This window comes from Rattus norvegicus, chromosome X (assembly GCF_021556685.1).
Source record: "Rattus norvegicus strain SHRSP/BbbUtx chromosome X, alternate assembly SHRSP_T2T, whole genome shotgun sequence".
Taxonomy (NCBI): domain Eukaryota; kingdom Metazoa; phylum Chordata; class Mammalia; order Rodentia; family Muridae; genus Rattus; species Rattus norvegicus.
Genome location: NC_141554.1, coordinates 143,195,116 through 143,327,742, shown reverse-complemented (window position 1 = coordinate 143,327,742; position 132,627 = coordinate 143,195,116). Strand labels below are relative to the sequence as shown.

The following is a 132,627-nucleotide window of genomic DNA, read 5'->3' as shown; positions in this document are numbered from 1 at the left end:
ACACCAGGTTTTCCAACTGACGATCTTTAACAAGAACAAAAATAGAATTCATAAAGGAGACATATCCATTAATTGCAACATTAGGACCTTATTGGATTCTAATTTAAACAGAATTGTCTCCAGGCTCTGGCTTAATGAAACAATTATGAACTAGAGCTATTACTGGATTTTAAGGTTATAGTTTATAAATACTGAATTGTAATACAGGGAACTTACACAACATGTAGGTTTTGCTTCAAAATGATCTGAGAGGGAAACGGGTGAGAGAACAGATGAACACCATGCCATTATGGTCTAAGTGTTGCAGCTGGCTAATTGATACACTGGGGTTGATTTAAGTATTATTTTTATTTCCTAATATATGTCCTATTTTTATATGTTTGAAATTTTCCATAATACAAGTCTTAAATAGGCAGTGCAAACAAGGTAAAATATTAGTAATAATTAATTCTGGATGATTAGAATGTGAGTTTCTATATTATTATAGTAGTGTTCTTTATTTCTACAAATCTCACAACATCCCAACAATCACAAGGCTTAAAAGACAATAGAAGGATCTTAATGTATTGCTTTATATTTCTCCAGTACAACTGAAATTATAGATATAAAGGAGACTTGGTATATTCATTGTGTTGTGTTTCTAGAGAATTCTTGAAGGCCAGTGAGATGGCTTAGCAAGTAGAGGCACTTGCCACCAAGCCTGAAAATCTGAGTTCCATCTCTGGGACCCACATGATGCATGATGGGAGGAGAGAATTATTTCCACAAGTTACCCACAACCTCTACATGCACATCATGGTATCTGCCTCCAGCACAATAAATAAATAAATAAATAAATAAATAAATAAATAAATAAATAAATAAATACGTAAATAAATACGTAAATACATAAAATAAATGTAATCCAAAGTGGATTAAAAAGAAGAATTCTCCAGACTGGGTATTTTGTTCTCATATGTTGCTATTTTTCTTGGAGTCCAGAACTGATTTACAGCTCAGGAGAAGACCGCCTGCTATAAAGTTGTACTTTCCATTTCTATTGTGCTCTAGGATCGTGCAGTCCTTAGTAGCTAGCTTCATTTCATTTGCTACACTCATAGGAGCAAATGTGAATATGAATGGGACAAGAGACTGGAGACAATAAATATAGCAAACTTGCATTTATACACGTCCAACATTTATTTTTTAATATGCTAAATTAAGAGGGAAAACATGGGGCATAGAACTCTGGAATAGAAAATGGATATAAATAAATATAAGCTGTTTTTACCAAATGTTTTATAACCACAGCCGACTAGCACAGAGATTGCCTTGAACAAAACACATTAAATTTTCGACATGAAAGGTGTTCTCCTAACAAGACTGAAAAGTTCAAACTGGTACTGAGAATTTAGCCTGCAGCCCTTGTTTAAGCTGGATCTTTGGGTACTTGGCACAACCTATGCTTTTCACTTCATCTGGACAGGAAAATGGCCTGATAGAAGTAGATAAGGTTTTTGATATCATATGTCACATAACTACTGACATTCTCCCAATGATACAGTGCCAGGCAGAGTGGCACTTTCAGCCTCGCTCACTGATATGGGCTACAATGTCCTATTCCATAATATGGCTCGAATGCCCATATCAGTGAGCGAGGCTGAAAGTGCCACTCTGCCTGGCACTGTATCATTGGGAGAATGTCAGTGCACCAATTCTTGTTGCATGCTATCCAATATGACTGAATGATTACTGATTGATGGTGGCAAATGATCACCTATATTAGTTACCTTTTTGTTGTGTGATAAAACACCATGAGCAAAAGCAAATTAAGGAAGAAAGTTCATGGCAAAGAAGATACAGAATGGCAGCAGGAGGAGGATGCTGGCTGATCATGTTTTCATCAGTACACAGGAAGTAGAGAGAGGGAGCAGGAAGCAGAATGAGGCTGCAAACTCTCAATCGCCCCCCACCCCATGGCGTACTTCCCTCAGCAATTTGCCACCTCCTAAAGGTTCTATAACCTCCCCTAAACAGTGTCACCTTTGGGAAACCAAGTGTTCAACACCTAGAGTCTATGGAGGACAAGTTCTCATTGGAATCATTACAGATACAAGAGAGCAGGAACTGGCCAATGCAACAGTTTCCTGAGAGATTATGCTCAGGAGAATAAATTCTCAATACTGAAACCATGGCATATTTCTAGGATATGCCTACATTCCTCCTCTACTTTCCTTCTTCCTTCCTTCCTTCCTTCCTTCCCTCCTTCCCTTTTCCTCTCCCCCTCTCTCTTTTCTTTCTTCAACCCAACCTTCCCTTCTCTCACCCCATCCATCCCCATCACCTCTCCTCTGCACCGCCCCCCACTCCTCCATTTCTCTTCAGAAAAGGGCAGGCCTCCCATGGATATCCAGCAGCCATGGCACATCAAGTTGCTGTAAGATCTCCTCTTCTACTAATGCTAGACAATGCAACCCAGTAATAGGAAAGGGTTCCAAAGGCAGGCAATAGAATCAGAGTCTTTGCTCCCACTGTTAGGAGTCCTACAAAAAGACCGTGCTGCACAGTTGTAACATGTACAGAGGTCCTACGTCAGGCCCATGCAGGCTCTTTGATTGCCAGTTCAGTCTCTGTGAGATGAGCCCAGTTGGGTTGAATCTGTAGGTTGTGTTCTTGTGATGTTCTTGACCCCTCCAACTCCTAGAATCCATCCTCTCCCTCTTCCACAGGATTCCCCATGCTCCACCTAATGTTTGGCTGTGGGTCCCTGCATCTTTTTTCTTCAGTGGTTAGGTGAAGCCTCTCTGATGAAAATTGTACCAGAATTTCATTAGGAATTATTTTCTATTCTAGGTTTCTGGGCTATCCAGCCTCTGGGTCCTGGCCCTCCAGGAAATGTCAGGGTTGCCCCCACAACCCCATCCCCAGCATAGGTCTCAAGCTGGATCAGTCATTGGTTGGCCACTCCCACAACTTCTGTGTCACTTCTACCCTACTCCTTTAAGAGACTTTAGTGGATACATTTTCCACTATGTTCATAGCAGCCTTACTTATAACAGCCAGAAACTAGATAGGACCCAGATGCCCTTCAATAGAGGAATGGACAAAGAAAATGTAGTACATCTACACAGTGGAGTACTACTCAGCTATCAAAAATAATGACTTTTTTAAATTCATAGGCAAATGGATGGAACTAGAATATATCATCCTGAGTGAGGTAGCCCAGTCACGAAAAACACACTGCTGATAAGTAGATATTAGTCCAAAGACTCAATTACCCAAGATACAATCCACAGACCACATGACGCTCAAGAAGAATGATGGCCAAAGTGTGGATGCTTTAGTCCTTCTTAAAAGGGGGAACAAAAATATTCACAGGAGGAGATATGGAGACAAAATTTGGAGCAGAGACTGAAGGAATGGCTATTTAGAGCCTGCCCCACCTGGGAATCCATCCCATATATATACAGCCACCAAACCCAGACAATATTGCTGATGCCAAGAAGTATGTGCTGACAGGAGCCTGATATAGCTGTCTCCTGAGAGGCTTTGCCAGAGCCTGACAAATACAGAGGCGGATGCTAGCAGCAATCTGTTGAACTGAGAATGGGGTCCCCCCGTTGGAGGAGTTAGAGAAAGGATTGAAGGAGCTGAAGGGGTTTGCAACACCACAAGAACAATACCAACTAACCAGAGCTCCCAGGGACTAAGCCACCATCCAAAGACTCTACATGGATAGACCCACGGCTACAGCTGCATATATAGCAGAGGATGGACATGTTGGTCACTAATGGGAGAAGAAGCCCTTGGTTCTGCCATGGCTGCCCTGCCCCCCAGTGTAAGGCAATGTCAGGGTGGGGGATGTGGGAAGGGGTAAGTGGTTGGGGAGGGGGGAACCCTCATAGAAGACAGGAGAGGGAATATGGGATAGGGGTTTATGAATGGAAAACTGGGAAAGGGGAAAACATTTGAAATGTAAATAAATTTTAAAAAAAGAAAAAAATTTGCTGGGTATGATGGCACACACTTTGAATTCTAGCAGTCAGGAAGTAGAGGCAGGTGGAGCTCAGTGAGTTCAAGGCCAGACTGGATTTCATTTAGACATGGCTCCATAGAGAGACCCTGTCTAATAAATAAATTATATATATATATATATACATACATACATACATACACACACACATATTAGACAGAGTGGGGGAGGATATATAAGTACACCCAGAAATTTTCTGCAGTGACAAACGCATAAAGCATCCACTGCTTGATTTCATTTTGCTTTTAAACCACATTTTACACATTTTTACTTGCTCTTCTGTATAATAAACATAATGTGGTCTTCATTCTCTCATTTGTGCATCTCTGTATTTTTTTTAAAAAGTCTTTAGTGTAAACTGAAAGAGAAAAAGAAGGCAGCTCCTACAGAGCAAAGCAACTGAGGAAAATGATCTAATAGTTCAGACAACATTAATATTCAGAAGAAAAGGAACATTTTATATTCATTTTCTTGAGTAGATGAGGGGATGGGAATTTAGAGAAGAAATGGAGAAACTACTGTTAGGCGAATGATTTCTGCCATTGTGATTTATTTGGTAGCCGAACATCAGCATTTCTTTATACCTTTTGATCGCATCCGTTTCCTCAGTGATATGAAAAATAAGATCACACAGCAAAAATGAAGGTGGGTAGAGGAGGTATTGGAAGTCTGAAGAGAGAGGGAGTACATAGAGCTGAGACCTCAGGGAGAGATGGAGAGTAAATTATGCAAATAGGTTGCTAAGCAACTTGAAGGACCCACTTGTGCTTGCCCATCAGGATTTTAAAGTGAGATCATCATTGGGCATTATGTTTTCCTGTTTTGCCTTAGCACTATCTCAGCCGCAGGTGCTCAGTTGGAAGCTAGTTGAAGTTCAGATGGTCGAGGCTTTTGCCAAATGAATAGGCAGATGCAAGGAGGACAAGGAGTTAGTGTGTGTGCAAGGAGGGGATGTGGAAGGGGGCAGTGAAGTGAGGGGACAGGAAGGAGGTGAGGGATGATGAAAGAGAAGGAGGCTTGCTAGATGGGGAGCTACATGTAATCAAGAGATAATCAGAATAAAGGGAGAGAGACCATGAGTTTGTGAGAGAGTGAAGGGCATGTGGCAGGTTGGAGGGAGGGAATGAATGATGTAATTATATTTTAATTTTAAAACTGCAAATGCATGGGCAGTAGGGAATTCAGTTTCCTACCTACCTAGTCATGCAAGAAGACATTTTGTACATTTTCATAAAAGTGCTGAGCCAGGCAGGCATGGTGGTCTACACCTTTAATCCTAGCAATTGGGAGGCACAGGCAAGGAGGATCTCTGAGTTTGAGGCCAACCTGATCTACAAAGTGAGTACCAGCACAGCCAGGGCTACACAGAGAAATCCTGCCTCAGGAAACAAACAAACAAAAATTAATAAAATAAAAAAGTAAAAATGGTGAAGGCCAGGAACCTTAGAGTTTTATTGCTGTGAAGAGACACTGACCAAGGCAACTCTTTTTTTTTAAGATTTATTTATTTAATTTATGTATACAAGTACACTGTAGCTATCTTCAGACACACCAGATCCAATAGATGGTTGTGAGCCACCATGTGGTTGCTGGGATTTGAACTCAGGACCTTTGGAAGAACAGTCGGTGCTCTTAACCACTGAGCCACCTCTCCAGCCCTAAAGTCTTTTTTTTTTTTTGGAAACTTTTATAAAACATTTAGTTGGGGCTGGCTTATAGTCTCAGAGGTTTAGTCTATTATCATAGTCAGAAGTATGACAGCCTGCAGGTAGACATGGTGCTGGAGCCTAGAGTTCTACATCCTGATCGAAGGCAGCCAGGCGGATACTGACTCCTGCAGGCAGCTAGGAAGAGGTTCTGACTCCACACTGGGCAGAGTTTGAGCATAGAAGACCTCAAAGCCCACCTCCACAGTGACACACTTCCTCCAACAAGGCCACACTTCCTCCGACAAGGCCACACTTCCTCCGACAAGACCACACTTCCTCCAACAAGGCCACACTTCCTGCGACAAGGCCACACTTCCTCCGACAAGACCACACTTCCTCCAACAAGGCCACACTTCCTCCGACAAGGCTACACTTCCTCCAACAAGGCCACACCTCCTAGAAGTGGCACTCCGTATAACCAAGCATTCAAACACATGACTCTATGGGGCCAAACCAATTCAAACCACCACATCAGGTCTAGAGTATAATCTTGGAAGTAAGTGATTGAGGTGGAACTAGGGGCATACAAGATCCCTGGAGGAGAGGATGTCGGGAACTAAGAGGTCCCGATGAAAGGGTCTTGCTCATGCGCATAATGAATAACTTTATTGCAGGTGTGCTACATCCACAGCATACAGGTCTGTAATTTGAATATGGTCCTCTTTGAAACTCACTTCATCATGAAATATTAAGAGGTGAGAGCAGATGGGCATGGTAATCCCAGAACCCTGAAAACGGAGGCAGAAGGTTCATTTGTTCCAGGCCCAACTCGGCAACAGTGCAAGAATGCCTCACCAAGGAAAGGTACAAGCAGAGCTCTGCCCTCATGAATGGATTAATACAGCCATGGATGAAATGATTCATGGTATGTTAGCAGCATAGTAGGTCTGTTATTAGAGTCAGCTTGGTCTCTCACTCTCATATACCCCCTGTCTTCTTGCCATGTAATGTCTATGCCATCCAGGGACTCTGCCAGCAAGGAGGTCATCACTACATGTGACCCCCAACCTTGGACCAGACTTAGTGCTCAAATAAGCCTCTTTTCTATAAAACGAATTCAATCAGAGGCTTTGTGTTAGTAACAGAAAATGGACTCGTTTAGGACCTTTTATGGGAACGTTGGAAAGCTGAGGAAATAATGTGTTGAGGAAAAATAATTCCTATGTCAAGTGGAGACGGGAACCCCTGTGAAGAGAGTGTTTATAAGCTGTGGGAGATCTGATTATTAGTCTTCTGATTACGTATAATCATTTTTGTTCTTCAGGAGAATATTAAGTGTCATGTGCTGGATGAATGTAGAAGTCACCTGGGTGATGTGGCCTGCTCATCCACTGAGGATTTAGTCTTAGCTTCCAGGAAAAGGGTGTGGAGCAGTAGGGCATGATGCAAACCTATGGAAGTGCTCCAACTTCAGATTGGCCTTTCACTGGAGCTCCACGGCCCCCTCTCCCAGCATCATTATGTTCTTCACTGGCTCCCATCAGGCTTCCATGTCCTCCTTTCTGCTGAACTCGCTCTTGCCAAGGACAGCATTGACCTCCCTGAACCCAATTTCACAGTCCTTCTGTTGTCTCCGTCGCAGTGTTCAGCAGTACCATGAGGCACGATGCCAGCTTCCTCCTTCTTAAAGCACCTGCTTTTCCCAATTGCTTCCGAGAAACAGCTGCCTTTCTCTCCTCACTGGCTGCTTCCCCTCCTGTGCTGGAGACCTCTAAATGGAGTGACTCAGTTCTTGATCCATTCCCCTTCCCCCCTTCTGCCTGTTTCTCTTGAGATTGTCTCTCCAATCTGATGGTCTCACTGAAACACCTCTCAACTATGCTGACTGGCTGCCCTTCCTAGGTGAGAACTTTCTCCTAGGCTTTAGATTACCACACTTTCACTTCTGCCTGGGCATTTCTTCAGATTCTCGGGGTGGTGGTGGTGGTGGTGGTGGTGGTGGTGGTGGTGGTGGTGGTGGTGGTGGTGGTGGTGGTGGGTGTGTGCATGCAGGCACACATTTGCTACAAAGCTTGAAGACAGTTTCCAGGAGTTGGTTCTCTCCTTCCACCATAGGTTCTGTGAATCAAACTCATGTCTTTAGGCCTGCACAGCCAGAATAGGACCCTTTTTACCCCCCACAATTTGACATAGCAGCCAGGTTAAATGTTAGCATCTGAATGCTGGTTGAATGAACACTGGATGAATTGAATGAGGGAACTGATGAACGATGAAATCAATTAGTTACATGTCACCCTTGGAGGAGAGTGACAGTCTTCATATGGAAGTGGCTAACCAAGAGTGGAGTCTGTGAAGTTTAGCAAGGGTCCAAGAGGGATCGTCAGTGGCCTGCATTCTTCCAGCATGAACTGCTTCTGCCAATCATTAAAGGAGAACACTGAAGAAGGTTCTTTTGAAACATTGGTAAGAACTATTTCAGGCCCTTGCTGTGGGAAGAACAACAATTAGACCCCCAGCCCATAATAGGCGGAAGGGAGGGGTTAGCAGAAGCTTGTACTTTCTCAGAAGTTTTGGTAGGTGAAGAAGACTGATTGATTAGTCAGTGATGGGTAAAGACCTGAACCACAAATTTTGCAATAATAGGCCCAACAAACTACATGCCGTTTCTGGGTCGTCCAGATGCCTGTGGCCATTTTGAATAATCTCACCTTTTCTGGAGGGCAGTGCAGTATTGGCTAATAGCCCCCACATTCCATCACTGCCTTGACTCTAGCTGTCTGCATCCCCCACCTCCCTACTCCACATGCCCCACCCCCACCATACCAGCAGCAACAGTCATCATTCCACCTCCAGAAGCTCTGCCCAGAGGAACTTTTCCAACCTATTAAGCAGAGCTTTTCACTCCTGTGAATACTAAGAAGTGAACCTAATCAGAGCCCTTGCCAAGACAGCCTCTGTCTCTGTCTGAAGCCCACTTGCTTTTCTGAAAATTGCAAACTAAAGAAAGAGCTCTTGAGCAAAGAACCCCCTCCCTGCAACCTCCCTTTGGAGGTAAAACATGCCAGCTTGGAAGTCTCCCAAGGACCAGCGATGCCAGACTTCTTATGAACAAAGCCCAAATTCCTTCACATGCTGCCTGATTGATGGAAGTCCTGTGGGATCTGACCTTTGGAGGATTCACATCCCAAAGGCGCCTGATTATTAAGTACTACCAGAATGGACACAAAGCTAAAATTATAAAAGCAAACACCCCAAATCCCACTTGCATGCCTTTACACATATTGTTGTGGCATGCTACACAAAACAATAGAAGGCATAATTCATGCCCTTGTAAAGGTCCATGTGGACTAGACCACCATATGTGCAAAGGACATCCATCACTTAATGAAGAACATGTCACAAAAGGCATCATGGGATCACGTCTTCCTGCATCATGTCTGCCAAGGGCTTTGATGCTGTCAGTTCTCCTTTGGGTAGCCAGATATGATGGTCCAGAACCAAAATACGAGAATCAAGTTCTACCCTCACTCAGAGTTAAATATAACACTTCAAGTTTAACCGATGGTCTACAGCACAAGAAATTCTCAAGACAAAAAGAGTGTTTCCCCTCACCCCAATTGATTCCGAGCTGGGGCACTGAAAACATTCAGGAGGAATTTACAGCTGTGGCTCCTGCCCTAAATAGTCATTGCTCCTCAGTCATCCATTTGACCATTCTCAATCATGCAAAAACATACTCGATTTCACGGGAAATATATAAACAAACGTGGATCTGAGCAAATATTTCCTGGAGTTGGGTATCAGAGACACCCTATAGGAGAAATCAACAAAGCAAAGGAAACTTGTAAAATTCATACATGTGGCGGAATGGTAGTGCCTCTTTTTGAGTTAGGGTTTCATGGAGCTCAGATTGGTCTCAAACTGGAAATGTAACCAAGGGTAAGTTAAGTTTGAACCCCTGATTCCCCTGTTTCCTCCCGTTTTGCCACACTAATAGTGAAAAGTAAAGGGGGAAAAGTGAAGAAAAAAGATTTTTAAAAAAGTAAGTGACCTAACTGGTTATCATTCTGCCTCAGGACTGGCCACACAACACCCCCTTTGAAAAATGAGATTAAGAAAAATGAGAAAGCAGAACTGTGGAGCAATGAGTAGACGTTTCATGGCTTTCCAAAACCACCAGCCTCTATACTCTGTCCCCACAGCAGTCCAGAGCACATGACATGGAAGGGATCACCAAATGCTGACGTGCCCATGGCCTCTAGTCTTTCCCAGTAGTGCCAGGCCCACCCACAGAATGCCACATGTTTGCCTTGAAGGGACTCTTTCCTATCCCAACCTGGCTGTGAGGCATGGAATGGAGCAAAGTGTTTCCTCAACATTAGCCCTGACGATTTTTTTAGCTAAGTGGGTATAGTACACCAAGCCATAGCACAGTCCACTAGAAGCAGCTGGAAGGAGACAATGGTAAAGTCATTTGAAGTAGCCAATCAGTCCCTAAACAGAGAGGCAAGAGCCTCTTTCACTTGGGGAGAACTGAAATTGATCATCCATATGCTGAAACCATTCGTCCAAATCCTGAGAGAGGTTTCTAAGCACAGAGCCATGATTTGCCTTACAAAGGACAAGACTACCTATCTTCTGGGGACACTGTATGGTAGGGACCTTTCAGGGAACTACCTTTAGAACCAACAGCTAATTCCTTGAAGTGGCCTTACTGCTTGATTTGCGTGGGTTTTGTTTAAATGGGCAAACAAGGCAAACGTCCCAACTAGACTGCTCTACGTTGGTTCAAGAAAGAAGGTGAAGTGGATTGGCTCAGGTATCCCATTGTTGGCTCAGGTATCTCATTGTTGGCTCTGCAGTCACACTGTCCAGCACACTGGCAAGAGCATTGGAATAAGGCTGCAACCTTCTAGGGGACCTTTTTGGAAGTGTGAGTCTCATTTATCAGGTGTGCAAGATCTCTTGTAATTTAAATAAATACAAAAGCCCCAATGTATTTTTCAAACCCACCCCCTACTTTCCTAAACAGTATGTTTAGAAAGAGGGGAAGGAAATGGGTGGTGTTTGGTCAAGTCATGTGATGTAACCTTGTTCACAAGCTGCTTCCTAAGGCTGGTCAGACTTGATGGTACACACTTGTACTATCAGCACTTGGGAGGTAGAGACAGCAGGATCAAAAGTTCAAGGTTATTGCTGGCTACATAGTGAGGTGCAGACTAGCCTGGGTTACATGGAGTCTGTCTCCAGTAAACAGCAACAACAACAAAGTCAAAGAAAATCCCATAGGAAACCTTTTCTGAAAGGATCACATGAGAAAGATTGTCTGCCTTGAGGGACATATGGTGTCTGGCATACCCGCTCAACTCCACGTACAGGTGGTGCTAAAATGACCATAGCCAGTACCGAAGCACATCGGAATGGATGGATGCCAATTAAGTGTTCTCTGCACTCAGCCAGAGCCAAGTTGCAAGATTAGGACCTCAAGCCCTAGTTTGCCAACCCCTGCTTTTGGGGCAAAGCTGTGAATGTGTATTCACAGGCTTCTTAGTCAACATCTCCAAACATCTCACTGGAAGGTAGAGGGGCAAGCAGAGGTCCCCTGGCTCCCATAATCACTTTTCTCCAGCAGTTCTCAGCTGAATCCCATGATGTCATTCGGAAATGCAGTGGGTCGCTGACAGGGTCATATTACTCAGAGGAAAACAGGATGTTTGACACCTAAAACATTCAGAACAAGCCAGAGCTCATCTCTGGAAAAAAAACTCATATAATGAGATACAAGCGGGGTAAGGGAGAAGTCAGTGATAGAAGGCTAAAAGGGGGCAAGCACTCATGGAAACGGGATGCTGGCTTGAGCTCAGATGACTGCTGCTCCACCGAGAGCATTTCTGCTTGCAGCTGTCACTTCACTGGACAGATGACTTCATTTCATTTCCCCCCAAATAGAGGGACAATAATCTCTCACTTGGGAGAAATACCATATGGTAGATGCTTTGAAAAGTTGTAAGAGAAATATGAAAGACTTAAGAGGAAAAAGCCACTTCCCAAAGCATGAAATTTGTGTAGAAAAGGATTGGGCGGTTTCTTTGAAACACCATAGCTTCCTAGAAAACTGGACCTAAAGCAGTGGGATCAGGTGACAGAAGAGACAGTACCAAGCACAGCACCAGGGAGATCTTCTTTCTTGTGTTTACATACCTTTAGTGCAGCTCAAATCCAAAACACTTATTCCCCAAACTGTCCCAAGACCTGTCCCTGCCTGAGTCTCAACAGACACTACTCTGTTTTCAAACTCAGGTCTAGTTGTTTTTGAAAGCCTTCTCTGGCTGCTTCCCAGCTCACTCAAATATGTTCAGCACCCATCTTCAACGATACCTTGGGCATCTCGCTCTATGTCCTCAGCTGAATTTACCATGCAGGTTATTTGACAGTGCATCTCCTGGTCTCTTGACAGCCTTACTCTCTCACCTGCCTCTGGTTCCCCAGAGTGTTCACAGTGCTGGGCTCATAGGAGGAGTTCCACAAGCAACTGAATGTTAAAGAGCCGAGTGGAAAACTTCCCTCATCACATCTTTCTCCTTTGGAGCACAGCTATGTTGTCCAGGACTAGACTAAGTTAGAGCTTCAGCCCGAGGTTGCTAGAAGAGAAACATGTGCAGGTTTGGTTTCTCAGCAAGCGTTCTAAGCACATTGCTTTCCTTCACACTGTTAACAAACATTTCCATACTAAGTCTTTCAGGCCATGTTGTGCAAGTCACCCAGCCAGCTCCTTCTTATCCTTCTGTCCCCAACCGAAATGTTCCCTTCTCTAAGGGGCTTTGCCTTTCACCCCAGTCTGTGTCTTGACTACAGTTCCATTCGTTGACTTCCTCTCATTTAAACCCAGCTGTACGGATGTTTATGATTTATTTATTATGGGTTGGCTTCATGAGGATGGGAAAGGGACAGGTGCTGTCTCTGCTGTGTCTGATGTTGTAGCCCCAGCATAGCCCCAGACTTGGCATTTAGCAGGCATTCGATGGATACCTGTTGAATGAGGGAGTGAAGGCAGCCATAAGGTATGAGTAAGCTAACACCCACGGAATGCCTGACCCAGACTTATTGCCTCCAGGCACACAGCAGAAGCTCTTGATCGTCATCTTCAAACACCGAAATCCCAGGAAGCAAGTAGACTGAAGAAGTGACAGCTCGCCCACTCCAGCACTTCCAGAAACACATCCTTCCACCTCCATCCAGCTGGAAAGGATGACAAGAGCCAAAAGGAGAGCAACTGTCATCTTTGATGCAGCAGTAAGATGTGTGCAGGAGTCCACGGCATTAATGTTCCCTTGAGCATGGCTTGATTAAATAGGAAGACAAGAGAAGGTCACACAACCAGAAGCATAGATCTGAACACATGTGTTAATAGCCTGGAGTTCACCATTCTATAACTTTAATTTACAATATGGCACTTTAAAATGCCATATTCTAAAGAATAAATAGACGTACACAATTTATCTTTTAACTGAAGTATAAACACATTTTTTAAAAAGTGGTTCTGACCCTGCCACAGACAGGACAAGCCCAGTTCAGGAGATTATATCCATATAAGGCTCTCCACACAGCTCCCAGGAGAGCCTGAGATAATTTGGAACCTCTTACCAAAGAGCAACTGGATTGCTTTCAGGGCTTTGTTCACAAATAACCCGTCTGCTGTCTACGTTTCCATCTGAACGTGTGATGGAAAGCCTAATACCACTCTGAGCACCCCAGGCCTCCAGACTCTTGAAAGAAGCACTTCAAACAGCTCAAAGACAGCCATCATCCAGAAGGCTCGCTCAAGGCACCTAGAGATCTGGGGAAGAGCTGAGGCGGGGGCAGGGCTCTGAATTCAGAAATTCACTGAGATCTGCTTCCCTTCTTGCCAAAGAGCAGCAAAAACTCTCTGCTAAATTTGGGGGTCATGTTGTGTCAGTCACAAAGAGTCAACACCACCTTTTTAGTGGAAAAGATGAGATAAAACATGGATGCACGGGTGTGGTTTTGTCCCAGTCAAACCTTACAGAGGGACACCGATATATAAATTTAATATTTTACACAGGTAACATAAGCATTCTTTTGACTTTTTAAACCATTTGAAAGGCTTGAAAAGTCTCTGTAGCTTGTAGATAGTGGTGGTGCTTGCATTTAAATCCCAGAACTCAGGGGCAAAGGCAAATAGATCTCTGAGTTCAGGGGACATCCTGATCTACAGAGTGAGTTCCAGAATAGGCTTGGGTTGGTCAAGTGAATTTCAGTCACTTTTAGGCTACACTGAGTTTATTAGTTCATATTTCCATTAGCATAACAAAACACCTGAAACTGTGTAACTTAATAAAAAGAGGTTTAGATAGCTTCCAGTTTCAGAATCTGGAATACCAGGGTACTCTTACTGCTTTGGTCTGTAGTGAGGATCTCCTAGAAAATGGCATCACAACAATATGAGTGTGAGAAAGAAGAGATCACATGGTGAGGCAGAAAAACCCAGCGAAGGGAGGGCTCAGGGATGCTCTTTTAATAATAACACTTCCAAGGCAACTACCTCAGGATTCCTATCCTAGTTGGCTTCTCTGCTGCTAAAAACTAAAATACTTACCAAAATCTACTTAGGGAGGAAAGGGCTTGTCTCACCCTTCCACATCAGAGTCCACCACCATTCCGGGATGACCTAGCAGGAACTGAAGCTGAGGGCACATGTATCCTCACCTCCAGGGTCATTGCTCCAGCTGCTAAGGTAAAAAGAGGGATTAGCCAATGAGTCAGGCCTCTGTGCTCCTTTGAGGGAAGCCGTTCAGTTTTATAACCAATGGTCAAAATAGACTGTTGGGATTCCTGTCATACAGGCAATTCTTAGTTTCAAACCCTCTGAGGGAGAAAACATGGAAAGGAAAATCATTTTGAGTTGGCCGCAGCAGGCCTTGAACCACTGAAGGCATCCCAGGTGGATGACAGATTCCAGCACAGCTGTCCCTGGTCAAGGCTGCTGCAAGTCCAAGTCAGGCTGACAGCGTCGGTCCCCTACAGGAAGAAAGGCAGCAGAATCCAAGCGAATGCTGTGCTTGGCAGCAAGGGTTTGTGCAACCCTGAGCAAGAAGCTGTGGGCTACGTGAGCACTGAGGAGCCCCTAAAGGCTTCCAGCTTTCCTCCCAAGGAAGGTTTGACTTGGCCCACACTACAAATGCTCTCAACCACATCCGAGCTGCTTCACCAAAGTGTTCCAAAAATGTAAAGTGTTAAGGACATTTGTGGGAAGAAAGATGGAGCCAAGCACAAGCACATCATTTCCCCACCACCCAAGGAGCCACCTTCACAAGCCTTGAACAAGAGGGATGGGAAACCCGGCTATTCGAGGCCTTTTCAGCAAGCAGATCCCCAGAGTCCAGGAGGCCTTCAGGAATCTGCATTTCACGGTTCATTTTTGAGTCTTGGGGCTCATGGTCTGCTGTGGGCGAACTGTGGCACCAGTCATGTCTTAGGATGTCTACAAAAGAGCTAGTTCTAACTGTTGGGTGTTCACAGTAGCACTGTCACCTCAGCAATTCACTGTGTCACCACACTTTCAAAGCACCTCTCCAAGCTCCCAGCCCCTTTCCTCCTGGCCAGAAAGAGAGTGATAATGATGCTTAGTGCAGAGATTCCATTGTGAGACTCCATTAAGGTAACCTGGCTTGAAGCACCTGACCCTGTGCCTGGCCCAGGTTAGAAGAGTCAGCAGTCACTAACTGCTATTGTCACCTGTGTGACCTAGCTAAAGATTAGGAACAAAAGGAAAGCTGATAGCGATTTTAACTGCTGTCCTTTGCCCTTCCTGTATCCTCAATTACCTCTGTTGCTTCTTTTTTTTTAAAAAAAATGTAATTCACCTTTCCACAGTGGATTACTGGGTTTTTGCTTTTCTTTTCTCTTTTTTCTTTCTTTCTTTTCCTTTTTCTTTTTTAGAAAATCATACATTTCAGTATGTTATTCTATGTGTGGGCACCATTAAACGCCCCTGATCATACCCGCCACCCTCCCTGTCCCTCACTCCCCTTCCTGCTGGTCGTCTGTGGCCCAGGCAGTCTCTTTTTGCTCTTACCTTGCTACTTTCAAGTCTTCTCCAACCCTGAGACAGAGCAGGCAGGTGAAGCAGGTATAGCAGTCTCCTGGTAAACAACACAGATTGTTTATTCCCAGGTCTGTGTGCCTATCACAGCAGCATCCAAGCAGACTCCTCTGCACTTTACATCTCCCTAACAATGCAGCTTTGGCCCAGCTCCGCATGCGAGGCATGCTATATAATAAGGAGTAGAGCTTGCACACCACTGGTGTTCTGTCTACTGGCATATACATGATGGTCAAAGTCGGGAGGCAGTTCTCAGTTTATTTTTTTTTAATCAACCTAGCACAGTCTAGCAAGCCCACTGTTAGTACAGCAATGCAGAAAACAGCTCTCCCCTTCAAGGGAATAAAGGCTAGTTTATTCTGGAGCTAAACTTGAGTGACCACGATCCAGGAACACAGAATTAGGTTACTACAAATTCCATGTTCCAATGTAGAAGCAGTTTTGTTAAGTTTTATAGTTTTACAAAGCAAAGTATGTCATGGGCCAAGGCAAGTTTAAAATCCATTGATGGTTACTTTAAGATGGGGGGAAGCTCCTCTACAGGCCTCGGATGCTAGCTGATGACGTTTTTAAGCTCTTGGGGTGGATGGAAGCTAGTGGTCTGCTAAGTTAATAGATTCTCAAAGGCTCTTTATCTTTTAGTCACTTGATGCGAGTTCTGATCCAGAAATAGAGGAATGGCTACTTAGGAGGCTAAACGCATCCTGACATAAGGCAATAAGCCTCCAAACCTGCAACATTCCAACCTCCCAAACAATTGCAGTTTCAACCATAACTTAGATTCGCAGACAGGGACAGCTTCTTTTCAGGAATTCTCACTGGCAATTAAGTAGCCACAGAAAATGAAACCAGCAAGCCAAAGAGACAGCTGCACTCCCATGCTTATCACAGTGAAGAATCTTGGTATTTCTTTGTTACGTAAATATTTAAAAGCTAGCACAATGAAGATATATTATTACCTGAAAAATAATATTCTTAATATTACAACTGAGAGAAGGCTGGCAAGATGGCCCAGCTAGTCAAGCACTTTCCACCAAGCATGAAGATATGAGTTTGATTCCTACACACACAGAAGGAGAAAACCAAACCCACAAAGTTGTCCTCTGACTTCCACATACACCGTGGCGCATACACCGCCTCCAACATGTAAAACAGAAAATACAGTATAATAAAAGATAAAAGTTTTAAAAACGGAGAGATTGCAAAGGGCTCCATGCTATGTGATTGTGTTTCTATGATATTCTGGAAAAAGGCAAAACACTACAGAGACAGAAAACAGGTCAGGCTGTCAAAAGTATAAGGCCAGAGAGAGAGGGGTTAACTTACAAAGGGGCATGGTGGAATGTTCTGGAGAGTTGTAAATGCTCCATATTTTCACTGTGATGACAGGTACATGTCTGCGTACACTTTTCAAAATGCACAGAACTGTCTGTATATTGGAAACGATTAACTCTGGTGGTGTTTGTCAATCCTACTTCAATAAACCTGAGTTTTGTTTTTAAAAGACATTCTCTGTCTTGTTTCTCCAGTTCTGTTTTCTCTTGGGAATAAGACAGGTCTAGGAAGACGAAACTTTTGGAGGAGATGGTCTGGAAATGCAAGCTAAAAAGACGTGGTAAGGGAAATTTTCATACTCCTGTCATACTCAACTCTTGAAGTTGAGCCACACACAGCTAGGAATTAAGTTTTCTCTCTCTCTCTCTCTCTCTCTCTCTCTCTCTCTCTCTCTCTCTCTCACTTTGTTCCTTTTTTAAGTCACTGGAGACCAACATTTATGTGAAAACCATAGCTCCTCTTGTTATTTAATGAGGTGACTTTAGTATGAATTCAAGAACATGATTTACAACTCAAGTGATAGCTTTAGGAAACATTTACATCTGTAACAACACCTCATAAAACTTTTTATTGGAATTATTGCTTATATGGTTAAAGTAGACTGTCAAAATATTCCCCCTTGGACCAGACCCAACCCTAATTGATAATTCATCATTACCCTTGCCAGTATTGTATCTCAAGTCAATCTGCTGAGGAATAGGAAAAATGAGAACACTAATTGTGATTACATTCTTTACAAATGTTGGGGTTTTCGCTTACAAGGAAAATAACCTAAAGACTTAATCACCTTGGTATTTTCAGTTCTTAGAGTAGAAGGCACTAAGTCTGTTAAAGAAAGAAAGGAGGGAAGAAAGGAAGAGGGATGGAGCATGCTAATGAAACCATTGATCTCCTATGAAAGACAGAGCTTTGAATCCAACTACTGACATCCCCACCAACGGGCCAGAGCTGGGTAAAACATAGAATAATGAGAGCAAATGCATGGTCCCATTATTACCCAGGAAAGCCAGTTTTGTCACGGACTGAAACCATTGGCCTACTGTCAACTTGAGGCAGAGGGGCTGAGAAGATAGCTTGGCTGACTAACCCACACTGGGGTAGAGTTCAGGTTTAGGAATAAGACACCTTAACTTTCTTGATATCTTCCTCTGACGGCCCTTTACATGTTAGGATTGGTAGTAGTCCAAGTGGACTGTCTCTTGAGTGGAGAGATACGAAATATTATAATTCCTTGGCATCTCTATGGGATGCATATCTAACTGCCCTGTATTTGGGAAACGCTAAGGTGAGTCAACAAAGTTGTCTTCTTAAGTAAAGGGCTTATTTTATGAGGCTCTGAGATATATATATATATATATATATATATATATATATATATATATATATATATATATAGCTAGACCATCTCTGGTTCTGTGGACATTTACATGTGAGCTGAGCCTCCCTTACCTTTCTTTCACCTTCCCCAAATACTCTTGGAACAGCTTCTAGCCCATCAGTGGAGTAAACAATGCCCTGGCCAGTGCTATGTGTGTTCTGATGCCCCAGTGTCATTCACAAGCTTCAATCATCAGAATCTAGGCTGACACTTTAGGGAGTCTGGGTCAAATAGTATATATATAAATATATGAACATATACTGTATGTGAACATATATTCAGTATATTGGTCCTCAATTCTAGGTGAAAGAATAAAAATTCCTGCCTAGAAGGCAATGTGGTCGTAGTTTAACATAAAAGCAATTTTAAAAAATCACTTAAGACAGACATTTTATAGGTGTGTATACACACACACACACACACACACACACACACACACACACACACACACTCACCCCTACCTCTCTGTATATCATCTTTCCTTCAAGGTAGTTTTAACGTGAATTTTCCCAACTGTTCTAGAGGCAACAAAGTTTGGAAACATTGGCTGAGTTAGCTGGTGACTCACACCTCAGATGAATTAATAAAGATTGAGAAAACAAAAAACCAGATGTTTCCTTCATCTTAATATAGAGGACTCTATGCTTTTTAAAAATAAGCTGTACTGTCATTTTCTTCTAGTGAGAAGCAAAAATCAATTTCTACAGCATTTGGATCCAGGTATGTTCAATGAAGTCTCTCCCACCAGTTGCTATTTGGCTCAAACTTCCCCGAAAGTGTCAGCCTGGATTCTGATGATTGAAGCTTGTGAATGGCATTGGGCATCAGAGCACACATAGCACTGGCCACTCCACTGGTGGGCTAGAAGCTGTTCCAAGAGTATTTGGGGAAGGTGAAAGAAAGGTAAGGGAGGCTCAGCTCGCATGTAAATCTCCGCAGAACCAGAGAGAGTCTAGCCAAGCAGCTGTGGTTCCTTTCCACATCCAATATTCATTCTCTGGCCCTTGACGCTATAGGAAAATGCTAAGAACAGAGCCCACCATATATATTTCATTCTTCTTGCTAAGATCAGTGATGGATGCACTAAGTTCTAGAGTGGCACACTTTTAAAAGTTCCTACTAATACCACCCACCATCCCTGAGAACTTCTGAAGCTCTGTTTCTTCTAAGGAGGGAAAGTAATTTATTTTTTCCTCCATCCATTGTACTTTGGTTAAAGCAATTATTTTTCCCAGACACTACCCAGAGGAAAAAGCTCCAGATGTTCCTAGGTTAGAACGGAGAATAGCTCACAGATCCTGATGGTATTGAAGCGTGTATTCTTTCCCAACCTCATTTGGGGCCCTCGTTCCTTTCTCTTATTTCTTTTAAGTTGCTATTTTTATTTTAATTACCATAATAATTGTATATACTTCTGCGGTAGTGTGATATTTCAATGCATGAAAACGGTATACGGTGAAAAATCAGGGTGAATCATTTTTCCATCTCTGTATCACTTTCTGTGTTGGAGCCTTTGAACATTTGTGAAGAACACATAATGGACTATTATAAATTATAGCCAGCCTATTGTGCTGCAGAACACTAAAATGTATTCTTCCTATTTGTATTTACTCTTAGCCAACTTCTTTTCTATGTCCTCTTCTCTTTACTTGGTCTCTAATCTTGTACTTTGAAACTGTTTTAAGCCTCCACAATGAGACATGGCATGCAGTACGTGTATGTGTACGATGTGTGTATCTGACTCAGAAGCAAATTTACATTTGTTTTTACTTGCACATCTCACAATCTCTTAGTCTAAATTTATATATTTTTAAAATGCCTACTCACTGCCATTTCTTCCACCCATTTGCCCAATCTGGATCACTCAGATCGTGGGACTATGCCCCCTCACTTAAGCTTCCCATTTAGAGATTGGTCTATTAGTCTTTGCCTGAATGTGTGTTTGTGCATCAAGTGTGCAATGTTATCAGAGGTCAGAAGAGAACATCAGATCCCCAGGTACTAGAGTAATGGACAGTCGTAAGAGCCTTGTGTGGACTGGGAACAGGAGGAGGACCCCCTGCAAAAACAAGTGCCCTTAACTACTGGCCCTTCTCTTTATAACCACCGACACATCTCTCCAGCCCCAACTATCTTATTTAACCTATAACTATGGTTGACTCTATCCACTAAATGCTCCCAGATCTACTTTTCTTTGTCCTCCTTGACATTTCTCTAATACAAACTACTGGCCAAGCTTGGTAATGATCACTTCTATGCCCATTCTTGTCCCTATCCAAGTAACCACAGAAATAAGGAGAGTGAACTTTCTTAAAACCATGGATGATTTTGTCCCCCATACACTGCCACTTTCAAGAATAGAGTGGACAAGGTAGCTTAGGGAGACTCCTACCAGCCTGTAACAGGGATGGTAGATACAACTGGATCAAAGTCACAGAAATGGCAGGTCTTCTTCAGAAATGCCCATCTTTTCCCAGGCTAGTATCTATTCCGTGGTCTCTTCTCCACCATGGTCCTCCTGGTCTATATCACAGTTGTCTGTATGGCTCTTATTCTCCCCTACTCAACTATCTGTGACCGATTCGGTTCTCTCTGTGCTGAGTCCCATGCAGAATGCCTGGTACAAGTTAGACATTCTGAAAGAGACAATAACAGAAACAATGTTCTTTCCCTCACAAGCAGTCTGCTAACTTCCTATGGCTGCCATAACAAATTTGTACAAGATTAGTGGCTTAAAACAATACCCACATGTCATTTCCCAGCTTGGTGGCTCAAAAATCTAAGTCCACTGGTGTTCCACACTCTGGCTTCTAGACACCTTCCTTTATCTGCAAAGTGAGCCAGGTCTGTGGCTGTGATGAGCTCTTCTTCTCTGACCACGGTCAGGAACAGTTCATGAGTTTTAAGGACCTGTGGAATTCAGATGGGCCCATTTGTATAGCCCAGAATAACCTCACCACTTCAAAAGCACACCATTGGCAATCTTAACTCCTCACTTCCCTTTGGGTGGACATTGCTGGTGACTTATATTGTGCAGCAAAGTGCACGAGCAGAATTCCACCTAACAACCTCTTTCTAACGAATACCCCACCGCTAAGACGCTCTTATCCAGTCTGCTGCAGTCTCCTTTAGGCCCAAACCATGGTTTAAACACCTCTGAGTTGTGTTTCTCCTGTCCGCAGCCTGGCTAATATCTCAGCCCAGATGAGTCGCTAATGGTCTGTGGACTGCCAAGTTAGAATTTAAAACACTGGTTGGCCAAACTCGTTAAATATCAAACTCCTGGCTCCTGTTTAAAAAAATAAAAAAAGAGCTCTATTGAGGTCTTTTTTGAAGTGTTAAAAACACAATTTTATAGCTCCCCAGGGGGTCTAATTGCCTTTATCTTGCCTTCTCACACAAAACCAGTATGGAGATGGGGGTGGGGGCAACTCTGGTTATCTGACAGAAGTCTTCCAGATTTCTCGGATAGAAAAGCAGCTCATATAATTTTTGTCTGAGTCACATGGGAACACAGCTATGTATAGGAGACTCAAATGGACAACAACTATCAGGCAGCAAAATCTCATGGCTCCCAAAGCAACCAAGAACTGACTGCTTCTCAAGCATTTCTGTAGGCTCAGTAGCTAACCACTGAACCACTTCAGCTCCAACAGAACGGGCAAAAGTAAGTCTCATTTCTAAGAAGTACTCACAGTGCTTTTGATATATTTTTCCATCACTACAAAAGAAATGACATGCACAGCTAAGCTCTGTGTCTGCAGAGGGACCCAGTACCTACCCGACAGCACCAATGGGGAACTTAGTATTCAAGCTGAACATGGAGAGCAGGGCTTCCTAAGGTACAACTATAATGTAGGTTCACAGGAAAAAAAAAAGAGAGACACTATTTTGGTTACCAGAATAAACCGGAAAATGGACTCATGGACTTGGGGCTTTAGCTATGATAGCAGCAGCCAGTAAGGCAGCTCTCAGTCTTCTCTGTGGCAGGCGCTTGGGAGCCTTCCAATGTGCTGAAGTGGAGATTATGAAGGAAAGCAGTCCTTGGAGCTGCAGTCTGGGAAGTGTTTTCCATATCATATTCAAATAGCACCTCATTAGCAAAAACATACAGAATATCCAACCTCAGTCAGACTGCTTTAGTGGACATCACTTCATCTGATCCCCTAATAGGCCTGGCGGCTATTTGCAGCTGAAATCATAGTCCACCCACCTACCACAGTGCCTGGCATATGGTAAGAGCTCAAGAAATGCTCACCGAGTCTCTGACCTGTCAGAATGTTCTAAAGAACCAGACTCAGAGATTCAAGTAGCTTTCTAAAGTGCTTCCCCAGTTCTACAATGCTCGCCTTCCAACTGAGTCAAGGACAAGAAGACTTTTCCTGTCAACAAAAATGCTTTGAGCACCTACTCTGAAGGATTCTTGTTCTCTACCTAGCTGGGTGTTCTTTTTGTGCATTTGTTTGTTTGTGTGTTTGTTTGTTTGTTTGTTTTGCTTTTCTGAGACAGGATGATCTTACATACCACAGGCTGCTCCCAGATGTAGCTAAGGCCGGGGTTCAATTTGAGACCCTACTGATTGCTGACTTTTATTTAGGCTCTCCTGCCTCTTCCACTCTCAGCTCCTCCCCTTGTGCCCTTTGCCCTCTGTCCCATTTCCTGTTGGCTAATCATCCACCCTTTAACCATTTCACGTATGTGCACTCAATGGTTTGCTTTCTCTGAAGGAAGTGTAGTCTTAAGCAGGGTGCCTTTGACTCAGTCTTCCCGATGAGTCTCAAGAGGAGCTGATGCACGCAGAGACACTAAGCAAGCCGAGGTGGTCTCAGGTATAGGGAAAATGGAAAGGGAAAGGCTATTTAGCCTGAGGATACAAAGACTTAGAAAAGCCATTATCAGCTCTTCTTTTCAAAGGCCCTTAAGGTGACACACTGAAGGGGGTCAGTCATCTTACCCCCATGCAGGCAGGAGGTTGAAGGGGTTACATTTTGGTTCAGGGAGCGCATTCCACTTTTGTTAACACTGGAATTTGGATTCTGTCCTTGCGACTAATTTGCAAGTGCTGTGAGAATAGCTCTCCTGTTTCTTGCTGAATTACATAGCAGTGTATGTTTTGTCACTCAACTAAAGGAATGTCACTTCCCTGTGCCTGGGACGGTCCTCATCACTTCACTCAGCTGGCCCCTCGAATTACTCTTGAGATCTAAACTTAAACATCCCCTTATCAGAAACACCAGCCCTTGTTTCTCCAGATTACAGGGCCTCTGCTATCACTCTGGGGAGGGTTCTCACATTTTGGTCATAGCTTTTCTTCGATCACATCTGAAGTTACTACTTAAAACCAACATTTACCCCCAGTAAAAATCAAGTAGTCCTTCTTACACAAGTTATTCCCAAGTAGCCAAAGAGAAGGGTGACAGTTGCTGTACAGTTCTTGGCACAAAGCTGAGGCTGCTGTTCAGTCGTTGGCTGCTATGCCCTCTGTAAGTGGCTCACTCTATGAGCTCAGGACCCTTGAACAGACAAGAAGGAGAAATGCCAAAGCTTGATGAGGTCAGGCATCACACTCAGTAGCTGGGCCTGAGTTTGAACCTATTTCTGTATTAACCCCACAGTCCGGGCGTTTGAAAACACTAACCTGACTTTTATAAACTCAGAGTCATCGTTTATGGTCACATACTCTGGCACAAAAGCGAGGCTTTTGGTGAAAAGGGTAACAGGCAGGGTAAGGGAGTGTAAGGCACTGCGGCCAGCTTTACTCACAGATTGGACAAGATACAGGAGGAGCCCTTGGTTAAGGGTGTCAGAATGTTCCCATCCAGAGAAACTCGTGGAAGGCAGCCAACTTGGGCAGGACATGCAGGACAGAGCTGAGGCTTTGTGCCTTCTTCCCCAGTCCTGATGAAAGCAGTTGGTGGGCAGCTGGCTTGAAGGGTCCGACCCCCTGCCTCACCTTCAGGTTGTACTTAGAGATTAGCATGGAGCCTGTGCCTGGAGCCGTGAGAGTAGTGGTTAATAAACTGCACTGTTAAGTGTGGTGGTACACGCCTGACATCGCAGCTCTCAGGAGGCTGAGATGGGAGGCTCATTTGTTTCAAAGCCAGAATGGGTTACACAGTGAATTAAAAGCCAGTTTGGCCTTTATGGTAAGGTCCTGTTTCAAAAACTGAACAACAGACTATGGACTTTCGGAACCCGGCTGAAGGTGGATTTGAGTCGTAGTCCCATGGGTTACCAGCTATGTAAACTCTGCACCTTTGTCTCAACTGAAAGATGAGGGTATGCTCATGTTGAAAATTAAAACATTTCCAGTTTATTTTCAAGTCTTACCCTGTAACCATACTCTTGATAAGAGATTCCTGCCACAAATTTTCAAATACAAAATATCTATCCTTTCAAGTCCTCATATTTGAGCAGCACTAAATTAGGTTAACCAAGGCATTTACTCAAATCTAATATGGGGTTCTGTGCAGTGATAAAAAGAAGTTGGTTTACAGCAAAATTGTGTTATGGGTCTCAGTGTCTCCCACCTGTGCCCCAGTGACTGAACTATGAGTAATCAGACTGGAGTGGACAAGGAGCCATAACTGAAAGCACTAGTTGTACCATTAATCAGGTTGGATAAGGCTGCTGTTGGCCAACTCTGTGATGGTTATTCTCAATTATCAACTGGACTGTATCTGGAATTAAGTAAAGCCCAACTGGCTGGGCACACATGTGAGGGACTTTAATTAAACCATTTGAAGTAGGAAGTCTCACTTTTAATCGGGATCTTTGAGGTGGTAAGATCCACCTTTATTTAATCGGGGCCATATCATCTGCTGGCTGCCCACATAAAGGACTTAGGAAAAAAGGAAGCATTTGCTCTTTGCTTGCTTGATCTTACTGGCAAACCCATTCCTCCACTGGCATTAGAACCGACTTCTTTGGGATTCTGGTGCATACTGAACACCAGCTGAGACATCTAGCCTTAAGGACTGAATAACTAGTGAACTCTTAGAACTTTCATTAGTAATCAGCTACTGTAGGAACATATGGACCACAACGTGTAAGCCATTTAATAAAGTGTGTGTGTGTGTGTGTGTGTGTGTGTGTGTGTGTGTGTGTGTGTGTGTGTGTGTGTTGTGTATGCATGTGCACAGGCACATATGTTATTATTCTTGGTTGTCAACTTGACTACATCTGGAATTAACTAAAACCGACACGGTTGGGCAAACGTGAGGATTTTTTTTTCTTAATTAAATCACATAAAATCTGTAAGTTTCAGTCCTCTAGAGAATCCTGAGTAATATAAACTCTAACTCACAAAACATCTCATGTACAAAGAGGGACACACCTTTATCATGAATGATTATTTATATGGTCATGCTTTGCAGGCAAACCTGAAACTACCTTTCTACCTAACCGAGTCCACAACCATCCTGTCTGCTGTACAACTATTTTCATGACATTCCTTGCTACTGCACTAACAAGCTACAAATCAATGTAATGGAATTGATGGTTTTGACCAGTATTTCTTAAATGGTACAATTGTGACCATAAGCAAATACATAAGCATCCCAATTCTGCCACCTCATAAGTTTTCTGTCATGTTTCTTTTTAAAACGCCAGTCCTCCCCCTTTCCCAGTATGTGTATAGGTAGAAAAATAAATGAAGTCAGCATTCTTTATGTTTCTCTAGAATAAACTGGGACTCGAATACCAGTGAATGGTTATTTGCAAGGCTATAATTTTTTTAATGACAGATTTTCCTAAAAGAAACCACTATAACATCTTTCCAAGTACTCCAAGGGAAAAGAAAAAGCACACAAAGATTAGAAGTCTAGTACTTTAACAGCACGCTGCCAAACACAGACTAGGATAAATGCCAGGAGATCTTAAAAAAACAACTCTGAGAGATGCAATGTTCAAGTCAATCAAACATGTAGGTTCCACGAACAACAGAAACACAGGTCCACGAGCAGTTCACTCATGCACGATTGTAACTCACTGTACTTCATCAAAGCTCATCGAGGCGCTTAATCCTAATGACTGTCTCAACAGAGGTGCTTTTCTCTTTGCATGGGGATGTTGTACACAGACAAGAGAGGGGAAAAAGTCTTCCAGATGAATACATAAGTACAACCAGCTTCGTTCTCCTTTGATAAAGTACTGAAGGCAGATTTAGTGGACTCAAGCGTTATCAGTTTCCTTAATGAGCAATCTTATGCATGCTAAAAAGAGACAGGTTACAGAATTTGTCATGCTAAGTATTTATAGCCATTTTCATAATGTGAGCTCAGTAACCTGACAGAATGAAAAAAGATAGTAGTTAAATCACTGGATACCCTTTTACAACTTGAATGATTTTGTGGGTCAATGATGCTGACATTCAAAACCCCTCAAACATACATTAACAAGAAATTATTTACTGCATGAAGAGCCACGCATCATATAAAACGTACACTTCACAGGCGGAGTTCCTGCATAGCAGGAAAGTCACTACCACTACATAACAAATGGCTATGCCAAAAGTCAAGGCTGCCACGAAGGGTACACCATGAGAATTCCTTTAAAATTTCAAGGAGTGTTGGCAATGGCACAGAACCCTTTTGAGAGTAAGTGCATCTTTAGTTTGGAAGGTTTCTTCCCAGTGGAAAATTTGAACATCACATAAGTAATCAAGTTTCTAATCGGGTTAGATTTAAGGCAATGCTACTGGGACCTGAGGGAGAAAAATACACATTTGTACTTTTTTCTCCTGAATCAGGAACAGGTCAGAATCAGCATCAAAAAGTATCCCCTTCCAGGTGTTCAATGTACCTTTGGGTATTTGCAGCATTACACAGTAGAAACCACTTTCATACTATGAATATGAAATGAAAATTTGTTCTGTGCTCTTCCTCAAAAAACCATCAGAAAATGACACACGGCGGCTTAGGTAACAGGACAATGGAGACAAGCACACCCACTCCACACCAAGAGAACCCCTTCAAAGACACTGCAGAGCACTGCATTCCCCTTCGGGCTGCCTCTGGTGTAGTACAGAACAATTGTGGGTTCATAAATTAACTTTTAACATCAACTAGCAACTCACAAGTGACCACTAAACATAATGAGTTTAAAAATTTTACATTTTGCTCCTGTTTGGCTGCTAAAGAGCAGCGATTTGCGTTGATATAAAAAACTTGGGATGTCAAGGCTGGCTGTCCACACAAAGAACATAATCCAAAATGAAGCAGCAGTTACTTTTCCTATTTCACTTATCTGGTATAGATATTTACATATTTGGGAAGAAAGACCTCCAACACCCCCATCCTATGCCCCATGTCCACTTGCTCCAGCGCCCCCAAATCTGTAACAAGTGCCCTGAATGATATACACCTGTTCTTTGGCTGAGCCAGCTGGATGCAATTCCTATGGTCTTGGTGTGAAAGGAAAGAAATAAGGTCTTGGAGGTCATTTGTAGCCTACTTTCTCAGAGCATCAATGTACTGTAGTCAAGAAATCTGTTCTTTCACATCAATGGGGGAAAAACGGCCCCCCCACTTCAGTCCCCAACCTGAATGGGGTGAGATCAAAATGCCATCAGCTCCTTGCACCACAAAGGGCCACCAGAGAAAAGGGAAAGAAAAAGTCACGACAAAGGCAGCAGCAATCAACAAAAGTTTTTCCAACAAAGGAACCTCTCCTCCCTGGGTTCCCGAGGGAACAACAGCTCCCCCTTCCCTCCCCTTCCCTGCCACACACAAATTAACTCACATCACAAGAACTTGGTACTCAGATAAATATAAGAAAGGGGCAATCCGTCACTTTTTATACTTTAACTGAAACATAAAACTAACAGAAAACACAACATCACTGTGAAAGAAAGTTTCTAAAACACATCTGGCCAATGTAATACAGCCAGCAAAACTTAAGAGAACAGTTTTTTCACAATCTGCCTTGTACAGGGTATTTATATTCTTCCTATGCCATATAAACGGCATTTATATAGCTTACACATTCAGAGACATGCACTAGGACTTGTAGGTAGTACACATTTCTTCACAATCACATGTGCAAAGTTTACAAACCACTAACTGAGTATCAGAACGCTTAGGCTGGACTGTGTCTTGTGTCATCTAATGAATTTAATGCAGGTTCAGAATCATCCATCGGAAGAACCAGGCGTGTCCCACGAATGACCAGTTCGTGGTCCCCAAATGTAAGCTCCCGATCCAAGGCATCTTCAGTACTGGTGCCCATAAATCTCCTTGGGGCGCTGGCTGTTGCGGACTCTGTGTTCACAGTAGAATCCCCATACGTCAAACTGATATCACCATCATTGAGAATGAGATCGGAGTCATCATCTTTCAACTGCTCCTGGTTCTGAATACAAAAAATATAAGGTTTAAGAGCAGCTAAGCAATGAAAGAATCATGCTATGCAAGGTGGTAAGGTAAGGCGAGCTCTTCAGAAAACCATTCCCAAAAGGAGGTAATCTGAGGACACCTAGTTAAAATGCTTCCCTACTAGCCTACCATACTCAGGATAAAAATCTCAAGTCCTAGGCTTGACATAAAAGACAATGTGATTTGTTCCTTTCAGCTTTGCCTCCCAGCACCAGCTGCCCCTCCTGCTCCAGCAGCCCCTTGCTGTGCAGGGTGGACTATAGCATTGACAACTGTTCTCTCCAGTCTTTCTCTTACCTCCCAGCCAGTAGGCATGCTGTCCCTTCCATCCCTTTCAAGTCATCAAGTCTGTGCATGACTCACTCCTGGCAGGCTCCTTTGATCTTTCAGCTCTACATTGGGTGTCCATCCTGTGTGCCCCATAGCCCTTTGCTTGCAAGTAGCACTCGCTCTTGCACATTAAAAATTTGCCCTCATGGGTCTTTAAAAGTCATTTCTCTGGGGCCAGGGAGCAGGGAAACAGACACATGTCCTTAAGTTCCAAGACTAAGTGTTTCCTATTCCGACCACACAGCACATCATGACACACGGAGACACATGGAAACTCATCACACAGTTGTTTTGCAGGTTCATAAACTTTGGTTCTAATGAAAAAAGTTTTCCAAAAAAAGTGTACTTGATACAGTTCTATAAAATGGGGGGGGGGGAGTCAACAGGCCTATCTGGAGAAGAAAAAAGCATGTATGTAGATATAGAAATGTCTGGAATGTCATTCAACATAAGCACTCCATGTTGAGTTGCTGGTAAATTTTGTGTATATGTGCGTGCATGCCTGTGTATGTGTCTGAGTGTGTATTTCTGCTATCAGAAATTTACTATTCCTAGAAATTCCCTTAACTACTCAAAGATTAAAATAAAGAAGTCAATTGAAAAGGTAAGTTCATAAGCACTAATCAGCTGAAATCACTTCCTATCTAATATGTAACTAGGAACAATAAACCTGACTACTGTCAGTCATTTGATTAAAACAAAGCTCTGCGGCTACTTTGCAGGTCAGTAGGGACTCTTTAGCGCTTTCTAATTCATTTGCTTTCCAAATTTGAGGTCTGGAAACAATGTGAAAGGCACACACCTTTTGATCTAGCAATATCTCTTTAAAATTAATTCTACATACTTATAATTTATACCCCTGAACACATTTGTGTGTAAAAGTATGTTTGAAAAAAACAGTCACTGTAAGTACTGTTTGTACAGCATACATGACACAGGTACACATGTACAGAGAAATGACACCAAGTGGTGCTGAAGCATCTAGACATCAAGGAATGCCAAAGACAACAAAGCATCAGAAGCTAAGGAGGCATGGAGGGAACCGATCCTGCCTCTGCCTTAACCTCAGACTTCCAGCCACTTAGTCTGTCATCTGTCATAGCAGCTGCAGGAGACTCATACAGTGATATGTCACACTGCTCGATATCCACAGGATACACAGTTGTCTCTTTTTTGTTTGTGAGTTTTTAAAGGTTGCTGGTGGCAAGTTTGTTTGGTTTTTGTTGTTTTTTTTTTTTTGCTCACTTGTTTGTTATTGTTGTTTGAGACAGGGGTCTCAATTTAGCCTAGGGTAACTTCTAGCTTGTTCTGTATGTGAGGATGAGCTTGGGTTCCTCATCCTACTGCTTCTACCTCCTAAGTGATGGGATTACAGATGAATGCACACACACACACACACACACACACACACACACACACACACACACACACACACAGCTATGGACCTCTTGGCTGTGTTATTGGGTCTCTGGAGTCTGAGAGCCAAGCCTCTGCCTAAGCCAATAACGTGCCTATGGAGAGTCATGGGGCACAATGACAAAGAACAATGCTTGTAGGCAGAGCCCGAACCACATGGGAGGGAGATTAGGCAGCACAGAGCAGTTTCCCCACACTACAAGCACAATCTGTCAAATGACTCAAGCCAAAGCTACTAGCTGCTGCCCTGGCCCAGGTGCCATCCCTACACTGCCCTCCCACTCTCTCTGTGGAATCTGCTCTAACAAACTGCACAGGAGGGGTCCGTGCCTACACTGCTTCGGTACAGCTTCCCACTAACTGGGCTTCTAAAGTTATAGCCTTCAAAACTGATGGGTGCTGCAGTAGGGAAGCCCAGGAAATGTCACAGAATATTTAAACATGGGGGGAAATTGTTGACATTTTAGAATCCAGACTAGTTAGCACATCTTTCACTTTCTTCTTGGTTGTCATATTCACCAAACCATAGATCATGTTAGTAGATAGGGAAAGTATCTGCACCCTAATTTCTGTCTACTGTGTCATGGACCAGACATGGGTGTACTTCCCCCAAGTCCCAATGTTATGGGTGTTAAATCCCAGACATTCAAACAGTCCGGCAAAGCAGTGTGGGGTGGCAGACTATTTCAACTACGATTTCTTTTCTGTTGAAAGAGAAGCTCCATAATATCACATTTCTAAGTTTAAATAAATGTAGCTAAATCTAAGAAACCTTGTTTGGAGCATCCACTGTACTGTGATGAGCGTAATAAAGACATGGAAACCTACAGACCCACTGCTGAAATCAGGCCCCGTATGGCAGATAAATTAAAGCTGGCACGCAAACACAATGAGTGACCTACTAAAATGCCCCACTAGACTATAAGGAATCCATGTATTTTCAAGACCTGCTATCTCTATTTACCCATTTCAGTGAATTTTCGTTCTACTTGAACAAAATGTGCTCAAATTTTCTCTCTTGGATTTTATACCTCAAAGACAGAGAAATTCAAATGAAGCTAAAATAAAACCAGCAGCCTAGCCCACAGAACAGCTACAGTGAACTTGCTAAAGAACTGGATTAGTAAATAAAAGCTGCTTACTGTGGAGCAAGGTCCTACATGCCTGCAATCTCAGTTTGAGGCACGCCTGGGGATACAGCAAGAATCTGCACAACACACGAGCAGCAAGGGGATAACTAAATGAATGCCACTTACTTCGTACGCCTGGGGGCTGGTCAGGCACCTGGCAATTGGCCCGCAGCAGGCTGGGAGCGTGGTGGTCAGAGGAGGCCCACTGTGGGTCAGCAGGGGCTTCAGGTAGCTGCACACACTTGGTTAAGGAAGGGCTGCCCTCATCTCTGCATATATTTAAGACAACAGTGAACTTGTTGTGGTTGTTGTTGTTATAGTGGTATGAGGGAACAAACGCAGAGCCTTGCATGTGCTCTACAAGTGCTCTACCGACTCCTTAACTGCAATTCAGCCCAGCAATGTTCTCACTGCTGCAGCATGCTGCCTACTTCAGAGGCTAGCAAAGGGTTTGCATGTGTAAGCTCATCTCACTGCCGTACTACAGCAGGAAGACAGCAAAGGGTGACCCTTTTGTTATCTCATTTCACACACGGTCACTGATACACAGGTCAGTGATCCACCTAAAGCCACACAATTAAGGAAATGGGGACATATCTGCTAACTGACACTGGTCTGACTTTTAACTTGTGAGCCTGTTGTATGACACTCTATTGTTTTTCTGCTCTATTGTTTTTAGGGACTGAAGGAACGTAAGCTCATCTTGAGTTTGGTACTAAAGAAAATAAGAGGAAAAGTACAGAATAATGGTGTCCAGAGGGAAGAATAAATTTTGCAGCAGTGTATACTAGTGAAATGGTTCTGAGCATTTATTATGGGTTCTGAGTTGAATCTCTTCATCATGTTGCTTCACTTCCTACAAAGCTTGAAGGAGAAAAGAAAAATGAAATCCCAAGACTTAAAACAAACAAACAAGTTCCATGTAATGAACTCCTATATCCTAGATCCTCATTACGATAGATTTAGTAATTCAGTGACTGAAAGAAGAAAGGAAGAAAACCCAGGGAACTCGTGGTAAAAGGACACACAGCACATTCCTTATATTATGAGAGGAGAACCTGGGCCATGCAGCTCAGTGGTAGAGCACTGGCCTAGGATGCTTGAGGCCATGGGCGCTCAGTCTCCAGGCCGCATGAAAAGTCATTGGTTCTACACAGTGGTGCACACCTGGGGGCCCAATGCTCGGAAACCTAAAGCAGGAGGAGTGTGAGCTTAACGTCACACTGGACTACAGAGCATGTTCACCCCCAAAATAACTATAGACAAAATGCTGAGGCTGGCAAGATGGCTCAAAACGTGAAGGTGGTTGCCAACAAGTCTGAGAAGCTTGGATCCACACGGTAGAAGGAGAGAGCCAACTCCTTCAGCTTGTCTTCCTATCTCTATACTACAGTCCCTCTTCAGACATAAATAAACACAAGGCAGGCACACACACACACACACACACACACACACACACACACACACACACCTTTAAAACACAACATTTATTACTATATTAATAAACCCTGTACATGATTGAAGCTTTCTCTTTAAACACTCTGTCTGCACAAAGCCACTATAAACAGAAATGATAAGTTCTCAGAATGCCAAATATAAAAATGACGAAGGCCCCGTCTAGTACTACTGAACAGGGATTTGTTACATCAGTTAACCAAATAATCTGGCTAAAGGGTTCTGTGCTTAGTTGGGTGGGGTGGTGCACACCTTTAGTTCCAGCACATGGGAGGCAGAGGCAGGCCCCAGCCTGGTCTACGGAGCAAGATCCAGGACAGCCAGGGACCATACAGAGAAAATCTGTCTTGAAATCCCCCACCACACACACACACACACACACACACACACACACACACACACACACACACAGAGGGTGGGGGGCCTGGGCATAGAGAAACGTGCAAACATAGGAGGATCATAAGTTTAAGGCTAGTCTTGGCCAATTAGTCAGGCTTTGTTAACAACAACAAAACAAGGACTGAGGCAGAATGATCTAGTATGCACAATGCCCTAGATCTGAGCCCCAGCTCACTGCATTATGGTTATACACAACCTTATGGCTAAATTACACACAAGATCAGCCTTGGAACAAAGGCACAGAAAGAATAAATATAATGGGTTTAAAGGAAAATCAAAATCAGATAGATCTAACTCACATTGATAGCACACAGAATTAGAGTTAGTCCTCTGTGAGGCATGTTAGGTGAAAGTGTTACTGGTGGAAAAGAACACAGGACACCTATTCTGCTTCAAATATTTACATGTGTCTTTACATGGTCAGTAGGTACACAGGGATAGAGTTGGGCAAAATTCATTATACTATATTCTTTTTTTTTTTTTTTGGTTCTTTTTTTCGGAGCTGGGGACCGAACCCAGGGCCTTGCGCTTCCTAGGCAAGCGCTCTACCACTGAGCTAAATCCCCAACCCCTACACTATATTCTTAAGATTCACATATTTCATTGTATTTGAATTACAACTCTATTGTAACAATCTAGCTAAATAAAGGAACTGAAATCCAGACTGATGAATAATTAATGCTACTAGCACTCTGGGTGTTCAAAAGACTAGAGTCTAGTTTTGGTCTTTACTCCTACAAGATTATATAAGAAAGTAACTTCTTTTTCTAAACTGGAGTCATTTAAATTATTTTGTGAATTATATAGAAAATGTAAGTTTTATTCTAGAAAGCTCAAAACTGTTAAATAAGAGGAATGAGAAAGCCCTAAGAGATATGGGAATGGCGTGCATCCAAGGTGCTTGTAATGGAGCCAGAAGTAATGACATAATCTTTAAACAATTTAAAAAACCAAGGCTCTCACTCCCTAATGGGAGCCTTAATGCCATAAATATGCTTGAATTTTTGTACGCACACGGTAATTTAATTTTAAAGTACTTGCAAAAAATGGAGGTGAAAGTTTAGTATACAGAATATAGCAAATGGCTTCTGATCATGATGGGAAGTGTATTTTTTCCTAAACATGCAAGGTTTATCATCACAAAGACATCCTGCATTGAGAAAATTTAGAAAGATACAGTGTCCTCTTACCCCAGCTTCCTGAGCAGTCAAGCACACTGGTTTCACTTCAAGCTCATGTCCTTTCCTAAGGCTCCTACCCACCAAGTACACCGACAAGCACCAAATACCTTGCACAGGATTCTCTGACTTAGCCCAAGGCTATCAAACACTAAAGTTTTCTCAATAAAGAAATCTGTATCTAAAACAAAAAAGCCATGCCATTTAGGCTGGGATTCTTTCCATAATAACCAATGCCTTTTGGTTTCCTGGGTTTGCAAGGAATTCATTGGTGGGAAAGTCCTTCTTTAGTCCACTGACGACGGAGAGAGGTAAGTTTTACATTCTGCTTCAGGAAGGCAAGACAGCTGTTCTGGGGCTGCAGCTGCAGCTCGGTGTAAAGTACATGTTTAGCATGCACAAACCATTGGGTTCCTCTCCAGCACCCCAGCACACACACAGATGTGTTGGTGCTTACAGGTGCACACATGCAGACTGAACCGTTTCATTAAACTCTACTTATCCATGCCTGTTCTATCATGTTTTATCATTAAGGATACTTATGATCGAAGTTGTACCACATCCGAAAGAGCCAGGCACTCTCTGCTTTGGTGGTTCTCCTTTCGTTGTCAGGAACACCCTGCAGACAGATGATACACCAATCAATACCAAAGACGTAGACAGATTTATTTAGAGCCATTCGTTTGTGGAATCAGAAATAGAGACTTCATGAAAGATGATGTCCAACACAGGCAACATTAGAAAATCAGGGGCTTGTATAATACAACTTTGGTGTAGGAAACTGAAGTGGTTTCCTAAGTATCTCTGTGACTCACGTGGCTTCCTAATTTATGACTCTATTACCACTTAAGAGTCAATGTGGAGTCAATTAAAGAAAAGGAGGCTAGAAATTTGAGAGGAAGAATAAGGAGGGAGGGTGTATAAGAGAGGTTGAAGGGAGAAAAGTAAAGTGGGTGGAGAATATATAATCATAAAATTATTATAAAAATTAATGTGGGGCCTAAGGAGATATATCTATGAGAAAAGTACTTGCCATGCAAGCATGAAGACCCAAGTTCAAATCCCCAGAACCCACATGAAGCTAGGCATAGCAACAATTCTTGTAACTTGAATGCTAACAGAATGAGATAGACAGTAAAGACAAGAGACTCTCCGGAAGCTCACAGAGCAGCTAGCCTGGTGTATACACTGATCCACATCAAAGAGGGCCTATTTTATTCTACCCAAGGTTGCTCTGATCATCACATATACTGTAGCACATGCATGCCCATATGCACACACACACACACACACACACACACACACACACACACACACACACTCAAAGAAAAGTCAGTGTGGGTTAATTTACCCTCTTAATCTGAAACGCTTCCACCACCCATGCTGTGGCACCTATAGAAGAAAACATCTCACTCTATCTTTGGAGAGCTGTGTCATGGACTTCCAAAATAACTGGCATTATCAAACTTGCTACTATGTGCAGAACACGGTGTCAAACTGAAGACAAGAGAATGCTATGGTAGAACTCACTGGCCAGGAGGGAAAACTAACACAGCCAGCAGGCAGCTTCTAAAATAGCTTACTAAACTATGAACTGTCTTTTTCAAACCACGGTATCCAGTAGTCAGGCATTTAGTCCTGGCTCAGACATTAACTAGTCATTCTCGAGACCTGCATTTCTTCATGTATAGAGGACAAACATTACAGATTCCCCAAGACCCTTTCCAGAACTAATGCTCATGGTTTTGTGATTTTTCTAAGGGCACAAAATTTAGAGTCTGGGTTTTGTCTCTCTCCTGCCCTTTCTAATCCCCAAATAGCTTACTTTTCTCCTCAACATGGGTGAACACATACATTAAAAACTATAAAAATATCTGAGAACATCACATGTGCTCACAAGCACAAAAGAACTTGCCTATACAGTATTAAGTTTCTCATGCCTTCACTTATTTTCTTGTTTAAGCAATGCTGACGCTGGAACCGGAAGCTCATGCACATTCTACCAAGGAGCTATATTTCTAGCCCATAGAACTGTCTCATCTAAAATGTTTTTCCTTCCCTTCTTTTTAATTTCATCTTTATTAGTGCTACCACTGCTGTGCTGTGTATTAGGGGCTATCTCCTTCCAACATGGGTTCTAGGGATTGAACCTAGCTCATCAGACTTGCTTGGCAAGCTTTTACTCACTGAGCCATCTTGTTGGCCTTGTTTTCACTTCTTTAAAGCAAATCATCTTCTGATTGATCTTACCATTTAATAACTGTGCACTCCTAAGCTCCGTACAAACTAGAATCTTCCTCAAGCTTCATCATGGACATAATAAGCATTACTGAGTGAACAATGCAATTGGCATGTCCATACAGGTTTATTTTTTAATTGTATTTATTTTTATCAGTGTGTGTGTGTGTGTGTGTGTGATGTGACGTGTGTGTGGTGGAGTGTGTGTGTGTATGTGTGTGCATGGTGTGTGTGTGTATGTGTGTGTGTGTGGTGTGTGTGTATGTGGTGTGTGTGTATGTGTGTGTCTGCTGTGTGTGTGTGGTGTATGTGTGTGTGTGGTATGTGGTGTGTGTGTGTATGTGTGTGTGTGGTGTGTGTGGTGTATGTGTGTGGTGTGTGGTATGTATGCGTGTGTGTGGCATGTGGTATGTGTGTGTGTGGTATGTATGTGTGTATGTATGTATGTGTGTGGGTTTATTTTTTAATTGTATTTATTTTATCAGTGTGTGCATGCGTGTGTGTGTGTGTTTGTGTGGTGTGCTGTGTGTGTGGTGTGGGGTGTGCTGTGTGTGTGGTGTGGGGTGTGTGGTGTGTGTGGTGTGTGGTGTGTGTGTTTGTGTGGTGTGCTCTGTGTGTGGTGTGGGGTGTGTGTGGTGTGTGTTTGTGTGGTGTGCTGTGTGTGTGTGGTGTGGAGTGTGTGTGGTGTGTGTTTGTGTGGTGTGTGTGTATGTGTGTGGCGTGTGGTATGTATGTGTGTGGTATGTATGTGTGTGTGTATGTATGTGTGTGTGTGTGGTGTGTGGGTTTATTTTTTAATTTTATTTATTTTTATCAGTGTGTGCATGTGTGTGTGTGTGTGGTGTGGGGTGTGTGTGGTGTGTTTGTGTGGTGTGTGTGTCTGTGTGGTGTGCTGTGTGTGTGTGGTGTGTGGTATGTGGTGTGTGTGTGGTGTGTGGTGTGTGTGTTTGTGTGGTGTGCTGTGTGTGTGTGGTGTGGGGTGTGTGTGGTGTGTGTGTGGTGTGTGGTGTGTGTGTATGTGTGTGTGTGTGTGTGGCGTGTGGTATGTATGTGTGTATATATGTATGTGGGTTTATTTTTTAATTGTATTTATTTTTATCAGTGTGTGCATGCGTGTGTATGTGTGTGGTGTGGGGTGTGTGTGTGTGTTTGTGTGGTGTGCTGTGTTTGTGTGGTGTGGGGTGTGTGGTGTGTGTTTGTGTGGTGTGTTGTGTGTGTGGTGTGTGTTTGTGTGGTGTGTGTGTATGTGTGTTTGTGGCGTGTGGTGTGTGTGTGTGGTATGTATGTGTGTATGTATGTGTGTGTGTGTGGTGTGTGGGTTTATTTTTTAATTTTATTTATTTTTATCAGTGTGTGCATGCGTGTGTGTGTGTGGTGTGTGTTTGTGTGGTGTGCTGTGTGTGTGTGGTGTGTGGTGTGTGTGGTGTGTGGTATGTGGTGTGTGTGTGTGGTGTGTGGTGTGTGTGGTGTGTGGTGAGTGTGTCTGTGTGGTGTGCTGTGTATGTGTGGTGTGGGGTGTGTGTGGTGTGTGTGTGTGTGGTGTGTGGTGTGTGTGTATGGTGTGTGGTGTGTGTGTTTGTGTGGTGTGCTCTGTGTGTGTGGTGTGGGGTGTGTGGTGTGTGTGTGTGGTGTGGTATGTGTGTATGTGTATGTGTGTGTGCAGTGTGTGGTATGTGTGTATGTGTGTGTGGTATGTGTATATGTGTGTGTGGTATGTGTGTATGTGTGTATGTATGTATGTATGTATGTATGTATGTATGTATGTATGTATTAAGAACAACACTGTGGAGTCACTTCTTTCATTCCACTTTTCCATGGGTACCAGGGGTCAGACTCAGAGTGTCAGGCTTTTCTAGTCAGTACCTTTAGCCACTGGACTACCTTGCTAATGTCTGTCCATAGGGTTCTGAAAGCAATGGAAATATATTTCTGTTTACCATAACTGGTAGTCACCTATCTGCCTCTATCCATATTTGTCCTCTGCAGTGACAGGGGTAACAGAGCTGTGTCAATGTAGTGTTTTATGACAGAGGCACAGGCACTGAAACACTATAAGCCCTTGGACCTATCCCAGAAGCTTACAAAGATGTGGGTATATAATCTGGTTTGCCCAAGGAATTCTACTTTAAGATTCTGACCACAAAACAGGCAACTACTTAGTATATCACATACACGCACGCACACACCCATGCACATAGTCATCACTCAAAATTAGCATTTAGGAAATGAATTGAATAAAAGTTTTCATTTAAAGCACACAGTGTACAAAAAATATGCCATGACTTGCTTCAGAAAACAATAGAAATTATGTTACAAAAGGTATTTTCCATCTTCAAAATCCTCGTATGTGATTTCTTATCTAATGTGTAATAAAGAATCACTTATTCTGTGGTGCTCAGAAACCATTAAAAAGAGGGTGGAAAATACCAGAAAAGGGCGGTCAGTCTCATGAGTGCAGACAGTTCTGCTGTGCTCAGTCCACAAGTCTGGAGCTCACAGCTGAGAAACTGACACTCGGAAGGAAGTGAGCTGTGTTGAAAAGGCTTAGGCTTAGGGTAAGAGAGTGTAACCCCCAAAACATGCAGGGGAGACCAGCTGGAGATTCAGAAGCTTCAAGGCGGTTCTCAAGGGCAGCTGCTGGTCATCCAACTTGAAAGTTACACAGGAAGAGCAGCTGGAGTGGGACTGACATCAGAGACCAGCCTTCATGCGCAACTAGAGTGGAAAAAGGCTCCTCGTGCCAGAGCAGTCACTTGAACACCCAGGAGCGCTTAAGAGCCCATTCTCCTCATGGCAGAAACCCAGGATGGCCACAGATAGGAAAGCTGTCACCCTTGATAGCTACTTACAGCCTAAACTATGGCTCTGTTTCTATGGAATAGTGAGAAAAACCAGAAATGATGTCAGTTAAAAGCCGAGGCCAACAAAACAGGATCAAAAAGAGGCATGAAGACTATGAGAGACAGTTTTCTTTCCAAACAACTGAACATTGGGCAGAAATGCCAGGGACAGCACAAGCACATATTTACCAAATGTTCTTGGTCTGAATCAACACCAACCCTAAAGGAAAAACACAAAGAGTAAATGAGATTTATTGAATCCAATGGAAGGTCTACTCATATATTCATTGTCCAGAAAATGCTTTTCTCAACACAGAAGCTCCAGAATGGTCACTGTTCTCTCTCTTCTCTGATGCATGCTGCTTTCTTTAACAACAGCTTTGGGTCTAAGGCAGGCAGGGCAGATATTCTACTTCTAAAACCTCACTTACCAGTTTCGGTAAAATAGCACTTCTTCTCAATGTCAGTCCACTCTAAGCAGTAAGAATGATTAGAAAGTTTGACAAACAAAGCTGGCATACTGCTCTCATGGCAACATTCTTAGGATGACAGAGGAGGGTTCAGTCCCAGGCACACTGCAGGGTGACTGATGGACATTAGCCTTGGTTCCTCAGAAGTCCTGTGCATCTACATCAAATTCCTTCTTTGGACATCCCAGGGACCAAGTTCGTTAGGCAGTTCTGAGTCTCCTCTCTACACTAAGAACTGGCCAGCTCTGTTCTTTCTCCTACCCTGCCTGTCAGGTCTCTCCTTGCCACCCATCTGTGTTGTTCCAGCCTGTAGTCTGACTCATAGCTGAGGGTTGAGTAAGCCTTTCCACATGCCAGGCTGTCCCCAGAGTTCACTCTCCAAGGCATGGACTCCTTAGGTCACTGTTTCACAGAAGCTTCTGACAACAGCTCACAATCCTCGATCCTTTTAAGTCTAAAGTCCTTTGTAGGACACTCAAAATTCTCCACACACTAGTAGCCACCCTAACTCCAACCTGCCTTCCCCACGGCCCATCATTGGCTTCCATGTGTCCTGCATTACCCATTCCCTTTCCCAGACCTTTGTCAACTCCAAGACTCAATACTGGTTTGGGCTCATGCCACTCATTCCCTCAGGTGGCAATGTGTGTCCCCCCTGACCTTTCTACTCCCTTGTCAAGTGCCAAAGTAGCTGCTCTATGACACACAGAATCACCTCCCTTTGTGTTTCTGCAGCCCTTTCTAAGTTCTTTATTACAAAATATATCACAGTACAGTATAATTATTTACCTGTCCGTCTCCCCAAAAAGACTGTGAGCTCCTTGAGGGTAAAGGCCATGTCTCAATTCATCTCTGTATCCCCAGAGTCTAGCATAGTACCTGACACACAATAGGTGCTCAAATGTTTATTGATTCGGTTACCAACTACAGACAGCACAGACAACACAGAAGTACAAGAAGCTGTAGCAACATCTGCAAGGACAACACTCAAAAGAGGGAAATGATACAAGGCTACATCTGGAAGGTAAGGGAGTCATGGTCAAGTATTTTAAAATAGGTGGCCGCAACCAGATTCAAAACTCAAACAAAGGCTCATTTGTTAGAAATGTCCAGAAACTGTTTAATAGCTTCCCAGTCACATTGGACTCTAACCACATTTATGCATCTCAAGTGACACCTAGTGGTCAAGATGATAGAACACTTAGAACATTAAAACGGCAGTATCCAAAACCAGTGTAATAAACATTTAGAGAACACTTATTACTTGCCAGGCACTGTGCTAGGCACAGGGCATAGACATGAATTAAACATGGCCCCTGTTTTCAAGGGGCTCACAGCCTGTGGAGAAACAGACCCAACTACAGCAGACTCACAAAAGAGTTTGCCATTAAGGCAGGATGGACTTCTCCAGGATAATTTCTAGCTAGCTATGTGAGTTCAGTCAGTCTATGTGGCCCTAAGAACAACCCATATAGTATCACCACAAAGTGTTCCTGCCAGGATTAAATGAGAACAATGTACTACAAATGTTTCAAGTGCTTGATGCATCACTAGCACTAAGTGGTATGTAGTCTTCTAGCAGTATTGGATTACAAGGATGAACGGGCTCATTGCTGTGATGGACAGACCCAATGCTACACCGCAACTCCAAGAAGAAGGAATGCGGAAGAGGGAAGGGTAGTAGTGTCAATTCTTGTGAATGAAAGGGAATCCCAGGCCACGCAAAGGCTCAGAGACAAAGAACTGCAAAGCATGTGCGCTAGCTAAATGATGGGGAGCCAAGTGTGCCTGTCACACATGTCAAAGGATGCAAGCTGATAAACTCACTGGGGATCTGCTACTTCTAGGACACAGGGACGTGATCTTTTTACACTGGAAATTAGACCATTTCCCTTGCTTTATTATCCTCAAGGTCCCCATGGCATTTTCCAACCCAAAGTCTTCGCTATATACAAGACCCTACATCAGAAGGGACAACCTATAGCTCCCCTGTAAACCCAGTGGTAAGTAAGGTCTTGCAACATGGCCATACAATGTGATCCCATGTCACCCCAATCTGGGTAACTGAGACTAAGATCATGTAACTAGGGAAGTCAAAAATCTTTGCTACTGGTCCTTCACGGGTTCTCAGTATCATGATCCCTTCAGGTCTGGTCCACCAGTTTCTCTACTTACCATTTGATCACTCTCATCACGCAAGTTTTCTCTGTGTCAAACAGGCCGTATCTGCTCCTGCCTTCGCGTCTTTGCTACTGATTTTTCCCTCTGTCTGGACTGTTCTTCCTGGTCATTGTTGAACTGGCAGAGTCTTACCACCCAAGCGGACTGGGCTCAAATATAACCTCTCTAAGAGACCTAGCTTGGCTTCTTCATATTATATATACCACATTCCCAGGCACGATCACAACATCTTAATTTCCATCACATGTAGTATCATCTAAAATTGTCATGCTCATTTATTTATTTACTAGTGTATTATCACTTTCCTCACTAAATTGTAACAAGGAATTTTTCTTTTTTATTGCCACCGTCCTTTTGAATAAGGTTATTTCATTTTAGCACTAATTGCATTTTGGGCCAGACAATTCTTTAATTGCAGGTCTAGATAGTAGCCTAGTCCATGCCCTGTAGGATGCTTAACAGGATGCTGGCCTCTGCCTACTACACAGCAATAGCAGTCCCTTCCCCTAGTTGTGACCATCGAAAACAACTCTAATATGTTGTCAAATAATCCCCTGAGGATACAAAATAATCTGCTAGGAACCAGTGGGTTGGAGGCGCTACCAAATCACTCAGTAAATATTACTTGAAATAGTGTGCAAAGAGCTTTGCAGATGCTAGTTCAGCAAATCCTTGCCACTCGGGGGAAGAGGTGTCATGCTGCAGATGTAGAAAGCAGGGAAGAAGGAAAGACCAAGAGTGTAATGGTAGGTTTGGACATACATGAATCTTTAGTAGTCCCAACTCATTAGCCACTTCAAACTAGGACTAAAAAGTGAGGGGGCAGGAAAGAGATGCTTAAACATAGCCTTTGCCTTTACTCCCAAATATGCATAGGAAGGAGAACCCAACATTTTAGGCTTTAAATGCCGATATATAGATAACTGGTAATTACAGCAATAATAATGACATAAATACTGGCATTCTGTAGTTGATTATTAAGAATTTACTAACAGCTAAAAATAGAGAAAATGGAATATTTGTGATATAGCTATTGAGTAAATGTGATATTGTAATTGTAGAAAAATTAAAACAATAATGTGAATTAAAATGTAAAAATTAAAGACTATATGTCTTACAACTGTTTGACATGCTAGTCTTCACTGCATTCAAAAAAGTATCAGTGAGCACTATAAAAATGGATGGCCTCACTTGAGGGTAGATGGACATGGGAAGGACTAGAGGAAGGAAAAATGTACTTCTATTAATCAGAAACATGTTTAAAATTAACATATAGCTTATTCACAGACAGGCCAAAACTGCAAGAAAGCAGGAGACCAAGCCACACTCTAAGGCATAACGGCAGTGGGTATAATTAAGTCTCCAGTGTTGCTGCCTGGCAGGTAAGAGGGTCATCCGAAGAGCTTTCAAATCTAGTGATGTAGACAAAACTCTGTGGATAGGTGGGATTTTGTTTTCTCTCTTGAGGAGGATGGTAGAGCAGAGGAACTTGTTTGTTCCGTGTAGAAGACAGCGAGGGAAACACACTGACTCTTCCTGAGCAGTTTTTCTAGGATGTCTCACAATCTGTTTTACTCTTTCTGGAGGTGTCTTCAGTTACAAGCTTTAGAGAAAAGAAGGTTAGTCCTTTCAAAATTTATCACTCATTTCTTGATGCGCCATGGTCTGAAGGAACTATGAGCAGAGGTTCCTCTGTCTACCATTTAATTACTGGCATGATATTGAACTATTAACAACATTTTAAAGCCTATTTTTTTTGTAAAATTGTTACTGATTTGATAAACATGTTAAACACGTGGAATGGAATTCCCAGCACATAGTAGGTGCTTAATAAATATCAAGGTCTCCTACAAGTAATAAGTAGCATTATAAGAACATTACCGGATTATAAAAGCATGCACGCTGCACTATATTATCTACTATACACAGAAATAGCACAAAAATTAGAAAGGATTTGAACATTAAAGAGAGATCAAGAAATTAACAACATTTACTGTGTAATTCAGGGCTAGCTTATCTATGCAATGATAAAGAGCACAATAGAAAGTTAAAGAAACAGATGACAGATTCACTAATAGGTGAAATGCTGTTTTTCAAAATCAGGCTGGAAGCGCACAAGCTCTTAATACCTATGAAGTTTCAGCCAAACAGAGGACTGCAATCTACAAAGGCTTCAGACACAGGCTGCTGTATCCATGGAAACAAATGCAGAACTCCTGAGATACAAGACGGCTTTCAAACTGAATACATTAAGCAGGACACACTGAAGATCATGACTGCAAGATTTTGGTTTGTTAGGTTAGAAATGGCGCTGATAGGAAAGAGGAAAAGGAATGGTATTGTCTGGTATCCATTAGTGCTGGAGTAAACCGGACTCACACACTGCTGATGGATCGGACCTGATATGCTGAGCAAAAGCCTTAAATACATGCATATCTTATGGATCAATCAACTCCCCTTGTGGAAATGCATCCTAAAGAAAGAATTAAACAAGAACGTGGCACATTGGCTTCAGAGCACTCAGTTGTTTAGTAATAGTAACAGCAAACCGTCAGATGCAGATGGAAATAGTGAAAGCCTAAAAGCAGTGTAACACTACCACAATAGAGATTGGTTAAATTAGCCAGGAAACATACAACTATTCAAACAATAGGAAGATATTTACCAGTGCAAATGCCCATGCTACAAGAAATTTTCCTCTATTACCACATTTCAAAACCAGTATAGTGGGGCACTTTCCTGTTGCTTGCCCGTTCCCTGAAGTGAATAAAATGTTTGCAATGCTAAACCTTCAGACTAGTAGCAAGCTTTCCATTTCTTTTTCTTGCAGTTTAATTTTTTCTATATTAGGTTATGCACTTTTGAACAGGGAAAAATAAAAACTTAAATTTTCCAAAGCTTAAACATCTTCTCATGACAAAAAATGACAGTAAATTGAGTCGAAATGGAGTGTGGAAACGAGGTCCCCCATTCCTATTTACCTTATGTGCAGGCACGACAGCATGGCAGTGGTACCTCCACCAAACACCCACACAGTAAAGAACACGATCAGGAGTGTAGTGCTGAACATCATTTGCCGGGCGTAAGTGGCGGTATCTCGAATGGCCAAGGCAAATGCCATTGCACCACGGAGACCTGCAGGGATACAAGCGCTTGGTCAATAACTTCACGCTACATAAGCTATATAACAAGAGATATAAAACATAACCTCAATACTCGGGATCACATAAACAGATATGAAAAAGGATTAACATACGTAAAGAATGATGAGCAGATTTAGAGTGTAAAACTGACTTTCACTGATCTTTGGTTTGGTTGATTTTTCAGATCGGGTTTTGCTAATGTAGCCCAGGCGGTTCTCAATTTCACCGTCATCCTGCAACAGTGATCCGAGTGCTGGGAGTATATCATCCTGCTACCAGACCTACCTTGACCTCTAAACAGTTCTTTACAATTTAGTCATTTATGTAAAGTGAATTCAGTTTATACTGTCTTGAAGATGCAGAGAAGGGTGTGACCACTGCCACAATCAACACTGAGCATTTTACTTTTCCTGTGCAAATTGCTTTGTGCTGCCCGTTAGCCCAACCTTGTCAGCACCCTGACCTGCTCTCCACCACTACTATTATGTCTTTTAAAAATGTCTTATCAACAGAATCATACATGTAAATTTCAAGACTGGCTTCCTTCATTAAACATACCACTTTTGAGACTAATTCACACCACTATGTGAATAAATGTTTGTTTTTATTGCTTAGTAATTTTCCACAGCACAGATTTATCAGGTTCTTCCCTGTCCCATTTTCCTGTTGAAATGCAGGCAAATGCCAGGTCTGGTGGTACAGGTCATTAATCCCAACGACATAGGAAGCTGTGGCAGGAGGGTCACAAATAAATTCAAGGCTTGCTTAAACTACACAGTAATTTCAAAGCAAGTCTGAACAACTTAGACCCCATGTTGCCAGGCGGTGGTGGCGCCTACCTTTAATCCCAGCACTTGAAAGGCAGAGGCAGGCAGATCTCTGTGAAATTCGATGTCAGACTGGGCTACAAATTGAGCTTCAGGACAATTAGGGCTACATAGAGAAACCCTTTCTCGAAAAAAAAAAAAAAACCAGCAGCAAGAGCAGCAACAACAAAGCAGAATGTTCTCTAAAGGGGAGAGGCTGGGGAGATACAGATGCCATTGATATAGATATCTTAATCATGGATTGTTTGCTTGCTATGCACGGGGTACTAGGTTCAGCCCCTATACTGAACAGGACAACGAGTCAGTTATTTTTCAGGTTTTTGACCATTATGTATAGAACTTTTATCAACATTTATTTGCAGGTTTTTCTGTAAAAAAATGTATTCATCTTTAACTTCTTTACTTTGTGTGACATATTTTGGAACCAAAGATTTGGAAGCAGTGTGTGAAAAGTTCCCACAGAAGGGAATGGGTGATGCTAAGAAGAGTTTTCTATTTGAGGACCCAGTTTCAGTATTTCTGACTCTTCGGAATGGTAGATTGAGGGGTAGACACAAGAAGAAATTGGAACTTACCAGCAAACATCATCATATGTTGAAAATTTGATCCAATCTTACTTCTTCTACCCAAATTAAGTAAGAGAGACAAGGGGTAAATATTGGCAGCTCTTCCCAAGAAAATAGCGATCTAAAATCATTAAGAGTTGGTTAAGGATCATTTCCTTTAGTACTATTAATTTAAAGTGTGCATTCAAGGGGGTGAGGGAGCATTTCTTATTATATCTATAGAGCATCTGGAACACCATCAGTATGACTGTGCAACTGTCATTTTAATCTTGTTTCATTTAAACACATTGACACTTAAATCATCGCAATACAGTTAGTTGCTACCAAACTTGATAGTGCGTGTCCAGCATGTAGGAAACCCATGAAGTGCAGAAAAGAATGTATAAAACAGGACCTTCTTTATTACATCACAAACTCACTCACTTCCACTGCACTGTTGATAGGGCGAAGGATAGTGCTGAATAAATGTCCCCACCCTTCCTAGGAACACAAAAGAGGGCAGCTCAGCCACTTCATGCGGCTGCAATTCCTGCAAAGCCTAGCTGGCTCTCACTAAATGTACACTTCCGACCTGCAAATAGTTCACTTTTCATGTCAGTTAAGATGGATCTTCACAGGGGCTGGAGAGATGGCTCAGTGGTTAAGAGCACCCGACTGCTCTTCCAGAGGTCCTGAGTTCAAATCCCAGCAACCACATGGTGGCTCACAACCATCTGTAAAGAGATCCGATGCCCTCTTCTGGTGTGTCTGAAGACAGCTACAGTGTACTTATATATAATAAATGAATAAATCTTTAAAAAAAAAGATGGATCTTCACTAAGAGATGGTTTTGGTGTCTTTTCCTCCTCTATCCATTGTCTACAGAAACCTGGTGCTTTGTAACTGCAAATTTTACTGCAGGGTTCGCAGTGCTATCCCCACCACATTTCCTGAAAGGAGTAGAAAGGGAAATATAATAATCAAAGCAAAGCATCATGGTTGAAACAGTGCTGATGCGAATACTACTCAAGGAGAGTGCAATTGCTAAGGCCAAAGGCAAAGGAACTGCATGTAAGACTTATATACTCATTAGCTGGGCATTAGAAGTAAAAGCAGGAGGGAAGGAACTCAAAGTTCGCCTTGGCTGGAGAGCAAGTTTGAAGGTAGCATAGGCTACATGAGACCCCATTTGAAAAATAACAAATGAAAAACCAAGAAGAGAGAAAAATGATAGGTTGCTTGGGTGGGTTTCCCAAGGAAATAGTAGTCAACAATCTGAGCATTCTTATAGAGTCATGTACTGCATAAGAGTTTACATAAAGAAAGAGTGCTCACATCATGGTGGGCCATCTAATTATAATAGAGCTAATATGACATCATAACATTATTCATGTGACTATGCTGATGTTGGCATGAACAAATCTACTTACTGTACTGTCACTCACATATAAGAATAGCACATACGGGCTGGAGAGATGGCTCAGCGGTTAAGAGCATTGCCTGCTCTTCCAGAGGTCCTGAGTTCAATTCCCAGCAACCACATGGTGGCTCACAACCATCTGTAATGAGATCTGATACCCTCTTCTGGTATGTCTGAAGACAGCTACAGTGTGTTCATATACATAAAATAAATAAATAAAAAAAAAGAATAGCACATACAATTATATGTGGTACAGAAAATCTGGTAATAAGGGACTGTTATTGGTTTACGTATTTACTATATTATACTTTCTATCATTATTTCAGTGCATTCTTTCTACTTATCAAAGAAAACATTTGGGCAAAGGAGACAGCTCAGTAGATAGAGGAGCTCGCTGCTAAGCCTTAAGATCTTAGATCACTTCCTGGGACCCACACACTGGAAGGAGAGAACCAAATCTTGAAAATTGGCCTCTGAAATCCACATGTAGCCCCATGGCATGTGTAAAACCATTTTACTGAGAAACAGAATGTTGTTACACCAGCAACAGCGCCATTTATCCCATGTTTATCAAGTAACCTAACTGAATCACCAAGCTTCTTCCAATAACTGATTTATTTCATGGAGGTTTATATAAATATGCTCACACAGTGACAAAACTGCCTGATAACACATTTTCCCCAATATATTCCTGCCTTTACCATCTACATATACTGCAATTGAACAAGTCAAGAATTGAATGGAAGATGCCAGCAGTCAAGCTCCTTATGGTTGGGACAGAAATGTACAGACCAACAAGGGAAGATGTTTGGCTGATTGATGGTAATGGGTTACAGTTGGAGACATCAGTACAAACTCATGGTAGGAGATGCAGCCAGTTACAAACAGAAATGCTTACAGACATATCTGTGTGCACATGATGTAGTATGTATCTTCCTCTGTCCATGGACACTGTTTGGAAGTAAGAACACCCAGTGTCCTAAGCACACCCAAAGCCCGGATCTTGGTTTCCAATACCATTTTTCCCAATAAAAGGAACTAGAGCTCCTTGGAGAAATGGACAGTTCTTGAGCTCCAGTGGAAAGTGCACAAGATGAATAGAAGCAACTTATAGTTCCAGAAAGTGAGGAAGTGGTAAAAATATTCTCTTGACCATGATGACAAGGCATCAAATGGAAGCAGGTTTCTAGTGAACAAGCTCCTAATGGCTAAAGAGGCGACACTCTAAGCACCAAAACTTTTAAATGTTGTAAATAATCCAATGTATCAAATAATAACTATTATTTATATAAATAATAGATAAACAATGCTATAAATAAACAGCTGAATCAAACATCAAGTGAGGGATAATAGATATAAATCTCCTATATGCCACAAGTGATTCTGTAAAAATTTCGTTCTAGCGGAGATGAATCCTAATTCCATACTCTGTAAATGTGGGCTGCATGGGGTGGCTCTTTTTCCAAGCAGCACAAAATAGAAAGAAAAACACAAGTCAGTTTATAATGGGAAAACTTATCAGCCACCTGACTAAGACTAGCATCAACCTTAGTGTTAATAAATATGTACCCTTGACATGATATGATGGCAATGGCCCTTCATTTCCATAGTATTCCTCCCAAAGAATATATATGTGATCCAGTTCAATCTTAGGGGGAAACATCAGACAAATTGCAATTGAAGCACATTCGACAAAATGCCTGGGTCAATCAATACCCTCAAAATTCTCAGGACTCATTAAAAGTAAGGAACAACTGAGGGACTCTCAGTCAAGTGGATCCTACAAAGCAAATGTACTGTGTTGTCCTGGGTAGGACTTTGATATAGCAAAAGCGCACTAGAGGAATGCCGCGGGACTGGGGATGAGCATCAAGTTTACTTACTGCATCACTATGAGCTGATTCCTTGCAACAAATGTACTATGTGGTCCTGAGGTGCTAGCCAGGAGAAATGGGCTGTGAGGTGTAGGACAGCTTTCTGTACTGTCTTCATTTTTCCTTTTGTAATATATAGTAAAATGACATTTCTCTTTGCAAACAATTCCATTGAGAAAGAAAGAGAAGGTAACAACAGCAGTAATGCATGGGAGGCAGTGTGATGCTGCTGCTCGCTCCCAGACCCATACCTAGTCTTCCCTTCTAAGTACAAGACCCTCCTCCCTTTTAGCTCCAATTTTGAAGAACACAGCTGCCCAGATAAAGAGTATAAATCTTAGCTTCCCTTGCAGATAGGTGTTGCCAACGTTGTGTACAAGTGAGTGTACAAGTGTACATTCTGAGTGTGTGTACAAGTGTACATTCTGAGTAGTGCCCTTAAAGGTAATTAGGAGGTACACGGCTCAGATGCCACCGATCACAAGAATGCGGCCAACTCCCTAAGGAGAACAGCTTCAAGACTGCCTGCATTCCTAACAATTCTCTGGTCACACAAGCTCAGAAATAAACCTCTATCTCCTTTAACTCATTTAAACCTGGGTTCATTTGAGTTGTTGTCATGTAACCCAGGCTACCAGAGACAAGGCATCTTGGACAAGGGAAGAATCATTTTCATAGATTCTTTACTGAGAATTTTAAATCCTAACAGACTCAAAAACCTTGTGACTATTTAACCTTGTTTGTAGATTAAGTACTATACATTAAACAACTGTGATTATTCACAAAAAAACCCTTCAAATAGTGACGAGCTCTGAAGCCCTGAAGCTCTGAGCTCATGCTTGTCTTCTGGCTGAGGCTCTCCTCTTATTGATAGGACATTTGTTGTTTTCTGTAAGACTGAAGAATGGCATTTGAGTAAACCTCCCTTTCTAACACGCATCTCACTTGCTCTCTGGATGGATTCTGCGGCGCTTTAATGCTTCTCTTGAGAATCACTTAGTTAAACATTCATTTCCCTGGGTACACATTTCAGGGTTAACTATCAGGCTGTGATCAGCCCAGCTCCTGGGGCTCTTCAGTACAAAGAGCACTATCTGCTTCCCTCTGACGGTCAGCCCCATTCTTCCTCCACTTCTTTTCTTCTCCATGTGGTTGAGACAGACACTCTTCCCGAAACCCACATCTGCTTTGCTCTTTTCTGTTTCCAGTGTACTCTCTCAACAAAACCACATACCTCAAGGGACCCAATGTTTTTTTCTTTTCTGTGCTTACTTACTACTAAGTCTTCCTGGACAAAGACACACAGCATGGAAGATTGGTATCTTGTAAGTACCTATTCCTTAAAGTTAAATGGGCCACCATTTAATGCTGCCTAACAGTACTACAATTCTTTGGGCAACTCTCTCCTAAGTTTCTATGACTATTACATAAACGTCCTCTCTACCTTACCCCAAACTCCTATCTGTGGGAGCAGCCTTCTATATGGTCCCTAATGCCCCTGCCTTGTGTTATATAGTACTCAGCCTTTGTGATCCCTACTTACCCTGTATCACAGTTGGTCTGTATGACCAGCAGAATACTGCAGAAGTGATTATGAGATTTCACCTCTAACATTAGTCTATAAAAGGTACCCTGGCTTGCATTCTTGTACTCTTTCAGCTTACTCACTCTAGGGAATCCAAGCCAAAACTTTTCCTGTGGATAGATCCTGCAGAGAGATGATCCTTTCTAAGGACAGCAGTGTGACTGAGGTCAGCGGGGCTCCTCCATGTCACTACAGGTCCTGCAAGGCTGTGGAGCTGGAGTCACCCAGCTAAGATAGTCCAGGGCTCTTAACCCCCATATACCATGTAAGGTAAAGAGTAAGTTTCCATGTCATTTCTTACACAACAAATAGCCTGTGTACCTTGCTATTCTATTCTCAGCAGGCGATATCACTTCCTACTTTATGAAAATAGAAGCCATCAGCTTGGAACTCTACTTTCTCTCCATATGTCCTTCACCAACTGGAGGCCAGTTCCTCTGCACTTCAGAAGCTGCCTGTTACTATCTTGCCATAAGGTTGCCTTTCATGTTCTCAGATTCTTCATTTCAAGTTGTTTTTACTTTATAAGTATGTTATTACATTTATTACTAAGTCTTCCTGGACAAAGACACAAGACATGGAAGATTGATATCTTGCCACAACACAAGTGTGGAGGGCAGAAGTCAATTCGTAGGAGATAGTTCTCAACTTCCACCACATGGGTCCCAAGGAATAAACTAAAACTGTCAGCCATGGTAGCAATCATCTTTACTCTCAGAGCTACTCTGCTGGCTGCTCAAGTTAGCTTTAAAGGTAAAAATGCTCATTTACATGAAACAGAGAAACTGTGGCAAGATCAGGCCTTATTCCCCATCATTGACACATCGTCCCATGGCACAGACTAACTGTTCCCATACTCGGGTTCCCTTGCCTTTAATAACAGGAGAGTGGCTGTTCCTTCTGTGCCAGAGACGGAAGTCAGGGCTTTCCCTTAGGGAAGCAGCATGCCCCAAGCTGCTCCACTGTTCAATTTCCAATTTGACTCTGAGACAGAAGCGGTGCTGAAAGCCTCTTAGTTCAGGTCTTCCCACCTTCACAGGATTATAGTTACATGGTACATGGCTGGACAAATACTTTTTTACCTTCGAGGTTGGCAAAGCAGTAAGAGTCTTTTCTGCCATTCCAATCTGTCAACATTTTTGTGCAATAAATTTCAAATGGAAATAGAGCAGAAAAAAGACTACACTGGAACTGGGAAGAACAGCTGACATCCTTACTTAGTTCTCAGAAAAACCTCACGCATTTAAATATTTTATCAACCACATGAACATCTCCAAACAGACACATGATAAAGGATACGAATGCGCCTACAACAAATGTTGGGTTAAAGACATGATTCTGGAAGGTGAACAGCGTCAGCCCCATGTAGGAAAAGATGAAGTTCTCCGCTAAAAAATTGAGAAGCTCAAACAACTGAAAAGAAATGTAAAAGGTTCCAGTAAGTAAGCATCACTGTGAAAACCTGAGCGATTGACATTTTATATATGTACAGCTCATATAGACATCTGGAAGCACTGGCTCAGAGGGGAGCACACGTAGAGTTGTCATTTCCAAACCCACAGAAAGAGCCAGAAACATAACAGCCTCATGTTCCCCCATCAGCACCCTTCTCCCAGTCCCCACCCTCAGTTACTCCGCCCCTCCAAAGCCAGTGTTGCTTTATCAATTTCTATACATGATTCGAAACCTAAATGATTTGTAAGCTCTTCATGACCACTTCTCATCTCCAACCAGCAAGTTGCTCTTAAAATGAGTTTCAAGATGATGTCCTCTAAAAGCTGCAGAACACAGTTGAACTTCTTTTGCCCTGGCAGAGGATGCCTCGTGACCACTGTCATATCGCTGGTGTGTTGTCACCTTGACTGTCTCACTAACTCCTAACACAGGGCTTCTCTGTGATATACTCAGTACCCTCCAATGTCTGCCAAAGCCCCTTTAGTCACTGACTGTTACTTTACTGTTAACGTACCACATTAGAAAGATGTATGGGACCTTTCTAATAAAGCGAAGGCCCTCCAACAGCTCTATCTGTCCGTGATCTTTCCCAGAAGACATCTACCCACCATAATAGGACATAGAAGAATCTGTGCTCAGGAGTCTGAATGCCTAGGCTTAAACCACACCTTCCCTACTTGCTAGCTCTATGGCTTTGAGCAAGTTAGTTCAGGCTTGAGTTTTTGTTATTGTTTGGAGGAAAGTCTTAGAACATTGTCTTACTCTGTAACTTAGGCTGGCCTTGAACTCCAGATCATCCTGCTCCTAAGGACATTTGTCTGTATATCTGTTGTGTATATGAATGTAGGTACATGCGTCACAGCACATAGTATAGGTCAGAGTTCAATCTTTAGTGTTAGTCCTTGGCTTCCAGCTTGTCTGAGACAGGGTCTGTTGACTGTGTGCTGTGGACAGCAGGTAGCTAACGGCCAGGCATGTGAGGATTCTCTTGTGTCTATTTCCACCTTCTGTCAGGAGCACTGGGGTTGCAGACACTCATGTTATGCATCCAACATATACACACATTCTGGAGATTTGAACTCAGGGCCCCACACTTGCACAGCAAGTACTTTTACCCCTGAACTATCTCCCCAGTTGCCAAAACTGAATTAAAAATGTTTTTAAAGAAAGCTAGAGCGTCTGGGGATACAGCACAGTGGCAGAGCGCTTGGCCACCAAATAAGAGGCCCTGGATTCTAGCCCCAGAACTTAACGAAAAAGCACAGTAGGCTTACCACTAAAAATAAGAACAAACACTAAAATAAGTATATATTTTCTATGAATGGCAATATATTCTTATCTCTATGTGCTTGTTTAATGGCAAAAAGTTCCTCTTTCCCTTTTACTTATGGGCCTGATCACAGTACTAAGTAAAGGTTCCAGGCACACATCACATTTTTATCTCAGGAGTCAGAACAAAACTGAAACATGAATAAATTCTTTAACTTCTCCCTCATCACATAGCCACAAAATAGTAGAATCAGAGCTATTGTGGCTCTAACTCTGAATAAAGAGGCTGGCAAAACCCCAGTGGGTGCAAGAGAGTGAATATTTGAGGCTTTACAAGCACAAGGTCTATGTACTTATAGCCACTTTAGCAAAAAAGCAGTCTTAGGGTGTGTGTGTGTGTGTGTGTGTGTGTGTGTGTGTGTGTGTGTGTGTACACGCACGCACGTATGTGCATACATGTCTGTGTTTTCTCTATGCTAGTTCCAAATCACCAAGAAGACTGGAAACTCTTAGCTTGTTCTTTTTATGCCCTTCCTTGCTACCTAAAACAAGACAAACCCCCTGGCTATTTTTTTTCTGTACATTCAGTGTACTAAATTATTTGGCAAAAGAGATTTATAACCTCCATGCAAATGCTCTGAAGGGGGAGCCTAACTTTCTTTGAAGTGTTAGGAAAAGTATACTAACTTTGTGGCTCCGGGAAGGGGGGATGGAGGGGCAGGGGGGGAAGGAGGGAGTAGAAAAGAGAGGGGGGGAGGGAGGGGGAAGGATATAGAGAGAAAGAGAGCTATTTTGCTTTAGCATTGATCCTTTCTAGACTCAATTTACCTTCTAGCCTTCTACAAAACTGAATGTTCCTAGTTCTCACTACAGTCCTCACGTATGCCCATGTTCCCACTGCACACATTACACTGCTTGTGAATTTGTTTTCTATATCTAAGATTGGAAAATTATATGTCTAACGCCTAATTCCTTCAGAATTCTTTTCAGAGTGGGCCCTCATGTGGTTGCTCCTCGTAGCCACTGGGTAAGGGAGACACTAAGAGACAAGGGAGCAAACTGGCTCGTTACTGGAAGTCCAATAAAATAGCATCTGGCTACTCTAACTGCTACCCTAGGAGCTGCTACCTGCCACCTGTCAGTCCCAGTCATTTCCAGACTCAAAGGAAGAGCAGGCACCATCCTGAAATGATCAGATACTTAAGTTGAAAAAAGAAAACTTTTGTTTTGGTAAGAGGAGGAAAATTTTATTCATTGATTATAAAGTTTCTCTTACCTGCTTCGTTCTATGCTGAGATTCCGTAGACAAATTATTGTACGTGTAATGTGCTTGTGTGATGCCACAGAACAATACTGCAACCACACCTGCAAAGACAGCGAAGTACAAGTCACAGAAAGGGAGCTTTCCAAACTGTATCCTACGCATCTTATTTTGCTGAAGTAGATTCCATTTATAGTGTTGACATTCTCGGTTACTTTGACTTATTTTGTTGGGATGAACCAACTGTTTCCATTGAAAGTCTTTGTTACACTTGAACCTCCACCTGACTCCCAACCATAGTAAGTATGTTCAAATAGAGTAAAGTAGGTTCACTTGGGAAAGTGGCTCTCTAAGTGATTCCTCATAGGGACTTACAATGCAAGGTAAGTCACCCACCTGTAAAACCCCATGCTTCGGCCAAAAGGAAGGTGCTCCAGGACATCAAGAAGAACAGACCTGTCTCCAACAGCTGGAACTCCCGCAGCTTTGTGAACTTTGTCACGTGACACTGTTAAGCTTCGTAACAATAATAATATACAACTGTGACTAGAAAAATAACAGTCAATCCAAGGGAATCATGAAAGTTACAGAAGAGCTCTTCAGCCTCTCTAATGAAAAAGACACAAAGGGAAATAGCACCAATGGTGGGAAATTCTTCCAACGAAATCTTATGGAGCTGCCCTCCTATCAGGAGAAAAATCTCAAAAATCAGATATTCCTATTGACTTATGGATATGACATACCTTGCCAGAAAACAAATAAAAAACATGGACAGAAGCAGCAGACTGAGACCCACTGTGACAAAACTCCATTACGTTGTGTCCCAAAGCAAGGCACTTTCCATTATTACAACAATTTGCATTCATAAGAACGAACATGTAACTTCTGTGGAGTTTCACATCTATTTGATCTTCTAGCCCATCTGCAATGCAAAGCCTCCAGTTCATGATGAAGAAACCGAGGTGCTTCACTCCCATATACTAGTCTAAAAAGTCCATGTGGGTAGCAGGGTTAAGTTGTAATAAATCTAGGGCTAGACATACAGTCAATTCCTGAACTAGCACTGTAACAAATAAGAACAAGATCCACTTCCTAGCCAAGGCTCTTGTACCAGAGAGGAGATACAGCCTGTGCCAGTTGCCACCAAAGCCCCTTTACTACCCTTTATGCCTCAGTTCAGCTATTAAAAAGTTCACCTATTAAAAATGTAGTCTCTTCCAGCATAAAACCAAGAGGATTAAAAAAGAATCACACATGTTTTACATGAAAGCGTCTTCAAAGATTTCTAGCTGGATGAAGCTAGAGAGATGGCTCAGTGGTTATGAGTGGTTAAGAACACTTAATGTTCTTCCAAAGGACCTCATCTGGGCTGTAAGGGTGGCTAATAACCACCTGGAACTCCAGCCCTACGGCCTTCGATGTCCTCTGCTTGCTTCTGTGGACACATGTACACATGTGCCAAATACTTATACATACACATAAATAAAAGTAAAAAATGGATCTTAAAAAAGTTTTATAGGTAGAAACTTTGGAGCTCGTCCAGTCCGACTCAACCTCCCTAACCTCCTATTCTCCTACACTGAGCTCCAGAGCTCAAATATCAACCACTATCATATTTGTGTCTGCAACGCAGGGGCCATGTTTATTTCATCTTTGTTCCCAGAACATGACATCTGACATACAGCGGGAAATCAGCAAATGTCTCCCAAATGAACATAAGAATCAGTTGTCCTGTATTTCTTGTGGCTAGCTAGTGACAGCATCAGAGCTAAAACCCAAGTCCTTTGGGTTCCCAGCCCAAGGCTCTAGTAAACAAAATTTGCAATTGAGACAGGATAAGCACATATGTTCTCACCCAGAAACATGCATTTTCTGTTTGTTCTATTAAACTAGGAGGTGACAGAGATGACCAACAGTACAAAATACCCAGAGACTTTGGGGGTCCTATTTACTTCATGATAATGTAATCTATAGATTTAAAATTCATCCTTGAAGAGCTAGTTTGTCTGTCTACTCAAAAACTCCTTTAGTGTCAGTTTGGGAGCAGTTTAGCATTTCTAAATCCTAGCACTCTGTAGATCAAGGCAGGAAGATCTTGATTTAAGGGCAACTTTGGCTACCATAATTAAGGATTCAATCTCAAAAAAGGGAGGGGGGATAGGGACTAGAAAAATAGCTCAGTGGTTAACAACACTGGCTGTCTTACAGAGGACCTGGGTTCAGATCCCAGCAACCCCACCCTCAGTGGCTCACAACTGTATGTTAACTCCAATTCCAAGAGATCCAAACGTCCTCTTTTGACCTCTGCAGGCACCTATACACAGAGCACAGACATACATACAAACCAAACAGTTATAAACATAAAATGAATTGAAAACAAAAAGAGGGGTAAGGGCCGCAAATATAGCTCCATTGGTAGAAGGCTGTCCAGACACGCACAAAGCCCTGGGTTTAGCCTGAACACTGCATAAACTGGGTGTGTTGGCATATACCTATACTTCCAGCACTTTCGAGGAAGAAACAGGAGGATCAGAACTTCCCAGGCATCCTCAGCTCCATAGTAAATTCAGGACCAGCCTCAAATACATGTTTTAAGTCACTGAGCCCATGCAAAGCAATGAAATTCATCAAGTAACATATTAACAAAGACTTCTGCTTCATTATTCAGAACAACTTCTTGGTTAAAAAGTTAATAACTATAAGACAATTCCAGTCATGGGAGTAGGAAAAACTATGCCTTATTAAACTACCTCAGTAAGCTAGTGAGAAAAAATAAATGTAACAAAAGGATATTAAAGCTGTCACCACTCCTGTTGCAGCACCCATTGCAAAAGATCCACTGAAGATCCCAAGGAAAATTCCAATAGATTTGAACATGGCTGTAACATCAAAGGTGTGGCTGTTGTCTCCAGCTGGCTGGTACGCCACTATTGAGCTGCAAAAAGACAGGTTATTCTCAACCAAATTGTATTTGGTTCCTCTTATGGGAAAATGAAGGATCTTTCCAACTTTTAAAATGCCAGAATGGCTAAATGCCTAACATGTATTTACCCATTAAAAGACTTTATGCAAATGGGGCTGAAATGCCTTCCAAGGAATTAGGATCCACTCTGGAGTACTTTGAGCATATCTCGTAGGACTCTACAGTCTACATCACTCGGCACTAAACCAAGCCAGACAATTCAAAGGGACACGCTCTGTCTTGAACTCAAAGTTCAGACCCGGTCTCCCAAAGCTTCTTTTAAAGCAGTCATCTCAGGAAGTGGCAATGACTAAGAAACTTACTCTTGCCAGCATGTCTCTGCCAACAGTGCTTACAACATGTTACCAAATCAATTCTCATTCCAGTTCACTAATGTACCAGCTTCATGACAAGTATGGTCTCAAAGACATTGTACATGTCAAAGAAAAGGAAGGAAAACATGTTTCTAAGAAATAATGAGTTCACAGATTAGATTAACGTGGGAGATATGAAAACAACTTGTTATACGTTAATCTGTTAAAAATTTAAGATCATGGTATGATGACCTAAGTAGTTTTCATTTTGCTAAAGCACATCAATTTCTAGTAACAGCATTAAGAAATTTCAGATACTCAATCTGAATTGAAATCTTTACATATTTTGTGTTTCAATGCTCAAAGTAACCAGATCAATTTGGAACTAAAAGAGTATGCATTGCTTTGACAAACATGAAATGACCTTCAATAGCATGATAAGATTGCATATACACAAAAAGTCCCACCATTGAAGTGTAATATGACTGTGCTAGGTAACACACAAACATATTCTGCCAGGAGTAAAACACACTTCTTTCTCTACAGCCACCTTCATCCCCTTTGATAATATTTACAAAATATTGAAGGAACCAAAATATGTATGTCTTGCCTTCTGAGTTTGCTCTCTTTGGATTAGTCTAAATTCCAGTTTCACAGTATCATTATTGTACTCTTTTTTTTTTTTTTTGGTTCTTTTTTTCGGAGCTGGGGACCGAACCCAGGGCCTTGCGCTTCCTAGGTAAGCGCTCTACCACTGAGCTAAATCCCCAACCCCCATTATTGTACTCTTTAATCACTAAAATGAACAACACATGGAAAACATGACGATGGGCCTGTGTCTTCTGTTTTAGGCAAATGCTGGCCTCTGGCTTGAAATCTTAACTCATTTTTTTCTTATGAGGAAACATTTCATCTTGAGGCATAAATATTTACATGAACACTTTTCAAAAGATTCTAATACCAATACAACATATGGCTCAGGGAAAAAAAATCCCTCCATCCTCTACAGCGCTAACACATGTGTCTTATGCTTCTGTATTTATTTTCTCATTTTGTTACATGCATGCTGCTTTGAATTCGTTATGAGTCACGGTTCTATGGCTAGGCTGATTTTGAGCCCACTGTGTAGCTGAGGATGACTTTGAAATGCTGATCTTTCTGCCTCTACCAGCCAAGCACCGGGGATAGAGTTGTGTACGGCCAAGGCTGGTTTTAGTGCAGAGCAAGGGACTGAACCTGGAGCTTCGTGCAGACTAAGCAAGCAACCTAACAGCTGTGCTATAGATCTAGCCCTGGTTTCTAACTCTGCTCCTTCAATGAGCAATGAAACAATTACAAAACCAAGATATTTAAGAATTCAAAACAGTACTAGCAGCATAATTTATTTAACCATTTGCCCATTGCTAGAATTTAAAAGTTGCTTTTAGGGATAAAGTTCAGTAATAGAACACTTGCCTAGACCACAAAAAGATGTGGAAAAGGCCCTGTGTTAATAAAAACACAAACAAAAACTGTTCTTAATATTTGCTTCTATAATGAGGAGAAGAATCCCTTTGTGAGGTTTATATATTTTGGCCCATTCCCTTGTGCTCCACTCATAGAAACAGAGTATTGTTGTATCTCTCACTTCTTATGTGCTTCCAAAACAGCCTCGAATTCTGGAGAGAAATATGACTATTTCTCTGTTTTTAAAAAGTTATAGCCATTGGCCTAGAAAGTTCACTTTAAAACCATATTCTTGGAGTCAAGGAGACAGCTCAGTGGATAAAGGCACTTGCTGCCAAGCCTGAGGACCTGAGTTCAATTCCTGGAATCCATGTGGTAGAAGGAGAGAACTGGCTCCCAGCAAACAGAAACAAGTTCCAAAATACATTTTATGCATTTTAAAAGGTGGCCTTAATCTCTTAATTGCCAAACAATTCTCTCATAAAGACAGTCCAACCCCCCTGTGATACAGGATTGCCTTCCAGAATATAGACAGCAATTATCAAACTAAGGGAATGCAATACAAGCGGAGTAAACTTCACACCCTTTGAAACACATCAAAGGTGAATACAAGATGACCGTCAATGTACTGCTGAGTACCTCCATCTAGTGACTCCTCATAGACAAGCAACACAACTGCTTCCCCCCACTTTGGGGCAGGGACTCACTTGTTCAGCTCCACCAAGACACATGGATAACTAACAGCTGCCCTGCCACAGTGGTACCGTCTAGACATAGTGCTTTCCCGTGAAAGCTGCAGCAGAGACAGCATGCGTTACCCTAACTCCTACCGTCAAGAAAGTACCAGATATGGATCATCCTTAGAGAGAAAGAAACCACTCAAAACCCAATTTGACAAAGGCTGCAATAGAAATGTGGTCCTGTGGGAGACCCTCCATGTAAGAGACTTTCCTTTTAAACACAGTTCTTCATCACTGAAGCTCAAATACCTTTTAACACTAGTCATATGCTAAAGTTACAGGCAATGGGTTATTTTATTGATGGAAAATGTAAGGCATAGGGAACCATGGTTTAAGGTAGGACCAGAACAGAACACAGACAGATTTTTCTTTTGACTCAGCGCATTCAAGGAACAAGAAAGGAATGCTTATCAGTTGGATGATTAAATGGTAAAGTAACCTCTGGGATAAGGAACTGACGTTAAACACAACCTTCTTTGCATCTCACTCTCTTCCTTTAGGACTGAAGGGGGTGGGTCTCGTGTGTACTTATGCACTGGAAGTTTCATGATCTTTATCATTTCATGTTTCTGAAATGCCTAATTACCATTACACCCTCCATTTGTTCTTCCTCTCACATAGCACACAACTTTGATTTTGTACCTATCTTCATGGAAGGTACTCACATTCAGCATCAACATTAGTTAGAGTCATGACGGTTTGTTTCTTTTTTTAAGATTTATTTTTTATGAATGTGAGTACACTGTAGCTGTCTTCAGACACACCAGAAGGCAGCACCTTATCCCATTACAGATGGTTGTGAGCCACCATGTGGCTGCTGGGAATTGAACTCAGGACCTTTGCAAGTGCAGTCAGTGTTCTTAACTGCTGAGCCATCTCTCCAGCCCCAGGTTTTGTTTCTTAATTTAGGTTTATATTAATTATAAAAATTCTGGGGGCTGGGGATTTAGCTCAGTGGTAGAGCGCTTACCTAGGAAGCGCAAGGCCCTGGGTTCGGTCCCCAGCTCCGAAAAAAAGAACCAAAAAAAAAAAAATTCTGGCAACAGACACAGTAGGGAAGGCAGCAATCCTTATACATAGCGATTTGACCTTTAACACAGCGCCATCCACCTCATGGAAGGGATTAGTATATCTCCGAGAGGGTAATGTCTCACTGTGTAGTAAGGCCACGGTGGTTGTCAGGTTGTACAAAACAGAGACCGTGACTTATGACTCTTTTGTAGCTAACAAAGTAGAAGTTAAGGAGAGAAACAAAATAATGAGAAAATGTGAAGGGCTTTTTCTTCCTCTCAGGGCAAGTTCTAGTATAAGATGAAGGCCACAGTCCACATGGTTGCCTATGTCCTTAGTTAAAAGTGAGGTCCTCTGGGTGCAGAAGCTCTTTCACCTGCAAACGCCTTGGAATAACAAACACAGCAACTTCTATTATTAGATAAAATGCATTACTCACTCAACAATCATCCTTAATAAAAGTGTGTTTAACACATCTGAGGTCAAAACATTTCTCAGATGATTATGGTAAATAAGAAAAACATGAATTAAACTATAATATATTTTCTCAGTTATCAAGCTGGCAAAAAAGTTGGGCAAGTAAACTCCTGGGGAGGTCTAAGAAAGAGAGATCCTCATATTGTGGGGGTGTGGAAGTATAAAGTGATACAATCCTTTCACCGGCAATTCGCCAATAATAAATAAAAGTAAAATTGCACTTATCCTTTAAACCAACCACAAATCTCAGCACTTCTGAGAAAGTACTCTACCATATACCTATGCCTGTACAAATGAAGAAAGCCTGCTTAAAATACTGCAACTTCCTTTGGAATGGCAAAGGACTGAAAGTTCTTCAAATAAGAGGCTGAGAGGGCAAAGCACTAAAGCAGGGTTCACAGAGAATCCTGCAAAGCTACAAAACAGAAGACCTGCCTTTGGTATGAAAATATAGCTAGAATATGCTCGTGTTCTCATATACAGTACAGGAAGTTACTTTCCAACTAAGAATTGAGTGGCTGGAGCTCAGTGGTAGGGCACTTGCCTAGCATGAACAAGGCTATAACAGGTTCACTTTCAAAAAGTGCCAAAAATTAAAAACAAAAACAGAAATGAGAGGCAAATAAAATATATTCGTGCCTGTGATGGGATTTTAAGAACTACAAAGATATCAAAGAAACATTTTATTAAATAGCCCTAAGGAGCAAGAAAGACAAGGACTAGAATAAGAACAGAATTTTTATACAAATTTTTTCGTGCATTGCATTTGAATTAAAAACTTAAGCCTAAGTAAAAATGTACTCGTTATAATATTAAAACAGATAATAAAATTAAAGACATTAAAATGGCTATAGTGTAAATATATTACAAACAGAAAAACAGTAGAAGGAACTATCCTGGAAATTTTATAAGAACTATTTTTATATGAGAGGAATGAAAATTTTTTCTTTCATTTTTCCAATTTATCCATAACATATATGTCCCTGCCAAAGCAAGGCAAAAGACTCATTGTTTGGAATATTTCTATCCATAATGTACTTTATTCACCAACTGACTTTCAGCACCTAGTGCCCTCACATGTAGTATTCAGTATAGAACAAAATGTACACTTACGAGGACAGCACTATGGCAACTGCATCATTGAGGACACTTTCCCCGAAGAGAAGAGCGTAGAGTTCAACATCAACTTGAAGTTCATGGAAGATGGCAAGAACAGTCACTAGCAGAGATAAAGAGTCAGAGGAATACTCAGACACCACAAAAACAGCACGAACCTCAACAGCTGTTGGACATATTTAGACAAAAATTTCTTCCTTTCTAACATCCTCTTACTGAATTAAAGTTTTAGTTTTTTCTGACAGTATTCACTCCTAATTGGCTACATGCTACACCATCTTTCTCAAAAACAGCTGAAAATAACCTTGAAGGCCTGAGTTGGCTTACAATCTTCATGCAAATTTGAAGAGTCTGGTTTTGTATATTTATTTTCTATAAAGAGTATATTCAGAATTTCTTATAATCTAAATAGCAATTAATCTTTAATAAGGAAGAAAATAAGAAAAGTATCCCTTTCTGTAAGGAGCCCTTGTCCCTTGCAGTTTTACAACTCCCTTCTATTTGACTTGCAAACTGGAAGCATACCAAGTTAAGTAAAGACCTTAGGAAATGAAAACACAACTTTCATTTTTGGTTGGCACAATTTTTATGAGCAGAATAACGGCTGCTGTATTTAGCTGACGAAGAAGCCAATATCAGGCTATTATAGGATAAGAAGGACAGAAAGCACAACACACCATTCCTTTGAGGAAGGGATTATGTTAGAATTCTTAGAAAAATCACATAAGTGTGATCAGCTAGATTGTATCTTTCATTGCTGGGTCACATACTGCTCACCCATTAAATAAACCCAAGCAGATATGAAAATGAATAGAGCCAGAGACAAGAGAGCATTTTTAAATAGGAAACATAAAAACGGAAAGTTGCATTTTAAAAGGTAAAATTTTTATTGCAAAACACTGGTGTACACTTGCATCAAAACGCAGATATATTATATGCCTATATATATATATGTATATATATATATATATATATATATATATATATATATATATATACACACACACATTCCTGAAACTGGGGGCCAAAGAAACAGCTCAGCGTTCACTGCATGGACTTTTCTTCCAGGGAACTAGGACTCAGTTCTGAGCACCTTCATGGAGGCTCAAAACAGACTCTAACTCTAGTTCCAGGGGACCCAGCACCGTCATTCAGCCTCCTCAGACACCTAGGCACAGACATGCAGGCAAAAGACCCATATATAAAATAAAGGGGAATTTTATAAATCTTTTAAAGAAAAATTATTTGGGAGAGCTTTTATCTTCTGTGTGTGGGTGTTTTGGTTGCATGGATGTCTGCACACCATGTGAATGCCCGTGCAGGTAGGAGGCAGAAGAGGGTGTCAGATCCTCTGGAACTGGATAGTTGTGAGCCACCATGTGGGTGCTGAGGACTGAGCCTGGCCCTCTCAAAAAGCAGCTAGTGCTCTCAATTGCTGAGCCATCTTTCCATCCCCAGGAAGAAAAATTTTAATGCTTACTAAGAGAAAGTAAAAGGAAGAGTGAAAAATACTGTCACAATTTGAATAGAGAACCCATGGCTCAAAGTTCTAGAAAGATAATGCAAATTAATAGAACTAGAGAAAGTGTGTACATAATCTAGAAAAGAAATCTATCAAACTTTATGTAGGCAAAAGATTACTGCTAGAGATAGTCTGGCAATGCTCCAACCAAAACAAAACCAGGAAGTTGAAGTAATGTTGTCAGTTTGATCTTCAGATACCTCACAGGCCTGCTTCTACTGAAAAGACAAGGACACCTAAGACCACAGGCTTCTTGAAAGTAGGGGGACAGCCTCTGTAAAGTCTTTTAAGAAGCAATACGATTTCCAGTTTTTATAAATGTGAATCTACAACTAGGTGTGATGGCTCAGTCCTCTAATTCAGTTCTTGGGAAGCCAACTTGGGCTACACAATGACTAAAACCCACCCTGAACTACAGAGGAAAATCAAACCACAATGTTAAACTGAGCCAAGCCTGGGTGTTACAAACCTGCAGTGACAAATCCTCCAGAGGCTGAGGCAAGATGATCCCATCATCAAGGACTGCCTAGCTACAGAGTGACTTGAAGGCCCAACTTGAGGTCATAGCAAGGACCTTTATCAAAACTCAAAAATATGGGAGCTGGGAGATGGCTAACCTTACTAAGTGCTTGTCAGGTAAGCATCAAGACCCCAGTGTAAATCTGCAGCACCCGCTGGGAAAGGCATATAACAGGCATGCCTGCTAACTCAGTGGTAGGGAGGAAGAGACAGGTAAATACTGGAGCTCACCATCCATTCAGTCTAGATACTGATGAGCTCTAGGCTCAGTAAGAGATCCTGTCTCAAAACATTAAGGTAGAAAGGGGTGAAAGAAGAGATCCGAACACACTTGCACACACATACACAGATATTCACAGGAACACATCCACCATGCATATACCCAATATTATATTAACTAATTAATTAGCAGCAAAAGGGCTCAAGCATGGAGTGATTGCCTACTGTGCATGATTCCCGACATCCTATATATCTTCAGCACTACAAAAATGAAAAATTACACCATATAAATGTCTGTCTAAAATGGCGATCTGGAAACTATTTTGAAACAGTCCCACTAGATAACACAGGCTAGCCACAAGCTCTCGAAATTCCTGCCTCCACTTTCAAGTACTGTGATTACAGGCAGGTACCATTGTGCCTAGCTAGCCCTGAGTAATCTTAGAATTATCTCTCACAGCATATGGAACACATTCTTTCTCCTTTCTATCATTCCCTGGGTTATCAAAGTTGAGAAGGAATTCAAAGGTAACCTTAGGACACTGACTTCAATTGTGTTCCATGACAATTAAAGAAGATGATTAACTTCCAAGGGCAAAGAGTGAAAAAGTACAAACCTCTAGCAAAGCCTAAGTAATAATAAAAGAAGACTTTGACTCCGCAGATTCTCCATCTTTAGGGGAGAGAGACAGGTCAGTGGCAGAGCACTTGCCTACCATGAGCGAGGCTCCTAACACCAAACGAGGCTCCTAACACCAAACAAGGAAAACCAAGAGCCCTTTAGTTGGTCCCTATGCTGCCGTTCTTCCCAGTTACTTTTATGACTACATGTTAACTGTCTAAGCTAAGAGGTTTCACTACAATGTTTTCATCCATCTATATAATGTGCATTGATCCTATTCAAACCATTACCATTCCTGGTCTCCCTAATCAGCTGGTGCCCTCTCTCCATTGCCAAGTAGTTCCCCTTCTACTTCCATGGTTTATTTCCTTTTGTTAATTTTAGTTTTACATGCAAAAGGAAATATACGCAATTTGTCTTTCTGGTTTGGCTTACTTCAGTTAACATGATTTCCAGTTACAACCATTCCTCTGAAATGATGTAACTTCATTCTTTATGAATAATAAAACTCTATGGTATATATGTATGCATTTATGTGCACATATATAATATTTTATCATTTATTTGTAGATAACTTCCCATGGTGATTTTACAGTATGCTACCTTGAACAGTACTCCGATAACTATGGGAGTGCAGGTATCTTTGCTATGCTGATTTATATTCCTTATGTCTAAAGAGTGATATATCTGAATCATATAGTAGTTCTAGTTTTTGAAGGTTTTCTTAGGAACCCCCATACTGATTTCCATAGTGGCTGAACTAATTTTCAGTGTACAAGATTCCTTTTTCTTGAGGCAGTGTCTCACTCTGTAGCCCACACTATCCTCATACTCACAGCAATTCACCTGCTTCAGCTTCTTAAATGCTAGAATTACAGGCATAAGCCACTGTGTCCAGCAAAACTTTGTCCACCCTTACCCCACAGCTTCAGCAGACATCTTGGCCTGGCTGAGATGAAATCTTGGTATAGTTTCGATTTTCATTTCTCCAATCACTAAAAGTGTTTAACATTAAAAACATTTATGGGCCACTTGTACATTTTTGAGGAGTATCTAATCAGTTCATCAAAAACATAAAGAGTGGCTTACTTAATCCTCTACTGTTGAGCTTACTGCAATCTTTCCATATTCTGCATGTTTACTCCGACCATTTCATTCTACATTTTCTACAAATTCCTCATTTGAAGATAGCTTTTGGTTTATCAATACACATTCAAAATTTTAAATTTTATTTAGCAATTCAATTCATTCATTAATACAAACTCTTAGAGATTGACACAGAACGAATGAAGAAGCAAGCTTTGTCAATAAAATAATTTTGTAATCATAAGGCCAATTTTATAAAAAGTATTTCTTTAATATGCTGAAGACTACTAAAATCTCTAAAGCACATGCTATCAGCATAGCTGCCATACAGCAACCATTTTAAACTGACTTTTCTTAGTTAGGCAATCACAGCATGCACAATGCTTCGATAAGAGACAGACTGTCATGACTCGAGGCCAGCCCAGATGACAGTTAAGCCCTGTCTCAAAAGACAAAACACAGTAGAGTGCATGCCCAGGATGCACATGGGCCCGTGTTCGATCCCCAGACATGATGGCACACCCCAGTAATCCCAGCACTCAGGAAATGAGCACAAGTTCAAGATCAGAAGTTCAAGGAGATCCTTGGCTACCTAGTGAGTTAGAGACCAGTTCGGCAGCCTGTGCTACATGAAACCTTGTCTCAAAAAAAAAAAAAATGAACAAAAACCCCTAAATTATTTTTCCTTTTTACAAAATGTAGATAGCTAAATATAAACAGAAGATTTTTGGAGCAATGGCTGTCTAGAAATGTAAAAGGAAGTATACAATCAATTTTAAAAACTATAACCTAAAAAAAAAACAACTATAACCTTACTTTTCTTTTGCTGTATCCAATCACTAGGATATAAAGACCAATTAAAATTTCTCAAGAAAATATTTAATAGCTCTAATCCAAACAGCATCAATTTGGGAACTAGTTACAGGTAAATGTGCTGAAAAAAGTAAAACAACCAAAAGGACTTGAAAATTGTTCCCCCTCCCGCCCCCATTGGACAACACAGTGCTAGTGAAGAACCTAGGCCTGACTCTCTACGTCAGAGAAACACAGCACGTGCTTTGGCAGGAACCACTGCAGCCACAATACGTCAGCTCCCCTCATCAAGCATACCTGGGTCTGTGGCTGATACAATGGCACCGAACAGCAAGCAGTCTGTAAAGTAGAAATCTCCCGCGAGTTGCCCAGTCACCTTCATCAGGGTTACACAGCCGTACATTATGGACCTGTTCAATAAACACATTCCTATATCATAACATGCCAACCATTAAAGAAGTTAGAATGCAGTAGGAATAAGAGAAGTAATCTACTAGAGTGCTCTAAGATTAATCCTGAATTGGATTAATGGGTATTTGAATAGAGCTAATACTTTTGGTTTAAGGAAAGTTCAAACGATTACTAATACGTACCACAAAAAACCCACATCTGAGAATACAGTAATAATACAAATCAAATGCAAGTCAAAGGCAGTTCTTTTAGAATTATAATCTGAAGGCTAAAAGACATTTAAGCTTCAAATCTTACCCAATAACGAAACAAGAGATTGCTGTTCCGAGAAAGGCATATGCTAAGATAGACCCAAGGTTCCGGAAGAAATGTCTCTGAAAAAATAAAGTTATGCTGTTAGAATATCTACCAACAATTGACAAAGAACGCCCGTCTAGTGTAATTTTCTCTACTAATATTAAATGCATCATACTCTAGAAGAAGCTATGCAGAGAAAGCATTCTGATACTGGCATAAATTTCAACATTTCAGAAAGACCAGGAGAAAAGAAAGGAAGAAATGCCAAGTACTAAGTACATGGGAAACATAGGAGACGTCAAGGCACGGGAGAGTTAAGGCCAGTCAAAGTGTAGGAAATGTGAAAGAACTCACCCTTTTGAGACTGTAGCCTGCATAAAATATGATAGGAGGAAGCAGTATGTTGAAAAAGACTTCTGGATCAAAAGTAACCTGTTAAAACACAGAGTTCTTTTCGATTATTTCCTTTAGAATGTCTCACTACATCATCAAACTGTCAAAAGGAAGGGATTCAAGGTTAAAGTGGTCAACAGCAAGAACACTTGTATGTCAACTTCAAGACACTTCCTGTAGGAGTGTACATTAGCATTTCTCTGATGCTCAACACTTTTTATTGGCCATTTTTATTTCTTTTGATAACTATTTACATTATTAGCACAATAATTGGATAGATTTTGAGGGGTTTTCTTTTTCGTGGTTCTTTACATATCCTAGATTTTAATATTCTAATTGATGTGCACTTGCAAAGGATTCTTTTCCCCTTAAGCAATCTGTCTCTTTGTGTGTGTGTGTGTGTGTGTGTGTGTGTGTGTGTGTGTGTGTGTGTGTGTGTGTGACTTGAAAGTAGAAAAAACTCAGGAGAGGAAAAAGAGGGTAGTAGAACACATCATGTATGAGTGGACACAGGGGACACAGAAGAGGACAATAGAAGAGGGAGACAAACTAGAGCCAAATACAATGACAGCCAGGCATGAAAAGGAAAACAACCCATTATTCTATATGCTAGCTTAAAAGTAAATATCCCAGGTAGGGAATCGTAACTTTTGCGTGCTTTACACAATGGTTTTTAAGTAGAGGAGAGCTGTTGTTTTACTTTTCCTCCAGGGACAGGATGACAATGCTGGAGAAGTCACTTACTCCATTTCTATGGAAACTGTGCTAAAATAGTATATTACAATTCTTAGCAGAGTACAACGATACACATCTGTAATCCCTGCATTTTTGTGAAGGGTCTAAGGCAGGAGAATTGCTTTGCACTCAAAAGTAGCTGGAACTACACAGAAACAGACCAACAGTGGCCATAGCATGGTTCTGTCTCAATACAATAAAACTTAAAAATGTTAAGAAGTAGAGAAAATATAAACATATTTTTACTTTACCTAAAAAAGACCTGAATCCAGAAACAGAATTCTAGGTTATATTTATTGTTATTAAGTAAAACTGAGCTGCTAAGTCACATAGCATCCATACTAGTGTAGTTCAAACTCTACACAACCCAACATTTCAAGTCCTCACAGCCCTACTCATTTTAAACCCACTGCTCTAACAGTGCAGATGCCCTCCTTCTGTTCTGAAGGCTGCAGGAGAATCTGATATGAACGCGAAGCAGCATTTACTAGAGTTTTTAAGAAACTGGCCATTTTCATGGCTGCTAAGGACTCTGGTTATAAGTACACTTTGAGTTTGTAGGAAGTTTTAAACCAATAGGAACATAACTAAGAAGCTGTAAAAATGAAGTCCTAGTAACTAGAAGACAGGAGACAAAGGGGGCAGGGGAAGGTGGTGAAAATAGAATGATGTGTGAAGCGGTGCTGCTTCAGGAGAGAAGCAGTGGGACAGCCAGGACCCGAGTGAGACTGCATCCCAACCTCCCATGGAGAGCAGCCTGCAATACCCGAGCTCTTACTAGGGCCCCAGAAGTTGTGTGAGATTATGAATCAAAGAAAGGTGAAATGATATTTGTTTAGAACACAAGCAAGTCATGAAAGAACCTAGTGGTATTGGTGGGCCCACAGTTAGAACCACACGGACTCAATGTGCTCATGTACTGTAGAGCAATAGGACCATTTGTAAGCTGGAAAAGCTTATGAATTCTTCTGAACTCACGTCCTGATCAGTGTCCATTATATAAACCTTACACACTGAGTAAAATAAAGAGTTACAGATCCTAGCCTTAAGCACAAGAACATAAGCAGGCCCATCTCCTAATAGCATTACATTTATTAATAGGGTTTATTACATTTTAAATGATTATTTTAATTATAAAAAATTGTAGCTAGGGAAGGTGGCACAAGCTGGGACAGGCAGGTGGTGCATGTGTGTAACTACAAGGAGGCGGAGGCAGGAGGATTGATGGCTACAAGTTCCAGGTCAGCCTGTTCTATGTAGCCAATTCCAGGGCAGCCTACAAAGCAAGATGCTGTCTCAAAAACAAAAAGAACCAAAGAAAAACAAGCAGCTGTTTTTCTGCAGATTCGCCTAGTTGCTCCTTCCACAGCTTTAGAAACCCGAGCATCCCCTCGACTGAACTCTTACCTTCCTGAGCATCTCGTTATCCTGAACATTGTTGAGTTCGTGGGAACTAATCTCTCCTTTCAGCGTATACTCATAAAACTTCCCACTGACGTTCACCAGCAAGGTAGTCGGACTTGACTGCACTTCACAGCTCAAGGTCACATTGTTCACATCGCTCGGGACATGGATGCCATACCGAAGCACAAGGCCAACCAAAAGACCTGCAAACGAAAGAACACATCAGCTCTTCTCACACACAGAAACTGCTCATCTGTACCCAACACATATCTCTAGATTCAGAACAGAAATTTTCCGACGAGTGTCCCTCATGGAGCACAACCTAATTTCACACCAAATTGCTGTTACAGGTTGAAGTATTACTGAATTCCAATCTTCATGTAGTCCAGTGGGACCGGAGGGATCGGAGGGAAAACATGCCCTAGAGTATCAGTAAAGACCTCTGCATTTCTAAGTCACCATATCCATAACTGATAAGGAAATAAATGAGAAGATTCCTTCAAGTCATCAGCACACAGCTTATGCTCTAATGGCGTTGAGGTGACAATGGAGTCACCCTGGAAATTATTCTTTATAAGTGTGGCTGATTTGGTGCACACATATAATCCTAGCACTCAGGAGGGTGAGGAAAGGCTGGGTTCAAGGACTGCCTGGGCTATATAGTGAGTTCCTGGGCAGCCTGAGCTACAGTAGTCCCTGTTTTCAAACAAGAAGGAAAAAGCAAAGTTTTTCTTTGCTGCTGCTCCTTGGGCTTGAGCCGAAGACCACAAAAGTGTGCAATTCTAAAAACCCCATCCATTAACTAACAAGACAAAAATACATGCTCTTTGTGTTTATTCCCAAAGCACATGCACATAGGTGACCAAATAATATATACTTAATAAATGACAAATTAAATATACTATTTCTAGATTGACTAAATTCTTCTATTACTAAAAGATCAGAATTAAAATGTAAAACGCCCACATCAAAATCAAGACATGAAAGTAAGGTCCTAGTCCTGGTCCTCTGTAATCAGCATACAGGTTTTACTCCTACACATATGCAAATGTATCCAATTCTCTGGGTTCTATAGAACTGGACTGATAAACTGCAATGCTTAATGGCAGCATTATTGAGACATAATTCTAATGCTGTAAGATTTACCCTTTTGAATTCTGTGATTCAATGGTCTTTAGTATATTCACAAATTATATATTCACAAAGTGTAACTCGATCACCATTAATTCCAAAGCATTTTCAACACTCCAAAAAATTACAATACTCCCTACTCCCCTATACACAAACTTAGCTTTTTGGTCTTTTTTAACTTAAAAAGACTACATATATACGTGTGCACATATGTGTACATGTGGTAGTAGAGGGTACATGTTAAGATTGGGTGTAGTCCTCAGTCAGTCTTCACCTTATTGTTTGGGACAGGGTCTTTCCCTGAGCTTAGAACTCACTGAATTTTGGCTATACTAGGTTGCCAGGGAGTTTCAGGGATCTGCCTATCTCTGCCCTTCCTCAGAGCTGTGCTTGAAGACACGTGCCACCATGCCTGTTTTTACTTGGGTGCTGGGAAACCGAACTCAAGTTCTCTTGCCTTCAAAGTAAGTAGTTTACTGACTAAGCTATCTCTCCAGCCCTGTAAGCATCAGCACTTGAAAGCTAATAATCTACTTTTTCATCTCTATAGATTTGCTCATACTGGACATTTCATATAAATGTAATCCTACTATGTATGGCCTCTTATGTCTGGCTTCTTTCCCTTAGTATAATATTTGAACTTTGGCTTTGCTGTAGAATGCATCAAAACTTCATTTGTATGGCAAATCGATATTCCATTATATGCAACCTCAATTACACACTGAATTCATATTTCTGGAACTTTCCTTAAGGAAAGTTCTACAGTACTAACTAGATTTTACCTTCCTATGGCCTTTTGTTCTGACTGTCATCCATTCAATATGTAAACTGCTAACACAGTCCATTTCAAAGACTTCTTAGTCCAGCTAGCAAAAAGGACACACACACACACACACACACACGTAAGATGTTCTAAATATACAGAATAGTTAAGGAAGTCTAAGGGAATGAGACCTTAGAGGGCTTTTTTCCAGCATCGTCACCTAAGAAACTATCACTACGAGGAATAGATATAGTAGAATATATATCTACCAAGGAATAACAAATACGACTGATGAGGAGAATCATAAGGTGTTTCAGTGTGGCTACTTTAGGAGCTGACAAGGGGTGAACTTTGAAAGATCTGCAGGAACTGAATCATAAACAACCGTGAGTGTTAAAGTATGGGGCTTGGACTTTATTGTCCTAAAGCAAAAAGAAATCATAAGTTCTGAGTGTGAGCTGGACACTAGAGTTCTACTTTAAAAGATTGGTGTAGACTTGAGAGGATCTAAATGGCTGTCTAGGTGAACACTGCAATCATTAGGCAGTAAGAGCTTTGGACCTCATCTAAGAGAATAATGCCAGAAGTGGGGGTGGCTGGAAGATAGTAGGTTTTAGAAAGCCTTGGTGGCTAAGTAGAATAGGCTAGGGAGAATGAAATGAAAGACTAGAGGAGCCCTAATGGACTTGTCAATGAAGTGGTTACATCGGCAGGAGGACACAGGTGGAAAGCAGGGCCATTTAATGAATGGGGACACATCAGGGAGACTGAATTTATAGGAGGAAAAGGCCAGGTTAGTTTGTAAAAGACTTTGATTCATAGGTATGCATCTGCCTGTCATAGGCATATGGAGGAGATACGAAAGTGACCTAGACCTGTAGTATCAGCAGTTGGGAGAAGCCTGACACAGGATCTCAGGACCTCTGGAAGAGCAGCATGTGCTCTTAACTGCTGAGCCATCTCTCCAGCCCCCTAAGTTTAGGTTTGAACATGCTAAGTCTGATGTGCCTGTGAAAGTACACACTTGAGTACATGCAGTCTAGAATGCAAGTAGGGAACCTCAACTTGGTAATCAGTGGTAGAAGTTAGAACATACATGAGACGATCATTTGGAAGCAAAAAAAAAGTATAGGGAAAAGCTACAGATGTAGGCCCTAGGTGTGACCCCTAATCACTAACATTGTGGGGCCAATAGGAATCAAGGAACCGATAATGAGTCTAAGGAGAAAAAGCCATAGGAGTGAGAAGAAAGAACTAAGTGGTGGCTAAGCATTCAGGAAGAAAGGGAAATGACTCAATCCTCATCAGAGGCTTCGTCCTGCAGCAGATGGAAGTTAACATGGAGATTCACAAGGAGGCAATGCGAAGAGAGTAAGATACTTTGGAGAATCAAGCCCTAAATGGGGTGTCTCTATCAAACCCGTCTTGTAAAGGGGATCTGTGCAGCAGAGGAAGCAGAAAGATTGTAAGAGCAGGAGATGGCAGATGACCCCAAGAAAATGGCATCTTGTATACACAATTAACTGATACACATACTAACTCAAAAAGACTATCACAGCTACCCAAGACCTGCACAGGTCCAAAGCAGACAAAGTCCCAGCACTGAGAAGGAGAGACGGGCCCAAAGTGCCACGCAACCATGAAGCTATTCCTGCTGGGAAAGGGAAAATCTGTTTTCTCCAGTGGATTGTCACTTAGTATATTAACCATACCCTGGGCCAGGCCCCAGGCTTAGGAGTAGCTAACAAAACAAAACAGACTATGTTTCATTAGGTGGTGGTTATTTCATTATTTTTATCTTCCTGCTCATTTGTATTAACTATTGCTTTGTTTTTGTTCTAAGTGAGAGAACATGAAGTTGGGTGGGTAGGGAGGTGAGGAGGATATGGGAGGTGTTGGGGAAAGGGAAATATCATCAAAATACATTATGTGAAAAGAACTAAGTGGAGAAAAAGCAATGGGGATGTAAAAGCCTTAGCTGGTAGGGAAAGGGGAGAGGGAAAAGATGACAGGTCCCTGTAGTTAACTCCTAACCAGCACGTGTGTTTGTTAAGGTAAGCAAGCACTAACGATGAATTGCTCAACAGCACAATATCAATTCGAAAAATATTTTGGTCAATGTTCCAACCTAAAATGAAGATTCACTTTAAAACCTCTGTACCCACTAGATTGGTAGGTACATCTTGGTGCAAAGCCCCCAGCAACACACACACACACACACACACACACACACACACACACACACACACACACACACACACCAGTTGTACAAACACAAGCAGAAAGATCTTGAGTCCAGATAACCTCCATCATAAGATGAATGGAAGAAAGCAGGAAAAGGTTCGGAGCAACAGAAGGGGGAAAGAGAAATGGACAGGGAGTGGTGAGGAAGAACATCCTGACAGGATCTCAGCAGTCCTGGATAGACACAGCCTGGCAATAAAGGCTGCATGCACATAATCCCTCTATACCGACAACTTTCTTCTCTCCTACCCCAAAAGACTTCCCAATGGAGAGGCTAAGGAAAAACGGCTCCCTTTGCATTTACATGTGAAAAGCCTCACTTCAGCTACTATGAATATTAAACGGAAGCATAAATTCTTCCCAATGCAAGGAGCAGTGTGCACTGGTTCCTCTGCACGCCCGAACCTACGCTGAAACAGCAGGTGCCCTGATCCAGGCGCAGGACTTGAGCAGATTTGAAACACACACCTTGGGGAAAAAAACACAGCAGCACGCAGAACAATGACTTATGCTGGAAATAAGACAGATCCTTTTATTACAGCATCTGGAAAATTGAAATTTCTCTGAAAAAAATGTTGACAGATCAACAAAATTCAAGTCTGTAAAAGGTCAAATCCTAATCATGGAATTAAAACAATTCTTAGTAAAGAGGAAGGTCACAAAAGAATGCTTTGTCCGGTAGATAAAGCAGAAACTTCTAGCATCCTACACATATGGAGGCACAGAATATATTGATATTATGAAATTTAAATTAATAACAGGCAACAAGAGGTACTTTTCACAAACAGAAGCCTACTCTACCTACCAGGCATTCATGATCTGCTTGTGCTGAAAACACTCTCGCTGATAAGGAGCTTAGCACCAGCCGGACCCCACTACTGTCTGCTTCTCTAGATAATGATGGAACATGCCTTCTCGAGAATTCCAGACCAGTCTTCCTGCCTACTGCACCTGAAAACTCTGGTGCTCAACAATATGGAAGTACTATCACTGAAGAATTAAGTATAGACTTAACGGATAAAAAATTTCTACTCCTTAAGAAGTGTTTGTGGGGGCTGGGGATTTAGCTCAGTGGTAGAGCGCTTGCCTAGGAAGCGCAAGGCCCTGGGTTCGGTCCCCAGCTCCGGGGGGGGGGGGGGGGGAGAAGTGTTTGTGGCCAGCAAGATATTTGCCACAGGCGCCTAATAGTGTGAGCTCAATCTCTGGAAAACTGAGTCTACAAAGTTACCCTCTTGCGTCCAATGTACACTGTGGAATGTGCACTCCTGCACTAACAACTCATAATGCAAACATACACATTCATACAATAATAATGAAGTTAAATAAAGAGGTGTTTGTTCTATAGTCCCAGCACTCTAGAGACAGAGGAAGAATTACAGCAAGTTTGAGGCTACTCAGGGCTGTTCAGTGAGATCCTGTCTGAAACCAAAAACTGAAGGGGCTATCAAGATCTAGCTCAGTGGCGGGATACTTATCCAGCATGAGTGAGTTCCTAGGTTCAAGGCCCAGGGCTCCCTAGCAAAAGTGTGCATACATTCAGAAAAATATTCATAACTTGTTTCAAAAAATGCTGTTCAAGAAGGCTGGAGCCATGGCTCAGCAACTTAAAAGCACTTGCTTCTTAAGCAAAGGACCTAGGTTTGAGTCCCAGTACCCAGATGGCAGCCATCTTTAACTCTAGCTGCAGGGGTTTCGATGCTGTCTTGAGCCTCTGAGGGCAGTACATGTATGAAGTGTTCAGAAATGCATTGAGACAAAACATTTATATGTATCAAAATGAAATCTCTTAAAAGAACACTTAATTCTATGGCAATGGCTAATTGAATTTCAAGATAGCAAAGAAAGTCAGAGCTTTTACTGACAGCGTTGGGGTTTACTGGCTAAGAAAATGGGCCTTTTAAGCCAGATAGACGTTTTGAATCCTAACTAAACATAGGATCGGAAGCAGCTCACTATTTATCCTCTCTGAGCCCTCATTTCAACATCTGTAAAATGAGAAAGACAGTAAAGAGGACCCATACCACGGAGTTGCCATGAGGTTTAAATGTTCCTTAAAGGGGAATTACACAAAGTCTAACATATTGTAATCCTCAGCAAACACTATCTATTAAGTCACTAGAGTGTAAGTACTTTGAGGGCAAGGAATGTGGCCCGTACATGCATTTCTCATCATATGCCACATAGCACAGACATTTCATAATAAATGTTTACTGACAAAATTAACAGTTTATCCTAGGATGTAACTAAGCAATGTTCTCTAAGGCAAAACAAATATTTTTCTGTCATTTGCTTCCTATGTCTAAGTACACTGCAGTGAGTGATCACTTCTCAGACTTAATTAACGATGGCAACAATTTCCACTCACAGTGACTCACTTTTGAGCTTCTCAAGAAAACTTCCCCAATAAGCAAAATGCGTGGGCGCCTTGACACTGTTTGCAGGGCTTCAGATGGCTCAATTGGCAATGTTCTTACCATAGAGAATCTGAATTTGGGACCCCCAAACCCATGTACAAACAGGGTTACATCAGAGTGCTCCTGCACTCCTAGTGCTGAAGAGGTGGACACAGGAAGATCCATAGGTTTGCTGGCTAGCTATTCTAGCCAAACCTATAAACTGCAGGGTCACTGGAAAAACCATGTCTCAAAAAATAAGGTGAGCCATGATTGAGGAAGGTATCCAGTGTTGAGCCCTGGTCTCCATTGTATACCCACCTGTCAGAGTCAGTGCTTTTAACTAGAGCAACTATTAATGTATGTTACAATCTAGAAACTGACCACACAGGTGACTTAAGTTCACTTTTTGTTTGTTCATTTTGACATAGGGTCTCACTCTGCAGACCAGGACAGCCTCCAATCCTCTTGCCTTAATTTCCCGAGTTTAGTGGTCATAGGTGTACAGCACCACACACATCCCAGCTGTGGTTTAAGGTTTTCACACTTACTTCTTACAAGGATCAATGAACTAGGCACGGTGAGCATAGCCTGCCATCCTGGCACTTGGGAGGCAGAGGCAGGATGACCATGGGCTGAAGTCTAGCCTGGGCTACACAGAAAGACCAGATAACTTTTTAATAAACAAATAGCATTTTTCTTCAGTTTTCTGAACATTTGATATATGTCATCACAATCCCATCTAGTCTACAGCTGGATTTGGGAGTTAGGAACACGAATATTCTATAACCCGTCGTCATTTCTGCTGAGAAAGTGGGACAAGCTGTGGAATGCCAAGTCAATCCCAGGATTGCCTCCCAGACAACCACTCTTGCATGTCGTGTTTTTCAAGTGATATGCTTGTTCCCTCATAGAATATTACCGCTAAGGCACTATTCATTCTCGTTTTAGAAGTGTTAGCAAAGGCCATCAGCAATCCTGTGTTTTCCTACTTGAGACACCAGATAGCAAAGAACAAACATTTTCAGGGTTGTCCAAAGTCCTATTTGATTAAAAAAAATACTGTTTGTGTCTTGTAAGACTAAGTAAGGAAAAAGACTTTTCTGACCCTGGGAGCTATAACAGCAACAAGAACAGCTATCATTTACTGAGCATGTATTTACTCGGGACTCAAGGACTAGGCTGAAAGCAGTTCTCATAATTCATTCCCAATACACAGATAAGAGTAGAGATGAGCAGGGCCTTGCTAAGATCATGAAGAGTTACTGGCACAGTATAACAGAAATCTGGGGCTGACTCTCAAGGGCTGTGCAGCTTCAGGCCTTAGTCTGTTTTCTCCTGGCCCAAATGTTGAGAATGGTTTTTACATTTCTTTTTAAAGGCATAAAGATAGAAAATTTAAATGTATGTGTACTGTGTGTGGACACATGTTTTGCTTACATGTATGTTGGTGTACCATGTGTGTGTGCTGCCCATAGTGCCTGGAACTGGAGTTATAGATGGCTCTGAGCCACAGTGTTGGGGCCAGTGCCTTTACCCACTGATCCTTCTCTTTAAGTCCTGGTTTCTTACATTTTAAAAAGTTTGCAGAAGAAAAAAAACAGAATAAAATGTAATATACATGACCCTTACAATCAACAGTCTTAACTATCGAGCCCTTTAAAAATGCCAATCCTGGTCTAAAGCCTTGTACCGCTACCATATCTCTCAATAGGAAAGAGATTATCTATGATCAGTTCTTTATTTTAACAATATAAGGCTCATTTGCATTTAACCAAAGTTCAAATGTTGTTATATCCTTTCTATGGTTTGTCTTTACTTCGTAAAGTTCCTACATGTCTATAGTTCCTGTACATAATATAATAAACTAACCAGCTTACGCTTGCTGAAGATAGTAGACAAGTCAATACAGTGTCGCATGGAGAAATTGGACAAGATATAGCTTGTATGTGACCAATTAGACTTAAGGGGCACTACAAATTGAGTGTCATCTTTAACATTCTAGTCCCCATGCTTAGAGTTTCTTACCTTAATGGAAAGGGAGCCTCAGTCCATGCATTTTCCTCAGGCCTACAACTACCTTTTATTGCCACCCTTGATGTGCATGCACATTCTAGAAGTCTGGATTTACTGGAAGTGGGTGGGAGCTGCATGGGAAAATGCCTTTTAGCTCCAAGCCTTCGTATACCTGTCTTCAAGTCTCAGAAACAGACCTTAACAAGCTTAATAATTCAGGGCTGTAGCAAATGAAGATAATCTTCACACATGCACTGTACAAATGGATTGTCTGTCTACCCTCATCTCTTAGGCCATGCCCTCCTAGGCAGATAGGAGACTGTCAGCAAGATCTTTTCCCCTCACAAGACTGGAGAAATGGCGCAAAGACTTCTAAGCCCATGGTTTGGGTTTTGTCTCCTCTCCTCTGCCCCGCCCCCATGTATCATCTGTCCCTCCCCCAACACACAGATAATCTCAAAAGAAAGCACAGTAAGACTGAAGAACCAAAATCATTTACACAGCAATCTGATCAATAACCCCATGCCAACAGCAAGTCACCCCTATCCATATCCGTGAAGGTTCTTAATTACTACTTGGTTGACCAGTTCTCATCAGATGGTAAGTAAGATGCTGCTGGAAGAACCCTAACTCTTCCTAGTCCTCACTTTCCTACACCTGAATCGGAAGGGTCAACCCTAAGGCTCCCTGTCAGGTATTATTGGTATAGTATAATAAATTAGAACGGCATTTAAAATGCCCTAAACATTCTGTAGCCTACTTCAGGATTTTAGTTTGTGTGGGTTCCACTGGAGTAAGATTATCATCTGCGCCTAGAAAGGCGGCATAGCAAAAGCTGGGCAAGAAGTAAAAGGTCGACTCTGCTTCCAAATGAATGCCAGATGCTGGCAGCACAGCTACTACTGCAGCTTCACCGAACCTTAACCAAACTGACACCCCAGAGACGGAGATTGCAAAGATGTCTTCCCCGCCCCCAGCCCCATCCCGTCCACCGCACCCGACTCCCGTTCCCATCCTCTACACCCACCCGTCCTGGTCCCCAGCTTGGAAGGCAGGGAAGGGGCAACAGGGAGCAGAGGAAAAGGGGGTGGGGTCGGAGGCGAAAAGAGCAAGGAGAGCCAGAGAAAATGGGGAGGCGAGGCTGAGAACGAGGTAGGAAAAATGGGGGGCGTAGCAGAAATAGAGGGGGGTGAGGCAGAAACGGAGGACGATTTAAGGCGAGGCAGAAATTGAAATGAGAAGGGGGGCAGAATGTAGGCCGAGGAGGACCAGGACAGGAGGCGAAGCAACCAGCAGGCAGAGAAAAGGACAGTGCCAGCTAGGGGACAGGGGTCCGAGACACTTGCCATAAATCATAGCAAGGCCGGTTTCGTGCAGGAAGCGGGCCCGGCGGTGCTTGAAAAGCCAGATCGTCAGAATGGTGAGGGTGAGCAGCAGGATGAAGATGAGCAGGTTGGCGCTGTCCTGCCGATGGCTCTCCTCCGCCTGCTTCTCGGACACGATCTCCTCGTCCATGGCTCTGGTCGTTCCCCCAGAGCTGTCCAGAGCCCCGGCCCAGCCAAAGAAGCTCACTGCGAAGAGCAACCAGAGGGGCCGCATAAGCAGACGCGCCCGGGGCCCGCAGACGCCACGGCGAACGGGCGCCAGCCGCCAGCCGCGCCGAGCCACAGCCATGTCTTCCCCCCCACCCCCCTGTCCCCCGCCCCTCTCCTCACCCGCAGCCGCCCGTGGTCGGACCACTCCCCGTGGGCTCACGGGAAAGGGGCGGGGCTGCAGCCGAGCCGGCGGTGCAGGCACCGCCCAGCAGGGCCTCCACTCTTAAAGTGCCCGCCGCCTCTACTCCCGCCCGCGCGTCCCCATTCTTCGGCTTGTCTGCCCACCTACAGGCACGCCTAGAGCTCAAGCTCAGTCCCAAAGTGAAAACTTAATGAATCTAACCCACTGTTTTCCGCTGAAGAAACATGGGGCCAGTGTAATCAGACGCAGGTTGCGCTCTCTGCTTGGGTTCTATTCTGACAGCTGGGAGGGGGCAGAAATCGATCTTCAAAACCCATCTGGATATCATCCCCCAGTGTCTCTTAACAGCATATGAAGTTGTCCCCAAGGGAGTGGCCTCAATCTCCAGCTCTGTAATTTAAATCGGGATCCCCTTATTCTGCCCTTATTGGGGAAGTAACACTGTAAGAGTTCATAAAGGAACTCACACAAAGGCATGGATCATGTATGTATCTGTATAATTGGGTTTTCTCTGAATGTCAATGCTTAATATATGTCATTCACCACCAGGAATGAATACATAGGTTCATCAGCCTTGCAAAGAATAGGCAACCAAGTTTGTGCTCAAATTTACCTTTCCTCAGAAACCTTGGGGAAGAAATCTTTGCTGGTGCAGGGTGCTTCCCTCCCCTGTTTTCTTTTTATTGTTACTTTAAGGCAAATGGCACCAGTTCTGTCACATTTGACTCCCTACCTGTCATTTCTCTTTCCCTCAAAGAGTAATCTCTGCATATCCCTCTAGACCTCACAAGGCAAGATTTTTCACAGCTCACCTCCATAGCTGAGCTATGTTTGGGAACTTTTTCAAAAACTCCCATACTTGCAGGCTCGCTCCTTTAGTGACCTGGGCTTCTTTTTATCTAGACTTTCACTTCTACATGAATAAGCTACAAGTCTCAAGCCCTGCCTGCCACTGTGCCTTAAGGCCTCTACTGTTGGGTATTGAGAATATCCTCCAAATTAGCTGATTCTATCCCCTCCGAATAGACATCCTTCCTCAAAGCGTTCATGATGGCAGTAGGACGAGTATCTATCCCAGCCCTGCCACTTTGGATATAACTTACATTGTGAAACCTTTTCATCTCAGGACCGCATCACCCAAGAACAACTACAAACAACCCTGGTGTGGATGCCTCTGTGTTAACAAAACTGCTTAAGCACTGGGAGGATAGCGAACTTCAGGGAAATCAAACAACTCTAGAAAGGTTGTTCTGTGTGACTGGCCAGGAATTTTTCCCATCAATAATGGCCCATTTCTTCCTGTTAGTAGCTGGAACTGTGTATCTTCCCAAGAAGATCATGGCCACCTGCCTCCTTTCCTGTGCTTCCTGTCTAACTGTACTTCCCTGTTCACATAGGGCTGGGCACCTTACCTTATACAGGCAAGTAACCCAGACAAGGAACATGCCTGGAGTTCCCAGTGTGGTCTCTTCAAACCCAGCTGGAACACACACACACACACACACACACACACACACACACACACCCCGCAGAACACCTGAAAGTGGTTCCTCCTTCAGGCATAGCTGCTTGTTCCAAGGCTGGTTTGCCTCTGCACAAAATCACCTTCTGAGGAGGGTCTGGAGCTTAAGAACACAGTTACAGGTATGTTTCCTCAACCACAATGAACAAATCTTTTCCAGCCACAGACTCCCACCAGAGTTTCCATGACTCCAGCAACTTAATACTTTGCACCAAGAGCCTCTTGATAGTAGGGCTCCAGGAGGAATGTACACAGCCATAACTCCACCAGACCGTCAAACCCATGGCCCTAGGCTCCCCTTGGAATAGCCTCTCTCAAACACACACTGTTCCCACTTCTCATTCCCAGATGCCTTTCTCTTCATTGCTGCCAGTCTGGGTCAGTGTGGTGCTTTCTGCAGTGCATTCCCAACTAGCCCCTCAGCTGCTGCTCTCAGGGCCCCTGATCCCCTCTATTTACTTGCTCTGAAGCAGTTTCAAGTGTGTGTGTGTGTGTGTGTGTGTGTGTGTGTGTGTGTGTGTGTGTACACAGCATGAATCATGTAGCCTGAAGGAGCTGACACTTTGCTTCTTTCTTATTGTTCAACCCCTTTACTCCCACACCCTTCATGGGAAGCACTGTCACCTTCTCTTTTCCTTATTTTCAACACCTAACCACTTCCTGGTCACTCCTACACATTGAGAGTGCTTGAGAGTCTGCTTCATAGGCTTTCTCTCTTCCTCTCAGCCCTGTCACCACCATTAAGAGACTTCAATAATCAGAAAAACAACTCTGAATTCTAGCCTCGATTCTGTTTTCACTGGGAAGGAAACTCAAAACATTCTGGGAAAATCCTGCCTCCAATTTATTCAAGATCACATTCATGTCTTCCCACCCACCCCCACCTCGGTTTCACGTCAAAGGTATTTCCTCCTCTTTTGAGAAACACAGTCCACAATCTAGCTCATGCCATGTCTCACTTTCTGCCTCTTCCAGAAGCAACTCCAATCATCATCCATGCTACCCCACCACGTTCCGTGACCCCCTTCCTGTCCCTGCTACTCTGTCAACATGTTCAGGAGGCATCTTCTGATAAACAGCTCTTCCTTCAAGCTTCCCCATTGCCATTGCACTGCTTTGCCTCTTGCCTGAGAGATAAGCCTTTCAAGTGCATTTCTATCTTTTCTTCGATCACATCCCCTAGTGTGGGTATTATCAAAAATCAGACTCTGGCCAAAGGGCCAAAAGAAACCTATCATCTGTTTCTTAAAACAACTGAAAGCTAAAGACAGTTTTGACATTTTAAAATAACAATAATAATAACCCAAAAGGGTCCTTGGTGATGTGAAAGTCTCCTCACATGAAATCAAACTTTCAGTGTCCATCCAAGGTAGAGTGTTGAGAAAAGTGGTGCCATTTGTTTGCTCACCATTTATGGCTGTTTTTCTGTAACAAGGGCAGAGTTGGAAAGGCCTTGGGGCCTGCAAAGCCTAAGTAAGGTATTTATGTGACCCTTTCTGGGAAGAGTGTGACCTCTGCCTTAGTCCCTGTCATTCATTCTCCAGCCTCCTATGAGACAGCAGTTTTTGAAGTCCCACTTTGCTTTTCTATGTCCACCCTTGCTCCAGATCCTCCAGTGCCCCCCATTCATTTCTGATCCCTCACTAAGGAGCACAATGCTGGGAGCACCGAGGCGCCAGGCTGCTGCTGCTTCATTCTTATAGTCTGTCCTCCCCTGAGCTATTTACCTCAGATATTCTGAAACACAAAACACTACACCTTGTAGTTCTACAATGGTTCAAATGGATCTCCTGTATGTTTCTCTGTGTGCCTCTCCTGCTTGGATAGGACTACCACCCCATCCTTCCGAAATTAACTTCTCCATGGCTGACAAAACTCAAACTGAAAGTCACTGAACTCCCAGGATGTCCTCAGACTCAGTTGGAGACTCCTGTTCCTAAGGACTCTGACCCCTGTGGGCAAATCTCTATCCTAGCTGTCCACATACATTATTATATTCATTTTCTAAGATCATGAGCACCTCCAAGGCAGAAATTAGATATTACTTTGTCCTTTACCAACAGCACCTAATACAAAACTTAACCAAAGTAAATACTCTGGGGCAGACAAGATGTCTCAGTGGGTAAAGATATATGCTGATAAGCCTGACTCACATGGTGGAAGAACAAAACTGACTCCTGCAAGTTGTGTGGCCTACACACACACACACACACACACACACACACACACACACACACACACACGTGCACGCACGCACTCACTCAGGCACTCACTGCACTCACGAATACAAAATAAAAAGTAAAAAAGTATTCAATAACACATACCATATCAATGCACTAATAAATGTCCCTTGAATTTCACTGAGTACAAAAGAAATCTCCATGTTCTCAAGTGGCATTGAATTTCCATGAGAACATAGACTCAATTCAAGGATAAACTGAAAGAGGACTTTGCAATGCCAGGTACATAGTAAGTACTCAGTAAATACTTGATAACTGAAAAACACAGATAAGTTTAGCCTAGTGCTCAGCACAATCTTTGGTTCACTGGAAGTGCCTGATAAACAGTTAACAAACTCCTGTACTGGGAGAAAGGCAGGAAAGTTTGCTTTAGCTCACATTACAGAAGATCTACAATGCAAATGAAATGTTTAACTCCTTTATTTTCCCATTCACAAGTCCCCCCCCCCCCAATTTAGGTTTGGCAGCAGAAAGGGGAATAAATGTCATGCAGAGTGATGAGTATTGGGGGCATCAATTAGGAGTTTAGAAAAAACAGTTTCTCATGGCTGACACACACCTGTGATCCCAGCATGTAGAAAGCTGAGGTAGGTAGTAGTGACAAGATTTTGAGACCAGCCTGGGTTACACAGTGAGATTCTGTGCCTTCTCGATATTAGTTACTTTTTTGTCACCGTGATAAAACGGCATTTAAGGAAGAGTTTGCTTTGGCTCATAGTTCCAGAGGGATAACAGCCCGCCATGGTGGAGAGGCATAACATCGAGTGGCAGGCGTGGCAGCAGGAGCAGGGGGCCAGGAAATCAGGTCTTCAAAGGCAAGCAAGAAGGTGAGGGGGCATATTGGGAGTATGGTGAGACTATATAATCTCAAGACCTGACCCAATGACATACTTTTCCCACCAAGGCTGAACCACTTAAACCACTCCAAACAGTACCACCAATTTGGAACCAAGTATTCAAATATCCAAGTTAACGGGGGAACATTTCTCATTCAGAGAACCACACTTTCTCACCAAAAAATAAAAAATAAATAAATAAATAAATAAAGGATAACTAAAAGAAAGAAAATGAAACAGAAGTAGTATTAAAATGTAATAGGGTCCTAATTTATTGGGTATGTTAGGAATGAATGTGGCAAACTGATACAAATTCCAGTGTGTATGTAGCTCAGTGGGAAAGCACTTGATCAACATAAGCAAGGCCCTGGGTTCAGTCCTGCCAATGCCAGAAAGAAAGAAAAAAGACACTGCAAAAGGACTTCCAGGTTCAAACCCACATAACTGGAAAACATAGACCTATTAGCAGTAATAGTAGGAAGTCAAAAGGCTGAACTTGCCTATGGACAGGGTAGAAGACAGAAACTTGTGGGAATCCAGGCATGGTGACACATGACTATAATTCGAGCATTCAGAAGGCTGGGGCAGAAAAACTGTCATGAATCTGAAGGTAGCCAGGGTTGTATAACAAGTGCCAGACCAGCCAGGGATGAAAGACAATAAGACCCTGTCCAAAAACAACAAAGGAGACTGATGGGAAATGCACACACAGACACTGTAGGAGAGAGTTAGAAATATAGCATGACAGTTCAGAGGTGACAGCAGAGCCAGCAATACAGTTGGGAGCAGTAAGTTCAGTACTGAAGCTGTGGGACTTCCTGACTTTTCCCAAGAAGGGAACACATCATGAGCTCAGTCCAGGAGTCTGTGTGGTTGACTCAGCAGCAACTCACCCCCAACCCTCAAGAGCAGGTAGGGAGCTGTCCAGGGCACAGACAACATCCACGTACTGTTTTGCCCAAGAAGCAGAGTTCAATTCCAGAATCCACACCAGGCAGATAGCAGGTGTTACAGTTACAGGCACAATTGACTGTAACTCCCTCTCTAAGGGGTAACGCTGCACATCTGACCTCTGTAGGCACCTGTATTCGTGTGCACAATACCCATCCACATCCACAGATGCTCTCATAACACACACACAATTTTAAAAATAAGTATTTTTAAATAATAAAACAATAATCAGCATTTACCAAGTGCTTACAGTGTGAGAGATTACTCAAACACCTCAAAGGCATCATGTCACTCAATTGTAACAGCTATGATTTTCCTCAAGTTACAGGTGAGGAAATGAGCACACAGAAGACATGGGTAGCTCCTTCTGTCTATCAGGTGAACAAATGGAAAATCCAGGGTCCAAGCCTTATGCCAATCCACAGTACATGCTCTGGGAAACTGCTGTAGTAGAAGTAATTCAGCAAAGAATTCTCAAAGGCATGAATCATGTAAATACAATCATATTAAGGCCTGATTCTCCAAAAGCCAAGGTACTACCTAGATTTTTTGAGATACATGTTTTGGAATGTCTCCTTTGAATTTCTTCCAAGTACACACTATGGCCGTGAGAAGAAAATGAATTGATTCACTGTCAAGTTTGAAAATATTAGTTTCCTATGAAGAGCTTCAAACCAGAGACCTAGACTCCAGTTCTGGGAGCTAGGGAGTCACCTGGGGCCTCCAGAAGCTGTTCATAAAGAGGCCTAGGCTCTGATAAGGGCTATACATCTGCCCAGCTAAAGGGGAAAATGTGTCCAAGGGATTCTGCTTTGTCCTGATTTGTTGTTGTTTAAAAAAACGTGTGAATGCTTCTCTGGCAGATTACAGGGAACCTGGACAAAGCACTTTTTGCATAATGAATGTGTTACGTAAAGCCTATATGGATCCTGGGAAGATCTGCCTGTCTGAATGATTCAATTTCTTTTATTGATCTGCTTCCTTACCTGAGAAAGACCTATGCAATTCCCTGTTTGCTGCTAAGTCCATGAAGGGAGGAGGGAGGGAGGGAGGAACAACAGATACAGAGAGAGGGCAGGCAACCAGGATAGTGTGCCTAGTAATCAATAGAGTTCTAGAATTTGTTACCCAGAGATATAGAGATATATTCCCTAATATAAATACCTTAAAGAAAGTTTTTTGATTATTTAATTCAGTGTGTGTGTACATGTGTGTACATGTGTTTGCACATGCACACATGCTCAACTATCAGGATGTCATTCTCTCCCTGACCACCTTGTGGGCTCTGTGGGTTGAACTGAGGTCATTATGTTTGGCAGTAGACATTCTTACCTGCTAATCCATCTCATAAGCCCTTTTAGTACATACTATATATTCTTCTTACAGATATCTGTAATTGAAACATATTTACAAGGAAAGTGAATTTTCAAACTTGGTCAGAGTATGCCAGAGAGAGGGGAAATTGTATATGAGAGATTGAAATGTGTTGGGACACTTTTCCTAGCCAACCTAGATTAGTCTCTAGATTAGCCTGGAAAATGTTTCTCTATAAATACCTTAGCTATCGTTATTCCCACCTCTGTATCATTAATCCATGGTACATGTGGAAAGTCTTTTTTTGTTTTTGCTTTATTTTTTGTTTTTGCAGGAATGGATAGTTAGCTAAGGCATTTCTGTGGACACATAGGAATTTAAATACTGTGTCCCAGGCAGTTTGAATTTTGTTTTAAGACCTCAGGATAACAGTGCTCTTGGTATTCTCATCTTGTACTCTGGGACTAACCCCAAACTGTTGAATCATGTTGAAATACATTCTAGTTACCTGTTTGTATGATCCATTTCTCAATAACTATTTATGAACACCTTGATCTCCCTTCAAGTTGGAATCTACATAGACCATTGAAATGTTATTACACAGCATGGTGGTCCACATGTATCTATAGTCCTATAGTTTCTGTAGAGGGCAAGGCAGAAGAACCACTTGTGCCCAAGTGTTTGAAGCCAGCTTGCGCACTGTGACAAGACCCTGTTTTCAAGCAAGCCCCATGAACTCGATTTAACAGTTTGTGACTAGAAAACATAAACCTAGGCTAGTTTTCTGGTACTTGATACATTGATAAAGGTCAAGGAGAGGACTGCTGCATGATTGATGCAGATGGATGCAAACATATCTTAAGTGAATGGAGAAGCAAAACCGAGCCACTTCTCTGAAGCCTAGGAAAATGCACTGGTGACTTATACAAATAACTTCTCAGTGGGTGTCTCTCTCTCTCTCTCTCTCTCTCTCTCTCTCTCTCTCTCTCTCTCTCTCTCTCGACCCAGAGCTCAGACACTTCCAGAAAATTCTTAGCTGTTCATAGTGTTACATGCCAAGTGCCCCAGCATTGATTGGTTGCGAGGATAAAGTTCAAAAGTTTCAATTATGATTCTGAGGCCTGCAGAGTGAGAGTCAGTCTCTTTTTCTTCTCCTCTCCTCCCCTCTGCACTCCTCACCTGTCTCTGTTCAAAACCCTCTAGCCTTTTATTAATCATTTTCCACTTCAGATAAGCTATTAGGATATGTGGGAAAGTTTTTATTTCCATCTCAATGTGACCATTATTTAAGCTAAAACAAAATTTTGATGGGTTTTAAAAAACTATGTTTTCTATATTGCAACGTCTCATTTTCCTGCTGACTAAATAGTGATTAGCTGGCTTGTGTAATCATGAAGTTCAGTGGTAGTTCTCTTTTTGTAAGGAATGCATGATACTGAAATGATGTTGATTAAGCACTGTGTGGAGAAGGCCCAGAGAACAGTAATAACTATGACTTATTTTGACTGGATCCAGTTTTTCCAAGTTGAAGAAACCCAAGTATATCAAAAGACTGCAGGGATTTTTAAAAGTCAACTCAAAATACTAGGTGGAACCTCTGTAAAGATCCTTTCCGTGACAAAATCACTCTGTGTTCTTTGCCACCGTTTACTCATCCTTCATTCAACACGTTTGTACTCAATGTCTGCTGCTTTCCTGTCCATGCTCTATACAGAGAGAAAGCTGTCTTCTTGCAGCTCTCATTCCAGAGTGGGAAGAGAGGCAGCAAACAATAGTCACCCAACAAATATAATAAATAAATAACATAGTTTAGAAGGTGATATAAGATCATGATAGAATAAGGAGATCACAAGTGGGAATGCTTCAAATTTAAAAGGCATAGTAAGGACCCGCAGGACTGACCAGGTACTGATGAGTCAATGGATTCAGATGTTACAGTTCTTTGGAGAGTGAAGGGAAAGAACAGTAATCTTGCTATACATTTACTTTGTGATATGCAGTTTACAAAGCTGTGCCACTTAGCCAGGGGCACTGAAGTAACTTATATAGAGTTGAGGTTACAATTGGCCATAAAATGTCATGCCCGCAGGATCTATTCACACACAAATTAATATCCAGCAGTGGGTAGCTAGGAATGCTGACCTGGAGCTAAGGAGTTAACGGTATTTGAGGCAATGTTGTTGATTCGCAATCACTGCTCTAACTAAGCTGGTCTGAAGTGGGAATGAACTAACGAGCTTGTCAACAGAGAGGAGAATGAAAAGAGATCAAGGAAACACCTCATTTCTGAATGCCTACATTTAAGGAGATGAAGATAAAAACGGAGAAAGGTTACATTTGTATGCTGATCAGACTATGTTTTATGCATCCCCTTATTCTCGAATCTCCTCCTTAATACATGCTAGCTTTCTTCTTGACAAAACAGTCCTGCTGTGCTACACTCTCTTTTGTGTGGATCTTGCTCATAGAAACGTAAAGTAGAAAGGTAAGAAGTTGAACTAATTCTTTGAGAGTCCCCAGCACGCCAAGCGTTCAGGGCTCCAACACCCCAAGTTATTACCCTTTCCACTTTATTTATTTCCTCACGTTAATGACCTAGCAACCTGCCACAGTACCAGTTTTCTGAGGTCAGAGGCATAGGAAAGGCTTACTGAAAGGAAAGCACTCTGTTCGAAGGAAAAGCAATTAAATTAGCCAATTAACAAATACCAAGTACCAGGCTTTTGAATTCTACACCTACAGCCTTTTACCAATGCCACCAGCCCCACCTTCTTCTCCTCCCAGGCCATTTCCGTAAGTCCCGCCCCTTCTCCAAATCCCGTGCTTATTTGCGGACGCTCTACCTCATCTTCCCATTGGTCTCGCTTGGCCTGTTCTTCCACGCCCCGCACTCAGCCCCACCTCTCTTAGGGAAACTGCACTGCGCAGACGCGGAGGAGGCAGCAGGACCTTTTTCCGTGTCGCTCTCTCCTTCTTCCCGGCATTCCTTTTTCCGCGTTCTCACTGCTCTCTGAGTCTGGCAGCTACCGGCACTTCGCGCCCAGGGCTTTGGTGACGTCATGTTTCTGCGCCGCGTGGACGCCCGCCGGTGAAAGAAGGAATACCTCAGCCGCCCTTCGTCTCCTTTTGTTGGGCTGCCGCTCCTTCTGAATCATGGCGCCATCGCTGTGGAAGGGGCTTGTAGGCGTCGGGCTCTTTGCCCTAGCCCACGCTGCCTTTTCAGCTGCGCAGCGTAAGTGCCTCCCGAACGGGGACTGCTCGCGTGAGGGACACCAGGGGCTGTGTGGGGGCGCTCCCCTAAGGACTGTTGGACCCAGTGCAGAAGAGGTGTTTAGAGACATTTTAGGTTGGGGTAACTAAAGCAATTTAGGGTCCTCAACGGAAGGCTTGAAATTGGAGGGTTGTGGAACACCTAGATTTCAGGATGGTTAAAAGAGGTTGCTGATGTTCGAGAAAGAATTCAAACCAGGAGTCTGTCCCAGGACTCAAGACACGAGATGTCAGATGTAGCATAAAGCAGCTCAGACAAAGTGTAGAATTAAGAACTTGAAATGCATGTGGCATCGTGACAGCTAGATCCTGGGCACTCTGCTGTCCAGGCAGAGACTGAGAAGTTAAGTGACCGACTGCCTCAGGGAGGCACTGTGACACGGGGAAAGAGCAGTGGACTGGTTTAAAAGGTTGGTTGTTAAAATTTTGCTTAACTATTAAATCTGCGTGACCTTGGGCAAAAGATAACGTGCTGTATGGTGGGGTTTTAATTTTTTTCTCAGATCAATAATTGAAGTTGCTTCTGCTTTTATGTACTAGAGGTACCGTGCTTCCTTAAGGGAATTCTTAGGCTAGTGGAAAAGCTAGTGGGCCAACAAATAATTACAGTAAGATAATATGGATACGGGAAAGGGGTGTATATGTGTATGCATAAATGTTCATGGGGAGTGGTAATTTGGTGGGACCCCGGGAAAAGTGCCTTAGAACCTTGCTGCTCATAGTGTGGTCAATAGAGCAGCATCATGGACATCACCTGGGAGCTTGTTAGTGTCTACTCAGGCTCCACCTCAGAACTATTGAATCGGAATAGTCGTTTTAATAAATCCCTGGGCGATTTATGTGCACACTAGTTTGTGAAGCACTGTCCTGGAGGAGAATAGGATACACTGGGGTACTGGTTATTTTCAAAGTAAGCTTTGGATCTAATATACAGTCACACAGAAAGGAAGGCCCTTGCTTGAAGTCCTTTTGGAGTTCTTATTTCCCCAATGAAGAAATGCCTAGTTGAAGATAGTGTTAAAGAGCCAGAGCTGAATTCATTCAAACAAGAAAGCTAGCTAGAAGTGTGACATTAGAAGGTTAATCCAAAGGACATTTGATATTGGATTGATTTTTCGTTTACCCTGTCCTTATAGGCTCTGTAAATTCAAATCTATTCTGCCTGCATACATACTTTTTAAACAGCCCTAACACATTCACACAAAACTGCTTGGACATTTTAAGCCTAGAGTACATTATAAAGTGGGAATTGTCCTATTTAATCTAGAAGTAGATGTCCTACTTGATGTAGAATTGAAATTTGGATTTTTATATTTTTCAAGTAATGAGAATGTCTTGTGGACTGAAGCAAGACCTCTGTACTGTTCATGCTGGCAAAAGACTGCTGTTTCCCTTTGACACGAATTGTGTCATGGGAAATTGTGGCAGCAGACAGCATCCTATGGTGTTGGAACATGTTCATCTCTGCAGTAATGACCTTTGATATAGCAGGGCACTGATCATGAACTAAATAAACCCTCTTCACCTTTCAAAGTCCTATTTGCCACAGAGGAAACTCAGCCAGTGCATCTGTTCTATAGCCCTTTGACACTAAGAAATACTCTGGTCACTTTCACATTGTAACGTTCTGCAATGGAAACCCATGCTGGGCTTGTTGAGGATGTCTTGAATGAGGTACAGTAAATTATAGTAAACAGAAGAAACATACATGCTATGTCTGACTTGGGGTTACCAGTTTAAATCATGATTCCAGGCTTTAATCCCTTGCTGCCTTCTGAGATGAAGGCAGCAGCAGGATTAGGGCATAGCAAGGACAGAAATTGATGTCCTGGAACTCCAGCTACACCACTACACTGAAGAGGAACATTTCCATACCAGTTGTCACTTTGGCTTCACTATGCAGTGGCAGGGTTATTCATCATTGAAAATGTTTGTATTTCTATTGATTGTTAGATAATTATGACTTTGTTGATGACTTAGTGAAAGAAACAATTTCAGAATTTCTATACTAATGAAAAATTATGCATAGTTCTTTCAGTTTCATATTTGCTCATCTGTCACTCACTTAAGGTGATAAGACAGGCCATAGGGAGCATGAACTAATTCATAAAGGTAAGGCTGACTACATTACAAGAGGTTTTTGAGGAATCTGTGATCATCGCTTTATGTAGCATATTAGTCAGCCACTTCTTTGGTCTATTGATTTTCCTGCATTTTCAGAAAGGCAAATGGGCTATAATTTCCTAATGGTGTGCTTCTGCTTTATAGATCGTTCTTATATGCGACTAACGGAAAAGGAAGATGAATCACTACCAATAGATGTAAGTTGGTCATTTATATTCCATTAAGTACACACTTAAACTCAGCCACTTTGCTCTTGACAAATCTTATTTCTTTTGTTTTATTCTTCTTTATCATTTTCAAGCATGATATGGCATTTGTTACCTGCTTCTTTTTATTTAAATTAAGGTCTCAGCTCTGGCTGGCTTCGATCTTGCTATATAGACCAGGCTAGTCTCAAACTCACAGAGCTCTATTTGCCTGCTTCTGCTTCTGCCTCTGCCTCTGCCTCCTGAATGCTAGGATTAAAGCCCTGTGTTACCTTGCCCAGCTGTTAACTGCTTTTATCACTGTTAAATCTAAAGATTTTGAAATCTTAAAAAATTCTATTCGATCCTTTTGATCAAACATGGTGGCTCACACCTATAATCACAGCAATTGTGAGATTGAGGCACGAGGATTGTTGTGAGTTTGAAGTCAACGTAGACTACAGAGTAAGACCTTTGTCATAAAAGCAAAAACTAAAGAAGGAAATGGGCGCACCTTTCTAGAAGTTTCTGTACTGACAATCTGGCCTTTAAAAATTATTTGGCTCAAGGTTTTATAAAAAATTCCTTTTAAAATATTTTATTATTTGTGTAGCAGTTCATGCCATAGCACAAGTGTGTATGTCAAAAGAAAGCAGGGGTCAGTTCCCTTCTACCTTGTGGGTCCTGGGGAAAAGAATCTCAGGACATGAGGCTTGATGGCAAGCATCCTCACCTCCTCAGCCATTTGACTGGCACTTTTGAAAATGAAGTTTAAGGACAGGCAGTGCTGACACTACATTATTTACAGATAGGAATGGATGACAAAACTGAAAGAAGGTGGCTGTTAACCTGAATTAATACCTATTCCCCACTTGACTGTTTTACAATTTACTGTTATTAGATTTAAACTTACAAGAATTGTAAGTTCTTCGCATTCCCTGGCAACTTCGCATTTGCTCTTAAGTTTAAAGGCCATCAGTGTTTAGGCTTTTAAAATGTATATACAGTGTTGTCTTGGTACATGTACTTTATTTTACCTAATTGAAACAGCTTTTGGGGGCTGGTGAGATTTTCAGTGGGTAAAGACACTTGCTAATTTGAATTTGTTCTCTGGAACCCACATGGTAGGAGAGATCTAACTTGTGCAAGATGTCTCAGATTTGGACCCTTCCTTAAGCTGTGACACTTATGCTGCCCCCACCTATAAATAAATATGAAACAAATGGCAAATTTAAGGTGAAAACTAGATCCTTCAAAAGAGCATTAAGCATGTGTATGTGTCATTTAAAAATTGTTTTTGAAGTTAAAATATAATTATATCATTTTTCCATTTCCTTTCTTCCTTCCCAATGCTTCCCATGCACTCACCCCTCACTCTCACTCAAGTTCATGGTCTCTCTTTCTTTAGTTATTGTTATATACATATACATATATGTATATATTCCTAAATATATAAATATAACCTGCTCAGTTCTTGTAATGTTACTTGTATGTGTGTGTATGATTTCAGGGATGACCATGGGGCCTCAGCCTTAGACAAAGCATAGCCAACTAAGCAATGCTAAGATCAGGGAGAAATGGTCTTCCCCAGGGAAGAGCTCTCTATCCAGTACTAAGTGTGTATGGAGTTTTGTAATTAGCTAGTTTTGTTTCTGTTTTGTTTGGTGAGACAGAGTCAACAGGGCCTAGGTTAGCACTGAAATCATATGAGCCAAGCCTGACCCTGAAAGTGTTGATTCTGCTGCCTTCATCTCTTGTGTGGTGAGATTATAGTCGTGTGCCAGTACACCCACTGTAGAGTTAACTTTTCCTGCACATAATCTTTCTGGAACATATTTTGATGACAATTCATTGATTTTCCACTTTCTTATTAACAGTGTGTTCTGTGAAGGACAGCTTCTGTAGAGCTAGGGATGTAACTCAGTACAGTGTTTGCCTAACAAACACACATCCCTGTATTTGCTTTTCTACGCCCAATAAATTGGGCATGGTAGAAAAGAAAACAACCTGAGACCCTGTCTTTAAAAACAACAAAACAAGACAATCTCTTTGTAATATTAGTGGTTGGAATGTAAAGTGTCATTTCAGATGTCATTAGATTTTAATTTAGACAGTGATAACTTGTGGCTAATTCGTCTGTGTTTAAAGACTGGTACAGAGCTATACACAGACATACAGTCACTTATATCTATTTAAAATAAAATTTATGTGATCAGAATTCAGAAAATAGGCTCATTATCCTGTGTTGGTTAATTTCAAACATTCAGCATTGTCGCTTGCACAACCTGTTTGGAAAGCAGTTTGGTGTTATGTAATACATCGAACATATATATACTCTGTACTCAGAGTTTTCATTCCTGTTTACCAGGAAACATGTAGGAATATTTATGTGGGCCTTGTAAAAATGGCAGAAACATCCCAGTAATAACGCAGTAAATCGTAGTGTTTTCATATGTTAGGTACTAAGCACAACGAAAAGGAAGAGAGTACTGCTGCGGGATGAATCTCACAAACGATGTTGAGGGAAGACAGCTAGACTCAAAGGATATATTTGAGTGCATTTAAATGATAGTGACAAGGAGTAAAAGTAAATGATAATGTGTAAAGGACATTCCCTAACTGATCAGAAACAGAAGGAAAACTGCCAGGAAGAACAAGGAATGGATTAGCGCACAATTAGTAAAATAGTTAACTTTGAGAAGGAAGGTTCTGGGAAGCCATGTTTGGTGGCATGCACCTATAATTGCTATACCTGGAAAGGCTGATGCAGGAGGATTATGAGTTTAATGCCAACTTGACTCTGTTTCAAATGAGACAGGTGAAAAGACTGGAAGTTTAGCTGGTTGTTGGGTATCTGATACCTTTTTGCTGCTTTTCTTTACATTGTGCTCATATGCTTTGTGCCCTCTCTGATACTAAACAGTAACAACGAAGAAGAGTTTTAATTGCTCTTGGGAGCAGACAGTTTGGTACTTGAGTTCAGAGTGGCTTAGTACTTAGTACATTAAGTACTTGGTGATTTTGCTTCTGTGAGCATGTTGCTAAGTTCACTTCCTAAAACATCAGAATTGTTATTATACTTAAGAGATTTTATTGTGTCTAAATGCAATCTTTTCAAGTAAGAAATGACTCCTTGATGTGTGGTACTGAGGAATGCTTGCTAGAAGTCATGCAGCGGGCTTCTTTTAGCTGAGAGAGTCTTAATTACTGCCTCTATATCATTGGTTAGTATGGAAGTCTTTAAATTATTCACATTATCTTGCTTTAATTTGGGTAGATCACATACATTTAGAAAATCATCAATATTTAAAAAGATTATTCCAGCTTGGTGGAATGTAAATGTTGAAAGGATTGAATTTCCTCCATGGCTCTGTTGTCCTCTTTAATTTCATTAATTTCACTCTTTTCTTTCATTTGGTTAACTTGGCCTGAAGGTGTGCCAGTTGTTGTCAAAGAACCAACTCTTTGTTTCATTGATTCTTTATATTTTTGTTTTTAGTTCATTGATTTCAGCCATGATTAATGGGATTAATTAATTAATTAAGGGGTCTATATTATACCCCTTCTCCAAGGCTCAAAGACCATCATGGAAAATGAGGCAGAAACACTATAGGAGCCTGAAGTCAGGGAGAATCATAGGGAAACTGTCTTCTGGACATGACAGGAACACTGCACTCAGGACTCAGCATCTGTAGTCATCTGCACAGCATCAAGCCTGTCAAGAGTCAAGTGTGGAGTAGGAAGGGTCTGATGCCCTATGGACAGTTAATGGCGTCTGGTGGAAGGAGGGACAATTTTCCTTAAAGGTCGACTCTTGGGGTTATTAAACAGTAATTTAATATAGAAGAGATACAAACTTGGGGGTCAAAGAAACAGAGACAGATGTGGGTGGAATAAATGGGAGGTATATCATCAAAACACATTGTATGAAATTCTCAAAGCATTAGTAAAAATTATTAAAGAATATTCATCTTAAAAAACAATGTCACCCAGAGGGGAAAAGTGGCCTGTCAGTTGTCCAGTAGCACTCATATGCTTTATGTTAATCTGCATCTTTATACTCACAGATAGTTCTCCAGACACTTCTGGCCTTTGCAGTTACCTGTTATGGCATAGTTCATATCGCAGGGGAGTTCAAAGACATGGATGCCACTTCAGAATTAAAGAATAAGTAAGTCCCTTTTCAGAAGCTTAATTTGAAAGAAATTTTTATGTACATGATTTATAGTCTGTTTTCAGCTACATAAAAGTTGGTTTCATTTTTGTCTTATGGTTTTGTAGTTTGTAGGGGTAATGAGAGAAAAATATTAAGTCAGTGTTTGGTGTCATAGGGCAAGCAGAAGTTGAAAGCCAGGTATGGTGGCACACGTCTATAAGCCCAGAACTCTTGAGAAGTGAGAAGCAGAAGGATTGTGAGTTCCAAGATAGTCTGAGCTCTATTGGGAAGACCCTGCTTCAAAACAAAACAATAAAAAAAAAGAAGAACAGTAAAACTTAGATATTAGATTCTGGTTCATGCTAGTGACCTAAAAGTATTAGTTGCTTAGAATGTGAGAGGTGGATGAAAATAGGTCTACAGACAGGTAATAGCTCAGACACATTAACTAGCTTCCTTTCCTGCTTTTCCTGCCCATGTACTTACTCCCTTCCTGCCTTCTTTCCCCTCCCTTTCTTATGCTTTTATCCTCTTGTCCCAGCTTATTCTTTTGAAAAATAACTGATTTTTCTGTTTTGTCTGTCATTTAAACTTAATCTTGACTTGAGTCCTGCCCTCAGCCCTATTTCTGTGTGTGGATTAAATATATTGATGTTCTTCAAATTTCTCCTGTTTTTTTGTTTGCTTTCTTGCCCCATATTTTACTTTGTTTTCTTTAATTCTATTTCTGGACTTTCCCAACCTTCCTTATCAAGAAATAATAATCCCTTATAATATTTTCTTTGAAACATTCACAGGCAGCATCTATATAGTGGAGCAAGTTCATCCCCCTCCATTTACTTCATTATTTCCATCTATTTTAAGATTATTTTATACTTATGTACATGTGGCTACATGAGTTTATGTGCACTCTATGCATGCAGGTGCCTGTGGAGGCCAGAGGGAATCGGGTTCCCCTGGAAGTGGAGCTAGAGGTGCTTATGATCCACCCACCCAGCATGGATGCTGAGGACTAAACCCTGTTCTCTGCAAGAGTAGTACACATTCTCCCTCCTTGAGCTACCTCTCCAGCCTGAGCTTCCTCTCCAGCCTGATCTACCTCTCCAGCCTGAGCTACCTCTCAAATATTTCCGTTTGGAGATATACTTGAGATACCTGAGTGTTTAAGTGGGGCTAACTTTGAGATTTGGTCTTTTTTCCCATAAATACAGGATTCTGGTTCTTTTCAGAAAAGAATATTTAAAAGCAAACACTAAAAGTGTTTAAATTAACACTTTTTTAATTTCTACTTTTTTAAATTAATTAAATTAGTGATTTAAAAAACACTAGTATCTCAAGATGTTTATGGACTTTGCTAGACTAGGATACAGATCTCACTGGAAGAATCTTTGAAGGATCTCAGGCAAGGAGACAAACCAAATGACATCAAGGAGGGGGCAGCAAAATAGTTGAGTTTGGCCAATAATATATTCAGAAAGCCAAATGGAGTTGTTCACTGTACTTGCAAAACAGACCCGTGAAATCTCTTATGGCTTGAAATATTTATAGCTTGGGCTAAAAGAGAATAATCAGAGGTGCAGTCTGTGTGCTGGTATTGGAAAGGCGGCTTATCGTAGGCTAGGTTAGGTTTACGGAAGTTTATCTAGTATGTGTTATTGCTATACATCTCAGGAGAAATGACTGAAGAAGAGAAAGTCTGAGAACTTTGTGGTCATTTCCAAGTTTCTTACATTCTCTGTATAGGAAAAATATGCAGTACAATTGTGATTACCTTTTGTAGTCTAATCTGTAACTCACAACAAATTTATAATTCATTAGAAGCCTGCTTACTTTTCAAATGGGCTTTTATAAAGGTTTATCTAAAAATTGGTGTTCTTTTTTCTTTTAAGGACATTTGATACCTTAAGGAATCACCCATCTTTTTATGTGTTTAACCATCGTGGTCGAGTGCTGTTCCGGCCTTCAGATGCAACAAATTCTTCCAACCTAGATGCATTGTCCTCTAACACGTCGCTGAAGTTACGAAAGTTTGACTCACTGCGCCGTTAAGCTTTTTACAAATTAAATAACAGGACAGACACAGAATTGAGTATTGGAGTTTGGGGTGTAAAACACTCCCCCCCAACATCAGTATTTATATTGCTATTTCAGAGCTAGTTCAATAATCTATGGCCCTTGTTTATACATTGTTGATCCAATCAAATGGTGTAGGAATTATCTATGAAATGAGTCTTTGAACTTTCCTATAGAGGTTTTCTGTTCATTTGAAACAATTCCCATGTTTTGTAAAAGTCACTATTTCGAACATACTTCCCTGAAAAATGTTGGGATTTTTGTGATTATTTATTTTCGTAGATTTCTTTTCTTTTGCACTACAGTTTTTAGGAATCCTGGAATACCATGTAACATCTGCATTTTGCAGCACAAGAGTCAAATGGTCTTCGGTTCTTATCAGACCAACTTCTTTAAGAAGACCAAAATGGTGACTTTACAGTTTTTCTTGGGGCCCCTAAAAAGTGACTCTGCTTTACAGATACTTGCCAATTTTTACTTTATTAATGGCTTCTCTCCGGACCCCACTCCCTGATACTGTCTAACATCAGCTGTCTTGTTTCATCATTTCTGAGATTCTGTGTGCAGTGAGCAATTTTTGTGTCAGAAATTCTATCATAACATATTTAACAAGTTCATCTTGCTGTAAAACTACTCATGTTCTTTTGTTATAAAATTTTCACTGATTGTGTAATGGAAGATTAGTTGAAAGTAGACCAAAAAGACAAATTATGACTTCATTATCTTGCCTCGTAGAATAGAACTGACTGTTCTAAACTGATCGTCACTAGCTGGTCTCACTCATTCTAAGTCTGTTGGTTTCTGTCACAGTAAACTAGCGAATTGGTGAAAATAAAGGAAGTGGCTCATTTTATCTAAAGGCACATGCAAAGAAACTAGGCCAAATATGTTCTAAATATTTGGAGTTAATCTATTTAAATTCTCTTAGAAAATTAAGGTCATTTAAGAAGTTGTTTTGCAGCTTCTGACTGAAAGCTGGCCTGGAGTTTTCCATCTTCACTCTGCGGTGCTGAAGGTGAGGATAAGGACACAGCATTGAATGTTTTTCAGAAACAGTAGTTTTACTCTAAGAAAATCAGAGTAGGTTTTTCGCTAGAAAACTAAGATGCTCAACATTACATTGTAGAGATTATTGCTTTCCACAAGCATGAACACATACTTGTGTTAAATTATATAGGTGTAAAGGGACTACTATGGACTTTGATAGGAAACCTGCCTGATGCTTTTTGGGTTGTTTCAGGCAGGGTCTTCATATCGAGATGCTCTTTTACTTGGTAGCATTTTTTTCATAGGAATGAGCCTCAGCCTTTCTGCCCAGTCATGCACAGCCTCAAAGGACAAGGTTCTTTTGTCATTTCTTTGTTGGTTTTGGTTTTGTTTGTAAACAGGATTCTGTATAACCTGAGCTAGCCTCAAACTCAGTATGTAGCTGAGGATGATCCTCATGCCTTTACCGCGTCAGCGCTAAGATGATAGGTGCTGCCACTACACCTGGTTTTTGGGGTCCTGGGGACTGAACCCAGGGCCTCATGCATGCTAGGCAAGCACTGTACCAGCTGAACTACATCCCAGGCCCTTGACATTGAATTGTGATTCTTGAGCTCTGATTTGCTAGCTAAGTCTATAGAGCACTGATTCTGTTCTCTAATGAGAACAAACTCATAAATCTGCTGATTACCTACAATAATTTAGAAATAGGCTAAAAGTGTGAAACCAAGCCAGGTGTGGTGGCATGCACTTGTAGACCTAGCACTTACAAGGCTGAACCAGGATCACAAGTTTAGGGCAAATCTGGGCTATCTTAAGGAATCCCTATCTTAACCCTAATCCCCGCAAAAAGCGAATCCAAGGACTAATGTGATAGATCAAAATGGCATGCACGAAGCATGCTGTACATCAGGCTTTTCTGCCATACTCCTCGACTACTTGATTGAAGAGCCTCTTGTTTTCTTCTCTTTGGAGACTGTTTCCCTTCTTAATGTGTTTTCATAACAATGCTACTGAGAATCTGTGTGTTTTGTACTTTCATTCTTTAAAGGGTGTATAGTTGCCATATGTGGCTCACGCCTATAATACAAACACTCAGGAGGCCAAGGCAGGGAAGTTGTCACACAAGTTCAAGACCAAAATTAGATACACAGCGAGACCTTATCTTTAAAGAAGTTATACAAATTTTAAAAGGTACAGTTAAGTAACTTTAAATATACTCACAAAATTATGCAACCATTTGATAAATCTAGGCCATTTCACTCCCTTCCAGGAAGCCCTGTATTCTTTCATAGTCACCTCTGATTTCCCCCCAGTGTGTCCCACCTAGGACCTAAGAAACCAATAGTCTATTATATGCATACTCTGATCATTTACTATAAATGAATTGATACAATATTTAACCATTTACAACCAGTGTCCTAACTATGGTTTCCTATGTGGAATGAATGCTCATTCCGGACTCGTAAATCTGGTAGAATGCTTGCCTAGCACGTGCAAGACCCTAGGCTCATCCACAGTAGCACAGAAAAAAGCTAGTTGACAAATCAATGGATTTAAAGAGAGCAAGCCAGATACTTGGCAGACTTCTAGAGTTGATCTTATTAAATAGAATAGCTTTCCTCCTAGCCAAACATCCATTCTATCCTATAGCTTCTAACTTCCATTCTAGTCCCCCACCCCCACCCCTGCTTTGGTTTTGGGTTTCTCTGTGTAGCCCTGGCTGTCCTGGAACTCACTTTGTAGTCCAGGCTAGACTCCAACTCACAGAGATCTACCTGCCTCTGCCTTCCAAGTGTTGGGATTAAAGGCATGTGCCACCAGTGTCTGACCCGTTCTGGTTTCTACAGTGGATATTAAAATCTATTCTTGTCTACCCAGCCAAGAAAATCCTGCTTAAAATAATGCTAAAACATTTGATGGATAATTGATATGGTAAATTTAGATGTGTCCACCTTTGGACAGCTTGTATACCTCAGATCAGGTAAATACCCCCATTTTTAAAATCGATGTCATTGAATTTCTGCTATCTTCTTGAAATATGGTACTATAAGACTAAATCAGATTTGGGTGCATTGTAACAGTGCTAAGTGTGTTCAGTAGACTTCTGTTTACAGTACTGTGTGATAGTCCATTACTGCCTAGGATAGTTGAAAACCAGGGAAGTGATCTAGTGCTAGGTAACGTATAGCCGACATGATTTCAGTGACACTCAAAAATAGGAGACATATACTGATCAAAGTTCTCCAGAATGCAGGAACACACTTTATAACCAGGGAACTAGCCAAATCCTATGGGCTAATAGCTCAGCTGCAGGGAATGAAGATTGTGAACTGGGGGCAAGTATGCACGTAACTCCCTAATAATTCTTCCGAAGCACTTGGGGCATACTTTTGAGTGACATGACAGCATCTTCTTGACTGTACGTGACCGGTTTCCATGATGTATCGAATACTGTTTGTGAGCCTTGATGCCTGTAACACCAATAAACCCATTGTTGGATATATTTTTCTCTCTTTAAATGACCTTGCCTTGTCCAATAAATAAGTGATTGTCTCACCTTGTGTTTGGTAGTGGGTTTTTGTTCATTTGTTTTTACTTTCAATCTCATTTCTTTAGTTTCTCTGTCCCCAGGGGGAAAAAGAGCCAATTTTATGAAATGTTATGTATGTCATATGATGATGTACTTTTTCTAGTATGTTGCTGATTTTTTAAATGTGTACTTTAGTTGTTTATGTAAAAATCTTCCTTTGTTTTTTGTTTTTGAGATTAGGATACAGTTATGAAATTTTTCCTTTTTCACTACTCCCTCTAATGCTTCCATGTACCCCAGTTGCAATATTTCAAATTCATGGCCCCTTTTTCTTTAACATTTTACATACATATTTGAGATGATGTTTCATTTACTACTCCATACTGGCCTCAAACTCCCTATATAATCAAGGCTGGACCTGAATTCCTAGTTGTCCTGCATCTGCCTCACACCCCACCACATATGGAGTCTTAAAGTACTTGTGGTTTTGCACTTATAAGCTATGTCATTTCTAAATAACCACGCGTCCTGCAGGGTACAGGAGTTGGTCCTTGAGCAGCAATATGCACTCACTGCATCACAAGTACGGCACAAAGTCAAAACGACAGTGTTTAAAAAATCCCTGATTGAGCTGGGTCTGGTGGCACATACCTTTGGCACTCAGTTACAATGTGAGTTCAAAGCTGGCCAGGACTTTGTAGTGAAAACTTGTCAAAAAACAAAAACAAAAAACCAGTACTATCAGGAAAGAAAAATCAAAAGTTTAGCCTGATGTCATATGCCCTTATTCCCAGCGGTTGGGAGGCAGAAGCAGCCTGATCGCCAAATCTGAGGCAAGCCTGATCTACATAAAAAGTTCTAAGGCAGCCAGGGCTACACAGAAAAACACCTATCTTGAAAAACAAAAGTTTAGTGAGGATCTAAGGGCGAGTCCCTTGTGTAAAACTTACCTACAGGAATTTGAAAATGCTACCAGTATCAAAATCCATATTGTATATTTCAAAATGACCTGGTAAAGTGTTTTTATTTAAGAAAGAAATAGAAAGATAATATATGTACATGGAATAAAAGACCAGGTAATAAAAGTCAAAATTTAGGATCACATTCAAAATATATTGTATGAAAATGATTTTAAATAAAAAAGATTAGCCCCTAGAGACAGCAGCTTTAGAATGATCAAAAAACTTTATTTTGTTTATTAGTAGGAATACTCTCAGAGTAACTAGAGAAGTGTATTTGTTGATATGTTTTTTGCACATTAGGTATTAGTCTATTGGAGAATTTGTAAATAGACTGTGTGTTTTTAGAAAAAATACACTTGGTCTCTTCCCTCTAATATGTATGTTTCCAAGAGAGAAGTAACTTTAATCGACACCCAACATAGACTTTATTATTTTACATTGATAGAATCAGACAGTTTATGCCTTTGTATGTTCTTTTAGTTTCTTGTGTTTTATAAGATATTCCCGTATCAGTATATACAGAAACATCTCATTTTTAACAACTGATCCTGCAAACATTGGTGGATTTTAGATTGTTTCCAAAATTACAAAGTCTTATTGGAATGAATATACCCATATATTTAGTGAGATTATGCCCACAGGGTTAATTGCTACCATAAAGTTCCTGGATCAATGGGTGGTTTTCAGTTTCAGTTCAGTAACTAATGCCAAGTTGAACTTCAGACACTGCTCAGCCAATACCCTTCTACATACCATGAAACTGCATATGAATTGTTTGGGGTTTAATCATCTGAAAGCTAATTATTGGAATCTTATATTTTAATGAAGGAGTAATGCATTGAATGGAAGAGATGGGACACATCTTTATCTCTTGGTTATTTCTTATTTTCAGCAAATTGTATGGTTGTATTCTGTTTTCAACTTTTGCTCTGGTTTAGGAAGTTAAGACAATTGGTTATTTAGTAACATTTTCCAGAATTTTATTTGTGTGGTTAAAGTTATCAGCCTTTGTGGCTAATGGGAATTTGCTTTGCTTATAAAGGCTTTCACATTTAAGAATGAATTGAATATACTTTTTTTTTAGCATTTTAAAGGGTTCTTTGTTTTTTGTTTGCTTGTTTGTTTTTGAGACAAGATCTTTCTCTCTGTATTAGCTGACCTGTACACAGTATTTAGCCCAAGCTGGCCTGGATCCAACCACAATCCTTCCTCAGTGTGAGTGCTGAGATTACACATGTGTACCACCATAACTGTCTCAAGGGCTTTTGTTTGTTTGCTTTTATCCTTTAAAGCTTCTGTTCATTCGGAACTTACTTGGGTAGTAGGAGTAACTTTATACAAGTAGCTAACTGGTTGTCCCCACCCCATTTATTCTTTTCTTCCACATTATTGGAAGGACCATCTTCATATTTTGAATGTCTGTCCATTCTGGGGGATCTAACCCAGGTCCTTGACTATGATGGGTAAGCGCTCTACTTCACTGGTCTGTGTCTCTAGCTCTGTATTCTCATCTTTGACATTTCTAGTCCAAGCCTCAATAGTCCTTCTGAGGATTGCCCTAATTTTCCATGTTTATTTTTAAGCTCTGTTATCATTTTCTCCATGTTGGAAATCATGCTAATATTTTCCTACAGTTTTATTTTGGAGTGTACAGGCATGTGAACTGCTATAGAGTGTAAGAGCCTTGGTTCTCCATTTAGATCCATCATTCCTAACTTGATTGCCACTGTTCTTTCTCCCAGGATGCTTTTGCTTTGCTTCCATAATCTTTTCAGCCAAGCTGGAGACATTCATCACCACACTTCATGACATCCCTCAACATGCCAGCATGCCTGTTCTACAAGAGTGAGAAGATTGTCCCATGTGATCACAATGCCACTCTTACAACCAAGCAGGATCGAGCCAGTTTATGTTCGAATTTCTTCACACTTCTCACAAATAGTTTTCATAGCTGCTTCCCCAAGGTTCACAGATTAGCACTGATGGGTATCCCCTTAGGCTGCCTTTTTAAAGTTATTTTCTAAATAAAATTGGCTCTTTGAACTTTTTCTTGACACAATGACAACCTTATTAGAGTTTAAGAGGAAAACAATGGGACAGACAAGCTGCCAGTCAGAGAACTACAGAGAAGAGTTCAGTAATGAAGGTCAGCCAGCAGCCACATGGCCCACAAGCAGCTGCTAGGTAGAAGTGGAGGAAGCTTCCCAGAGGAATAGTGAGGAAGCCCAAAGTGTCTGGAAAGCACGCCCAGGCTGTGGCCAGTATCACAAAGCAAGAGACAGAAAGGGAAAAGAAAAAGTCAAAGTTATTCACTTTGGATTCAGAAAATTGAGTAGACCTCAGTGCTACATAATGGAAGATTTGCAAGAGACTCGATGTAGGAAAGGACTCCAGGGAAGAAAAAGAACATAATCTTACTGAGGAGATCATTCCACCCAGCTCCTTAGGATGACTTTAGGTGAATTAGCTTTTCTAGGGTGTGGGTAGGAAGGTAGGCTGGTTATTAGACATTTTTCACACTTCTAGAAAACTTGGGAAGATTCTCATATGTCCTATAACCGGCTTGTTTTGTCAGTAACATGTCAACTGAAGCCATTTGGTACAATCAGTGAGCCAGTCTTAGTGCAAGCTGTTAGAGTCCATACTTTATTCAGATCTCCTGGATTTTGCCTAGTATCTTTCTTGTGTGTTTTAGGATCTTACATTCAGATATGTCCTGGCTTCTCTTGACTGTGACAGCTTCATAGCCTCTATTTGATGTTTCGCTACTGGGATTTGTCTGACATTATTCTAGACTGTGGTTATATGCTGGGGTGGGAGAGAATGACAGCTAAGGTAAACTGTCTTCCTCGTCATAGCACCCAAGGCCATGCACCGATCACCGCTAGTTGACATGTCAAGGTAAGACTTGTCAAGCATCTGTCTCTGCTATAAAGCTACTCTTTTTCTCCCCATGCAGTACTTATTAGAGATCCTTACACTCACAGAGTGAGAACTTATGCTCTCCTACCTTGAGTACAGGGCACTTGGGTAACTGGTTCAGATTTCTTTGATAGAAATAACTTCTAAAATGTGTTCAATCTCCTGTACTAATTTATTTAGTCATTCATTTATTCAGGCTCGGGTCTGTAGATATGAATACTACCTTATTTTGTTGCCGCAGTTGTTCCATTGTAAATACCTGGAGCTTTATCTGTGGCTCCTATGTCCTTTGGACACACCCTCATCGTTGTAGGTTTTGCTTTTAAGCACTTCTTTCCTTTCTGGAGAGAAAACATTCTAAAGTTTGCATTGTCTATCTCCATTTCTAGTCCTAGAATTAGCCAATTTTCCAAAATATCCTGGTTTCATTGAGTGAAGAATGGTATTAGAAACCAAGACCTGGCCACTGGATTTGCTCGTTGCTACTAGAATTTCACTGCTTCTACATCTTCTGATTTGGATATAACAAGGAAATGGCTGTGCTCAATTAACCTCTGCACTTCCATGTAAGTGTGACTATTTCTACATATAACATGCTTACTGGTTCATGCTTACTAGGCTCATGCTGATATTGAGTACGGTACCCCATAGATCATTCAAACCTCTTTCTCCTTGCTTATCTGTCAATTTCACTCCAACTGAAACCTGTCTCCCACTTTCTGCTAGTCACTTCATTGAATTGTTTGGTTTCTAACTGTTTAACTTACTGCACGTATAAAGTAATTGCACAATTGCTAATTCACGGTCCCAGGGAAACAACTTTATCAGGCGGGAGTCCAGAGATTACAAGTTGGCTGTTTGTCATTTGTTTTATAGACTGCCGTCTTGCAACATGACGGGTTATTTCCCCATCTCTTTATTACACGTACTGATTTATTTTTAGATTTTTATTTCTTTTTTTAAGATTTATTTATTTGAGTTATATAAGTACACTGTAGCTGTCTTCAGACACACCAGAAGAGGGCATCAGATCCCAGTACAGATGGTTGTGAGCCACCTTGTAGTTGCTGGGAATCGAACTCAGGACCTCTGGAAGAGTAGTCAGTGTTCTTAAGTGCTCTAAACCACTGAGCCATCTCTCTAGCCCAGGCTTCCAGTGCCCCCCCCTCCTTCCTCCCCCCTCCCTCCCCCCTACCTTTTAGTCAAAGTGTCTCTCTGCAGACCCAGGCTCACATTAACCTCACAGCAATGACCATCCACTTTATAAATCTTTAATACAATTAGATTGTCTTATTGCATTGTATACTGTATTTTGGGATTTCCTTGACCTCCTAAATTAACTTTTTTCATTTGACTACACTAGGGTTCAATCGTTCCTCATTTTAGAACCCCAGAGGGTCCTGAACTGGAGCTCCTCCTGCCTCAAGTTTTCAAGTATACTTACTTGACATTAGAAACTGTGGAAGCACGTCCAAGAGTGCTCACCTTTTGTGTGCTAAAGCTCGCTGAGTTTTGGCAGGTGTATAATGTAACATAACCACAATTGCATTATCATACAGAATCATTTCACAGCCTCGGCAAGCCTCACACCCCACTCTTTCCCCCCACTTTCCCCTAAGCCCCAGTATACCCATTTTTACTGCCATATGGTTGGGTTCGTACGCTGTGCAGACTTTTTTTGGACTGACTTCTTTGAGGAATATGCATTCATCAGTCCTGTCTGTGCCACAACAACACATTTCTTTGTATCGCTAAATAATAGACCGATCTCTTGGTGCCTCTGCTTGCTTACTTAGTAAGCACCTCGGTGTTTTCCAGGTTTGGCTGCTCTTGAATCGCGTTACTGTAAGCATTCACATGTAGTATTTTGTGTGTGGACATAACATTTCAAATTAGTTGGGTAAATACCAATGAGCACAGTTGCTAGATCATATGTTAAGATTATGTTTAGCTTTATAAGATATTGCCAAACTGTCTTTCAAAATGGCTGTACGGCTTTGCAGTCTCCGTAGCAGTGATTCCGTTTCTGTGGCTTGGCACCCTTCTCTGTTCTTGGTGTTGTCTGCTTCTGAATTCTAGCTGTCCTGCTCAGTGTGTAGCGACATCTCACCACTACTGCTGGACATGTGCTTTTTTGCCATCGCCTGTCCTTTACCCAGTTCCAATGCGATTGTTTTCATCCATACTGATCAACTGAAGGCTTCAGTAGATCTATTGAATATTTAAAATGTGCATTTTGCAAATATTGTTTTTATACTCAGTGGCCCGTCTGTTTATTTTCGTTATATCTGTTCCACAGAAGTTGATTTTAGTGAAGCCTAAATCGCCAAGTTTCTCTTTCATGGATCAGGCTTTTGGTAATGAGTTGTAAAACTTACCTAGATTTTCTCGGGTTTGTGTATAGGTTACTTATTTTTTAAAGTATTACTGCATATTAATTTTAGGAAATGGCATAATTCATTATATTTTCATATCTATAGGTTATATACTCTGTTCATATTCAACCCTCCATTGCGCTCTCCCTTCACCAAATGGTCCTCCTTCCTCTTCCCAAATGGTCTTCCTTCTACTTTTGTATCACACACACACACACACACACACACACACACACACACACACTGTCTTCCTCACTCACAAAAACTAGATTCTGTATATGACAAAATGATAGAACTTTGATAGCCTTTGTGTGTGTATGTGTGTGTGTCTTGTGTGTGTGTGTATGTGTGTGTATATGTTTGGTATGTATGTGTGTATGTGTGTATGTGTGTGTGTGGTATGTATGTGTGTGTGTATGTGTGTGTGTGTGGACTGTGTGTGTGGTCTGTGTGTGTGGTATGTATGTGTGTGGTGTATGTGCGGTGTGTATGTGTGTGTGGTGTGTGTGTGGTGTGTGTGTGGTGTGTGTGTGTGGTGTTTGTGTGGTATGTATGTGTGTGTATGTGTGTGTGGTGTGTGTGTGGTGTGTGTGGTGTGTATGTGTGTATGTGTGTGTGGTGTGTGTGTGATGTGTGTGGTGTGTGTGTGTGTGTGTGGACTGTGTGTGTGGTCTGTGTGTGTGGTGTGTGTGTGGTGTGTATGTGTGTGCGGTGTGATTGTGTGGTGTGTGTGGTGTGAGTGTTTGTGTGTGTATGCGTGCGTGTGTAAAGGTCAGAGAACAACGTAGGAGAGTAGGCTCTTTCTTTACACCATGGAATCTGGGAGTTGAACTCAGTTGATCAGAGTCATGTGCCCAGCATCTTTTACACTGAGCTATCTTGCCAGCCTGAGTCCTGCTTTTATAATACTTTGTTTAAGGCACAGCTTCATAAATAGGCAGAGAATTCTCCAAATTGGGGGCTTACTTTTTCCATAATTGTTAACTGTACTGACTGCTCTGCTCTGGTTGATATACCTTTCTTTTTGTAGTTAACTGTAATATTTCGCCAATATGAAATAGGAATTCATATAAGGAAGGTGAACAAAAGGGATGTGTGTTTATTTGTCACCAAATTTAAAATACACTGAAAATGTGCTGACACTGTTTCTTTTGTTGTATTTGCCAGTTTCTGTGTCTTCTCAAAATATTTTCCCTATTTTGAAGTTTTAAAAGTGTTACACTCACATACACACACACGCACACACACACAGTCTTCCTCACAAACAAAATCTAGATTCTGTATATGACAAAATGATAGAACTTTCATAGCCTTTGTGTGTGTGTGTGTGTTGTGTGTGTGTTGTGTGTGTGTTGTGTGTGTGGTTTGTGTGTATATGTATGTGTGTGGTGTATGTGTATGTTTGTGGTTTGTGTGTGGTGTGTGTGTGTGTGTGCTGTGTGTGGTGTGTGTGTGTGGTGTCTGTGTATGTGTGATGTGTGTGTGGTGTGTGTGTGTGTGGTGTGTTTGTATGTGTATGTGTGTGTGATATGTGTGTATGTGTGTGTGTGGTTATGTGTGTGTGGTATGTGTGTGTGGTGTTTGTATGTGTGTGTGGTGTGTTTGTAGTATGTGTGTATGTGTGTGTATATTTGGTATGTATGTGTGTGTATGTGTGTGTGGTGTGTATATGTGTGTGCGTGTGGTGTGTGTGTTCTGCGTGTGCTATGTATTTGTGTGTAGGTGTGTGGTGTGTGTGTGTGTGGTGTTTGTGTGGTGTGTGTGGTGTGTATGTGTGTATGTGTGTGTGGTGTGTGTGTGTGTGGTGTGTGTGTGCGGTGTGTATATCTGTATGTGTGTGTGAGGTGTGTGTGTGGTGTGTGTGTGTGTGGTGTGTGTGTGTGTGGTGTGTGTGTGTGTGGTGTGTGTGTGTGGTGTGTGTGTGGTGTGTGTGTGGTGTGTATGTGTGTATGTGTATGTGTCGTGTGTTAGTGGTGTGTGTGTAATGTGTATGTGTGTATGTGTGTGTGTGGTGTGTGTGTGTGCACATGTGTAAAGGTCAGAGAACAACTTAGGACAGTAGGCTCTTTCCTTACACCATGGAATCTGGGAGTTGAACTCAGTTGGTCAGACTCATGTGCCCAGCATCTTTTACACTGAGCTATCTTGTCAGCCTGAGTACTACTTTTATAATACTTTCTTTAAGGCACAGCTTCATAAATAGGCAGAGAATTCTCCAAATTGGGGGCTTACTTTTTCCATAATTGTTAACTGTACTGACTGCTCTGCTCTGGTTGATATACCTTTCTTTTTGTAGTTACCTGTAATATTTCACCAATATGAAATAGGAATTCATATAAGGAAGGTGAACAAAAGGGACGTGTGTTTATTTGTCAGCAAACGTAAAATGCACTGACAATGTGCTGACACTGTTCCTTTTGTTGTATTTGCCAGTTTCTGTGTCTTCTTCTGAAAACATATTCCCTATTTTGAAGTTTTAAAAGTGTTACACATACATACACACACACACAGAGTCTTCCTCACTCACATAATCTAGATTCTGTATATGACAAAATGATAGAAGTTCCATAGCTTTTGTGTGTGTGTATGTGTGTGTGTGTTGTGTGTGTGTTGTGTGTGTGTGGTTTGTGTGTATATGTATGTGTGTGGTGTACGATTATGTGTGTGGTTTGTGTGTGTGGTGTGTGTGTGTATGCTGTGTGTTGTGTGTGTGTGGGTGTGTGGTGTCTGTGTATGTGTGATGTGTGTGTTGTGTGTGTGTTGTGTTTGTATTGTGAAGTGTGTGTGGTATGTGTGTATGTTTGTGTGTGGTTAGGTGTGTGTGGTATGTGTGTATGGTGTGTGTATGTGTGTGTGGTGTGTGTGTAGTGTGTGTGTATGTGTGTATGTCTGTGTGGTGTGTGTATGTGTGTGTGGTGTGTGTGTGCTATATATATCTGTGTATGTGTGTGCATGTGTGTGTTGTTTGTGTGTGGTGTGTGTGTGGTGTGTGTTTGTTGTGGGTATGTGTGGGTGTGGTGTGTGTGTAGTGTGTGTGTATGTGTGTGTGTATATGTGCTATGTATGTGTGTATGTGTAGGTGTGTGTGGTCTGTGTGGTGTGTGTATGGTGTGTGTGGTATGTATGTGTGTGTATGGTTTGTGTGGTATGTATGTGTGGTGTGTATGTGCTATATATATGTGTGTATGTGTGTGCATGTGTGTGTTGTTTGTGTGTGGTGTGTGTGTGGTGTGTGTTTGTTGTGGGTATGTGTGGGTGTGGTGTGTGTGTAGTGTGTGTGTATGTGTGTGTGTATATGTGCTATGTATGTGTGTATGTGTAGGTGTGTGTGGTCTGTGTGGTGTGTGTGTGGTGTGTGTGGTATGTATGTGTGTGTATGTGTGTATGTCTCTGTGTGTGTGTTGTGTGTGTGTTGTGTGTGTTGTGTGTATGTGTGTATGTGTGTGGTATGTGTGTTTAGTGTGTTTGTGTGTATGTGTGTGTGTTGTGTGTGTGTGTGTTGTGTGTGGTGTGTGTGTTTAGTGTGTTTTTGTGTATGTGTGTGTGTTGTGTGTGTGTTGTGTGTGTGTGGGGGGGTGTGCACGCGTGTGTACAGGTCAGAGAACAACTTAGGAGTGTAGGCTCTTTCCCTGCACCATGGAATCTGGGAGTTGAACTCAGTTGGTCAGACTCATGTGCCCAGCATCTTTTACACTGAGCTATCTTGCCAGCCTGAGTCCTGCTTTTATAATACTTTCTTTAAGGCACAGATTCATAAATAGGCAGAGAATTCTCCAAATTGCGGGCTTACTTTTTCCATAATTGTTAACTGTACTGACTGCTCTGCTCTGGTTGATATACCTTTCTTTTTGTAGTTAACTATAATATTTCGCCAATATGAAATAGGAATTCATATAAGGAAGGTGAAAAAAAGGGACCTGTGTTTATTTGTCAGCAAACTTAAAATGCACTGACAATGTGCTGACACTGTTCCTTTTGTTGTATTTGCCAGTTTCTGTGTCTTCTTCTGAAAACAATTTCCCTATTTTGAAGTTTTAAAAGTGTTACACACACACACACACACACACACACACACACAGAGTCTTCCTCACTCACATAATCTAGATTCTGTATATGACAAAATGATAGAAGTTCCATAGCCTTTGTGTGTGTGTGTGTGTTGTGTGTGTGTGGTTTGTGTGTATATGTATGTGTGTGGTGTACGATTATGTGTGTGGTTTGTGTGTGTGGTGTGTGTGTGTATGCTGTGTGTCGTGTGTGTGTGGGTGTGTGGTGTCTGTGTATGTGTGCTGTATGTGTGTTGTGTGTGTGTTGTGTTTGTATGTGTGATGTGTGTGTGGTATGTGTGTATGTTTGTGTGTGGTTAGGTGTGTGTGGTATGTGTGTATGTTTGTGTGTGGTTAGGTGTGTGTGGTATGTGTGTGTGGTGTGTGTATGTGTGTGTGTGGTGTGTGTAGTGTGTGTGTATGTGTGTGTATGTTTGGTATGTATGTGTGTATGTGTGTATGTCTGTGTGGTGTGTGTATGTGTGTGTGGTGTGTGTGTGTGGTGTGTGTGTGCTATGTATATGTGTGTATGTGTGTGCATGTGTGTTTTTTTGTGTGTGGTGTGTGTGTGGTGTGTGTTTATTGTGGGTATGTGTGGGTGTGGTGTGTGTGTAGTGTGTGTGTACGTGTGTGTGTATATGTGCTATGTATGTGTGTATGTGTAGGTGTGTGTGGTCTGTGTGGTGTGTGTGTGTGGTGTGTGTGGTATGTATGTGTGTGTATGTGTGTGTATGTCTCTGTGTGTGTGTTGTGTGTGTTGTGTGTGTTGTGTGTATGTGTGTATGTGTGTATGTGTGTGTGGTGTGTGTGTGTTTAGTGTGTTTGTGTGTATGTGTGTGTGGTGTGTGTGTGGTGTGTGTGGTGTGTGTGCTTAGTGTGTTTTTGTGTATGTGTGTGTGTTGTGTGTGTGTGTTGTGTGTGTGTTGTGTGTGTGTGTGTGTGGGTGTGCACGCGTGTGTACAGGTCAGAGAACAACTTAGGAGTGTAGGCTCTTTCCCTACACCATGGAATCTGGGACTTGAACTCAGTTGGACAGACTCATGTGCCCAGCATCTTTTACACTGAGCTATCTTGCCAGCCTGAGTCCTGCTTTTATAATACTTTCTTTAAGGCACAAATTCATAAATAGGCAGAGAATTCTCCAAATTGCGGGCTTACTTTTTCCATAATTGTTAACTGTACTGACTGCTCTGCTCTGGTTGATATACCTTTCTTTTTGTAGTTAACTGTAATATTTCGCCAATATGAAACAGGAATTCATATAAGGAAGGTGAACTAAAGGGACGTGTGTTTATTTATAACCAAACTTAAAATGCACTGACAATGTGCTGACACTGTTCCTTTTGTTGTATTTGCCAGTTTCTGTGTCTTCTTCTGAAAACAATTTCCCTATTTTGAAGTTATAAAAGTGTTACACATACACACACACACACACACAGAGTCTTCCTCACTCACATAATCGAGATTGTGTATATGACAAAATGATAGAAGTTCCATAGCCTTTGTGTGTGTGTATGTGTGTGTGTTGTGTGTGTGTTGTGTGTGTGGTTTGTGTGTATATGTATGTGTGTGGTGTACGATTATGTGTGTGGTTTGTGTGTGTGGTGTGTGTGTGCTGTGTGTCGTGTGTGTGTGTGGTGTCTGTGTATGTGTGATGTGTGTATGTTGTGTGTGTGTGTTGTGTTTGTATGTGTGATGTGTGTGTGTGGTATGTGTGTATGTTTGTGTGGTTAGGTGTGTGTGGTATGTGTGTGTGGTGTGTGTATGTGTGTGTGGTGTGTGTGTAGTGTGTGTGTATGTGTGTGTATGTTTGGTATGTATGTGTGTATGTGTGTATGTCGGTGTGGTATGTGTATGTGTGTGTGTGGTGTGTGTGTGCTTATATGTGTGTATGTGTGTGCATGTGTGTGTTGTTTGTGTGTGGTGTTGGGTGGTGTGTGTGTTTGTTGTGGGTTTGTGTGTGTATGTTGTGTGTGTAGTGTGTGTATGTGTGTGTGTATATGTGCTATTTATGTGTGTATGTGTGTGTGGTGTGTGTGGTGTGTGTGGTGTGTGTGTGGTGTGTGTGGTATGTATGTGTGTGTATGTGTGTATGTCTCTGTCTGTGTGTTGTGTGTTGTGTGTATGTGTGTATGTGTGTGTGGTGTGTGTTTAGTGTGTTTCTGTGTATGTGTGTGTGGTGTGTGTGTGTGGTGTGTGTGTGCTATATATGTGTGTGTATGTGTGTACATGTGTGTGTTGTTTGTGTGTGGTGTGTGTGGTGTGTGTTTGTTGTGGGTATGTGTGGGTGTGGTTTGTGTGTAGTGTGTGTGTGTATGTGTGTGTGTATATGTGCTATGTATGTGTGTATGTGTAGGTGTGTGTGGTCTGTGTGGTGTGTGTGTGGTGTGTGTGGTATGTATGTGTGTGTATGTGTGTGTATGTCTGTGTGTTGTGTGTGTGTTGTGTGTGTTGTGTGTATGTTTGTATGTGTGTGTGGTGTGTGTGTTTAGTGTGTTTGTGTGTATGTGTGTGTGTTGTGTGTGTGTGGTGTGTGTGTTTAGTGTGTTTTTCTGTATGTGTGTGTGTTGTGTGTCTGTGTGTGTGTGTGTGGATGTGCACGCATGTGTACAGGTCAGAGAACAACTTAGGAGTGTAGGCTCTTTCCTTACACCATGGAATCTCGGAGTTGAACTCAGTTGGTCAGACTCATGTGCCCAGCATCTTTTACACTGAGCTATCTTGCCAGCCTGAGTCCTGCTTTTATAATACTTTCTTTAAGGCACAGATTCATAAATAGGTAGAGAATTCTCCAAATTGGGGACTTACTTTTTCCATAATTGTTAACTGTACTGACTGCTCTGCTCTGGTTGATATACCTTTCTTTTTGTAGTTACCTGTAATATTTCACCAATATGAAATAGGAATTCATATAAGGAAGGTGAACAAAAGGGACCTGTGTTTATTTGTCACCAAACTTAAAATGCACTGACAATGTGCTTACACTGTTTCTTTTGTTGTATTTGCCAGTTATCTTCTTCTGAAAATATTTTCCTATTTTGAAGTTGTATTATTATTTTTTTATTAACTTGAGTATTTCTTATTTACGTTTCTAGTGTTATTCCCTTTCCCGGTTGCTGGGCAAACATCCCCCTAATCCCTCCCCCTCCCCATCTTTATGAGTGTTCCCCTCCCCATCCTCCCCCCATTGCTGCCCTCCCCCCAACAATCTAGTTCACTGGGGGTTCAGTCTTAGCAGGACTCAGGGCTTCCCCTTCCACTGGTGCTCTTACTAGGATATTCATTGCTACCTATGAGGTCAGAGTCCAGGGTCAGTCCATGTATAGTCTTTAGGTAGTGGCTTAGTCCCTGGAAGCTCTGGTTGCTTGGCATTGTTGTACATATGGGGTCTCGAGCCCCTTCAAGCTCTTCCAGTTCTTTCTCTGAATCCTTCAATCGGGGTCCCATTCTCAGTTCAGTGGTTTGCTGCTGGCATTCACCTCTGTATTTACTGTATTCTGGCTGTGTCTCTCAGGAGAGATCTACATCCGGCTCCTGTCGGTCTGCACTTCTTTGCTTCATCCATCTGGTCTAATTGGGTGACTGTATATGTATTGGCCACATGTGGGGCAGGCTCTGAATGGGTGTTCCTTCAGTCTCTGTTTTAATCTTTGCCTCTCCCTTCCCTGCCAAGGGTATTCTTTTTCCTCATTTAAAGAAGGAGTGAAGCATTCACATTTTGATCATCTGTCTTGAGTTTCATTTGTTCTAGGCATCTAGGGTAATTCAAGCATTTGGGCTAATAGCCACTTATCAAGGAGTGCATACCATGTGTGTTTTTCTGTGATTGGGTTACCTCACTCAGGATGATATTTTCCAGTTCCAACCATTTGCCTACGAATTTCATAAAGTCATTGTTTTTGATAGCTGAGTAATATTCCATTGTGTAGATGTACCACATTTTCTGTATCCATTCCTCTGTTGAAGGGCATCTGGGGTCTTTCCAGCTTCTGCCTTTTATAAATAAGGCTGCTATGAACATAGTGGAGCATGTGTCTTTGTTGTATGTTGGATCATACATGTGTTTACTTGTCAACAAACTTAAAATGCACTGACAATGTGCTGATACTGTTCCTTTTGTTGTATTTGCCAGTTTCTGTGTCTTCTTCTGAAAACATTTTCCCTATTTTGAAGTTTTAAAAGTGTTACACACACACACACATGCACACACGCACACACATACACAGAGTCTTTCTCACTCACAAAATTTAGATTCTGTGTATGACATAAATGATAGAACTTTCATAGCCTTTGTGTGTGTGTATGTGTGTGTGTGTGTGTGTTGTGTGTGTGGTTTGTGTGTATGTGTATGTGTATGGTATATGTGTATGTGTATGTGTGTGTGTGTTGTGTGTGTGGTTTGTGTGTATGTGTATGTGTATGGTATATGTGTATGTGTGTGGGGTATGTGTATGTGTGTGGTGTGTGTGTGTGGTGTGTTTGTGTGTGTTGTGTGTGTGTTGTGTGTGTATGTGTGATGTGTGTGTGGTATTTGTGTGTGTATGTGTGTGGTATGTGTATGTATGTGTGTGGTGTGGGTATGTGTGTGTGTGTAGTGTGTGTGAGTGGTGTGTGTGGTATATATGTGTGGGTATGTGTGTGTGGTGTGTGTGTGGTATGTGTGTATGTGTGATGTGTGTCTGGTGTGTGTTTGTGGTGTGTGTGTATGTGTGATGAGTGTTTGTTGTATGTGTGTATGTGTGTGTGGTTGTGTGTGTGGTATGTGTATGTGTGTGGTGTGTGTGTGTGTAGAGTGTGTGTATGTGTGTGTATGTGTGGTTTGTATGTGTGTCTATGTGTGTGTGTTGTGTGTATGTGTGTCTGTGGTGTGTGTGTGTGTTTGCTGTGTGTGTGGTATGTTTATGTCTGTATGTGTGTGTGGTATGTGTGTGGTGTGTGTGTGGTGTGTGTGTGGTATGTGTATATGTGTGTGTGGAGTGGGTTTGTGTGTGTGTGGTGAGTGTGTAGTGTGTGTGTATGTGTGTGTATGTGACGTATATATGTGTGTATGTATGTGTGTGTTGTGTGTATGTGTGTGTGTGGTGTGTGTGTTTGGTGTGTGTGTGTGGTATGTATATGTGTGTATGTGTGTGTGGTGTGTGTGTGGTATGTACGTGTGTGTATGTGGTGTGTGTGTGAGTGGTGTATGTTTGTGGTTTGTATGTGTGTGTATGTGTGTGGTATATGTGTGTGGTGTGTATGTGTATATGTGTGTGTGTGGTGTGTGTGGTATGTATGTGTGTGTATGTGGTGTGTATGTGATTGGTGTATGTGTGTGGTTTGTATGTGTGTGTATGTGTGTGTGTGGTGTATGTGTGTGGTGTGTATGTGTGTGTGTGGTGTGTGTGTTATGTATATGTGTGTATGTGGTGTGTGTGTGTGAGTGGTGTATGTGTGTGGTACGTATGTGTGTTTGTGTGTGTGGTATGTATGTGTGTATGTGTGTGTGGTGTGTGTGTGGTATGTATGTGTGTGTATGTGTGTTAGTATGTGTGTGTGGTGTGTGTGTGATGTGTGTGTGTGGTATGTGTATGTGGGTGTGTGGTGTGTGTGTGGTGTGTGTAGTGTGTATGTGTGTTTGTGATGTGTGTTTGTGATGTGTGTATGTGTGTTTGTGTGTGTGTGTGTGTGTGTGCGCGCGTGCGCGAGTATAAATGTCAGAGAACAACTTAGGAGAGGAGGCTCTTTCCTTGCACCATGGAATCTGGGAGTTGAACTCAGTTGGTCAGAATCATGTGCCCAGCATCTTTTACACTGAGCTATCTTGCCAGCCTGAGTCCTGCTTTTATAATACTTTCTTTAAGGCACAGATTCATAAATAGGCAGAGAATTTTCCAAATTGGGGGCTTAATTTTTCCATAATTGTTAACTGTACTGACTGCTCTGCTCTGGTTGATATACCTTTCTTTTTGTAGTTAACTGTAATATTTCGACAATATGAAATAGGAATTCATATAAGGTGAACAAAAGGGATGTGTGTTTGTCACCAAACTTAAAATGAAATGACAATGTGCTGACACTGTACCTTTTGTTGTATTTGCCAGTTGTCTTCTTCTGAAGATATTTTCCTATTTTGAGGTTTTAAAAGTATTACACACACACACACACACACATACACACGCACAGACATCGTCTTCCTCACTCACAAAATCTAGATTCTGTATATGACAAAATGATAGAAATTTCATAGCTTTTCTGTGTGTGTATGTGTGTGTGTGTTGTGTGTGTGTATGTGTGTGTTATGTGTGTACATGTGTGGTTTATTTGTATGTGTGTGGTGTATGTGTATGTGTGTGGTATATGTGTGTGTTGTGTGTGTGTGGTGTGTGTTGTGTGTGTGTTTGTCGTGTGTGTGTATGTGTGATGTGTGTGTGCGGTGTGTGGTATGTGTGTATGTGTCTGTGTGTGTGTGGTATGTGTACGTGTGTGTGTTGTGTGGGTATGTGTGTGTGTGGTATGTGTAGTGTGTGTGTTTGTCTGTGTATGTGTGGTATGTATGTGTGTATGTGTGTATGTGTTTGTGGTGTGTGTATGTGTGTGTGGTGTGTGTGTGTTTTGTGTGTGTGTGCTATATCTATGTGTGTGTGTGTATGTGTGTGTGGTTTTTGTGTGGTGTGTGTGTGGTCTGTATGTGTGTATGTGTGTGTGTGGTTTTTGTGTGGTGTGTGTGTGGTCTGTATGTGTGTATGTGTTTGTGTGGTATGTGTGTGTGTGGTGGGTTGTGTGTATGTGTGTAGGTGTGTGTGTTGTGTGTGTTGTGTGTGTGTGTATGTGTGTGCATGTGCTCATGTGTAAAGCTCAGAGAACAACTTAGGAGAGTAGGGTCTTTCCTTACACCATGGAATCTGGGAGTTGAACTCAGTTGGTCAGAATCATGTAGCCAGCATGTTTTACACTGAGCTATCTTGCCAGCCTGAGTCCTGCTTTTATAATACTTTCTTTAAGGCACAGCTTCATAAATAGGCAGAGAATTCTCCAAATTGGGGACTTACTTTTTCCATAATTTTAACTGTACTGACTGCTCTGCTCTGGTTGATATACCTTTCTTTTTGTAGTTACCTGTAATATTTCGACAATATGAAATAGGAATTCATATAAGAAAGGTGAACAAAAGGGACGTGTGTTTATTTGTCACCGAACTTAAAATGCACTGACAATGTGCTGACACTGTTCCTTTTGTTGTATTTGCCTGTTTCTGTGTCTTCTTCTGAAAACATTTTCCCTATTTTGAAGTTTTAAAAGTGTTACACACACACAGACACACACACACACACACAGAGTCGTCCGCACTCACAAAATCTAGATTCTGTATATGACAAAATGATAGAACCTTCATAGCCTTTGTGTGTGTATGTGTGTGTGTTGTGTGTGTGTTGTGTGTGTTGTGTGTTTTGTGTGTATGTGTGTGGTGTGTGTGTGTGTAGTGTGTGTGTGGTGTGTGTGTGGTGTGTGTCTATGTGTGATGTGTGTGTTGTGTGTGTTGTGTGTGTTGTGTGTTTTGTGTGTATGTGTATGTGTGTGGTGTGTGTGTGTAGTGTGTGTGTGGTGTGTGTCTATGTGTGATGTGTGTGTGGTGTGTGTGTGGTATGTGTGTGTGTGGTGTGGGTCTGTGTGTGGTATGTGTATGTGTGTGTGTGGTGTGGATATGTGGGTGTGGTGTTTGTGTAGTGTGTGTGTGTATGTGTGTGTATGTGTGGCATTTATGTGTGTATATTTGTGTTGTGTGTATGTGTGTGTGTGGTTTGTGTGTGTGTTTGCTGTGTGTGTGGTATGTATATGTGTGTATGTGTGTGTGGTGTTTGTGTAGTATGTATGTTTGTGTATGTGGTGTGTGTGTTATGTATGTGTGTGTATGTGTGTGTATGTTTATGTGTGTGTTGTGTATGTGTGTATGTGTGTGTGGTGTGTGTGTGGTGTGTCTGTTATATATGTGTGTGTATGTGTGTGTATGTTTATGTGTGTGTGTGGTGTGTGTGTGTATAGTGTGTGTCTGTGTGGTGTCTGTGTGGTGTGTGTGGTGTTTTTGTGTGTATTTGTGTGTGTGTGTGGTGTGTGTGTGTAGAGTGTATGTGTGTGTGGTGTGTGTGTGCGGTGTGTGTGGTGTGTGTGTGTGTGTGCGCGTGTGTGTAAAGGTCAGAGAACAACTTCGGACAGTAGGCTCCTTCCTTACACCATGGAATCTGGGAGTTGAACTCAGTCGATCAGACTCATGTGCCCAGCATGTTTTACACTGAGCTATCTTGCCAGCCTGAGTCCTGCTTTTATAATACTTTCTTTAAGGCACAGATTCATAAATAGGCAGAGAATTTTCCAAATTGGGGGCTTACTTTTTCCATAATTGTTAACTGTACTGACTGCTCTGCTCTGGTTGATATACTTTTCTTTTTGTAGTTACCTGTAATATTTCGCCAATATGAAATAGGAATTCATATAAGGAAGGTGAACAAAAGGGACCTGTGTTTATTTGTCACCAAACTTAAAATGCACTGACAATGTGCTGACACTGTTCCTTTTGTTGTATTTGCCTGTTTCTGTGTCTTCTTCTGAAAACATTTTCCCTATTTTGAAGTTTTAAAAGTGTTACACACACACACACACACACACACACACACAGAGTCTTCCTCACTCACAAATTCTAGATTCTGTATATGACAAAATGATAGAACCTTCATAGCCTTTGTGTGTGTGTATGTGTGTGTGTGTTGTGTGTGTGTTTTGTGTGTATGTGTATGTGTGTGGTGTATGTGTGTGTGGTGTGTGTGTGTGTGGTGTGTGTGGTGTGTGTGTGTGGTGTGTGTGTATTGTCTGTGTGGTGTGTGTGTATGTGTAATGTGTGTGTGGTGTGTGTGTGGTATGTGTGTGTGTGGTGTGGGTGTGTCTGTGTGTGGTATGTGTATATGTGTGTGTGGTGTGGATATGTGGGTGTGGCGTTTGTGTAGTGTGTGTTTATGTGTGTGTATGTGTGGTATGTATGTGTGTATATGTGTGTTGTGTGTATGTGTGTGTGGTTTGTGTGTGTGTTTGCTGTGTGTGTGGCATGTATATGTGTGTAGGTGTGTATGGTGTGTGTGTAGTATGTGTGTGTGTATGTGGTGTGTGTGTGGTGTGTGTGGTATATATGTGTGTGTATATGTCTGTTTATGTATGTGTGTGTGTGGTGTGTATGTGTGTATGTGTGTGTGGTGTGTGTGTTTAGTGTGTTTGTGTGTATGTGTGTGTGGTGTGTGTGTGTGGTGTGTGTGGTGTGTGTGTTTATTGTGTTTTTGTGTATGTGTGTGTTGTGTGTGTGTGTTGTGTGTTGTGTGTGTGTGTGTGTGTGCGCGTGCGCGCGTGTGTACAGGTCAGAGAACAACTTAGGAGTGTAGGCTCTTTCCTTACACCATGGAATCTGGGAGTTGAACTCAGTTGGTCAGACTCATGTGCCCAGCATCTTTTACACTGAGCTATCTTGCCAGCCTGAGTCCTGCTTTTATATTACTTTCTTTAAGGCACAGCTTCATAAATAGGCAGAGAATTCTCCAAATTGCGGGCTTACTTTTTCCATAATTTTAACTGTACTGACTGCTCTGCTCTGGTTGATATACCTTTCTTTTTGTAGTTAACTGTAATATTTCGCCAATATGAAATAGGAATTCATATAAGGAAGGTGAACAAAAGGGATGTGTATTTATTTGTCACCAAACTTAAAATGCACTGACAATGTGCTGACACTGTTCCTTTTGTTCTATTTGCCTGTTTCTGTGTCTTCTTCTGAAAACATTTTCCCTATTTTGAAGTTTTAAAAGTGTTACACACACACACACACACCCACACACACACAGAGTCTTCCTCACTCACATAATCTAGATTCTGTATTTGACAAAATGATAGAAGTTCCATAGCCTTTGTATGTGTGTGTGTGTGTGTGTGTGGTTTGTTTGTATATGTATGTGTGTGGTGTATGATTATGTGTGTGGTTTGTTTGTGTGGTGAGTGTGTGTGCTGTGTGTCCTGTGTGTGTGTGTGGTGTCTGTGTATGTGTGATGTGTGTGTTGTGTTTGTATGTGTGATGTGTGTGTGTGGTATGTGTGTATGTTTGTGTGTGGTTAGGTGTGTGTGGTGTGTGTGTGGTGTGTGTATGTGTGTGTGGTGTGTGTGTGTGGTGTGTGTGTGCTATGTATATGTGTGTATGTGTGTGCATGTGTGTGTTGTTTGTGTGTGGTATGTGTGTGGTGTGTGTGTTTGTTGTGGGTATGTGTGTTTAGTGTGTGTGTAGTGTGTGTGTATGTGCTATGTATGTGTGTATGTGTATGTGTGTGTGGTGTGTGTGGTGTGTGTGGTATATATGTGTGTGTATGTCTGTGTATGTCTGTGTGTGTTGTGTGTGTTGTGTGCGTTGTGTGTATGTGTGTGTGTGGTGTGTGTGTTTAGTGTGTTTGTGTGTATGTGTGTGTGGTGTGTGTGTGGTGTGTGTGTGTTTAGTGTGTTTTGTGTATGTGTGTGTGGTGTGTTTGGTGTGTGTGTTTAGTGTGTTTTTGTGTATGTGTGTGTTGTGTGTGTGGTGTGTGTGTGTGTGTGTGTGTGCTCGTGTGTACAGGTCAGAGAACAACTTAGGAGAGTAGGCTCCTTCCTTACACCATGGAATCTGAGAGTTGAACTCAGTTGGTCAGACTCCTGTACCCAGCATCTTTTACAATGAGCTATCTTGCCAGCCTGAGTCCTGCTTTTTTTTTTTAAAGATTTATTTATTTATTATATATAAGTACACTGTAGCTGTCTTCAGATACACCAGAAGAGGGCATCGGATCTCTTTACAGATGGTTGTGAGCCACCATGTGGTTGATGGGAATTGAACTCATGACCTCTGGAAGAGCAGTCGGGTGCTCTTAACCGCTGAGCCATCTCTCCAGCCCCTGAGTCCTGCTTTTATAATACTTTTTTAAGGCACAGCTTCATAAATAGGCAGAGAATTCTCCAAATTGGGGGCTTACTTTTTCCATAATTGTTAACTGTACTGACTGCTCTGCTCTGGTTGATATACCTTTCTTTTTGTAGTTACCTGTAATATTTCGCCAATATGAAATAGGAATTCATATAAGGAAGGTGAACAAAAGAGACGTGTGTTTATTTGTCACCAAACTTAAAATGTACTGACAATGTGCTTACACTGTTCCTTTTGTTGTATTTGCCAGTTATCTTCTTCTGAAAATATTTTCCTATTTTGAAGTTGTATTATTATTTTTTTATTAACTTGAGTATTTCTTATTTACATTTCTCATGTTATTCCCTTTCCTGGTTTCCGGGCAAACATCCCCCTAATCCCTCCCCTTCCCCATCTTTATGAGTGTTCCCCTCCCCATCCTCCCCCCATTGCTGCCCTCCCCCCAAAAATCTAGTTCACTGGGGGTTCAGTCTTAGCAGGACTCAGGGCTTCCCCTTCCACTGGTGCTCTTACTAGGATATTCATTGCTACCTATGAGGTCAGAGTCCAGGGTCAGTCCATGTATACTCTTTAGGTAGTGGCTCAGTCTTTGGAAGCTCTGGTTGCTTGGCATTGTTGTTCATAAGGGGTCTCGAGCCCCTTCAAGCTCTTCCAGTTCTTTCTCTGATTCTTTCAACCGGGGTCCCATTCTCAGTTCAGCGGTTTGCTGCTGGCATTCACCTCTGTATTTACTGTATTCTGGCTGTGTCTCTCAGGAGAGATCTACATCCGGCTCCTGTCGGCCTGCACTTCTTTTCTTCATCCATCTTGTCTAATTGGGTCTCTGTATATGTATTGGCCACATGTGGGGCAGGCTCTGAATGGGTGTTCCTTCTGTGTCTGTTTTAATCTTTGCCTCTCTATTCCCTGCCAAGGGTATTCTTGTTCCCCTTTTAAAGAAGGAGTGAAGCATTCACATTTTGATCATCCGTCTTGAGTTTCATGTGTTCTAGGCATCTAGGGTAATTCAAGCATTTGGGCTAATAGCCACTTATCAAGGAGTGCATACCATGTGTGTTTTTCTGTGATTGGGTTACCTCACTCAGGATGATATTTTCCAGTTCCAACCATTTGCCTACGAATTTCATAAAGTCATTGTTTTTGATAGCTGAGTAATATTCCATTGTGTAGATGTACCACATTTTCTGTATCCATTCCTCTGTTGAAGGGCATCTGGGGTCTTTCCAGCTTCTGGCTATTATAAATAAAGCTGCTATGAACATAGTGGAGCATGTGTCTTTGTTGTATGTTGGATCATACATGTGTTTACTTGTCACCAAACTTAAAATGCACTGACAATGTGCTGATACTGTTCCTTTTGTTGTATTTGCCAGTTTCTGTGTCTTCTTCTGAAAACATTTTCCCTATTTTGAAGTTTTAAAAGTGTTACACACACACACACACGCACACACATACACAGAGTCTTCCTCACTCACAAAATCTAGATTCTGTGTATGACATAAATGATAGAACTTTCATAGCCTTTGTGTGTGTGTATGTGTGTGTGTTGTGTGTGTGGTTTGTGTGTATGTGTATGTGTATGGTGTATGTGTATGTGTATGGTATATGTGTATGTGTGTGGGGTATGTGTATGTGTGGTGTGTGTGTGTGTGGTGTGTTTGTGTGCGGTGTGTGTGTGTTGTATGTGTATGTGTGATGTGTGTGTGGTATTTGTGTGTGTATGTGTGTGGTATGTGTATGTATGTGTGTGGTGTGGGTATGTGTGTGTGTGTAGTGTGTGTGAGTGGTGTGTGTGGTATATATGGGTGGGTATGTGTGTGTGGTGTGTGTGTGGTGTGTGTGTATGTGTGATGTGTGTCTGGTGTGTGTTTGTGGTGTGTGTGTATGTGTGATGACTGTGTGTGGTATGTGTATGTGTGTGTGCTATGTGTATGTATGTGTGTGGTGTGGGTGTGTGTAGAGTGTGTGTATGTGTGTGTATGTGTGGTTTGTATGTGTGTCTATGTGTGTGTGTTGTGTGTATGTGTGTCTGTGGTGTGTGTGTGTTTGCTGTGTGTGTGGTATGTTTATGTCTCTATGTGTGTGTGGTATGTGTGTGGTGTGTGTGTGGTGTGTGTGTGTGTGGTGTGTGTATGTTTGATGTGTGTGTGGTGTGTGTGTATGTGTGTGTGGTGTGTGTGTGCGGTATGTGTATATGTGTGTGTGGAGTGGGTTTGTGTGTGTGTGGTGTGTGTGTATGTGTGTGTATTGTGGTATGTATGTGTGTATGTGTGTGGTTGTGTGTGTGGTATGTGTATGTATGTGTTTGGTGTGGGTGTGTGTAGAGTGTGTGTATGTGTGTGTATGTGTGGTTTGTATGTGTGTCTATGTGTGTGTGTTGTGTGTATGTGTGTCTGTGGTGTGTGTGTGTTTGCTGTGTGTGTGGTATGTTTATGTCTGTATGTGTATGTGTGTATGTGTGTGTGGTGTGTGTGTGTGGTGTGTGTGTATGTTTGATGTGTGTGTGGTATGTGTGTATGTGTGTGTGGTGTGTGTGTGTGGTATGTGTATATGTGTGTGTGGAGTGGGTTTGTGTGTGTGGTGTGTGTGTAGTGTGTGTGTATGTGTGGTATGTATGTGTGTATGTGTGTATGTGTGTATGTGTGTGTGATGTGTCTATGTGTGTGTGTGGTGTATGTGTGGGTGTGGTGTGTGGGTGTGGTTTGTGTGTGTGGTATGTATATGTGTGTATGTTTGTGTGTATGTGTGTGTGGTGTGTGTCATGTGTGTGTATGTTTGTGTGTATGTGTGGTATATATGTTTGTATGTGTGTATGTGTGTGTGATGTGTCTATGTGTGTGTGGTGTATGTGTGGGTGTGGTCTGTGGGTGTGGTTTGTGTGTGTGGTATGTATGTGTGTGGATGTTTGTGTGTATGTGTGTGTGGTGTGTGTGTGGTGTGTGTGATGTGTATGTGTGTATGTGTGTGTGTTGTGTATGTGTGTGGTGTGTGTGTATGTTTGATGTGTGTGTGGTATGTGTGTATGTGTGTGTGGTGTGTGTGTGTGGTATGTGTATATGTGTGTGTGGAGTGGGTTTGTGTGTGTGGTGTGTGTGTAGTGTGTGTGTGTGGTGTGTGTATGTTTGATGTGTGTGTGGTATGTGTGTATATGTGTGTGGTGTGTGTGTGGTATGTGTATATGTGTGTGTGGAGTGGGTTTGTGTGTGTGGTGTGTGTGTAGTGTGTGTGAATGTGTGGTATGTATGTGTGTATGTGTGTATGTGTGTGTGTTGTGTGTATGTGTGTGTTTGGTGTGTGTGTGTTTGGTGTGTGTGTGTGGTATGTCTATGTGTGTATGTGTGTGTGGTGTGTGTGTGGTATGTATGTGTGTGTATGTGGTGTGTGTGTGAGTGGTGTATGTTTGTGGTTTGTATGTGTGTGTATGTGTGTGTATGTGCGTGTGGTGTATGTGTATGGTGTGTATGTGTGTATGTGTGTGTGGTGTGTGTGGTATGTATGTGTGTGTATGTGGTGTGTGTGTGATTGGTGTATGTGTGTGGTTTGTATGTGTGTGTGTGTTGTATGTGTGTGGTGTGAATGTGTGTTTGTGTGTGTGTGGTGTGTGTGTGGTGTGTGTGTGGTATGTATTTGTGTGTATGTGGTGTGTGTGTGAGTGGTGTATGTGTGTGGTATGTATGTGTGTGTTTGTGTGTGTATGTGTGTGTGTGGTGTATGTGTGGTGTGTATGTGTGTATGTGTGTGGTGTGTGTGTGGTATGTATGTGTGTGTATGTGTGTTAGTATGTGTGTGTGTGATGTGTGTGTGTGGTATGTGTATGTGGGTGTGTGGTGTGTGTGTGGTGTGTGTAGTGTGTATGTGTGTTTGTGGTGTGTGTTTGTGATGTGTGTGGTGTGTGTCTGTGTGTGTGTGCGCGCGTGCACGGGTATAAATATCAGAGAACAACTTAGGAGAGTAGTCTCTTTCCTTACACCATGGAATCTGGGAGTTGAACTCAGTTGGTCAGAATCATGTGCCCAGCATCTTTTACACTGAGCTATCTTGCCAGCCTGAGTCCTGCTTTTATAATACTTTCTTTAAGGCACAGATTCATAAATAGGCAGAGAATTTTCCAAATTGGGGGCTTACTTTTTCCATAATTGTTAACTGTACTGACTGCTCTGCTCTGGTTGATATACCTTTCTTTTTGTAGTTAACTGTAATATTTCGCCAATATGAAATAGGAATTCATATAAGGAAGGTGAACAAAAGGGACGTGTGTTTATTTGTCACCATCTTAAAATGCACTGACAATGTGCTGACAGTTCCTTTTGTTGTATTTGCCAGTTGTCTTCTTCTGAAAATATTTTCCTACTTTGAAGTTTTAAAAGTGTTAAACACACACACAAACACACACGCACACACATAGTCTTCCTCACTCACAAAATCTAGATTCTGTATATGACAAAATGATAGAACTTTCATAGCCTTTGTGTGTGTGTATGTGTGTGCTGTGTGTGTTTGTTGTGTGTGTGTGGTGTATTTGTATGTGTGTGGTGTATTTGTATGTGTGTGGTGTATGTGTATGTGTGTGTATGTGTGATGTGTGTGGTATGTGTGTATGTGTGTGTGGTGTGCGTGTGTGTGTGTGTGTGTAGTATGTGTATGTGTGTGTGTGGTGTGGGTATGTGTGTGTGGTGTGTGTGTAGTGTGTGTGTGCATGTGTGTGTATGTGTGTGTATGTGTGGTATGTATGTGTGTATGTGTGTGTGGTGTGTGTATGTGTATGTGTGGTATGTGTGTTATGTATATATGTGTGTATGTGTGTATGTGTTTGTGTGGTTTGTGTGTGGTATGTGTGGTGTGTATGTGTGTATGTGTGTGTGGTATGTGTGGGTATGTGGTGTGTATGTGTGTATGTGTGTGTGGTGTGTGTGTGGTGTTTGTGTGTGTGTTTGTGTGTACATGTGTAAAGGTCAGCGAACAACTTAGTAGAGTAGGCTCTTTCCTTACACCATGGAATCTGGGAGTTGAACTCAGTTGGTCAGACTCATGTGCCCAGCATCTTTTACACTGAGTTAACTGTAATATTTCGCCAATATGAAATAGGAATTCATATAAGGAAGGTGAACAAAAGGGACGTGTGTTTATTTGTCACCATCTTAAAATGCACTGACAATGTGCTGACACTGTTCCTTTTGTTGTATTTGCCAGTTGTCTTCTTCTGAAAATATTTTCCTATTTTTAAGTTTTAAATGTGTTACACACGTACACACACAAACACACACACGCACACACATAGTATTCCTCTATCAGAAAATCTTGATTCTGTATATGACAAAATGATAGAATTTTCATAGCCTTTGTGTGTGTGTATGTGTGTGTGTGCTGTGTGTGTTGTGTGTGTATGTGTGTGTATGTGTGTGGTGTATTTGTATGTGTGTGGTGTATTTGTATGTGTGTGGTGTGTGTGTTTGGTGTGTGTGTGTGGTGTGTGTGTGGTGTGTGTGGTGTGTGTGTGTGGTGTACATGTATGTGTGATGTGTGTGGTGTGTGTGGTATGTGTGTATGTGTGTGTGTGTGGTGTACGTGTGTGTGTGTGGTATGTGTATGTGTGTGTGTGGTGTGGGTATGTGTGTATGTAGTGTGTGTGTATGGTGTGTGTGTGTAGTGTGTATATGTGTAAATGTCAGAGAACAACGTAGGAGAGTAGGCTCTTTCCTTACACATTGGAATCTGGGAGTTGAACTCAGTTGATCAGCATCATGTGCCCAGCATCTTTTACAATGAGCTATCTTGCCAGCCTGAGTCCTGCTTTTATAATACTTTCTTTAAGTCACGGATTCAGAAATACGTAGCGAATTCTCCAAATTGGGGGCTTACTTTTTCCATAATTGTTAACTGTACTGACTGCTCTGCTCTGGTTGATATACCTTTCTTTTTGTAGTTACCTGTAATATTTCGCCAATATGAAATAGGAATTCATATAAGGAAGGTGAACAAAAGGGACGTGTGTTTATTTGTCAGCAAACTTAAAATGCACTGACAATGTGCTGACACTGTTCCTTTTGTTGTATTTGCCTGTTTCTGTGTCTTCTTCTGAAAACATTTTCCCTATTTTGAAGTTTTAAAAGTGTTTTACACACACACACACACACACACACACACACACACAGAGGCTTCCTCACTCTCAAAATTTGGATTCTGTATATGACAAAATGATAGAATTTTCATAGCCTTTTTGTGTGTGTGTGTATGTGTGTGTGTGTTGTGTGTGTGTGTTGTCTGTGTGGAATATGTGTATGTGTATGTGTGTGGTGTAAGTGTATGTGTGTCGTGTATGTGTATGTGTGTGCTGTGTGTGTGTGGTGTTGTGGTTTTGTGTGTGTGGTGTGTGAGTACATGTGATGTGTGTGTGTGGTGTGTGTGTTTGGTGTGTGTGTATGTGTGATGTGTGTGTGGTGTGTGTGTGGTATGTATGTATGTGTGTATGTGTGTGAGTGGTTTGCGTGTGTGTGTGGGGGGTATGTGTATGTGTGTGTGGTGTGGGTATGTGTGTGTGTTGTGTGTGTGGTGTGTGTGTATGTCTGTGTGTATGTGTGGTATATATGTGTGTATGTGTGTATGTGTGTGGTATGTCTATGTGTGTGTGGTGTATGTGTGTGTGTGGTTTGTGTGTGTGGTATGTATGTGTGTGTATGTTTGTGTGTATGTGTGTGTGGTGTGTGTGGTGTGTGTGATGTGTATGTGTGTATGTGTGTGGTGTGTGTGATGTGTATGTGTGTATGTGTGTGGTGTGTGTGGTGTGTGTGGTGTGAGTGTTTGTGTGTGTGTGCACGCATGTCTACAGGTCAGAGAACAACTTAGGAGTGTAGGCTCTTTCCTTACACCATGGAATCTGGGAGTTGAACTCAGTTGATCAGACTCATGTGCCCGGC

The 132,627-nt window shown here is 41.7% G+C and overlaps 2 protein-coding genes across 5 annotated transcripts; one reads left to right on the top strand and one right to left on the bottom strand.

Moving 5' to 3' along the window:
* Positions 1 to 26,202: 26,202 nt before the first annotated feature.
* Slc9a6 (solute carrier family 9 member A6) lies at positions 26,203 to 82,275 on the bottom strand. Of its 4 annotated transcripts, NM_001419592.1 has the most exons (18): positions 82,236 to 82,267; positions 81,867 to 82,091; positions 71,977 to 72,176; positions 69,796 to 69,873; positions 69,442 to 69,518; positions 69,031 to 69,143; positions 63,950 to 64,055; positions 58,680 to 58,821; positions 56,283 to 56,388; positions 55,902 to 55,990; positions 53,201 to 53,314; positions 47,053 to 47,164; positions 45,489 to 45,642; positions 41,116 to 41,205; positions 40,046 to 40,076; positions 35,318 to 35,397; positions 31,873 to 31,978; positions 26,203 to 28,847 (listed from the first exon to the last, which is right to left on the bottom strand). In NM_001419592.1, the coding sequence occupies exons 2-18, from the start codon at positions 82,033 to 82,035 to the stop codon at positions 28,575 to 28,577; spliced, it is 2,040 nt and encodes a 679-aa protein (NP_001406521.1). In that variant the 5' UTR covers positions 82,036 to 82,091; positions 82,236 to 82,267; the 3' UTR covers positions 26,203 to 28,574. The 4 variants fall into 4 exon arrangements, with proteins under 4 accessions (NP_001406521.1, XP_087455816.1, XP_087455814.1 ...); XM_087599690.1 differs by lacking the exon at positions 41,116 to 41,205 and having other exon boundaries at positions 26,205 to 28,847; positions 82,236 to 82,275; XM_087599688.1 differs by lacking the exon at positions 82,236 to 82,267 and having other exon boundaries at positions 26,205 to 28,847; positions 81,867 to 82,221.
* A 9,863-nt stretch (positions 82,276 to 92,138) lies between these two features.
* Positions 92,139 to 104,474, top strand: Mmgt1 (membrane magnesium transporter 1). Its single transcript, NM_001106970.1, has 4 exons — positions 92,139 to 92,352; positions 94,659 to 94,711; positions 98,767 to 98,870; positions 100,745 to 104,474. Exons 1-4 carry the CDS (start codon positions 92,274 to 92,276, stop codon positions 100,902 to 100,904), a joined length of 396 nt encoding a protein of 131 aa, NP_001100440.1. The 5' UTR covers positions 92,139 to 92,273; the 3' UTR covers positions 100,905 to 104,474.
* Positions 104,475 to 132,627: the final 28,153 nt, after the last annotated feature.

What these genes read in the sequence shown, in the direction of transcription:
- Slc9a6 (XM_087599688.1), bottom strand. Translation starts at nt 82,194, where the DNA reads ATGGCTGTGGCTCGGCGCGGCTGGCGGCTGGCGCCCGTTCGCCGTGGC. An exon ending in CTCAGCATAGAACGAAGCAG is followed by an intron (nt 53,315 to 55,901) that starts GTAAGAGAAACT and finishes ATTTCTTTTCAG; the next exon opens with TTGTTTGAGCTTCTCAATTT. An exon ending in ACATATGATGATGTTTGCTG is followed by an intron (nt 45,643 to 47,052) that starts GTAAGTTCCAAT and finishes GTATCCCTGCAG; the next exon opens with GTCTCCGTGGTGCAATGGCA.
- Mmgt1 (NM_001106970.1), top strand. Translation starts at nt 92,274, where the DNA reads ATGGCGCCATCGCTGTGGAAGGGGCTTGTAGGCGTCGGGCTCTTTGCC. An exon ending in TGCCTTTTCAGCTGCGCAGC is followed by an intron (nt 92,353 to 94,658) that starts GTAAGTGCCTCC and finishes TCTGCTTTATAG; the next exon opens with ATCGTTCTTATATGCGACTA. An exon ending in ACTTCAGAATTAAAGAATAA is followed by an intron (nt 98,871 to 100,744) that starts GTAAGTCCCTTT and finishes TTTTCTTTTAAG; the next exon opens with GACATTTGATACCTTAAGGA.